The following is a 143,783-nucleotide window of genomic DNA, read 5'->3' as shown; positions in this document are numbered from 1 at the left end:
CTTCTTTTTTCTTTTATCTCATACACCATATTCTACCCATTAACACATAGAATAAATGAAACAAAAACAGAGTTGATCTTCTACAGAGATGCCATCTTCCCTGCACTGAGAAAAGACCCCAGCATCCCTGCTGTGCGTTAGTCGGCAGAGAGGTCCACGGTTCTCAAGTCTCCCGGGGAAGCAGGATTCCGCTGAGACTTCCCGTGTGTGAGCACACCAGTGTTACTGTCTTCTGTGAACGTGTGTCCTGCTTTCAGCAGCGGATGAATCTTCCAGGGGCTTAGCAGGTGTTGCGTTCGTGGAAAGTGCAGGTTCCTGTGCAGGGGATGCTGGCAGCATAGCAGTGACCACCCTCTCCATCCATCATCAGGGGTTCCTGCCCGGGCTGGTCGAAACTTCATCCCCGCCTGGGGACCTCACAAGTGGTGTGGACTCGACACGCCTGTAACTGAGCTCAAGTCCCAACCCCTCTAGTCTGCATCTCGGAGACTGTTGGTACCGCCGCCTAGCTAACCCAGCCGAAGCCTGGGCACCTTCCCTGCCACTGCCCCCTTCATCCCTCTCTCTGGTCCATCACAGTCTATCCTCGTCAGGGCGAACCTTGACAGCATCCTCACTCTGTCTGCCTTAAGCCAGCGCCCCAGTGAGCTCAGTGGTATGGTGGTTATTGCCGTGCTACCAAGAAAGGGACCATAACGAGTGAGATCTGCTCAAAACTATATGGTGAGCAGGTGGATGGCGGAGCTGAAAGCTCTGGTCTCACTGCTCCATCTCTTTCTTTTTTAAAAAATACAAATTATTTATTTATTTATTTTTGGCTGCGTTGGGTCTTCATTGCTGCACGTGGGCTTTCTTTTTAGTTGCAGTGAGTGGGGGCTACTGTTCTTTGCAGTGTACATGCTTCTCATTGCAGTGGCTTCTCTTGTTGCAGAGCACGGGTTCTAGGTGCACGGGCTTCAGTAGTTGTGGCAGGCGGGCTCAGTAGTTGTGGTGCTTGGGCTTAGTTGCTCCACGGCATGTGGGATCTTCCTGGACCAGGGATCGAACCCCTGTCCCCTGCATTGGCAGGCATATTCTTAACCACTGTGCCACTAGGGAAGTCCCTCCATCTCTTTCTTTTACCTGCACACTGATCCTCTCTCCTGGACCTTTGCCAAGGCCTCTGAACTGCTCTAGACTCTTACCTCCTCTTAATCCAGTCCACACCTTGTCTAGGATAATGTGTTTATCTAACCTCGTCTGGGAATAACCTCCAGGGCTTCAAGTTGGTCTCGGAATAAAATCCCAAATCGGCTGCTTGGCCACACCAGATCCTAAGTGGGGTGACTCTTCCTGTCCACCTCACCTGCGTCTCTCTTTCTCTCATTCTCCAGTCACTCCAGACCTCAGGACCTTTGCGTATGCCGCTTCTTTTCCCTGGATTGCCTTTCCTACCCTATTTGGTAGAATGCGCCCAGACTTGCCCGTTCTATAGATCACCTTGTGTTCTTGGGTCAGCACCCTTCCTACTGGGTCAGGACAATCTCTTATTGCTCCCTTAGTTCCTTCCCCCACCCCTTTGTAGACTGATTACACGTGTAAGAAGTTATTTAATGCTGGTCTTCCTCTAGACTGTAAGGCTCCAGGTGGGCGGGGATGGCGTCTTTCTTTCCCACCACTGAATCCTCAGCTTCCAGCAGAGGACTTGGCACAAAGGCAGTCAGTGTTTGATAAATATTTGCTGAGTGGATGAACTAATGGGTGTGTGGAGCATCTCAGGTCCTCAGACTCCCTGCAGCCCCTCACTTTATAGATCAAGTTCCTCTGAGCACTGAGGACAGAGCCAGGAAGAGACCTCTGTCTCTGGACCCTCTTCCATGGATGTCTCTCTCTCTCTCTCTTGCTGCTGCCTCTCCAGTGAAGGGGACTGAAATGAGAGTTCTGCCCAACCAGAAGAGCATCCTTCTGGAGGAACTGGAAGCAAAAGGAAGGGAATCTTTGACCATCGCAAGATCTGAGCACCTTTTGTACCAGATGCTGGTACCAGGAGCCCAGAAAGGAGGAATTCCAGAAACCCATAATCACAACTGGGCTGAGAATACAGATGAGGCCACAGGACACAGCAAAATTAGCCAAACTCAGAATTACGTCACTAACCTGGGTTCTATCAGCTGATATAAACAAATGACCATAGTCAGGCAGAAACAATACAGAAGGAGTGGAAATTCCCACTGGACAGATGAGGACACTGGGACTTGGGAAAAGTGACTCATTCAGGGTCACGCAGCTGGCCGGTGGCAGAGCCAGGCCAGAGCGAGTTCCGGCTCAGCCTGGCCTCATCTACACGAGGCTCCCAGGATCCTCGCGACGTGGCTACAGTTGCTGGCACAGCCCCGGGTATCTATTCCTGTGACACAAGCCACCCGGAAACACAGCGACTTAAAGGGCAAGCTGGCACGATCTCTCGTGATCCGAGGGGTGCTGAGCTGCGCAGTTCTTACTGGGGAGATGCAGCTGGAGTAGAATCAAATGGAGCCTGGGGCTGAACCCTACGGGAGAGCTGAGAAGCCCCACCTACTGCCCAGGAGGGGACAAGCCACAGCCCACGCCCAGGGAGGCTGCTGTGGAGATGCCTGCATGTGGGGTCGGGAGACCGGCTGAGAGCTGTGACACTTGCCCAGCCACTTATTCTCCTGGGGCTTCCGATAATCATCTGAAATTGGGGACAGGACCAAATGGAGACCCCTCTGGGGACGTTCAGTGGGTGCGCACCGGTCAGTGGGTTAATTGCTCGTGCAGACGCCGCTGCCAGCTCTTTGGATGGGCCTCAGAGGTGTCTTCCAAGGCACGGACGTGAGTGGGGATGGAGGAGGGCACCGGGCCGCGCTGCCAGACAGTTGCTGATGACCAAGAAAGACGCGCCTTCGAAGCCTCAGGTGTGTGAGTGGGTCCCTCCATGTCTGCAGTGGGAAGGTGGGCGTTGGGGGAGCAGACACTGGGCCCGGGCTCTCTGACTAACGTGCAAAGCAGAAGACTGAGCTGGGCCGCGTGCTGGTACGTGTTAACGATTTCCTCAACGGCCAAGGGGGAAACGGGGGAGCCTGAAGCCGGGGCCTCACAGATAAATGGCTTGGTGTGGTGTTAAGTCCTGTATTTAAGACTGATTAATAGGCCGGAGGAGAGTGACACCGGCTAATGCAATGTGCAGGTGGCCGCTGGCGGGTTGGGGGCCATAGGGCAACAGTGGACATCAAGGGATAAAACAAGGAGCAGGCAGCAGAGTCCTGCACGTACTGATAAGAGCCCCCCTTCGACGTGAGTGTGAGGAAAGCCATCGGTGCTGCTTGTTCGAGAGGACTTTGGTGGGCACCCACGACTTTGGTGGGCATCCACTTGTCCTGGACTTCTAGAAGAAGTTCATAGACTGGTGAACTCAAAACTGAAAACACTGACAAAACCACCTTGTGATTACAAAGTGCTTTTTCTGGGGATGTCAAAGGATTTCAGAGACCAGCACAACCCCGTGTGCAGCTGGCCGGTGCATTTCCAGAAGGTCCTGACAGGGGAACCAAGGGCCGTTGCCAGCCTCGTCCTTCCCTCCAGCCGGGTGTCCATGGATCCGCAGCCTACGGCCCGCTCCCAGCTCCCAGGGCCCTGAGCTTCGAGCCGCTTGGGCCCTGAGCCGCCACTCACAGCCCCGTCCGCTGCAAGGCCTCGGCCTTTCTCCTTCTGCCCATTCCTCACACTTGATCTCCTGTCCCCTTCTGCCACCGCCCACTGTGGGCCCTGGTCTCCTCGCGCTGTGACAGGGAAATAGCCCCGTGGCCTCCCTGCCCCCACAGCTTCCCCGAGTGCAGGGTGCTCACTCCATGCCCCACTCAGTGGTGCTGTGTGGCTCCCTGGCGCCTGGCCTCTGAGGCCCACCGCTGGGCACTGCCCACCCTCCACCCTCCCTGCACAGACCCTGAGCCCACCTGAACTCAGCTGCTTCCCCAGTGCTTGGCACTCCCCTGGGGCTCTCCCTGCGCTGCCTGCCATCCCCACCACCATGGGGGCTGCTGCACTCAACACCTCCTCCGCCACGAGCCTCGGCCTCCTTAGGACTCTGCTCAAGGACCGCCTCCTCCTCGGACGCTCGTCTCATTGCAGTCCCGGCTGAGCTTGGCTAAGGCAGGGTCAGGGGTCCCAGCAAGAGCTCTCAGACGGCAGCCCTGGGAACAGGCTGTGCACCAGCCCTGAGGGGGAGACAGGAGCCAAAACACACTGGTCCCTGCGTTCAGATCCTACAGCTGCAGTCGAGGGACTCACTGGACGAGGGTCCAGTTCCGCGGTGATCTTTCTCAGGGGGAAGGAAGGGGAGCATGCCTGCTTCCAACATTCTAAATGAGCCAAGACAAGGGGAGCTTCTCAGGTCCCAGGGCTGGTCCAGAGCTGTTATGCGTCCTCACGTGATACAGCATCCTGAGGAGGGAGGGACTGGTCCTCACTGTACAAACGGTCAAACTGAGTCACAGGGATTGTAGGTGACCTGTGCTGGCCATAGGATGGAGACCCTGCAGCCAGTCGCCGGGGCCCATGCTCATGACCGCCACGCTTGTGCTGAGTGGGCTGAGACGCACCCGTGGGGTCAGGGCCTGGGGCTCAGACTCTGCAGACCCTGTCTTTGGGATATCCCTTCCACCATTGCTGTGGCCAGGTGTGTGGGAGCCTGTGCCTCTCCCACTCCAAGCCCCCCTCCACGTCTGTTGAGCCCCCCTCCTAAATTTCCCTCGAACTGCTCACTCGCCTCTGAGCTGGCCCATCTTGCCTGCAGTGTCCCAGCAGTGTCCTTGCTGGCCTGAAGCCCTGTCCTGCCCTCCAATCCATGCCCCTCACTGTGCCCCGATGATTCTTCTGAACGCGAGATAGGCCCTCCCTGCTCCCCCACCCCTTCCCGTACCCCTGGCGGGGGCGGCCTCCTCCCCCACCGCCCCCGCTTGGCCCTGCTCCCAGCCTCACTTCCCCCAACATGGCCCTGGCTCCTGTGCCCACATCCGAGCCAACACTCTCCTGGCTCTGCTCCTTCTTCTGTGGGCAGCTCTCCCCGGCCCTCAGATCTCAGGTTGGCTGTCGCTCCTTCTGGAACCTCCCTCACCCCCAACAATTGGCTGAGGTCCCTGCTTGTCCCCCCCCACAGTGCCCTGCCCTCCCGCCACAGCGCACAACAGCCACTGTGCTTATGTAGTACGTGTCCCCCACGTGTCCCCTGCGTGTCCCCCACTGGACCCTGGGCTCCCAGGGCAGGAGTAGCCTGTCTTTGGAGGGGTCTGCACGCCGGCAGAGGCAGCTTGTGCGCCCCCCACCCCAGGGTGAGGGCCTGGTGCACACATGGGACCTCCGCCTTCTCCTGCTGGCTTTCCTGTTGCAGCTCCACGAGCAGCAGACTGTGCACCAGCCGCAAAGGAACTGAGCTTGGAGCCGCGCAGGTGCAGGTCAGGACCCTCTCTGACCCCAGAAGCAGGGAGCTGAGCCCCGATGGGCAAACGGATGGGTGTCCAGGGCATGACCTACACCACGGAGCTGGCAGGCACCCTCCTCGGGACTTCTGATGCTGCCACTGTCCCCTGAGAGCTCCCCGAAGGCCATGCTGCGAGGCCACGGGAGGTCTCAACCAGGTTCTGCTCTGCTTGGTTGGCTGGTGGGGTCTGCGGGACAAGGCGGGTGGTAAATCAATGTGTGAAGTTGTTCATCTTCCGCAGGTATCTCTGAGCCACAGCAGAGTGGGGCAAAGGGTGCTAAGCCACGAGCCAAAAAGCAAGATTCCATCCTGATCCTTCCCCTTTACAGGTCTATTTCCTTCTCCCTGTGCCTCAGTCTCTCCGTCTGCAGACAGGGATGGTAATCCAGGCTCTGTCCCGCACAGGTGGTTTGAGGATCCCCCAACACCAGAAATGCTGGTGGGGCAGCATCCTGGGAGCATCAGGGTCAGGAGGAACCTGGAGGCCAAGGATGGAACGGCCAAGGGCAGGAGCAGGGACCGTGCAGCCCCAGGAGGTCTGGAGCTGGGTAACGTTGTACCCAGAGGGTAACCCAGGTTCTGGGGGTGATATCCCATGATGCCGTCCTGGCTTCCGTTCATGACCTCTCCAAGCGTGACTGTCGTGCTTTTTACCTCTTAAATATATACCACTTCCATCGACTGTCTTTCGGTTAATTCTTTCTCTTTTTTTTTTGAATTTAATTTAATTTTATTTTTATACAGCAGGTCCTTATTAGTTATCCATTTTATACATATTAGTGTATATATGTCAATCCCAATCCCCCAATTCATCCCACCACCATGACCCCCCACTGCTTTCCCCCCTTGGTGTCCATACGTTTGTTCTCTACGTCTGTGTCTCAGTTTCTGCCCTGCAAACTGGTTCATCTGTACCATTTTTCTAGATTCCACATATATGCATTAATACACGATATTTGTTTTTCTCTTTCTGACTTACTTCACTCTGTATGACAGTCTCTAGATCCACCCACGTGTCTACAAATGACCGAATTTCGTTCCTTTCTTTGGCTGAATAATACTCCATTGTATGTATGTACCATATCTTCTTAATCCAATTGTCTGTTGATGGGCATTTAGGTTGCTTCCATGATTTGGCTATAGTAAATAGTGCTGCAATGAACATTAGGGTGCATGTGTTTTTATGAATTATGGTTTTCTCTGGGTATATGCCCAGTAGTGGGATTGCTGGGTCATATAGTAATTCTATTTTTAGTTTTTTAAGGAACTAAAACACTCTCCATAGTGGCTGTATCAATTTACATTCCCACCAAAAGTGCAAGAGGGTTCTCTTTTCTCCCCACCCTCTCCAGCATTTGTTGTTTGTAGATTTTCTGATGATGCCCATTCTAACCGGTGTGAGGTGATACCTCATTGTAGTTTTCATTTGCATTTCTCTAATAATTAGTGATGTTGAGCAGCTTTTCATGTGCTTCTTGCCATCTGTATGTCTTCTTTGGAGAAATGTCTATTTAGGTCTTCTGCCCATTTTTGGATTGGGTTGTTTGTTTTTTTAATATTAACCTGCATGAGCTGTTTATATATTTTGGAGATTAATCCTTTGTTGATTCGTTTGCAAATATTTTCTCCCATTCTGAGGGCTGTCTTTGGTCTTGTTTGTACTTTCCTTTTCTGTGCAAAAGCTTTTAAATTTCATTAGGTCCCATTTGTTTATTTTTGCTTTTATTTCCATTACTCTAGGAGGTGGGTCAAAAAAGATCTTGCTATGATTTATGTCAAAGAGTGTCCTGCCTATGTTTTCCTCTAAGAGTTTTATAGTGTCTGGCCTTACATTTTGGTCTTTAATCCATTTTGAGTTTATTTTTGTGTATGGTGTTAGGGATTGTTCTAATTTCATTCTTTTACATGTAGCTGTCCAGTTTTCCCAGCACCACTTATTGAGAGGCTGTCTTTTCTCCATTGTATATCCTTGCCTCCTTTGTCATAGATTAGTTAACCATGGGTGTGTGGATTTATCTCTGGGCTTTCTATCCTGTTCCATTGAACTGTATTTCTGTTTTTGTGCCAGTACCATATTGTCTTGATTACTGTAGCTTTGTAGTATAGTCTGAAGTCAGGGAGTCTGATTCCTCCAGCTCCATTTATTTCTCTCAAGATTGCTTTGACTATTCAGGGTCTTTTGTGTCTCCATACATATTTTAAGATTTTTTGTTCTAGTTCTGTAAAAAATGCCATTGGTAGTTTGATAGGGATTGCACTGAATCTGTAGATTGCTTTGGGTAGTAGAGTCATTTTCACAATATTGATTCTTCCAATCCAAGACCATGGTAGTTCTCTCCATCTGTTTGTGTCATTTTTGATTTCTTTTATCAGTGACTTACAGTTTTCTGAGTACAGGTCTTTTACCTCCTTAGGCAGGTTTATTCCTAGGTATTTTTTTGTTGTTGTTGCAGTGGTGAATGCGACCGTGTCCTTAATTTTTCTTTCTGATCTTTCATTGTTAGTGTATAGGAATGCAAGGGATTTCTGTGCATTAATTTTGTATCCTGCAACTTTACCAAATTCATTGATTAGCTCTAGTAGTTTTCTGGTGGCATCTTTAGGACTATGTATGTAGAGTATCATGTCATCTGCAAACAGTGACAGTTTTACTTCTTCTCTTCCAATTTGTATTCCTTTTATTTCTATTTATTTATTTATTTTTGGCTGCATTGGTTCTTCATTGCTGTGCGTGGGCTTTCTCTAGTTGTGGTGAGCAGGGGCTACTCTTCATTGTGGTGTTGGCTTCTCACTGTGGTGGTTTCTCTTGTTGCAGAGCATGGGCTCTAGGTGTGCAGGCTTCAATAGTTGTGGCATGCGGGCTTTAGAGTGCAGGTTTACTAGTTGTTGTGCATGGGGTTTGTTGCTCTGAAGCATATGGAATCTTCCTGGACAAGGGCTCGAACCCATGTCTCCTGCATTGGTAGGCAGATTCTCAACCATTGCATCACCATAGAAATCCCCTTTTATTTCTTTTTCTTCTCTGATTGCCATGGCTAGGACTTCCAAAACTATGTTGAATAATAGTGTTGAGAGTGGACATCCTTGTCTTTTTCCTGATCTTAGAGGAAATGCTTTCAGTTTTTCACCATTAGAATGATGTTTGCTGTGAGCTTGTCATATATGGCCTTTATCATGTTGGGGTAGTTTCCCTCTATACCTACTTTCTGGAGAGTTTTTTTTTTATCATAAATGGGTGTTGAACTTTGTCAGAAGCTTTTTCTGCATCTATTGAGATGATCATATGGTTTTTATTCTTCAATTTGTTAATATGGTGTATCACATTGATTGATTTGCACATATTGAAGAATCCTTGCATGCCTGGGATAAATCCCACTTGATCATGGTGTATGATCCTTTTAATGTGTTGTTGGATTCAGTTTGTTAGTATTCTGTTGAGGATTTTTGCATCTCTATTCATCAGTGATATTCTTTTTTTGTAGTATCTTTGCCCGGTTTTGGTATCAGGGTGATGGTGGCCTCCTCGAATGAGTTTGGGAGTATTCTTTCCTCTGTAATTTTTTGGAAGAGTTTGAGAAGGATGGGTGTTAGCTCTTCTCTAAATGTTTGATAAAATTCACCTGTGAAGCCATCTGGTCCTGGACTTTTGTTTGTTGGAAGATTTTTAATCACAGTTTCAATTTCATTACTTGTGATTGGTCTGTTCATATTTTCTATTTCTTCCTGGTTCAGTCTTGGAAAGTCATACCTTTCTAAGAATTTGTCCATTTCCTCCAGGTTGTCCATTTTATTGGCATAGAGTTGTTTGTAGTAGTCTTTTAGAATGCTTTGTATTTCTGCAGTGTCCATTGTAACTTGTCCTTTTTCATTTCTAATTTTATTGATTTGAGTCCTCTCCCTCTTTTTCTTGATGAGTCTGGCTAAAGGTTTATCAATTTTGTTTATCTTCTCAAAGAACCAACTTTTAGTTTTATTGATCTTTGCTATCATTTTCTTTGTTTCTATTTCATTTATTTCTGCTCTGATCTTTATAATTTCTTTCCTTCTACTAACTTTGGGCTTTGTTCTTCTTTCTCTACTTCCTTTAGGTGTAAGGTTAGATTGTTTATTAGAGATTTTCCTTGTTTTTTGAGGTAGGATTGTATTGTTATAAACTTCCCTCTTAGAACTGCTTTTGCTGCATCCCATAGGTTTTGGATTGTCTTGTTTTCTTTGTCATTTGTCTCTAGGTATTTTTTGATTTCCTCTTTGATTTCTTTAGTGATCTCTTGGTTATTTAGTAATGCATTGTTTAGCCTCCCAGTGTTAGTGTTTTTTTACATTGTTTCCCCTGTAATTGATTTCTAATCTCATAGCATTGTGGTCAGAAAAAATGTTTGATATGATTTCAGTTTTCTTTAATTTACCGAGGCTTGATTTGTGACCCAAGATGTGATCTATCCTGGAGAATATTCCGTGTGCACTTGAGAAGAAGATGTAATCTGCTGTTTTCGGATGGAATGTCCTATAAATATCAATTAAATCTATCTGGTCTATTTTGTATTAAAAACTTGTGTTTCCTTTTTAATTTTCTGTCTGGATGATCTGTCCATTGGCGTAAGTGAGGTGTTATAGTCCCCCACTACTACTGTGTTGCTGTTGATTTCCTGTTTTATAGCTGTTAGCATTTTCCTTATGCCTTTTGGGAGGTCTGAGGTCTTCTGCCAGCATTCAGTAGGTGTTCTGTAGGAGTTGATCCACGTGTAGATGTATTTCTGGTGTATCTGTGGGGAGGAAGGTGATCTCCGCGTCTTACTCTTCCGCCATCTTCCCCTCTGCCCCTTTCCTTATGTATTGAGGTGCTCCTATGTTGGGTGCATATATATTTATAATTGTTATATCTTCCTCTTGGATTGATCCCTTGATCATTGTGTGTTGTCCTTCCTTGTCTGTTGTAACATTCTTTATCTTAAAATCTACTTTATCTGATACGAGAATTGCTACTCCAGCTTTCTTTTGATTTCCATTTGCATGGAGTATCTTTTTCCATCCCCTCACTTTCAGTCTGTATGTGTCCCTAAGTCTGAAGTGGGTCTCTTGTAGACCACATATATATGGGTCTTGTTTTTGTATCCATTCAGTGAGCCTGTATCTTTTGGTTGGAGCATTTAATCCATTCACATTTAAGATAATTATCGATATGTATGTTTCTATTACCATTTTCTTAATTGTTTTGGGTTTGTTTTTGTGGGCCCTTTCCTTCTCTTATGTTTCCCACTTAGAGAAGTTCCTTTAGCATTTGTCGTAAAGCTGGTTTGGTGGTGCTGAATTCTCTTAGCTTTTGCTTGTCTGTAAAGCTTTTAATTTCTCCATTGAATCTGAATGAGACCCTTGCCAGGTAGAGTAATATTGGTTGTAGTTTCTCCCCTTTTATCACTTTAAATATATCATACTACTCCCTTCTGGCTTGTAGGGTTTCTGCTGAGAAATCAGCTGTTAACCTTATGTGAGTTCCCTTGTATGTTATTTGTCTTTTTTCCTTTGTGGCTTTTAATAATTTTTCTTTGTCTTTAATTTTTGTCAATTTGATTATTATGTGTCTCAGGATGTTTCCCTTTGGGTTTATCCTGCCTGGAACTCTCTGTGCTTCCTTGTCTTGGGTGGTTATTTCCTTTCCCATATTAGGGAAGTTTTCAAATATAATCTCTTCTAATATTTTCTCAGGTCCTTTCTCTCTCTCTTCTTCTTCTGGGACCCCTATAATACAAATGTTGGTGCATTTAATGTTGTCCCAGAGGTCTCTTAGGCTGTCTTAATTTCTTTTCATTCTTTTTTCTTTATTCTGTTCCACAGGAGTGAATTCCACCATTCTGTCTTCCAGGTCACTTTCCTGTTCTTCTGCCTCAGTTATTCTGCTATTGATTCTTTCTAGTGTAGTCTTCATCTCAGTTATTGTATTGTTCATCTCTGTTTGTTTGTTCTTTAATTCTTCTAGGTCTTTATTAAACATTTCTTACATCTTCTTGATCTTTGCCTCCATTCTTTTTCTGAGGTCCTGGATCATCTTCACTATCATTATTCTGAATTCTTTTTCTGGAAGGTTGCCTATCTCCACTTCATTTAGTTGTTTTTCTGGGGTTTTATCTTGTTCCTTCTTCTGGTACCTAGTCCTCTGCCTTTTCATTTTGTCTTTCTTTCTGTGATTGTGCTTTTCATTCCACAGGCTGCAGGCTTTTAGTTCTTCTTGATTCTGCTGTCTGCCCTCTGGTGGATGAGGCTATCTAAGAGGCTTCTGCAAATTTCCTGATGGGAGGGACTGGTGGTGGGTAGAGCTGGGTGTTGCTCTGGTGGGCAGAGCTCAGTAAAACTTTAATCTGCTTGTCTGCTGATGGGTGGGGCTGAGTTCCCTCCCGTTGGTTGTTTGGCCTGAGGTGACCCAACACTGGAGCCTACCTGACTCTTTGATGGGGCTATTGGTGGACTTCAGGAAGTCTCACACCAAGGAGTACTTCCCAGAACTTCTTCTGCCAGTGTCCTTGCTCCTTGGTGAGCCAGAGCCACTCCCTGCCTCTGCAGGAGACCCACCAACACTAGCAGGTAGGTCTGGTTCAGTCTCCTATGGGGTCACTCTCCTTCCCCCTGTGTCCTGAGGTACATACCACTTTGTGTGTGCCATCCAAGAGTGGAGTCTCTGTTTCCTCCAGTCCTGTTAAAGTCCTGCAGTCAAGTTCCTCTAGCTTTCAAAGTCTGATTCTCTCAGAATTCCTCCTCCGGTTTCCAGACCCCCAGGTTGGGAAACCTGACGGGAGGCTCAGAACCTTCATTCCAGTGGGTGGACTTCTGTGGTGTAATTGTTTTCCAGTTTGTGCATCACTCACCCAGCAGTTATGGGATTTGATTTATTTTGATTGCGCCCCTCTTACCATCTCATTGTGCCTTCTCCTTTGTCTTTGGATGTGGGGCATCTCTTTTGGTGAGTTCCAGTGTCTTCCTGTCGATGACTGTTCAGCAGTAACTTGTGATTCCAGTGGTCTTGCAAGAGGGAGTGAGCGCACGTCCTTCTACTCTGCCATCTTGAACCAATCTCTCCTCTTTTGGTTAATTTTTACCAATAATTCTGCAGACAAAGTACAAGAGCCACAGGACCAAGGAGGTGAAGTACAAAGCATCCTGCCTCCCTGCCTTCCTGGAACGAAGAGTTTGTTCCACATAATGGCACAGCCCCGAATGCTGGCGCAGACTGCTGCCAGGCTGCCACTCTGGCTCTCGTGTGAACATCTGCTGCCTGCAAAGCAGCTGTCGCTGGTCACCCAGAGTCACTCCGTAAATCTGCACGGCAATCCAGTGAGTTGGGAGAGGCCGGCAGGTTTACGAGGTGCCATCTCTGTGATTGATGGGGCCAGGGGCTGTGCAGGAGGGAGCAGGGAGGGGTGAGGGAGGAAAGACCAGAGAACAAACATCAGTGAGAATGCACGCACACACACTCACATGTGCATACACACTCACACGTGTACATGCACACATATGTGGGCATGCACACACAACACACACAGGCACACACACTCACATGTGCACAGACAGGCATACACACACACAGGCATGAACACACATCACGTGCATGCACACACACACACATACAAACACACATGGTATTACAGGCCTTGCCAGATTACTCCAGGGACAGTGAATGCATTCCCTTCCAGAATTTCCTTCATGACCTGCATCTACCCGATGCTAGAATAGAAAATTAAAAAGTGGGACATGTGACTGGGAAATCCAGACATTGGCATGAATGAGATGCCATTAAGACATGGTTTTCTCCAGTTTGGAATTCTATATTAGATATTTAGGCATTGAATAGGTGCTTTTAGGAAACACCTATTAGATAGTGTTCATAGAAGGAAGGCAGAGGGAAATGAGAGGAAGTTGTTTTGTCTGAGTACCTACTATGTGCCAGAGCTCCATGGCCTCCACCATTGCTTACCAGTGTCACCTCATTTAATACTCACAGCTGCTCTTTGAAAGAGGCATCGATTCCACATTATCCAAGAGAAGAAAATGAGGTTTAACTAAGTGTCCAAATTGACATAAAAGGACAGTGGCAGGGCAAGCTATTCTAATGCACCCCCTGCAGGTGGCTTGTGTTTATCAGGCAGATTTCACAATATGGCTACAGCCTAACAAACCCCTTCAACACTTAATCAGCATTAACTGAGGGTAAGAGTGATGTATGAAACAGTACGACTCTTTAAAATCCTTCCCTTGGCAAGTTATTATTTTACTTGGAGGTGCTGTCAATTCCTGAAATCCATTCAGCCTCTCCAATCTTTCTAGCTTATAGCCCTGAAACTGGCCACGCCCCCTTCAGGAGTCTTCTCAGGCTTCGAGGCAGGGCTGTACAGCCAGGGTCTTGTCAGAAAGGAACAAGAGGAAAGCATCACTGAGTGAAATGAATTTTTCTCAATTTTATGGTTGAACAGGCGGGAGTATATTTGTCAAATTCAGGGTTGTTAGAAATGAACTAGTGTGTGAGACAAAGGACCATCATTCTGGCCATCACCTCCTGTGGAGCAGTGGCTCAGTGCCATCCAGCACCCCTGAGGCTGGCCCACAAGGATCAGGGACTCCCCTGTCTGTACACGGGGAGGAGCCACCCTCTACCAGCCTGATATGCAGGCAATATATTGAAGCCACTGTCTGCAAGAGGAAGGATGCAGAAATACTTCACCTGAAGACCATAGGGGATGAAAAGCTGGAGGTGTGAGGATGGATCAGAAGCCGTTGAAACACATCTAGCAACAGGTGAGATGGAGGAGGTGTGGGGACAGGTAGATAAGGAAGAAAGTGCAGTTTGATTTCAGCTCCAACTGTATATGCAGGGCGAGGAGAAGTTGAGGATGGCTCCCAGGTTTCTAGCTTGCTTGATGAACTGAATACAGAGTGATCTTTCTTGAAGAGACAGAAAAAGAAGGCAAGAGAATATTGTCACAGAAACCAAAGAAGGAGAAAACTTCAGAATGGAAAAATAGTTTACGGTGCTAATCTCTACCTAGCAGTACACTTTTAAAAAATATTGAAATGCAGAAGCAGTGATTCTTCTGTTCCCTACCACGACTGGAGAAATCCCCACTATGGAATGCCCAAAACTTTGGATAGAGTATAAAGAGAAAACTGCTTTTAATATGCATGACTGGGTTAGTGGAGAAGGAGAAGAAATTGTCAGAGCTTGAAACAAGCATGAATCTGGAGAAATAGTCTAGTCTCTGGAGATGGTACTTTCCTGGGTGTATCTGCCCATCCCTTGTGACTTACAGCCTGGATTTAATAAGCCACTTGATTCAGGGACAGAGCACAAACCTGGGGGCTTGAGCCTGGCTGGGAGTCAAAGCAGAGATCCCTTAAATAAATCCAGATCCCCTAAAGTGTGCCTCTTCAGTAGGCAAAATTTGGGGGAAAAACAAAACAACTTGCCCTGCTGAAAGCGATGGTCTTACTCTGGGTGGATCTGAATAAAGGAAAAGAATCCTCAAAGAATTCATAACATAAAGCCCATATTCACAGAAGTTTGGGACTGGGATTCACGCTCTACCACTCTTTGTATTTGGGAAAAGGAGCTGAAAATTTAGTTTAAAGAAGCCGCAAGTGGGTCAATTCCCCAGGCACCTAAAGGATGCAAATTTGGCGGAATAAACTTTAAACTTGGGCCTCAACAAATAAAATCCTATGGGCTATAGAATTCACTATCAAATAGCCAATTCACACAAAGAAACAAGCCACCAAGAGTGAGAGTCAGAGGAAACTACAAATTGCAGAATGTGACCCACAAAGATGATGTCATCCTTATCAGAGACTAGAATATAAAATACACTTCCTTATTTTTTATTTTTATTTATTTTTATTTTTTTGGCCATGCCACATGGCATGCGGGATCTTAGTTCCCTGACCAGGGGTCAAACCTGTGCCCCCTGCATTGGAAGTGAGGAGTCTTAACCACTGGACAGCCAGGGAAGTCCCTAAAATACACTTCTTTTATCTATTTCAAGAAATAAAAGATTTTGAAAGTATTATAACAAGAAACTATCAATGAAATGAAAAAGTAGATATAAAACAGAACCAATAAAACTGCAAAATATGAAAGATATAGCTAAAATCAGAAACTCAATAGATGGGGTAAACAACAGATTAAATATAGCTGAAGAGAGACGAAGTCAATTAGAAAGTAAATCTGAATAATTTACATAGAATGTAAAATGTGAAAGAGATGGAAGTTATGAAAGATAAAAAGACAGAGGTGGAGAAAATGGGAAAGAGACAATATTCGAAAAGATAAATAGAGAGAATTTTCCATAACTGTTGAAAGGCTCTAATGTTCAGATTAAGAAACTCATGAACACAAAGAAGAATAAATAAAAAGAAAATCACTCTAGAAGCAACGTAGTGAATTGAGGGACACCAAACACAAAGAGAACACTTAAAAGCAGAGAAAAAACAGGTCCCCTGATGATGGAGAACAGTCTGAGCACTGACATTTCAACAGCAAGAGAACCCGGAAGACAGTAGAAGAATATCTTTGAAATGTTTTGAGAAAACAATTAACAATCTAAAATTCTATGCTCAGAATGTCTATCTTCCAAAAATGCGGGTGAAATAAATATTCCTCAGGTTAACAAAAATGGAGAGAATTCACAACAGACAGACTCTTTGGAAGGAACTTCTAAGGGATATGCTTTAGGAAGGAGAAGAGTTCCAGAAGAAGGGTCTGAGATTCATGAGGAAACAGTTTGTGAAACAAGAGTAAGCCCATGGTAAGTCCGGACACCCACGGTAGAAACACTAATAATAACGTGTAATCTATGGATGAAGGAAAAGCAGGATATTCACACATTAATGAAAACAATAGCATATAAATTGGGAAGGGATGGTTAGAGTTAAGGCATTCAAAAGTCCTTTATGTTTTTAGAGAGAGAGGTAAAAATATTGTTTTCAGAATTTAAGTTAAAGAAAGTTGGGAAATACAGGGACAGAAAAAGGCAAATACCCAAGGAAAGCTATTATAACTATATTAATTTTAGAGCAAATAAAGGCTAAGACACAAACTTTACTAGAAATAGAGTCAACATCTATTGATAAAATGATGAATTTTACCAGGGAAATATGACAATTTTAGCCTTATGTGACCTAATACATAGCTTCAAAAAGTATAAGATGAAAATGGACAGAATCACTAAGAGAGATCGTCCAAATCACAAACCAACCCGTGTTTTAACATACCGCTCCTAGTAATTGATAGAAGGGAAAGATGACACTCAGCAAGGGCAGACAAGATTGAAACAACGTAATTCAAGGTCTGGGTCCCATGGGCATCCGTAAAACGTTGCACCCAGCAGCTGGAGAGTACCCATTCTTTCAAAAACACATGGGGCATTTCCAAAAACTGACCATTTATTAAGCCCAACAAAGCTTGTCCCACCAAAGTTCAAAGAATTAGCATCCCATAGACCATGTTATTTAACCATATTAAGTTCTAAATCAATAACACAAAGATACTGTATCTATGAACCTGTGACTGATTCCAGCCCAGACTTGCCGGTTGACCTGGCAGGCTGAGGAGACCAGGTGTAACCATCGCGTCTACTGATGGACTAGAGGTGACTTGGGGCACCAGGCTGGACTGGGTGTTCTGCAGGCCTCTTGTCCTAGAACGCCTCCCCACCATCACCCTGCTTAGAGACGTCTTCTCCACGAATGCCATATATTCATTCAACAAATGTCAGTCAACGTTTCTGAAACTAAAAATGTGGCCATGTTACCTTCTTGTTCTTCTGTGGTTCCCAGGCAGGTCTCCCTGGGCATTAGCGCTCAGACTTGAAGCCACCCTGGAGCCCGGGAGCAATCAGCCCGCCCCCTGTTTCCTTTCAGGCCCCCCTCCCCAGGGTTGGAGGTCTCAGCAGGCCGTCCCGAGGCAGCGGATGTGGAGCAGCTGTGCCGCCTGCTCCCCTCAGGGAACCAGCACACCCCATCTTCACCCCAGGCCTGGAGGCAAAACAACTGCAAGGCAAGCTTTCCTGCTCCCAAGCTACAGTTTACAAGTGATTTATTGGAGTTGCGTGGTGTGAGCTTCTGCCCGACAGCAAAGTGCATGATTGCAATAACCACCCTGAAACATCTGTTGAAAACAGAAGAAAATATTTCCACATCCCCTGCCATGGTTGTAGACCACATCTTCCCGGTCTATGCAGGGATGGGGAGGGACCACAAATACACAGCATGCATCCCCTGGTTCCTTTGACTTTTGATTATTTACTGGCTGCATTTCGAGTTTTACAAGCAGGTGTGTATTCTGATGTGTGTTAGGGTTCTCCAGAGAAAGAGACCAGTAGGATATACAGATGTATAAGAGGAGATTTATTAGGAGAATAGGCGTCATGTGATTATGGAGGCAGGGAAGTCATGTGATCTGCCAGCTGCAGGCTCGAGAACCAGAAGAGCTGTTGTTGCAACTCAGTCGGAGTGCAAAGGCCTGAGAATTGCAGTGGCCACTGTTGTAAGTCCCGGAGTCTGAAGGCCAGAGAACCAGGAGTTCCCATGTTCTAGGGCAGAAGATGGATGTACCAACTCAAGAAGAAAACAAGAATTTGCCTTTCCTCTGCCTTTTTGTTCTATTCGATCCCTCAGCGGATTAGATGATGACCACCCACACCGGTGGGGTGGATCTTCTTTACTCAGTCTACAGATTCAAATGCTAATCTCTTCCAGAAATACCCTCCCAGACACACCCAGAAATGATGTCTGACCATCTATCTGGGCTTCCGTTAGCTAAATTGATGCATAAAATTAACCATCCCATGACAGTTCATTCATTCAGCATTTCCTGAGGGCCTGTCAACTCCTGGCTCTAGTAAGATGAAGATGGAGAAACGGGGCTCCTTCTTCTTGAGTTTATGGACAGACTGAGGGGCTGGGGGAGATAGAAACAGGGATGGTCAGGAATGAGAAGTGCTGTCCCAGGGCCTGGTACAAAGGGCTGTGGACGTGCAGACTATGAAGGTTGACCTCACCTGTGGTGTGTGTGTGTACACACACCTATGCTGTTACAGACTTTGCAGAAGAGTGACATTCGTGAGGAGGGTGGTACTGCAGGGTGACTAGCAGTTTTCTAGGCCACAAATGAGAAGAACTTGTTGCAAAGAAGGAAGAACCAAGGAGAAAGATGAAAAACTGATTTCACAACGATACGTGTTTAAACCGTTTATTCCTCAGCCAGGGGCTAGCAAGGGCATCGGTGACAATCCAGCTGGGGTCTGCAGAAGTATTCTCTAGCAGCATTTTGTTTTATTTTATATTTATTTTATTTTATTTTTTTGGCTTGCGGGATCTTGTTTCCCCGACCAGGGATCGAACCCAGGGCCCCGGCAGTGAGAGCGCCTAGTGCTAACTATGGGACCGCCAGAGAATTCCCTCTCTAGTAGAATTTTAAAATGCTGCCTTCATTTTCTGGATCGACTAGACAGCCAGCTTAGAACCAACCAAGCCACGTGATTTCGGCACCAAGTCTGCACTGTGTTCATGGTGGAGAGGAGTAGGCGTGTAACTGCTCAAAGTTAGAGAGAAAGAACAAAGGCGGTCTGTGACTAAGTGATGCATTCACACCAGCTGAGAGCCGGAGGATTCCAGGCTCAGGGAGTAAACGGTTGTGAGAAAAGCAGCTTTTCACAGAGCATGTGGACCTGGGGGTGTGCAGAGCCACAGGAACAGGCCCTTGTCACCTAGGATAACATCATCTTTAAGAGACAGACAAATCTCAGCAAAATAACATCATCCGTTCATTAAGTTGACGCTGTAAATAAGGATCTCAATGGTTTCATTTTATCTGTACTTATTATGCATATTTCTTTCCATTATTTGTTGCATAAAAGCTATTATAAAGGGTCAATACTTTGGCTTATGTTAATGCCTATTCAAGTGTCATCGTAATAAAAATAATATAAAATGCTGGGCATCCATAAAAATGGTTTTTCCTTAAATGAATCCATATATTCTTCGTTTGAAAAACCCTGATCACTTTATTTTTCTTTTTAAAAATAATTGCATCAATATACCATAACACTAATATTCCATAACATAGTGCTTTTTTCTTATTTTTTTCCATGTTTAAAACTCTGCTTTTCATTATCAAAAAAAGCCGGGCTGTTCTCAGATCCACACTGTAAAACAAAGAACATGACATTCCATTAAATTAGGCTTTATAAAATGTTGTGGTACAGTTTTTAAAAAAGATGATGAAAAATGTGAAAACATCAATGACTTTTTATCAGAGAAATTTCTTTCACCTCGAAAAAAGACTGGAATTAATTTATGGAGCCCTGAACGTAGAAGAAGGGGGACTGAACTGGCATGTTCTTTTTTAAGTAGTAAAACGAAAACTCTTAAAGACGAATTTTTCTCATAGTTCTCATACTGGCAAGAGCGATCTCACAGACCCACAGCATACTCTCCAATATGGACAAATCACGTAGCTGTCAGGTGAATGATAACTTGTGCCGGGTGTGGGTAACAACCAGCTCACCCTATGTATGTATCGAGCAGATTTCACTTAGAAGTCATTTCAGCTTTTCAAAAGGAGATTGTATCTCTTTGAAATTCCCTTACAGAAGAAATTCCATCTCTGCTTTTTATTATGCGATTGCATTAACTTTTATATTAGGATAAAAAGAAACATATTCTGTTCTTTAAACAATAGAAAAGGGAAATGTCGCTCTCACCCGTCTTTCTTTTGAGGGAATTCTAACACATTCATATCCTCAAAGGCATTTTTATTCTTTGGGGGAGATTTGATGGCCAATTAGTATTAGCCCCTTGGAAATAGAATAAGTGTGTTCCTTCCCGTGTCTTCAAAACCACCCATACTCTTTTCGTTTTATCTTAATAAAGATACAGATACCATTTAAGAGGCTTGGGATCCATGGACACAGGCAAGGAATGTTGAGATAGTTTTGTGTCGAATTATCTGGAAGGAGAAAATATGTGACAATAGTCTAACCTGGAACTGAGAAGGTCTGGCCCTCATGACTACTCCTCAATTTACCAGCCTGCCCTGAAGGGCTATTGTGGGTCTGTGGGACACACAGGGAGGAAGCTTCATTCTGTTTTGGCTTTGAGGTAAAAGTCAATCCTGAAGCCTTCAGCGTGGGGTCTTGATTATTGTTATAAGAATAAGCAAGAACTTTTTGGATTAGAAAACTAGTTTTGAATGGAAATCTCAGAGAACATCTCATAGAAGAAGGAAATCTCAGAAAAAATCTCACTCAGAGTGAAAAAGAGTAGCTGATTTAATATTATTCTTAAGTCAGTGCTTTACTGGAAGTAACACTCTTTTTTGCTTTTACATATGCAGGTTTCTGTACATTTTATGTCTTCTGATCATGCTTTGCATTGCAACTGTAGAGTCTAGAAATATTTGTACTGAACATCCAAAGTGCAAGCTAAGCCCTTATCAATGTATTCTCTTCCTTAGTCTATTGTTTATTATAAAATACATACAAATATGTCATAAGTTGTTTTTGAGAGATTCTGTCAGTTTCATTAAAACAAGAAGCATTGCATTTTAGGCCCATTATCAGAATAGCCCCAGGACGAGATTCCTGCACTGGATTGAAACTTATTGATGAAAGTCTTATTGTTGATCAATCGAGCTATGGTGATTTACCAGGCAGTGACCTCCACTTAATCCATAGATTGCAATCCCATTTTTTAGCTAGATTTCATTATGGTTTCTGCCAGCCTTCCATATCAGATAGGACGCTCTGCAGAGTGAAACAGTCCCGTGACGCAGCAGCACAGTACCGTCTTTACATTTATCTCCATCTTATCCTCCTCTTTTTTATTATTCAGTGGAAGATGGGGAGTGTCTGACCAATTTCACTCTTTTCTTCTGCTTTTCATGCCTACCGGCCAAGTAATCAGTAATGTATTCAGGTTTTCATTACAGCAGTAGCTAGGTTTGATCCAATTGGCAAGAGAGTATATAAAACAACACAACTCTGAGGACTGAAAAGTACAGCATCTGAAATAAAAACTTCCCTGGATGGTCTTCCCAGCAGGTTGGAGTCAGCAGAATAAAGGTTCATGAACTTGAAGATAGGTAAACAGAAATGATTCCATCTAAAGAGTAAAGAGAAGAAATACAGAAGAGTGAACAGAGCTCAGTGACCTGTGGTGTAATAAATCCCTGCACAGCTGTCTCCAGTGCACATTCCTGGTTCTCACCACACGTAAACCACACTCTTCTCTTCCACCTGCCTAAGGACCGGATCCTAGCTGCTCTCGCAGCACATAGCATATATTCAACACTCAATCAATACATAGTAAATGAATGGGTGCGTACTGTTTGCAGAATAACTTGTGAGTGTGAAGCAATCCAAATTCTCCAAAGTAGGGAAATGGTTAATTACCTACATCTGTATGATGGAACGGATCACAAACACTGAAAATTTCAATTTTGAAGAATATCGAACAATGTGAGAACATTCTTCTGATGTGGTATTAAATGAAGAGAGAAAGATACACAAGGATGATCTTGCCTTTCCTTACAAATTATATCTTTTCATTCATTCATTCAATAGATGTTTATTCATGCTCATTATTGCTAAGTATTACTGTCCTAGGTGCTAGCTCCATGTCTCTCTGTGTGTGTACGTATACATCAAACAAGTCATGTCCTCATAGAATTTATATTCAAGACAGAGTAGAGAGATAGAAAGATAGTAAATGCTTGCATATTTAATTAGGTGACAAATACAACGGATAAAAACAAGACAGGGAAGGGATGTAAGTAGTTCCCAGGGGAACTTTTTTTTGCCATTGTCTTTATTTTACTTTTTAAAAACATCTTTATTGGACTATAATTGCTTTACAATGTTGTGTTAGTTTCTGCTGTATAACAAAGTGAATCAGCTATACGTATACATATATCCCCATATCCCCTTCTTCTTGAGTCTCCCTCCCACCCTCCCTATCCCACCCCTCTAGGTGGTCACAAAGCACCGAGCTGATCTCCCTGTGCTATGTGGCTGCTTCCCACTAGCTATCTATTTTTCATTTGGTAGTTTATATATGTCAATGCCACTCTCTCAGTTCGTCCCAGCTTACCCTTCCCCCCACCATGTCCTCAAGTCCATTCTCTACGTCTGCGTCTTTATTCCTGTCCTGCCCCTAGGTCCTTCAGAACCTTTCTTTTTCTTTTTTAGATTCCATATATATGTGTTAAAATACGGTATTTGTTGTTCTCTTTCTGACTTACTTCACTCTGTATGACAGACTCTAGGTCCATCTACCTCACTACAAGTTTCTTTTTATGTCTGAGTAATATTCCATTGTATATATGTGCCACATCTTCTTTATCCATTCATCTGTTGATGGACACTTAGGTTGCTTCCATGTCCTGGCTTTTGTAAATAGAGCTGCAATGAACATTGTGGTACATGACTCTTTTTGAATTATGGTTTTCTCAGGGTATATGCCCAGTAGTGAGTGGGATTGCTGGGTTGTATGGTAGTTCTATTTTTAGCTTTTTAAGGAACCTCCATACTGTTCTCCATAGTGGCTGTATCAATTTACATTCCCACCAACAGTGCAAGAGGGTTCCCTTTTCTCCACACCCTCTCCAGCATTTATTGTTTGTAGATTTTTTTTTTTTTTTTTTTTTTTTTTGCGGTAGGCGGGCCTCTCACTGTTGTGGCCTCTCCCGCTTCCGAGCACAGGCTCCAGACACACAGGCTCAGTGGCCATGGCTCATGGGCCCAGCCGCTCCGCGGCATGTGGGATCTTCCCGGACCGGGGCACGAACCCGTGTCCCCTACATCGGCAGGTGGACTCTCAACCACTGTGCCACCAGGGAAGCCCTGTTTGTAGATTTTTTGATGATGGCCATTCTGACCGGTGTGAGGTGATACCTCATTGTACTTTTCATTTGCATTTCTCTAATGATTAGTGATGTTGAGCATCCTTTCATGTGTTTGTTGGCAGTCTGTATGTCTTCTTTGGAGAAATGTCTATTTAGGTCTTCTGCCCATTTTTTGAATCAACTGTTTGTTTTTATGATATTGAGCTGCATGAGCTGCTTGTATATTTTGGAGATTAATCCTTTGCCAGTTGCTTCATTTGAAGATATTTTCTCCCATTCTGAGGGTTGTCTTTTCATCTCGTTTATGGTTTCCTTTGCTGGGCAAAAGCTTTTAAGTTTCATTAGATCCCATTTGTTTATTTTTGTGTTTATTTCCATTTCTCTAGGAGGTGGGTCAAAAAGGATCTTGCTGTGATATATGTCATAGAGTGTTCTGCCTATGTTTTCCTCTAAGAGTTTTATAGTGTCTGGCCTTACACTTAGGTCTTTAATCCATTTTGAGTTTATGTTTGTGTTTGGTGTTAGGGAGTGTTCTAATTTCATTCTTTTACATATGGCTGTCCAATTTTCCAGCACCACTTATTGAGAGGCTGTCTTTTCTCCATTGTATATTCTTGCCTCCTTTGTCATAGATTAGTTAACCATGGGTGCGTGGGTTTATCTCTGGGCTTTCTATCCTGTTCCATTGATCTGTATTTCTGTTTTTGTGCCAGTACCGTACTGTCTTGATTACTGTAGCTTTGCAGTATTTTCTGAAGTCAGGGAGCCTGATTCCTCCAGCTCCATTTTTCTTACTCAAGATTGCTTTGGCTATTAGGGATTCTCTGTGTTTCCATACAAATTGTGAAATTTTTTGTTCTACTTCCATGAAAAATGCCATTGGTAATTTGATAGGGATTGCATTGAATCTGTAGATTGCTTTGGGTAGTATAGTCATTTTCACAATATTGATTCTTCCAACCCAAGACCATGGTAGATGTCTCCAACTGTTTGTGTCATTTTTTATTTCTTTCATCAGTGTCTTATAGTTTTCTGCATACAGTTCTTTTGTCTCCTTAGGTAGGTTTTCCTAGGTATTTTATTCTTTTTGTTGTAATGGTAAATTGGAGTTTTTCCTTAATTTCTCTTTCAGATTTTTCATCATTAGTGTATAAGAATGCAATAGATTTCTGTGGATTAATTTTGTATTCTGCTACTTTACCAAATTCATTGATTAGCTTTAGTAGTTTTCTGGTAGCATCTTTAGGATTCTCTACGTATAGTATCATGTCATCTGCAAACAGTGACAATTTTACTTCTTCTTTTCGGATTTGGATTCCTTTTATTTCTTTTTTGTCTCTGATTCCTGTGGCTAAAACATCCAAAACTTTGTTGAATAATAGTGGTGGGCAGCTTTGTCTTATTCCTGATCTTAGAGGAATTGGTTTCAGTTTTTCACCATTAAGAATGATGTTGGCTCTGGGTTTGTCATATATGGCCTTTATTATATTGAGGTAAGTTCCCTCTCTGCCTACTTTCTGGAGGGTTTTTAGCATAAATCGGTGTTGAATTTTGTCGAAAGCTTTTTCTGCATCTATTGAGATTATCATATGGTTTTTATCCTTCAATTTGTTAATACAGTGTATCATATTGATTGATTTGCATGTATTGAAGAATCCTTGCATTCCTGGGATAAACCCCACTTGATCATGGTGTATGATCCTTTTAATGTGCTGTTGGATTCTGTTTGCTAGTATTTTGTTGAGGATTTTTGCATCTATGTTCATCAGTGATATTGGCCTGTAGTTTTCTTTTTTTGTGACCACTTTGTCTGCTTTTGGTATCAGAGTGATGGTGGCCTCGTAGAGTGAGTTTGGAAGTGTTCCTCCCTGTGCTATATTTTGGAAGAGTTTGAGAAGGATAGGTGTTAGCTCTTCTCTACATCTTTGATGGAATTCACCCGTGAAGCCATCTGGTCCTGGGCTTTTGTTTGTTGGAAGATTTTTAATCACAATTTCAATTTCAGTGCTTGTGATTGGTCTGTTTACGTTTTCTATTTCTTCCTGGTTCCGTCTCAGAAGGTTGTGCTTTTCTAAGAATGTGTCCATTTCTTCCAGGTTGTCCATTTTATTGTCATAGAGTTATTTGTAGTAATGTCTCATGATCCTTTGTATTTCTGCAGTGTCAGTTGTTACTTCTCCTTTTTCATTTCTAATTCTGTTGATTTGAGTCTTCTCCCTTTTTTTCTTGATGAGTCTGGCTAATGGTTTATCAATTTTGTTTATCTTCTCAAAGAACCAGCTTTTAGTTTTATTGATCTTTGCTATCATTTCCTTCATTTCTTTTTCATTTATTTCTGATCTGATGTTTATGATTTCTTTCCTTCTGCTAACTTTGGGGGTTTTTTTGTTCTTCTATCTCTAATTGCTTTAGGTGTAAGGTTAGGTTGTTTATTTGAGATGTTTCTTGTTTCTTGAAGTAGGATTGTATTGATATAAACTTCCCTCTTAGAACTGCTTTTGCTGCATCCCATAAGTTTTGGGTAGTCATGTTTTCATTGTCATTTCTTTCTAGGTATTTTTTGATTTCCTCTTTGATTTCTTCAGTGATCTCTTGGTTATTAAGTAGTGGTATTATTTAGACTCCATGTGTTTGTATTTTTTACCGATTTTTTCCTGTAATTGATATCTATTCTCATAGTGTTGTGGTCAGAAAAGATACTTGATACGATTTTAGTTTTCTTAAATTACCAAGGCTTCATTTGTGACCCAAGATATGATCTATCCTGGAGAATGTTCCATGAGCACTTGAAAAGAAAGTGTATTCTATTGTTTTTGGATGGAATGTCCTATAAATATCAATTAAGTTCATCTTATTTATTGTGTCATTTAAAGCTTGTGTTTCCTTATTATTTTCATTTTGGATGACCTGTTCATTGGTGAAAGTGGGGTGTTAAAGTCCCCTATTATTTTTGTGCTACTGTTGATTTCCCCTTTTATGGCTGTTAGTATTTGCCTTATGTATTGAGGTACTCTTATGGTGGGTGCATAAATATTTACAATTGTTATATCTTCTTCTTGAATCGATCCCTTGATCATTATGTAGTGTCCTTCTTTGTCTCTTGTACGAGTCTTTATTTTAAAGTCTATTTTGTCCGATATGAGAATTGCTACTCCAGCTTTCTTTTGATTTCCATTTGCATGGAATATATTTTTCCATCCCCTCACTTTCAGTCTGTATGTGTCCCTAGGACTGAAGTGGGTCTCTTGTAGACAGTATATATATGGGTCTTGTTTTTGTATCCATTCAGCCAGTCTGTGTCTTTTGATTGGAGCATTTAATCCATTTACATTTGGGGAAATTATCAATATGTATGTTCCTACTCCCATTTTCTCAATTGTTTTGGGTTTGTTATTGTAGGTCTTTTCCTTCTCTTGTGTTTCCTGCCTAGAGAAGTTCCTTTAGCATTTGTTGTGAAGCTGGTTTAGTGGTGCTGAATTCTCTTAGCTTTTGCTTGTCTGTAAAGGTTTTAAACTCTCTGTTGAATCCGAATGAGATCCTTGCAGGGTAATCTTGGCTGTAGGTTTTGCCCTTTCATCACTTTGAATATGTCCTGCCACTCCCTTTTGGCTTGCAGAGTTTCTGCTGAAAGATCAGCTATTAGCCTTATGGGGATTCCCTTGTATGTTATTTGTTGCTTTTCCCTTGTTGCTTTTAATATTTTTCTTTGTATTTAATTTTTGATAGTTTGATTAATATGTGTCTTGAAATGTTTCTCCTTGGATTTTTCCTGTATGGGACTCTCTGTGCTTCCTGGACTTGATTGACTATTTCCTTTCCCATATTAAGGAAGTTTTCAACTATAATCTCTTCTAATATTTTCTCGGGTCCTTTCTCTCTCTCTTCTCCTTCTGGGAACCCTATAATGCAAATGTTGGTGTATTTAGTGTTGTCCCAGAGGTCTCTTTGGCTGTCTTCATTTCTTTTCATTCTTTTTTCTTTATTCTGTTCCACGGGAGTGAATTCCACCATTCTGTCTTCCAGGTCACTTGTGCGTTCTTCTGCCTCAGTTATTCTGCTATTGATTCTTTCTAGTGTATTTTTCATTTCAGTTATTGTATTGTTCATCTCTGTTTGTTTGTTCTTTAATTCTTCTAGGTCTTTGTTAAACGTTTCTTGTATTTTTTCCATTCTGTTTCCAAGATTTTGGATCATCTTTACTATCATTACTCTGAATTCTCTTTCAGGTAGACTGCCTATTTCCTCTTCATTTGTTTCGTCTGGTGGGTTTTTACTTTGCTCCTTCATCTGTTGCGTATTTCTCTGTCTTCTCATTTTGCTTATCTAACTGTGTTTGGGGTCTCCCTTTTGCAGCTGCAGGTTCATAGTTCCCATTGTTTTGGGTGTCTGCCCCCAGTGGGTAAGGTTGGTTCAGTGGGTTGTGTAGTCTTCCTGGTGGAGGGGACTGGTGCCTGTGGATGAGGCTGGATCTTGTCTTTCTGGTGGGCAGGAGCACGTCTACTGGTGTGTTTTGGGGTGTCTGTGAACTTATTATGATTTTAGGCAGCCTCTCTGCTAATGGGTGGGGTTGTGTTCCTGTCTTGCTAGTTGTTTGGCGTGGGGCGTCCAGCACTGGAGTTTGCTGGCCGTTGGGTGGAGCTGGGTCTTCGCGTTGAGATGGAGATCTCTGGGAGAGTTCTCACCAGTTGATATTACATGGGGCTGGGAGGTCTCTGGTGGTCCAATGTCCTGAACTTTGCTCTCCCACCTCAGAGGCTCAGGCCTGACACCTGGTTGAAGCACCAAGACCCTGTGAGCCACACGGCTCAGAAGAAAAGGGAGAAAAAAAAGAAAGTTATGAAAATAACAAATAAAAAAATTATTAAAATTTAAAAATTTTAAAAGTAATAAAAAAAGAGAGCAACCAAACCAATAAACAAATCCACCAATGATAACAAGCACTAAAAATTATACTAAGATAAACATAAAAATCAGAAACTAGTCAGTCACAGCAAACCCCAAGTCTGCAGTTGCTCCCAAAGCCCACCACCGCAATTTTGGGATGATTCGTTGTCTACTCAGGTATTCCACAGATGCAGGTACATCAAGTTGATTGTGGGGATTTAGTCCACAGCTCCCAAGGCTGCATGGAGAAATTTCCCTTCCTCTTCTTTGCTCGCACAACTCCCGGGGTTCAGCTTTGGATTTGGCCCTGCCTCTGCGTGTAGGTCGCCAGAGGGCGTCTGTTCTTTGCTCAGACAGAACGGGGTTAAAGGAGCCGCTGATTCGGGGTCTCTGGCTCACTCAGGCCACGGAGAGGGAGGGGCAGGATGTGGGGCGGGCCTGCGGCGGCAGAGGCCGGCGTGACGTTGCACCAGCCTGAGGCGTGCCGTGCGTTCTCTCGGGGAAGTTGTCCCTGGATCCCAGGACCCTGGCAGTGGCGGGCTGCACAGGCTCCCCGGAAGGGGGGGTGTGGATAGTGACCTGTGCTCGCACGCAGGCTTCTTGGCGGCGGCAGCAGCAGCCTTATCGTCTCATGCCCGTCTCTGGGGTCCGCGCTGTTAGCCGCGGCTCGCGCCCGTCTCTGGAGCTCCTTTAAGCAGCGCTCTTAATCCCCTCTCCTCATGCACCAGGAAACAAAGAGGGAAGAAAAAGTCTCTTGCCTCTTCGGCAGCTCCAGACTTTTCCCTGGACTCCCTCCCGGCTAGCCGTGGTGCACTAACCCCCTGCAGGCTGTGTTCACGCTGCCAACCCCAGTCCTCTCCCAGCGCTCTGACCGAAGCCTGAGCCTCAGCTCCCAGCCCCACCTGCCCCAGCGGGGGAGCAGACAAGCCTCTCGGGCTGGTGAGTGCCGGTCGGCCCTGATCCTCTGTGCGGGAATCTCTCCACTTTGCCCTCCGCACCCCTGTGGCTGTGCTCTCCTCCGCGGCTCCGAAGCTTCCCCCTCCGCCACCCGCAGTCTCTGCCCGCGAAGGGGCTTCTAGTGTGTGGAAACCTTTCCTCCTTCACAGGTCCCTCCCACTGGTGCAGGTCCCGTCCCTATTCTTTTGTCTCTGTTTATTCTTTTTTCTTTTGCCCTACCCAGCTACGTGGGAATTTCTTGCCTTTTGGGAGGTCTGAGTTCTTCTGCCAGCGTTCAGTAGGTGTTCTGTAGGAGTTGTTCCACGTGTAGATGTATTTCTGATGTATCTGTGGGGAGGAAGGTGATCTCCGCGTCTTACTGCTCCGCCATCTTGAAGGTCCTTCCCCAGGGGAACTTTTAAATAGGATTCTCAGGAAAAGCACACAAACACTGAACCATGACTTGAGGGAGCCACGTGGATATCTGAGAGAAGATTATTCCAGAAGGATGGTAAGCTCGAGGGTTCTGAGCTGGGAGGAGACGTGTGTGTCTGAGGACTGGCGAGGGGGCCGGTGGGGCTGCAGGAAGGGGACCAGGCACAGAGAGGCTGTGGATGCAGGCAGAGGGACCGTGGGCGCCAGGCAACAGTTACTCTCAGATAACATGGTTTTGAAGAGACAAGTGATGTGATCTGACTTAGTTTTGAAAGGCTCCTTCTGGCTGCTGTGTTGAGAAAGACTCAAGGAGGCCTAGACTGGATGGTGTGTGTGTGTGTGTGTGTGTGTGTGCCACTTGAACTATAAGACATTTTATATCTTAAGAGTTCCCAGTTACCTATATAGTTGACAGGGAGCTGTACTGACACTTCTTGAAATATAATAAAATTTTCAATTCTTTTTCTGAGATTAAGACAGGGTGGTAGGGGAGAGAGTAGTTGGCAGTAGTTCAGAGTGACCTTATCTTAGGATCTAAACCACCCTTGACTATGGGATATGGTTCAGAGAACTTGTTAGAATCTGTGCTCACAGGGGGGTCCCTTGACATTACAGATTTTCCTGGTGCTTCCAGGATGGGCAGAGGCTGTGTGGGGAGAGGCACTGGGTGTTCTCAGGTCCTGCATGGAGTGGGCATGCCTATGCTGTTTTTCAAGGCTGTACCCTTATTGTCAAGGGGGGTAGGATCAGAAGAAATCTGACTGCCCATCACGTGGTTCTGGCAGTGTGTTAACGGCATGCTGCTTCCCAGTCTACAGCAAACTGTATCTTTCATCATCCCATGGCATTATTCTTTTTCACTCCTCTCCCCCTTCACCCCCAAACACTGAAACTATGAGCATCTTCATGATATTCCACCTGTGAACTTGAGCTGGAAGTTAAACCTGCTTTAGAATGACTTCAGTACACCTTTAGATTGCAGGCTGATTAAAATCAATCCTTTCATTCTATCCTCTGCCCTTCTTTGGGGGTCACCACTCGCAAAGCAAGGAGCAGGTGCCCTGATGCCATGTGAAGGCAGTGGCCCCCGTCTGCTGAGCCCGTCACTCTCAGAGCCCGGGCCATGCATCTCTTCGTTTCACAGGCTGCTCTGGGCAGTCTTGCTAATGCCAGCCAGTGACAGACGCTCTCCAACGAGGCAGGCAGTTGAGGTCATTTAGGCAAGTCATGGATAGTCCACCTATGACTCTGAGCAAGACCTCTTTAAGTTTGATTTCTGGGCCAGACACTCTTGAACCTCTGCGGGGCCATATTAGGGGGACAGCTTTCCCTTTGGCTGCCCATCTGGGGTGGATGGATGGGACCCTTGGCACACCCTTGTCTGCCCACCTCTTCTGAGAGTCAAGTTGCCGTCCAGGTCTGGGTGCCCAGGTCTTGCTGCTGGAGAGTAGTGCTGAAGAGGACAGCTCCCCATGGGCCCCTTTGCAGAATGGCAGCCCCCCAGCCGGCTGCAGAAGGTGGTGCCTTCCTCCCTGCCAAGGTGCCAACCTCAAGGAGAGGAAGCTGTGCTCAGCGTCATCTCCGCCCTCTGTGAGCTGAGATGTCACGTTCCGACATTTCCATATGAAAATCCACACCATCTATCTGCTCCTCCACTGCCTGTGTTGCCTTAGTGACATTCTTATCTCAGGCTCCGACCCCAGATCACACACAGATGAGCGTGTGAAAAATGATTGCAAGTTTCAGAAGAATGCCATCTGGAAGATGAAAGGGGAGATGTGGGTCCATAAATGTCAGCCAACATCATGTAAATAGATGCTGCGATGCAGAAATTTAACCCTTCACACTAACGACGGAGTTAGTTATTATTTCAAAATAATATCCCACGGAGGGGTGTACTAATAAATGGTATTAAATGAACATTTAAATCAATGTATTTTATAAATTATTAGAAGACAATTGTAAGTCATTAATTTAGAGGGCTATGAAAAATAACTGATATTTATCTTTGCTTTTTTATGGACTTTATAAATTTGGATTTGAAAGACGTTTACAATTCAAACACAGTATATATTTCAGTGTAGATGGTCTTGTGGCTTTCTTCTTTGAATTTTCATCAGTTTTAATGCTGTCAAAATGAGTTACATTCATCTACCAAAAACGTATTACAGTTGGCATTGGAAATTTTGAGCTGTGTTAAGAGATGAAAATTCTACTTATAGGAGAAGTTGTCCGATGATTATTATTATTTTTTTTTTGCGGTACGCGGGTCTCTCACTGTTGTGGCCTCTCCCGTTGCGGAGCACAGGCTCCAGACGCGCAGGCTCAGTGGCCATGGCTCATGGGCCCAGCCGCTCCGCGGCATGTGGGATCTTCCCGGACCGGGGCACGAACCCGCGTCCCCTGCATCGGCAGGCGGACTCTCAACCACTGCGCCACCAGGGAAGCCCCAATGATTATTCTCATGAACACTATATGGAGCCACACAAAGTTATAATTCATTCATTAAATGATTAAAAAAGGAGAGAGAAAAGAAAAATAAGAGAGCAAAGCTTGGGAGGTTTTAGAGATCTCTTAAGAGAGATGAGATAACTTGCTTTAGGAAAAGCAACAATGTACACAAATTAACTGGCTATTTAGATTTGTTAGCAGAGAACAGTAACCAGCAAAGCACAGTGGAATGTTTGAATACGCTGACAGCCTGTGATTCATTATTCCACTTTCTAGGATCTCAGCTGCCCATACCAATTGGTTTTGTAAATAAATGGTTTTCAGAAGAACAAAAAAAGTGAGGATGTCTCTTTCCAACTAGACATGAGTTAAATGATTGTTTGTGGTCAGTTTGCATGGAAACTAAAGTAATGCATTAAATTCTTTGGGCTAGTGCTTTTCAGAGCCGTGCTCGGTTGACTTGTTAAATTATCGTTGAAAACATTTCCATGAAGCCATTTTTTTAAAGATTTTTGCAATAACATTTATTTCTTAAAAGTTAACATGTCCCTAATAGGAAACCGAAAAACACAAGAAGCAAACAACAAAGTCATCCGTAATCACGAGCAGTTTACAGTTGGACGGGTCCTTCTAGTTTTCGTTTGTGTTTCTACACAACTAAGCCTCCATTTTTGTGTCATTTAAGATCGTACATTTATGTATCTTTGCTCTGTTTAGTCAAGTTCCTATTTGTTTTTCTCCAAATCCTTTCATCCTGTAGATCTGACAACCCCACCTGTCTGTCCTGGATAAGATGGGATTAAAGAAACTGTGAAGCAACAAGATGCTGTGTGGGAGCAGAGCTGTCAGATGCTCCCTGCTCTCGGGAGCGCCCTGACCCAGGGCGGGGCCGAGGCTCTGGGCAGCTGCAAAAGCATCCAGATTTGGAGGAGACACAATTGGCTTCTTCACTTTTCAGTTTCCTTTCCTCTCTCGCTCTCTGGATGGGCCTCGTTTCCATAAGCTCACAGTGCAGCATCTTCTCTTTGTAGTTGTACGTTTCTTTCATATCTAAAACAATGTCACTGGTGTTTTTTTAACTTGAACTTCCTCCTAGCACTCCCGAGAGACAGATAATAAGACTTTTATTGGATGGCAGTTGGGGAGATTGAGTAACTCAAGTTCTCATCATACCCGCAGTCAGGTGCCTTTAGGAGAACTTTTCCTGTCCCTCGCTCTCCCCTGTCCTCACTGCCCTCCCCCCCCCCCGCCCCAGCCTCGCTTTCTCTGTCCGTCACCACTGTCACCTACAAATTGGCAATGGCCATCTGCTTCGACGAGGATTAAATCATGAGCCGCTGCAGCTGCTGACTTTCAACACCCCCATGAAAGGAGTTCAGGGTGGAGAGCAGGAATGAGGCCCTCTGCACTCTGGGAAAAACTTACAGAACAGGCTTCAGATGGTTAGAGATTTTCAGGAGATTTTATGAGTCCAACTCTTGCATCTCTTCATATCTAGAAAAGCACTAAAATCCTTCACGGTGATGTCTGCTCCTCGTGACGAGCAGCAAGTCTCTGCCAAAATGTGTGCTTCACTTCGTATCCCCCTTCACTAAAATCACATATATGCTGACTCCCCACCACCACCCGGAGTAGCTCTGAGGCGCTCTCTGAAATGCCGTCTCCTGGGCTATAGTCCTAATTCTGCTCCAGATAAAACTCCTGCCACTGTCCTCACTTTCCAGGCCAACTGTCCTCACCCCCTCACCTGCCGCAGAAGCACGTATCCAAGAAAAAGGCATGACATGCTGACGTGTCCCTCTACACGGGTCCCCACCAACGCTAGGTGGGCCCCGGGGCTCTAGTCGCTCACCTGCTCCCTGAACTCACCTGTTCCTCCTCTGCTTTCTCAGATGTCACCACCCCTCCCAGCCCCAGCCCTCTCCACAGCAGGAGTCCAGACAGCCCAGAAGCTCCACGGGTCCAGAGAAGACTCCTGAAGGCCTCCACACGTGATTGGCAGGAGTGAGGAGGGGTCCAGAGCCCTGCGAGACCCCGGCCAGGCCAACCCCCTCACCTCTTCCTCCATCTTCTCCCACCTCCTACCTCTGCCACAGCTTTGACCACCTCCATCTAGCAGGCCACCAGGATTAGCCCCAGGATGCTCTGCTCGCCTGCTTCCTCAGCCACTTGAGGAACCCAGGAGTCCAGGCCGCCTGCAGCCCTGACTCTGCTCCCCAGTCCTCAAGGAGCAAGGCATGGGCCCCAGCACTCCCTGTCACTGTGCCCACATTCATGTGCCTTCATAGCACCAAAGACTTGCGATCGTTTGTCGGTCTACACCCCTAGAATGTACGCTCAACGAGGGCATTTTATTCGTTGCTGTTCCCCCAGTTCTTAGACCAGTCCTGGGCACGAGTAGGTAGTCATAGCATTTATGTGATGGACGAATGAATGAATGTTCACTCTCCACTGATGACCTGGCTTCTATTTCTTGAGAAAACAGAAGCAACCAGATGAGAACATCCACATGCCCCAGCACCCCAGCTGCCATGGAACTGTACCTGACTTCTCTCCTTCTGTATTGAACACAGTTCCATCTTACCTGCCTTGATGGCTTATTTGCTGTAAATCTATGTTGCTATTTATGGTACAGATGGTTTTATCAGACTCTACCTTTAGGCGATACTATTCCTCATCCTCATGTACAGCATAAGCTGACATGCATTCCTCCTTCCCCAGCCTTGGTGCTATTGTTGTCATTCATTTTACTTCTACATTTATTACAAACCCACAATGTAGTTCATTGATTTCAATGACATTAAAACATTTAAAGCATTAAACAGGAAAACATTTAACAACATTAAACCTTTTTAAAGACGTTAAAATAACAAGAAAAAAGACTATTGTGTATTTACCCACATAGTGCTATTTTTGACACTCCCCATTTCTTTTTGAATATTTTGATCTCGACTTGTTATAATTTTCCTTTTGCCTGAACATCTGGGACACTTATTTTAAAAATTTAGATATAAAACTTGCAGGAACAATAAATTGTAAATCAATATGTATTCCATGTTTATAAACATGCCACTTCTGGGGCAGCTGTTCTCCACACGAGCCCACCTGAGCAGCCCTGGGACTGGACCGTCCTCCTTGTCAGCTGGGGAGACCATGAGAGAGCAGTTTTCTCTCAGACAATGGCCTCTTAGGGGGTGGGTTGGTGTCCTGGGGCTGCAATAACAAGGCACCATGTCCTGGGCGGCTTAAACAGCAGAGATACATGGTCTCCCAGTCTGGAGGCCAGAGCCCAAGTTCAAGGTGTCAGCAGGGTTGGATCCTTCTGGGCCGTGAGGGAGACTGTGTCCCAGGATCTCTCCCGTACTTCTGGCAGCTGCTGTAACCTCTGGCGTCCCTTGGCTTGTGTGTGTGTGTCACCCCAGGCCCTGTCTCCATCTTCACATGGTGTTCTCCCTGTGGGCATGTCTGGGTCCAAATTTCCCTTTACACCCGTCACATTAGATGGGGGCCCACCTTACACCGGTGTGACTTCATATTAACTAATCACATCTGCAATGACCCTACTTCCAAATGAGGTCACATTCTGACGTCCTGGCGGTTTGGGCTTCAACATGTGAATTTTGAGAGGATACAGTTCAATCCAGAACAAGTGTTGTCTGTGGCCCAGGAACAAGCTGCCCTGGGGTTTCCTTCTTTCCCATCCCCCCACCAGCTCCCCACGAAGCAGGCTGGGACAAAGGCTGCAGGTACCAGGCCAGGGGGCAGGTGTCAGGGCACCGGGACACACCCACTGAACCTGCCTCCGCACCAGCTCCCTCTGGAAGACAAGCTCTGTCACGGGATATCACTGCCTCAAGAGCTCCTTCCATCACTTAATCTCTTTAAAGAAAGGATGAAGGGACTGGAAGATTTTCCCATGCTTTAAAAATAGACCCCATTCGCTCCATGATTTCCACAGGTCACCTACCTCTTCTGAGCAAATGAAGACAGTATTACTCACAGCCTCACACCTTTCTCGGGCGCTGGACCCCAAGGAGTTGGGGGTCACCTGTGGGCACCCAGCACTTCTCACTCAGCCTCTTTCCACGCAGCCCAGCCACCTCCCCCCACCAAGCCCGCTGCTCCCTCCTGTAACACAGAGCTCCCCCAACCCATCACTTCATTAGTGCTCATTACGGAACAAGTGGAATTTGACCTCTGGCTCTCAACCCCGCCCACCCGGCTATTAGGCCAAATTCTATTTTCAGCCACGGAAACTGCTAAACACTGCCAAAAGGGATCCCTCACCCTGCCCCCCACACAATTATAAATACTTCAAAGGACCGTAAATGTTTTCAGAAGAAATCACAGCCAATCAAGAAGCCAGATGGAGAGCCTTTGGGTTAAAAACATCACATGCGAATGATCCCAACAGCCGAGTTTACCAGCGAGCTCGGTCCTGGGACATTGCAGCCCGGTGGGGTGTGGCATGCTGCCACTTCCCTGCTTCCCTAGCTCCCGCCTTTGTGTCCTGCATATCCAACCCCCCCACCCAGGCCTCAGTGGGCACATGTTTTCAAGACTTGGATGGTGTTGGCATGACTCTGCCACCGCTCAGGACAGCAAGGTCCAGTCTGCTTCCTCAGCACAGTTCCATGACCCAGTGACTGAGGCAGTCACAGCCTCCAGGGTCCGGGAAATCCAGAGACAGTCTTTTCCATGCAACAGGTGTCAGCAAAGAGCCAGCTTCTCAGCTGAAGGCAGCCCAGGCCCCAGACAGACGTGTCGCTGGATTCACCAACTCAGGTGCTGCATGTCCAGTGAGAACTCAAAAGGACAAGGATTCCCGTGTCCTGTGCTCAACTGAAGATCAGGGGAAGTGGCGTGAGCGAGCAATCAACGACCAGAGGACATCCTGGAAGACTTCTGGCTGGAGGTGGGGGGGTGATCTTTAAGAATTCCAATGGGCAGAGAATCATGGGAAGAGATTTGCATAAACATGACTAATTCACTTGATCAATAAGTCTTTGTTGTGTTGACTGCATGAGGGCAGATTGCCACAGCTGGGGTAGAGGAAGTAGACCAGCCCTGATCTTGTGGGGCTCATGGTCTTGTAAGAAGAGACCAAGCCCAGTTATTACGGAAGTAACTAGAAGAAACAAATGGCCTTGTGACAAGGAAAAATTGGGGAGAGCTCCTCCTGAGATGGGAGGAGCAGAGACCTGGAGTTTGGGAGGTGTGGGTGTCCCAGGGAGCTGGAGAGGGAAGGGATGGGGGTCAGCTCCTGCCAGTGAGGAGATTTCGGGCTTCATTCTAAGTGTGCAGGGTGTCGCCGGGCCGTCTGAAACACACGAGCGATGGATGCCGTCTGTGTGTTTAAGCTGCCCTGGCCACCGTGGATGTGGCCCGAGACCAGCGGAAGCACAGTCGGAAACTGCTGTTGTCTGAGGCTCAGAGGCAGGGTGTGGAGAGAAGCAAAGAGATCCAGGAGCTACTGTGGTGAGGAACTGACAGGGTTGGTACTGACTGGACGTGGTGGGAGGGAGAAGGAGAAATCGAGATCCCTTTGGTTCTGTGACAAGCGGCTGGATGGACAGAGGACCATTTAAAGCGACGGAGTCACGGGCACTTGACTTGAGATGCATCTGGTCTATGTGAGCGGAGAAGCCGAACCGACAGAGGGACGCGTGAGACTGGAGCTGGGGGCTGGGACCACCCCGGGGCAGTGGGTGCTCAGAGGAAGAGCCACCAGAGGTGGAGGGAAGCTGGGGAGTGGCCGGCGTGACCGGAAGGATTGTTGATGTCACAGCACCCCAATCTGGCTGCAGACTGGCCTGTTGTCTGGTGTGGGGTGAGCCCAGGGTCCACCAAGAGTGACACCCCCAAAGCCGGCTTTTCCTCCCCAGGAGCCAGGACCCAAGTCCAGCTTTGCTTCTGATGCTTGGATCCCTGGGCGGGGGTGGGTTCAGCCCCTCAGACGACAGAGGAAGAGAGTCTGGCAGAGATGTCATTGACCCTGAAGCTGCATGTGAGCTGTGAAATGCATGTCCACGTGTGCAGTCACGGTCATGATCCTCCTGCTCTGCTGATGTCCGAGAGGGCCAACTTCCCTTGGTCTCTGCAGCCTCCAGAGACAGCCCCGGACACTTGGAGCCTCTGAGCCTTGACCCTGACGCCTGCCTCGAGCTTTCCAGCCCCTGGCCATGCTAGGATCCGGGATCAATCCACGCCTGAGGTGGTGTAAACATTCCAGAGGGTCGGGCACACTTGTCACCCTTTCTCTGGCCTCTCAGCCATGAGAAGAGCTTTTGCTTTTCGCAGTTACATGTCAGCAGGTTGCTTTGTTTTTAGGAAATGTGTCCCTTTCACCAGCCACTTTCGCAGAAGAGAGGAGGGAGAGCGCAGCCCCCATGTGGGAGAGGACAGGGCTCTGGTTCCAGAGCCCACCTTGGGCGTCAGGCCGGCACCACCTGTTTAATGAGAAACACACCCGGTGTTTCCGGCTAACTTGGTTTCCTGCCAAGACAAATCAGCCCAAGTGGTTCCCACCTCCCTGGGGCCCGGGGCCGCCCTGGGGTCTCCTGTGAGCCTGAGGAGGAAGGGGCGTCCTTTAATAATTAACAAAGGGTTTTGCTGGATGGAGGGGAGCGGGCCCAGGCCTGGCTGCCCCCAACACACCGGAAGCGCTGGCCGAGGAGGGTCCAAGAGAGAAGGGCGCCGTTCGTTAGCACAACCCACCCGAGGGAGCCCCACAGAAGACACAGCATGACACGGAACGGCTGTCCCCAGCTTCCCGCTTCACCTGAGACCCAATGTCCCTTGACCCCTCTTGCTCTCCTGTGCCTTAGACGGGCCTGAGCTGCGCCCCTGCCACACTCGCGAGCAGGACCAGGGGTCTGCTCAGCCCGGCAAGTCCCACGTGTCTCCATGGGGCCAGGCCTCAAGCAGCAGCCCAGGCCGGCCCTTTGGGAGTAACCCGCACGGCCGCTCGGGGGCTGCTGAGGCTTGGCTCAGTCATGCTTCTCAAACCCAACCCCTGAAAGAGCCCAGGTGTGACTTCACGTCCAGTCCAGCCCGGCTCAGAGCCAGGCCCTTATTTGCTTGTGATCCGGCACTGCCCCGGAGCCCCGCCTGGGCGAGAGGGCAAGGGAGCGGGTCTCAGAGTTATGGGGGCTGAAGATGGGTTCTGACCCTCCCACAGACACCCTTTTGGTGAAAGGACCCCTGGAGCTGAGGGTGAAAGGTCAGGCTTCAGACTTGGGCCGGCAGATGCCCCTGAGCCTGGGTGCAGCTGGATGGCCTGATCTAGGCACGTGTCAGATGAAGACCTGACCAAGGGCTGAGAGGAGGGGGGACATTGCTGTGACTCAAGGCAGGCTCGCTGGGCCTTTGAACTCCAGGGACGAGTCAGGAGGCCGCTGTAGGCAGAAGAAACGGCCTGAACAAGACCGAGGAAGGGGAAGTACACCCATCCGCTATGAACAATGAACCCAGAGGCGGGTGGTCCAGCCACAGGTGGCCATAGGTTGAGCCGGAAGCAGACAGCACCATGGTCTGGTTGGGCAGAACAGCAGTGCAACTGGAGAAGAGAAAGCCGAGGTCAGAGTTCAAGGTTGGATGGAACAGGCAATGGGGTGGGCGTTGGCTGGGTCTGGGGAGGAGCCACAGGCAGGGGTAGCACTTGTCTGGTACCGACTTCTTCGTCCCTTGTTAATGGAGACTGTATTTTCCTGGCTTATGTTGAGCCTGCAGAGGACACTTCCTGACGTTAACTGATGCTTCCTAGAGTAAATTGTTTCCAGAAGCACGTTTTTGCTTCACATCTTGCTTTTTTCTCCTGTTCTGCCGGCCGGTCTTTTCTGAACCTCCATGATTACGAAGCCCTGGTCGTTTTCCGTCAGTTGGTCATCTGGAATCTGAAGTTCAGGGCTGGTGGATGTGCTGCAGCCCTTTCCAGAAATCCTGGGTCCCAGGAGGCCTTGACCTCGCAGAGTTTCTGAGTTGAGTGGGGACTTCCTGTTTCTGCAGCCTGGTTCTCTGACTTTGGCCAAAGGGTTTCATCTGTCCTTAATCCAGATTGGAGCTCACATTATCTGTGGTTCCTTTTCCAGAAGTAGCAAATGAAAACTTCAAACTCCAGCTGCAGGCAAGCAGGGTCCTTCTCTACGGGCACAGAGTTCATTTCTTCAGATGCAGGGGTCTTTTTCCTTCAACACCAGCTGTGCTTATTGTTGGAAAAGAATTGAGTGAGCTTTGATAGCCTGTATCTTTCAAGCAATGGTCCATTTCATCAAAGACCATGAATTTGTGGGCATAAAGTTTCATAAAATCCTTTATTCTTTTAATATCTTTAATATCTAGGATATTTAAGTCCTCTTGATGAATTGATGGCTTTATCATTAGGAAATAACTTTATCTCTGGTGATGTTCTTTGCTTTGAAATCTCCTTTGTCAGATAGCAATATCGCCATCCTAACTTTATGGGAATTAGCATTAGCATAGCATGGTGTATCTTTTTCCTATCCTTTTACCTTTAACCTATTTGTGTCTTTATATTTAAAGTGGATTTAAAAAAATTTTTTATTTATTTATTTATTTTATTTTTGGCTGTGTTGGGTCTTCGTTTCTGTGTGAGGGCTTTCTCTAGTTGTGGCGAGTGGGGGCCACTCTTCATCGCGGTGCGCAGGCCTCTCACTGTTGCGGCCTCTTCTGTTGCGGAACACAGGCTCCAGACGCACAGGCTCAGTAGTTGTGGCTCACGGGCCTAGTTGCTCCGCGGCACGTGGGATCCTCCCAGACTAGGGCCTGAACCCGTGTCCCTGCATCGGCAGGCAGATTCTCAACCACTGCGCCACCAGGGAAGCCCGAAAGTGGATTTTTTTGTAAGCAGCATAGAGTTTGGGCCTTGCTTATCCAATATGGCAACACCTGCCTTTTCGTTGAGGCATTTAGGCAATTTACATTTAACACGATGACTGACATGGTTCAACTGAAGGCTATTTTCTTAATATTCATTTTCTATTTGTCCCATCTGTTCTTTATTCTCCCATTTTGCCCTCTTTGGGGTTAACTGAGTAGTTTCTATGATTCCATTTTATCCCCTTATAAGGCTTCTTAGCCATAGTTCCTTGTTTTGTTATTTGAGTGGTTGCCTCAGGGTTTATACTGTACAACTTTAAGTCCTCGCAGTCTGTTTTCCAGGGGTGCTAAGCCATGCCAGGCAGAGTAGACGAACCCTACAGCCATGCACCTGCAAGTCTCCACTTCTTTTACCTTTTTCTTTCTTTCTTTTTTTTGTTTTTAATAAAAGGCTTTGTTCTACTTTCATTTTGGGGGTATATTATAGTATGAAATTACAGGCCGACAGCTTTTTTGTTTTTGTAATTTAAATACGTTGCTTTACCATCTTCCCACTCACATTGTTTCTGATGAGAAATCTGTTCTTGTCTTATCTTTGTTTCTCTATATAAAATGCCATCTATCTTTGGCCATTTTTTAGATCTTCCTCTCCTTTACTGACATTGAGCAATTTGATTAACCTGGTGTAACTTTCTTCATGTATTCCTCATGACTGAGGTTCACTGAGTTTCTTGGGTCTTTGAGTTTATAGTTTTCACATCAAATTTGGAAATTTTTGGATTATTATTTCCATCTTTCTTCAAATATATTTATATCTTTCATGTCTTTTCTTAACTTTTGGAACATATGGAATGCAGTTATGATCAATGTTTTAATTTCTTTGTCTGCTAATTCTAACATTTGTGTCAGGCCTGGGCCTATGTCAGTTTATTGATTTTTCTCCTCATTGTAGATTCTAGTTGGTTTTGGCCTGCCTGCTAATCTTTGATTGGATGTCAGATATTGTGAATTTCATCTTGGGTGCTGGGTGTTTTGTATTCCTGTAAATAGTCTTGAACATTTTTCTGGGATGCAATTGAATCTCTTGAAAACAGTTTGATCCCCTTGAGCCTTGGTGTTGGTGGGACCAGAGCTTCACTTAATCCAGGGTTTCCAGTACTCTCCATTCTCCATTACTAAGGCAAGTGCTGGTATCCAGAGCCCCTAGAGGTTTTCCAGTCTGGCTGGCTGGAACAAGAACTATTCCCAGACATATGTGCATCCTGGGCACTGTCCCTCTAACCCATTTTCTCCTGGCCTTGGATAGATTTTCTCACACACATCTGCTGATCAGAAATCAGCTTAACACTTCCGGGTGAGCTTCTGCAGACCTCCAGTGTTCTCCTCTCTGGTCCCATGCCCTGCAAAACGTCGTTACATGGGTTTCCCCAAACTCTCAACCCTGTCTTCTCAGCTCAGGGAGTCTGCTGGGCCCTGGCTGGTGCCCCCTTCCTGTGCTGTGGCCTAAAAGCCCAAGGTTGTTTCCTATATTTTGTCTCGTGTTTGTTTATTTTTATTTCAGGTGGAAGGAAATGGCAAGGTCTTCTATTGTATTTAGGCTCTCTCTATCCCCACGATTTCATCTTTAGCACCCCGGGGTCTGCATCAGTGCCCAGCACTCGGTGGGGACTGAATGCATGTTGAGTACATGAATACGTGAATATGTGAACTTAACCAGAGAGGAACAAAGCAAGTAGAAGGCATTTTTCACAAGTGTAAGGCGGGCAAACGCTACCATGTACACTTTTGTGTGTATGAGTCTTGTTTCTTCTTGATGCAAATCTTGAAGCCAAGGGCCCTGTTGAATTTATTCTTGTCCTTAGAGCTGAACAACTTTGTCTTGTGTACCTTAGGCTTTGAATAAATATGTGGTCAATGAAAAAACAAACAGGAGACATTTACACATGTGTGTAAACAAATTTGTACTTAAGCCTGACAGCACTGTGTCTTTCTTTTTTAAGATTTGTTTTGATGTGGACCATTTTTAAAGTCTTTACTGAATTTGTTACAATATTGCTTCTGTTTTATGTTTTGTTTTTTGGCTGTGAGGCATGCAGGAACTTAACTCCCTGACTAGGGATCGAACCTGCACCCCCTACATTGGAAGGTGAACTCTTAACCACTGGACCGCTAGGGAGGACCCAGCACTGTGTCTGTATTCTCGGCCTGGCACTGTGCCATCACAATACCAGTCTGCATCTATCCGTGACAAAAGGGCCACTTGAAAGGTACAGCGGTCCACTGCAGCAGTAACTTTCATATGTGATGTCTTAGGCTTTTCAAGGTTCTCAGATTCTTTGGGGATGGAAAGAGCCAGGACTAGAGAAAGTGAAAGCAGAAATGCTAGCTGCCATTGGAAATCAGTCACAAATAAAATTATAATGCAAGTCTATTGGAAAACAGAGGTGAGTCTCCACAAATGGGAAACCTAGGACAGTGCCTGGCCAGGTAGTCACTGCTCATGAAATCACCCTGAATTGGGAGACTGGCATTGACATATACACACTACTATATATAAAATAGATAACTAATAAGGACCTACTGTGTAGCACAGGGAACTCTACTCAGTACTCTGTAATGACATATATGGGAAAGAATCTAAAGAAGAGTGGTTATATGTGTGTGTATAGCTGATTCACTTTGCTGTACACCTGAAACTAACACAACATTGTAAATCAACTAGACTCCAATAAAAAAATAAAACAAGTAATCAGTTACTACAGGCGCAGCCTTTTAGAAGGAACTCACTCATCTCAGGGACATTCTTTCATGCAGGGTACACGACCAGGCTGAAAGCAGGGGCTTCAGAGTAGCTTGGGTCCAGGAGGAGGTGTCAGTCTCGAAGGGCGTGGTCATAATTTACCAGCAGGACACGGTATACATTCCCAGCCAGAGGGGCGGCTGCACCTTTCAGTCAGTGGATGGTAGCCTGGGACACAGGATGCAAATAATTGCTCTGGCTGGACCAACAAGGAAACCACAAAGACAGGAGAGTGGCCTGCTTGGGGAGGGAACTTTTCAATGTATCTCCTCTTACGGACTAGTTTTGCCCGTTCCCAGTCTGGTACCAGAATCAGTTCACTAGCACTGTGTCTCAGATGGTCCTTAGGTCACACTGGGACAAAGCCAAGCTCATGGCAGCATGGTGAGCAGGAAGCACCTGGCCACCCAGCCTGACCGCCTCCGAGGTTTGGAAACATCACCCCGGAGCCTGCAAGCCGGCGGGGTGGGGCGGGTGGATGACATTTGAGTTTTAAGCTCTGGACGCTTCCTAGATTACTTTGCAATGAAACCAATACCTGACGCTAAAATATTTTTTAGCTAGTTTAATTGTTGAATGAATTCTATTTGGTGATTATGAGATATTCTATTTTTAAACGGTCTCAGCTCTTTCGCTGCCTCCATATCTGTTCTCACTCCCTTGAAGAAGCTGTGGCAGGCACTGAGCCCCAGAGAGACGCTGAAAGGATCCAGGAGAGAACAAACAGCAACCCTGGCTCCCACATGTGCTGACAGAATCCACTGCCCTCATCGCCCTCTTGTGGTCACGCAGCAGATGAAAAACTTCAAAGGCAAGTTAGTGTATATATGTCCTTGCCTCTCTCTCACTTTGTCACAGTTTACCCTTCCCCCTCCCCATACCCTCAAGTCCATTCTCTAGTAGGTCTGTGTCTTTATTCCCGTCTTGCCCCTAGACCTTTTTTTTTCCCCTTAGATTCCATATATATGTGTTAGCATACGGTATTTGTCTTTCTCTTTCTGACTTACTTCACTCTGTACGACAGACTCTAGGTCCATCCACCTCACTACAAATAACTCAATTTCGTTTCTTTTTATGGCTGAGTAATATTCCATTGTATATATGTGCCACATCTTCTTTATCCATTCATCTGATGATGGACACTAAGGTTGCTTCCATGTCTGGGCTATTGTAAATAGAGCTGCAATGAACATTTTGGTACATGACTCTTTTTGAATTATGGTTTTCTCAGGGTATATGCCCAGTAGTGGGATTGCTGGGTCATATGGTAGTTCTATTTTTAGTTTTTTAAGGAACCTCCATACTGTTTTCCATAGTGGCTGTATCAATTTACATGCCCACCAACAGTGCAAGAGTGTTCCCTTTTCTCCACACCCTCTCCAGCATTTATTGTTTCTAGATTTTTTGATGATGGCCATTCTGACTGGTGTGAGGTGATACCTCATTGTAGTTTTGATTTGCATTTCTCTAATAAATAGTGATGTTGAGCATTCTTTCATGTGTGTGTTGGCAGTCTGTATATCTCCTGTGGAGAAATGTCTATTTAGGTCTTCTGCCCATTTTTGGATTGGGTTGTTTGTCTTTTTTATATTGAACTGCATGAGCTGCTTGTAAATTTGGGAGATTAATCCTTTGTCAGTTGCTTCATTTGCAAATATTTTCTTCCATTCTGAGGGTTGTCTTTTGGTCTTGTTTATGGTTTCCTTTGCTGTGCAAAAGCTTTTAAGTTTCACATATATACACTACCAAACGTAAAATAGATAGCTAGTGGGAAGCAGCCGCATAGCACAGGGAGATCAGCTCGGTGCTTTGTGACCACCTAGAGGGGTGGGATAGGGAGGGTGGGAGGGAGGGAGACGCAAGAGGGAAGAGATATGGGAACATATGTATATGTATAACTGATTCACTTTGTTTTAAAGCAGAAACTAACACAGCTTTGTAAAGCAATTATACTCCAATAAAGATGTTAAAAAAATAAAAATAAAAGGCAAGTTAGGAGGAGGCTACGGTTTTGCACAACGGAAATATGTCCTCTGTTAGGGAAAGCATCACCGGGCACCCTTTTTTTTCATGTTGTTTACACACACACAAGTGTAAGCGAGAGAGATGTTACATCAGTATTACCTTTCTCTGTCAAAAAGAAATAGCATGAACATAAGAATTTTTAATTTCAGAGCTGTAGATCATCACTCTGGCTGTCCAAAATCCAGGTTAGGAGGAATTTCTGAGAAGATCTTGTTCAAATCCTTCCTTTGTAAAAATTAGGGAGTTTAAAGTCCAGAGATGTGAGTGTCTTGCCTACGATCACACAGTGAATTGCTGACGTTTTGGGGATAGGAGCCCGAGAGTGGTTCCAGCAACCAGACAGCCTGGTGCTTTCATTTGCCGCGGCAGGAGATGCAAGGGCAGTGAGGTCCAGAGATGAGGGCCAGGCAGAGGGCACTGAGGGCGGGGCTCTGATGCCGCCTCAGCTCTGACTGGTCCCGTGGGCAGATGGGTCAATTCTCTCATCTGTGTCCAGCCCTTTCCTGAGCTGGGACCATCTCTTCCCCCAGCCTAACTCAGAGCCTGTGTGCCGGGACCAGACAGGAGAGGCTTGTGGGAGGCGTACCCTGACAAAGGACGCCAGGACCCAGGACCCTGGTCTTGCTTATGATGTTTTCTCTTAGCTTCTCTGACCAATTCTCCCCAATCAGACGGGGCCAGTGGTGGCTACTCTGTGGCCTCATGAAGCAGCGGTTCATGAGTTTTGGTGGCTTTTTTTAGCTTGGTGTTTAAAAATATATTTTTTTAAGTTGTAGCAAATATAAGTGCCGTAAAATATATCCTCAACCATCTTTAAGTGCATGGTCCGACGGCATCAAGCATGTTCACCTGCTGTACAACCGTCACCACCATCCTTCTCTAGAGCACCTTTCATTTCCCAAACTGAGACTCTGTCCCCATTGAACACCAACCGCCTACTCTCCCTCCTAACCCTCATTTTACTTCCGTCTCTGTGAATTTGACTGCTAACTGTAGGGAACTGCTCAGAATCATGTGGTATTTGTCCTTTTGCAACTGTTTTATTTCGCCGAGCATAATGTCCTCAAGGTTCAAGGTTCTGAGTCATAACCTGTGTCCAAATGCCCTTCCTTTTTAAGGCTGCATAGTATTCCACTGTATGGATGGACCACATTTTGCTTTTCCATTCATCTGCTGATGGACATGTGGGCTGTTTCCACAGTTCATGCGGTTTTATTGACGCCTGGCAGGAGAGCCACCATCACATGGACTCACAGTGACAGGACACATCTTCCTCCATGAAGGGGTGTGCGTCCCCTCGCAGCCGGGTGTCCAGGAGGCCCTCCCCCAAGGTTACAGGTGTCCCAGGCAGCCTGGATTCCTTCCTTCCTGCCAGGGAGCTCTCCCGAGCCCTGGCCCGGCTCCGGCTGCAGCCCGGGATCACATGCTGTTTGAAATTTGGGATTGGATTCAGAACCTGAAAAGAAACGTCCTTTCATTTGATCTGAAAACACGGAAAACATGTTGGTTTGCTGAAAAGGTAGTTCTCCAGTGAGCAATTAATTACCAGATGCATCAGAGGCCAGCAAAGGGAGTAGGTGCAGGGAGGGGGGGGCGGTGGCTCTGTTCCTGTCCAGCCCAGAAGCTCGCCAAGGCGTGTGACACATTCCGGGTGCTCTCACCACGGCCTTGTACCTCTCCTTCCAACGAAAACCCTCCTGAACGTGTGCTTTCTCTTACCTCTCACTGCCCATTCTTCCTGAATGTAAACGCAAAGCAGGGAAGGGACGGTCACAAATCTCTCACGTTAATCGTTTGCTTTCTGTGTGCATCTGTGGCCACCCAGAACACCTCCACTGACACCTCCACTGACACCCAAGGGCTGCTCTCCGCGGCAGGCTTCATGCCAAAGCCAGGCCGCCTCCCCAGATCAGAATTACCGCACGAGGCCAAATTAAATACGGTGTCGCCCTTGCTGCAATTCTTCCACACTTCCTGGCTCTTAGCAAACTTCTCTTTTAAAATCCTGCAACAGGCTCACCCTTTTCTATGAAGACAGACCTACTATTCCTTCCAGATCGTTAAAAGCTCAGGAGAGATAGGTCAAGGTCGGCTTTCCTTTGTTTCTGCTGAACATCCTTGGTCCAGAAAAGGGTAGAGGCCCCAGCAGACCCGCACTGGCCGAGTGCTTGTGTCCAAGCACGGGGACGGCCCAGGCAACCCTGACAGCAGCCCCCAGGCTCCCTCGGCCCCTCCCCTCGGGCTGCAGGCACTGGTGATTTCAGGTCCCCAGAAACTAACAGGCAAAGCATTAGGGGGTGACCTGAAGCTCAGACGAGCTGCTCAAATAGCAAAAAAGTGCAATGAGGTAAAGTTATGTAAAGTGAAGTACAATCCTCACAGGGAACCATAAAGCTGTTCTTCTCTTTATGAACTCCAGCAAATCGCTTCAGAAAATGAAAGTACCGTAGGAGACGTATTTCCACGGAAATCTAAGGATGTTCTATGTGAAACGGTCACTTAGAAACCTTCCGGAGGAAGAAACTGTTTCTGTGACTTCAAGTTTTGAAGACGTTTGAAGCTACAGCCTCAGTTAATGATGACAGGATATTTTTTAAAAAAACAAACTTCCAGTTTTACTACCTACATGATATTCTGCTTAAGTCTTTTAAAACTGATTTTTAAAACCGGAAACGTGTTCTCATAGCAATTCATTAATTTGTAATAAACTCAATATAGACCCCTTTTGTAGTTAGTGGATTCTTTTGAATATTACCCTTTAATTTTCACTTATTTGAGCTCTTGGAAAACTGCAGATTGCTAAATGGAAGCTTAAATGAATTTCTTCTTTATAACAGTTCAGAAGGTACCAAGACCTTAGCAAACAATGTCACATCTAATTAAAAATAAAAAGTAATTTTAAATTATGCAGGAAAAGATAGCATTTAAATCATACAGCTTTCTTTAAAAAAAAAAAAAAACCTCTGGTTTAATTGAAGGCTTTCTTTACACTTTATATTTTGGTAGAAATGTTGGTAATTCTGAGTGTATCTCCCTGAAGGGGTTTCCTCGAAGGAAAAAGGCTTTAAATTCTATCTTCCTATTTTCACAGGAGTGTTTCTGACACAGCACGGTGATATTTTTTTTTGATGAAAATGTCATACCAAACCTCTGGGTTTTCCTGAATTTGTCTAGATAAAAGAGAAGGACAAAAATATATTCCATCTGTAATATTTTGATGTTATAAAAGGCATTTTTAAAAACCTGCATTAAATTAGCAATGGAAATCACATTCTCTGTCTCCAAACATTTCTAAAATTGAGAATTATTTCATTTCTGTAATTCTGGAACATATAATTCGTTTACAACATGTGTGCCCACATTTACACAAACGCAATCATTGCAGAGGAGAACATTTTTCTAAAGCTTGTGCCCACAGTGTTTAAAAATGAATGCTTTGGGCTCATTGACTTGTTATATAGTAAAGACTTTATTAAAAAAAACTGGGCTTCGGATTACTGGTTCTTTACTGAGCCTTGCCGTAGAAAGTATATCTTATAATGAGAAAACAATATAACAGGAGTGGCAAGTTTACTGAAGCCAATTTGATGCAATATTCCAATGGGTATTCTCTGTTTAGGGTAAAATGCAGATCCAACCCCATCCAGCCTAGACTCTGCATTTAAGTGGTCCTAGATGTTTGGAGAAGAATTGATTTACCCCTTTGTCCAAGCACAAGGAAGCCAGCCTGCCGGCTCAGATTCACATGCATTATTCTGTCTTTGCAATTTCCTGAGCTGTCTTCTTGAAGCAGGCGATCCACTCTCTTATTTTATCATGCAAGCGCTCCTAACAGATTTATGGCAGTGGACACACCTGCAGAGACTGCTCCCCACCCCCGCCTTACCAAGCACATCTGAAAACGCTGCCACATCACCTCTATCTTTGAGGGAAAACAAGTTGTGTACTTTTTTTCTGGATTCATTACAATAGTTGACTGCCTGAGTTCAGTCCCAGCACTGCTCCTGCTTGTAAAACTCTGCAGGTGTGTTGACTGTCATCTAGTCCAGCTAGAGAAACCGATTCCCAGGTCTCCATATGATTGGCAGGGCTTTCTTTTGCTGCTTTAATCAGTTGCTAACACCTTGCTGTTTAATATCACCGCAAGCGCAATTGCAAACAAGGAAGGACACACTCCTGAAATAATAATTTTTAAAAACCCCGCTGCTTAGTAACAAACATAAAATCCATCATTAGTCGCTACAGAGGAATTCTGTCTTATTGTAACAAAATAGCAATTCTATTCCTGATGCTTTATTTTTGATGGTGGAAATTCTCCGTTTTGACAAAGCAATTTCTCTGTACAAAGAAACATTGTATCTTTTGTTTATTTTCGTCCCTCTGATCTAACACAAAATAGGGACAATCTTTTAATCAAGAGCAATTAGTCCTGTTCCTATTTCAGAAAATGGTTGAACACATAGGCTTAGAGAAGAGAATACTCCTTCAGAAATTACTAACCATTAAGTCGTAAAGACAACTTGGAGTCTATTTTCCTCTAGCAAATAACCATAATTTCCTTGAAATCTAGTTCTTTATGTAATTAAAGTTATTTATTTAAGGATTTAAATTTGCTTTAACATTTTAAATGGCCTCAGTGTCTGTGTAAAATTCAGTATTTTGAGCCTGGTCGCTGTTGGGTTCGACGACACATATAATTTTACCACTGCTCTGTAATGCAGGCTATCGTTCGTGTAACAATAGTTTAAAACGCTAGCCTGCTGAGGGACAGAATCGGAGGTAATTCGTGCTATACCCGGGCTGGGGCGTCTATTATCCTGGACTCCTCCAGAGTCTCCTAAATGAGTCTCCAAGTTTGATTTCTTACAGCAAGGCAGAGAGAGGGTCTCGAGCGTGTTTATTGATACAGAATGTTCGAGATCGACAGCCAGGGCTTTGCGTATGATCAAGCGACTTTCTGTGCAAATCTTATGGAATGTGGCATTCCAGACTTTAAAGGGAAGGGGAGATCGCCATGGCAACGGCACAGGGGGCTGAGGCTGGGGGTCCCCTTGGGAGCTTAAGGGCCAGCAGAATTTTAAGCATTTGCAACTTAAAAAAAAAGAAGAATAGGGAAGCTCCATCACTCTGCCAGCTCTGTCTACAGAAATGGATACGGTTAGAGGGTTCCTTGGAAAGATCCAAATAAACACAGCCTGAGCCTGCACGATGCGAGCTGGAAAGGACAGTTGCTAAAAAAAAGTGCAGATCCTGGCCTTTTCCATCGAAGACGGAGCCGCCGTGACTGCCTAACCTCCAAGAAGGAGCAGAGCTTGGGAAAGAGGCCAGTGACTAGTCAGGAAGTGTCCTCGGCTGGGGGCTGCCCCGCCTGTCCCCTCCTGCCCACCCAGGCTCCCACGTCTCCCAGCTGGACTGCGCAGCATCTCCGAAGGCCGCCTGGAGACCGGGGCTGAGGTCCCTGGCGTCCTGGCCCGTGCACGTCTCAGAGTCACGCAGAGCCCGGCCAAGGGCAGCCAGCGGTCGGTTCGTGGCTCCTGCCGCTGAATATGTAGAAACAGCTTCTATTAGCACGGAAATCTCCTAGGATCCAAATAATAAACAAGTGAGCGCAGCGTAAAACGACTGTACAGGGCTTCCCTGGTGGCGCGGTGGTTGAGAGTCCGCCTGCCGATGCAGGGGACGCGGGTTCGTGCCCCGGTCCGGGAAGATCCCACATGCCGCGGAGCGGCTGGGCCCGTGAGCCGTGGCCGCTGAGCCTGCGCGTCCGGAGCCTGTGCTCCGCAACGGGAGAGGCCACAGCAGTGAGACGCCCGCGTGCCGCAAAAAAAAAAAAAAAAAAAGACTGTAAGCCAATGCAATTTGTGGTTGTAGGATCTAAGGGAGAAAAAAAAAAAGATAACAGATTTATAAATGGGGCTAATTCAAACACAGTAGAAATTGAACTTTATAATAGCCACCCCCTCCCGAAGACCATTCTGAAAGCGAAGAGTCCAGTGGTAGCCAGTAGTCTGAATCAGCGGGTGCTGGCATCAGAGGGCCACGAGGACAGCCCGGGCCCCGCCCCGAGGTGGGAGCCCGACGCCCGGCCTGGGGCCTCTGCAGGGTCACAGGGGAAGGAAGAGGGGCGGCCACAGTGGGGGAAAAGGCACCGAGGCCTCCGGGGAAAACCACAGAGGCCGGTCCCCCACCTCTGGTCCCAGCCAAGTCAACCCACGTGGGAAGCGAGGTGTCGGCTTCCAGTTCCCTGGATAACAAAGTCAGAGGGTGTCGCTGTTCTCGACGCTTTCCCCTGCGGCGCCGAGCAGGCACCCGGCCACAGCCCGGGCCCAACTGCCACCGCCTTTATTTCACCAGGCCTCTGACAGGCACAGGCTCCAGCCTCTGAAAACAAACATATTCCCCGTAGAGATGATGGCTGGGCCTTCAGGGACCAGCCTCTTGCAGGAAGGCAGACGGGGGTGTCCTTGTGTCCCCCGCAGGGCCGACTGCATTCCAGACCTCCCCACCTACCTGGTGACCTTGGGTGACTCATGTTGCCTCTTAGAGTCTTCACTTTGTTGTCTGCAAAATGGGTCTAATTGTATGTTGCCACCTCCAGGGACGAGCCTTCCAGGAGCAGCACAAAGGCAGGTTCGGATGGGGGGAGGGAGGGGATGAGGGAAGCAGGGGATTTCAGTAAATGCCTTATGGCTGTCCTCAAAGTACTGTCAAAAGTATGGAAAAGTGTAAAGGAGAAAAGAAAGGTAACCCCTCAGCTGAGCGAACACCAGAGATAGCATTTGCTGACCCCTAAGCTGAGCGAACACCAGAGATAGCATTTGCTGATCCCTCTCCTTCCTTCCCTCTCCCTATGTTCAGTGGCACTGAGTACGTTCACATTGTGGTGCAGCCGTCACCACCATCTGTCTCCAGAACTTTCTCATCTTCCCAAACTGAAACTCTGCTCGCATTAAACCCTAACTCCCCATCCCTCCCCCTTTCCCTGGCCGCTGCCCACCACCATTCTACTTTCTGTCTCCGTGAATTTGACTATTCTATGTACTCCGTAGAAGCGGAATCAGACAGTATTAGTCCTCTTGTGACTGGCTTCTTTCACTCAGCCTGATGTCCTCAAGGTTTATCCATGTTGCAGCCCGCGTCAAAATTTCCTTCCTGTTTAAAGCTGAATGATATTCTATCGTGTGGATAGACCACATTTTATTTATCCATCCATTCATCTGTTAGTGGAGTTTGGATTGCTTCCACCTCTCGGCTAGAGTGAGTAATGCTTCTACGAACATGGGTGCACACGTATCTCTTTAAATCCCTGTTTTAAATACTTTTGGTTTATAAGTGGAATTGCTGGATCTCATGGCAATTCTCTATTTAATTTTTTGAGGAACTGCCATATTGTTTTCCACAGGGGCTGCACCATTCCACATTCTCACCAGGAATGCACAAGGGTTCCACTTTCTGGCCAACGCGTGTGTGTTTGCTGATAACGGCCGTCCTAATTGAAAGATATGAAGATTTGCATTTCCCGAATGATCAGTGATTTTGAGCTTCTTTTCATGTGTTTCTGGCCATTTGTGTATCTTCTTTGGAGAAACATCTGTTTAAGTCTTTTGCCCATTTTAAATTGAATTCTTCATTTTTCGATGTACCTAGATTTATAGAGGGCTCTTCTCACCTTATATATGGGGAACATCTTTCCTTGTAGATAAATGAGCATCTATGTTCATAGTGTCCAACCTGTTCTTCTGCTTCCCCACTGCGCCCTCGCTCTGGAAACAGTGGGTTGCGTAGTGGTTAAAAACACAGACCCCGCCCCACGCCTTACCAGCTGTGAATGAATTCCTGAGCAAATGGCCTTCTCTCTACCTCAGTTTCCTCATGTGTAGAATGGAGATTCTGTATGCTCACCACATACGTCGTGTGGATTAAATAAGTCAGTGTATGTGAACTACTCAGAGCCCTACTTGGAGCACAGGAAATGCCGTGGGAGAGTTACCTGTGCTGCTTGTCGTTTGTCTGTTGCTGTTTTTCCTCATTCTGCACAGTGGGTCTCAGTTTTAGTTGAAAGACAAACCAGAATCTCAGGCAGAAGGCAGACTCCTGGGTGTGCTGACAGATGAGAACCTCTGAGTCCCACCTCCATCGTTGACAGGTACTCACAGCGGCACAAACCCAGAGCTGCCTACACATTTCCCAGCAGCTCGTCCCATCCTTACATGACCCCCTGTTAGGTGGGCAATGCTGTCCTCTCCATCTGTAGCTGGGAAACCTTAGGAAGGTATAGTTACTTATCCAAAGTCACTCGGCTTCAGGGGGCCTGACCAGGATGTGAAACTAAGAGCCGCAGGATATCAGAGCCATATCCTTACGCAGCCCTGCGGGGGTAATAGCTTGTCCTGACCTTGAATTGCGCTCTGTGACAAACCAGAATTTATATCTCGATTGTGGTGGTGGTTACATTACTATATATTTGTCAAAATTAAAAAGGATGACTTTTACTGAATGCAAACTGTGCTTTAATAAAAAAATAGGAAAAATAGGTTACACGATTTCCCTGAATTTGCAGGAACTTTTTTGGGTTTGTTTCAGTTTGAAGGCATTTAATGACATTTAGTGTGCTCTTTGCTTGGTAAGAGACCTCCACCTTGGAGATGTGGAAAGATCAGCAGGTACCCAACCAGCATCGCCGTTCCTGGGAAGGCGTGAGCCTGTTGAGGGTTCCATGTGCTGGTGGCAGAGATTCCAGGCTGGGCTTTCCTGGGTCCGAGGAGCTAACTCTGCAAGTCTGACTTGGGGCAAACACCTGCCAGAGAGCTGGGAGGCTGCATCCTCCCGCTGGCCTTAATTCCGAGCGCTGTCACTGAACTCAGAGGCTCATCTCTTCTACCTCTAAATACTACCTTTCTTTGAGATTAAAAAAGTATCATCTGACTCTGGCTCAGTTCAAACTAACTTAACCTGAGGGATCTCTGGTGCTGCAGTTATGTTCTGGAAGCCTTTGTAATTGCACCTTTGCTTTACGGGAAGGACCTTTGCAGAGAAGAGTCACCTGTGTGATCACGCATGTGTGTTGGAGAGAGACAGAAACAAGTTGGCAAAGAGCTCTCCCGGTGGCCCTGTCTTCATCTCTGGAGCGCTTTACTCAGACCCCCACGCTGGCCGGCTCTGCCCAGGCAGTGGGCGGATAGCTGGTCACTGCTCCCACCACATCGCAGGATCTGCTGGTGCCCTCAGCCCAGTCCCATGCCTGCTCAGCTCCGTGGCATCTTCTGCCCTCTCTCTGTGTCCCTGAACCGCTTCTGGTCTGCCCCAGCCCTGCTCTGTGCCCACTTCTCACCAAGCCGCTCCCGCTCTTCTCCCGTCTCTCTGTAACCTTTCTCCGGATGCTTAAGGCATTGGTGGTTCAGCAGTAGAATTCTCGCCTCCCGTCCTCCGGACGCCTTGTCTGTTTCCCTCTGAGCATAACTCCCACTCTGCTCTAATTTCTGGAAAGGGACTTGCAACTCAACCTGGGTGGGCATTTCAAGGACGTGGGGCTGTGAAATGCACGTTGGCAGGAGAGGGAATACTTGGGTGGCTTTTGAAGGCAATTTTGTTGCATTAGTATTGCTGGCATTAAACACATGTGCACAGGCACACAAACACACACACACACTCATTCTACCAGCCCCAGATTTAAACAAGTTCAATATAAGTGTGATGGAGGGTAACCGTGAATATATCTTTACATATTAAATATTTTAAAATGAAATCTCATTTTCTGATGCACCACTGGTTATATCTTCTTGATTCAAAAATAGGTTAGGAATTTTGGGAGGTGATGGAATTGTTTTATATCTTGATTGTGCTGGTGGTTACATTTGTCACAATCAAAAGGGATTAATTTTACTGAGTAAACTATGCCTTAATAAAAAAAACAGAAAAAACAATAGGTTACAAAATGAAGAATTCAATGGATTTGACAGATATTTCAGCCACAGGACATCAACAATCTACTGGCAACATTTTTTCATTTCATTAACTGACTCAGTGGTTATTCTGAAACCTTGGAAAGGACCTATGTCCAATTCTAAATACAGACCAGGCTGGGGGCGCACACTCTTTTTGTCTTCTCAGTTCTCCTTCCTCTTCTGGGGTCCATACTCCCTCCTTCTGGGGAGCTTATCCTTCCCTATGTGAACCAGTGGTTCTAGAGGGGCTGACCATCAGAGCAGCCTGCCCTCAGGCCATGGGGTTGGGCATAAGACCCTGCAGAGCCAGTCAAAATGTTTCCCCTGGAGAAGGGTGGTGGGGAGTTAGTTAGGGAGTTAGGGATTGACAAGTACACACTGCTATATTTAAAATAAATAACCAACAAGGAAAAAAAATGTTTCCCCTGGAGGTGCGGGGGGCTGGTCTTCCGGGAGGGTGCAGCCACAGCTGTGAACCAGCAAAGTCTTGGTGGCCAAAGCCCTTGCCAGGTGACAGGAGACAAGATACAGGTGAGGGAGATGGAACTCATGCACCAGGAGAAATAAGGACCAGAGAAAGAGTCCCAGCAGGGCCCTGCCCAGTCCTGCCTGGGTCCTCAGATCTGGTCCAAATCAATGGTGGTACGGGTGTGATGGACAGGGTATGTCGGAATAAGGTGGAACCTCTAACAACTATGGTGACAGGGAAGGTGGACTGAGAAACAAAAAGGATGATCAAAGCATGCTTTCTCTCAGAAGAGAGTGGGCGTGGTGGAGTAAGAGGGTGGAAAGTCATCCGTCCACATGGTTGGCCCGCTTATGCGTAGCTCTGGGTCTGCACCAATCGTGTGGAAGTGGAGCCTCAGGGAAGAGGTGCTGGGGTGACAAGACAAGGACCAGCTGCCGAGCGCAGGGAGAGGAGAGGAGCCTGCACGAAAGCTGCAGTGGAGGCAGCGGAGACCGAGCTCACCTGCAGAAAGGTGGATTTGTAGTGAAGAACATAAGCTTTTGAAATGTCATCTCAAAATGCAGATAAAAATAAGAAAATTATGAGAGAGAAAATGATAGACGAAGAAGAGAGAGAATGAAGATCCACGAAACCCATGTAAAAAAAAGAGAAAATACAAAGCAAATCAAAGTTATAAGAGAAGAAAACTTTCCTAGGCGATTTGAAAATACCTGAATATGCAAATCAAGAAGATTCATCAACTCGTTACCAAGAATGTTGCTTATACTCGAATGAACATTTTGAAGAAAAAAGAAAGTGTAATAGTAAACAACAAAATAATGAACATGAAACTTAGAATTGATTATACCATGTTTCTAAATAAGAAGACTAAATATCAGATAAATAAAAATTCCTCCTAAATTAATTCAAATTCCTACAGGATTTCTCTAACTTCACAAAAATAGGTGCCTCTGGAAAAAGTCATGTGAAAATGGATAAAGAAGGAAAAAGAAAGTTAAGAATGGGAAGGGAAGGGAAGAAAGAGGATCTTATAGCAATTTTCAATCTACGATAATTAAGTCGATTTCTGGTCATTACAAAGGACCCAGCAGTCATGAGATATGTTCATGCCTGTTCCAGACACTTAGAACTGCTGATTCAAACTTAAAATATTGAGCCAAGAGAAAAGCAAGAAAGGCAAATCTCCAGTTCCCAGAAATAAAGAGGACAATCTCAGCTAGAGCAGGAGTTTTGGCTCCAAAGCGGGTGTGGGCTGGAGTTTCTACAGCAACAGAGGCTACATGTGACCCTGAGACCCAAGAATCTGGAATTGCTCTTCTTATCTGAATCTAAGAGATGAGAAATTGGAAAGTTCTTCACCATGCATGAACAGAGAGCAGAAAAATCTCTGTGTTCTGGCCCCAGGTCATGGCCTGGAAGAAAACTTCCTTTAACAAGCTGTGAATTGAGAAGAAACTCAGCCTGTGCCGTGCACAGGTGTGAAACCCAAATTCACATGTCTTCTCTTGGGGTATGAAACGCCATGCTGAAAACCGAGTCACAGGTGAGAACTGACTACAGGTAAGTCCAGTGTCAACTGAGATGGATCACAGAATCCACTCCCCCAAATGGAAGAATTCACACCCAAAGATTGGACTTAACAGAATAATCTGAATGAAACTCTAAACTAAAAATATTTTAAATATTCAAAGAATCAAAGGAAGCTAAGAATGTTTAAAACAAGAGTAGGCATTATGAAACAAAAATAAGCAAATTTGAAATACAATTAAGTAGAAACCTTAGGTTAGTGCATATCTTTAAAAAGCTCCAGTAGCAGACATGATGTAGTTGAAGAGAGAAATAATGAACTGGAAAAATGTATGAAAACTCATGGGTACACAGCACAGAAAGATAAGTCGACATATAAATGAGAAATTGACAGATGTAGAGAATAAAATAAGATGCCTAAATGCATCCAATAAGACTTCTAGAAAGAGAGAATGTTGAAACGTGGGCACAGGTGATATCTGTAGAGATCATGCCTGAATTTTTCCAGAATAGAAGGAAGACATGAGTGCTGCAATTTAAGAATATCCTCAAGTCCTAGACAGGATAAATAAAAGCAAATTCACATGAAGACAGAACATAGTAAACTCAAATATCAAGGAGAAGGAAAATATCTGAAAAGCTACCAGGGATAAAAAGACAGACACTCAATGAAGGAATAACAGTGAGACAGTTGTGCCTATCTCATTAGTAGACCAGATGTCAGAACACAATGAAATAATACCCCCGATCGTTACATTGGTCAACTGATCCAGGACAGACAGACAAAGGAACAGAATAGATAACCCAGAAAGCGAGAAGAGACGTGAGTATTTGACAAAGAAGGCATCACAAAGCACTGAAGACTGGGAGGATTAGTGAATAATCGTTGTTCATATAACTAGTGAGCTATGTAGAAAAACACACTGTATGTCTGCCTTACACGGTCACCATCATTAAGATTAAGGAGTTAATTTTAAAAATAGCAACAGTACAAAATGTGGTATGAATCAATTAAAAATGTGTTTAACTTTGCTGATGGTCAAAGAAATGCAGATCAAAGCAATAAGTTATCATACTCAAAGATTTAAAAAAAATGTTAATGTCCAGTGCTGCGGGCAGGGTGGGTGGAACGCCTGGGTACTTTCCTAGGTTTTGGCAGGGGTGGGGTTTCAAACTGATAGAACACTTTTGGAAAGGGATTTGCAAGTACCTATTAACAATGATCAAATGTCCATTGTCTTTGACCCCATAATGCCATGCTGAGTCATTTACTTTAAAAAAATAATCAAAAATGGAGACAATGATTTATGCACGAAGATGTTCGTCACCACCTCATTTATAATAATGAAGTCTGAAAATAACCACAGTGTCCATCATCAGAGATATGCCTTCAAATAAATCATGGAAAATTAAGTGATGAAACATGACACAGTATAAACTGTTTCCTAAGAGTTTTTAATAACAGAAAATGTACATGGGGTAATACTAAGTGAAAAAAAGCAGGTTATGTTACTGCACATAAAACACGATCACAGCATCTTTTAAAGAGCGTGCGGCTACACGATGTTTAGTTTTGGTGGTTATCTCCGAGCGGTAAATTGCTGAAGACTTCTTTTCTCCTTATTACACTTTTCTGCATTTTCCACGTTTTCTACCATATGGCTGCTTTATAAACACAGCAAAATAATGAATGTTTAAGAAAATTAAAGCCTCTGATAGAAAGAAAAATGGCTAGGAATGTGGCCTAGGACCCCGGGTCGCTGGTGTCAGAAACCTTTCTCTGGGGAGAAAGGATGCCATGTGACTTTGAGGACAATCCTCATTCTGGAACCCACCTTTTGGTGAGAAGGTTCTAGAATAGTTAAGCGCCGTTATCCGTTAGGTCTCTGCCCTTGACCTTTGCCTCCTGTCACCTTCTCTCTTTTCCACACAAGACTCACGCTCCGCTCACAGAATCGTGGCTATTGCGGGAGGCTGCCAGGCGGGAGACCAATTAGTGCAAAGTAAACATTCCTCCACTAGGAAAATGGATGGAGGCCACCAGAGCTCTCCTCCGAAGGCAGAAAACACACGGTTTTGTACGCCCTGGGCAGCCACAACCAGAGATGAAAGAGACAAGAGAACGTCCCACAGCCTCCTGGGCTGGGGCCGACTGGGCAATTAGACCTCAGCATTTATTTATGGAGCTAATTTTGCATGTATTGCTCCCATTTCCGTCTGCAGATAAAAAGCAGAGATAATCGGCTTGGCACTGGCCGCGGATGCTTCAGGAGCCCCGTGCCGGGACCGCTTTAAAGCAGAAGGATCCCAAAGAGGCTCGTTCTGAATTAGGTCAAAGAATTCGCTCCACCACAGACTACACTGACTCCTCACCGCTGCGTCTCCTGCGACGGATCTGGGAAGGGGATGTTTACAGGATTTCCATCATTTATGGGAAGCACTTTGGAAAGGAAAAATAAGGCCGGAGTGATGTATTTTCCTCTTAAAAGCTTACGGCCGCCATCATTTGCCCTAGCTATCCTCGTCCTCTCTGCTGCAGCACCAAAGCTCTCCCGAATCTCTACCCCACCACATCCGAGTCACCACCCACTTTCCCGAATGTGGCTGTCTCAGAGATCATGAAGAGTTCATAGTGAGAAACCCACCTCCCCGACGGTACTCGCACGCAACCTCTCCAACGAATGTGTGTCCCTTTAAGAGTGTTCTTAGAACTTTCCAACACACCCCTGCACGGAACAGATGGGCCACCCATCACTTTGGGGGACAATTGGGAGTTTGAAAATGTACAATGATTTGGTCTCACAATATTTCCTCACCTGTCACTGGATCTGCCATTATTAGCATTAAGGTAAATATTTAAACAAAAACAAACCCAAACTCATACCTTAAAAACCAGTGGGGTAGCAGCTGGTGAAACAAGTAATTATAAAATAAAGTATTTCTGAGCTAATTGAAAAGAGAATGGTCTATTTTCCGCCCTCAGAAATAACGACTGCCTCCTCAATCCTGAAATTAAAGTACCAGAGAGAGAAATAGATTACCTGACATGTTTTGAGGTTTAAAGTTAACTTTGTTATTTTAAGAATTTAGAAGGGTATTTTTCCTGCTCAATCACGTATCAGCTTCCCCTAGAAGTTTTCAGAAGTCCCCTCATACCAATGGTATTGCCTCTTCAATTCAAACGTATTTAGAGGAAGCACGAAAAGATTCGTTAATTCAAACATACTCTATTAATCAGCTCCACAGCGAGGACTTTAATACTGATGCAAACATGCCTCATGGAACAGACTCGTTCTCCGCTGTATCTCTCAGGGCATGGGATCAGAACCAATAACTTGAGAAAATAAATATGGCGAGTCCCCTACAAACCTTAAAAGCTGGTTTGTGTGACCTTTGTTGCATTAAGAAATAAAATAAAGGGGGCTTCAAACATAGAGTAGCCTTGTGATTTGAAACAGACTAGAAAAATCTAAAAGCCTGAAAGAATGAACAAGGACGGTAAGCCAGTAAATATTTAACCTCAGTTTTCAGGGAAACAAGTCCATTAGCTTAGGTGATTGAAAAAGGATAATCTGCTCTTGTATTGGTGCATTTCACCCCCAAGCCAAATAAAGCCCATACGCAGGAGAGACCCTTCGTCTTTTACTTTTGCTCACCTGCCTTCCAAAATGCACATGCATGTCTAATTCATTTTCTGTATTAGCTATGTCTCTGAACAGTTGCTAATCATTTTGTGGTGGTTATTATAATAAGCAGAATCTTATCTAAAAAATGAGGAAGGAATTAAAAGAAACAGCTGCTTGAAAACTTGGTTGTGAATATTTTGTAATGAAGAGTCACCTTGGCCGAAAGCAATCCCCCTTGTGTTCTCTATTCATTTAGGGGAGGAAGAATGACCTTTGAGCTACCTGTCCTGGGAGTGGCAGGTGCTCTGAGGGCGTGGCCCGTTGAAGCCCCACCCACCCCGTGGCTGTGATTCTGCAGACCCGCGGAGCGTGGCGTGGACTCTTTGAACAGACCATCGAGGTCCCTGAAGGCGGGCTTTCCTGGAGTGCCCAGGCAGGGTCAGGCGAGCTGTTCAGCGGCGGAGAGGGCCGTTGGCGTCTGTGGGGCCTGACGTCTTAACCTGCCCGGGGCAGGAGCGTTCTGGAGCCCTGAGCTCTCTTCTGAGCCCTGGACAGAAAGGCAACCTGGGAGACTCCAACTTAAACAGATTTGTACATGACACACGTTCTGAGTTAATACTTTAGTAGCATATAAGACACCTCCATCCCACACCCCAGTAAATATTTTCCAAAACTCCAAGTCTGATGCACTTACACGGATGAAGGAGCAAGGGTCCACATTAGGGATGACACCAGCCTTTGCGGGTGGGACAGCCTCGTAAATCTCAAGGCCGTGGCACAAAGTTGACCCCCAGTCAGGGCCAGGGAATAAGCGGAAGGGCAACAGTGTTGCAGCTAAGCGGCCCGAGTTTGAGCCATTCCCCCAAGCTTTTAGATTCAAGTAATGCTCCAGAGGTCACTGATGCCGAGAGATCTCTGGGGGCCGACACAGCTGCTGCTGTGGGACGGCTCTGGCTCCTCCCTCCCTCCCACTCCCCCAGCCTCCAGCCAGTGACCCGGAGCAGGCAGGGCGGTGAAGCTCCCGGGGTGCTGCTCAGAGCCGGGCGGAGGCATGGCGGGACCCCACTCAGAGCCAAGGAAAGGCACTGGCACCCCCGGCCCCTCTTTGCTTCTTCCCTGGAGTGACTCAGCTGACGCTTCCACAGTCGCCTTTCCACACCGTGCCGGGGCTGGGGGTCGTACCTGACACCCAAAGGGCCACCTAGGGCATTTGCTGAGTTAAAGCCAGCTACTCTGGGGAGTTATTGAGCAATTCATCTGGAGGTAGAAGGAGGCATTCACTGGTGGTTTTAAATCAAGAAGATGATTTATCTGCACGTTTAAACCCCAGCTGTTGCCATAGTGCACCCCATAGAGTGACGATGTGACCTCCCATGTACCAGTGACGTTACAGCCCCATTCACACGCTACGGGTCGTGTGGCATTCCGTTTTAAAGATGTAGTTGGTGCCACGCCACACTTCTTAGAAGGCGAATCTTCAGTCTGGGCAGAGCAATGAGATTCCCCAGAAAAACAAAATTCACTTATTTTTTTATTATTGAAAGACCTTGCTTTGTCATTTAAAACTTTAATGAAACACAGTGTACATAGAGAAGAGTACACAGGTAAATATTTACAAGCTAAACACACTTAGGAGACCAGCCGCCATTATTACCAGCACCCAGATGTCCCCCGTGGTGCCCCCTTCCAGGCGTTACCCCCCGCCCCCAAAGTCCACGATCATAACTGTTAATCACATAGGTTAGCGCGGCCACAGTTTTGTTTTTGTTCTTTGTACGAGTGAAGTCACGGGGCATGTATGCTTTAGTGTCTGGCTTTATTCACCTAACATTGTGTTTGTGGGATTTGTCGACGTGTAGGGGTAGACTGTCCTTTCTCATGGCTGTGCAGTGCTCTCTTGTGTGAATATATCACAGTATAGACATTAATTTCATCATGGCTGTGTAGTGTTCTCAGTATAGACATTAACGGGCATTTGAGTAGGTACCAGACTGGAGCAACGACAAGGACGTTGATATAACTGAACTGTTTTGCTGTTAATATACATGTCATTGCAAATTCTAATTCCTTGTGGAAGAGCTGATAAATACAAGATTTCCACGGAGTTTATATCACTGAATATGTTGGCTTTTATAAAACTTTTGATATTCAAGTAAACCTTTTGTTTTTATTGATGAAAAACGATTACAGATACCTAATACCATTGACTTGAATCATCTCTCTATTTTCAATAGCCTATATATGCCTTTTGTGGTCTAAACCAGCACCCATTGGTTACCTCCCAGTTCCCGTGGGTCAGGAACCCAGGCACAGCTTAGCTGGGTTCTCTTGGCTGGCTGAGCTGCATTCTCAGTGGGGGTGCAGAGTCCTCTTCCCAGCTCCTCCAAGTTGCTGGCGGAATTCAGCTCCTTGCAGTGGTGGGACTGAGCGCTCAGCACCCAGCAGTTCACAAGAGCCCCTCCAAGGTCAGCAGGAACATCCCTGACCTCTGGAACATCGTTTACAGGGACCACCTGATTAGGTCAGGCCATCCAGGAGAATGACCTCGCCCGTTTGCAGGAGACGGGGACAACACAAGCATGGAGGCCATACCAGAGTTTCCCTACTTCAGCGTTCCATCTCCATGAGTCTCTCTGCACAGCAGTTTCAGATTCTTACTTGCTGGCTCAGGGCTCCAAAATACCATGATCCGTATTTTTGCTTCTTCAGTTGTTCTCTCTCCCTTCCTGATGCTCCGGGAGTCCTTCAACTCTTTCTGTTCAGAGGACTCCCTTCAGCCTTTCTTTCAGAGCAGGGCTGCTGGCAGTAAATCCCTCTAGTGCTCCTTTGTCTGAGCATGTCTTTTTCCCCTTCATTCCTAAAGGGTAATTTTGCCAGATATGGAATTCGGGGTTGACAGTTCTTTTATTTCGGCACTTGAAAAACATTGTGCCGTGTCACTCTGGCTTCCGTGAATTCTGTCCGGATACCCAATGGCATTCAAACTCTTTTTCCCTGGGTAAAGCATCATTTCTCTCTCACTGATTTCAAGATTTTTGCTTTGTCTTTAGTTTTCTAAAGTTTGGTTGTAATGAGTGTTGGCATGGGGTTCTTTGAATTTTCTTGTTTGGGGTTTTCTCAACTTCTTGAATCTGAAGGTTTATGTCTTTTGCCAAATTTGGGGAATTATTCAGCCATTATTTCTTTGAATACTTTTAGGGCTCTCCTCTCTCTTCTCTCTTCCTGGGAGTTCAGGGACATAAATTTTGATCTTTTGTTGTAATCTTGCAGGTCCTGAGGCACTTTTTTTTTTTTTTTGGTCTATTTTTTTCTCCGTTGTTCAGACTGGGGTAATTTCTATTGTTCTCTCTTCAAGTTCACTGACTCTTTCTTCCTCATGTCCATTCTGCTCTTGAGTCCATCCACAGAGTTTCTAATTTTACTCTTTCAGTTGTTGTATTTTTCAAGCATCCATTGTCTTGGATCATATCTTTATTTTAAATAGGTTACATATGACTTTTAAACCGGTGTATTTCTCTCCATGTCCTTCTAGCCCATATTGCAAACCTTACCTAAGGGAGAAATGCCTTTCAGTGAACACTGTGCACTTTTAAAGCTACAAAACCAGACCTCCAGAAATACCATAAATTCCAATGGGGTGGTCCACCCTGTAGAGAGGGGCCCCACATCCAGAGCTCACTCCATCCGTGACTTCCATGCAGTGAGGCTTCGGGGGCTTCTGCTCAGGCACGAATCCTCCTGCTGCAGGGCTTGAGGTCTGCCTGGCGATCAGATCAGCCCTGAAGTCTTCCTCCCTATCACTAGGGTTGAGTCTAATTTAAGGATCCTAAAGGTAGAGCCTGGGGTCCTGGGAAAACCCATTTTAGGGTCTGGGTGCCTCCCTCTGACAACAAACAAGACAAACTTCCTTCAGTTGCCAGTCTCCCTACTTCGGTTGAAGCCTGTGGGTCTTAACGTAAAAGTGGCTGATGCATCTTGACGTAAATGCAGGAGTTGAATTCAAGCTCAAATACCTAAATTTGAACTAGAGTGTGATTGATGTCGGGTTGTGAATTTTTAAAGGGTCTGTAGGTCATGTGTGCCTGGGGACAACCCAGGAGGCTCAGCCACACTGGCCAGGGGTCCAGACCCCGACTTCTGACACGCCTGGGGTCCGCTCTCTGGGGAGGCTGAGGCCCCTGGCCCGCCTGGTCTGGGCTGTGAACTAGGCCTCTGCGGAGCCCCACGGATGAACTTGCTGGTCCTCTCCGTCTGGACCAGCAGGCAGGCGGTCAGAAGAGTCCTCTCCACCTCTCTGCTGTATCAAAGCTCTGGCCACCTCCACCCACTCTATGCCCCAGCCCCTCCCTCTTCCCCTCCAGTGGGTCTAAGGGACTGGAAGGTGACCCCAATGGTTTCTTTGCCCAGCTCATATGTGCTCTCTGTGTCAGGGCCTGTAATAAGTTTCCTAGGGCTGCCATAACTAAGTATCACAAACTTGGCAGTTTCAAATGCCAACTAAAAATTGGCCCATGCCATCTGCCTCTACAAGAATGAAGCCACTCATTCTTGGCCACTGCAGTCGCGGACCTTCAACACACCCCAGAAGGACTTCAGGGTAGAGGTCAGGAATGGGTCTGTCCAAAAGAACTGTATTCACTCACGGTTCTAGAGGCCAAAACCCCGCAGCCAATGTGTCAGCGGGGCCACGCTCCCTGTGAAGGCTCCAGGGGAGGCTCCTTCCCGCCTCTTCCAGCTTCCAGTGGCTCCAAGTGCTCCTGAGACTTTGGCTGAATCGCTCCAGCCTCTACCTCTGTCTTCACACGGCCTCTCCTCTCTCCGTGTCTCTCTTCTTCTGTTTCTTATAAGGACACTTGTCATTGGATTTAGGGCCCACCTGAATAATCCAGGGTGGCCTCATCTCGAAATCTTTATCTTAATCTGCAAAGTAAGGTCACATTCACAGGTTCCAGGGGTTAGGACATGGGGACCACCATCCCCCCTACTCCAAGGCCCCATCATGCAGAAGGGCGGAATCTGCTCTAACTCGACCTCCGGAACCGGAACGTCAGCTCTGAAGCAGCTCCTCCCAGGACGGTCCTCTCTTCTCTGGAATTACATGTTCACGGTTTAGTTTGTTCCAGGCCCCCTCCAAGAACAACGGCAAGAGACCCACAGGCAGGCACGATGGCCTGTTTCATCCTGACAGTCCCCCTGTGTAGCAGGAAGTTTCCACCATCTCCTAAGGCTGATATGATACACCCCAATGATAAAAACGTTGTGTTTTTTTTTTTTTAAGTCATCTGGAAATCAGAACAAGAAAGTTCTCAACTTAACTCTGCCACATCTGGGTGCGAGTGATTCATGAAGAAGCAGCCTAGTTCTGGTTTTCATTTCAAGTGATGTTTACAAGCAGTTTAAACCGGCTGCCTCTCAAAGACTTCTCTTTAATATACGGCCACTTGCTTCTCACAGAGCCCAGCTTCTCTGTGTAAAAGCAGAACAACATTTTCCACAACCATATCTTGGGAAACATTGAAAGGATTAACAGAACTCCTATTTGCAAATCAACTTCAGATACACTGGTCCGCCCTGGTGGAAGACGTTTGTTATTTCATTTGCTAATTAAAACCGGTTCCCTAAAATTTTGCTTTCCTCCCTAATTTGAATAACAAAGAGCCATAGAGATAGAACCACATCTGTTGACTCTTCTCAAGTATTTCTGAACATGGGGTAGAAGGAAAACATGAGACACCAGGAGTGTGACGCACAGACACAGAGGAAACGTAGACAAGCTGATGGCAGGCGGTCAAAGCCCCGGCCACGGACGTGTCCATTTCAGCTCTGCAGCCTCCAGTGCAGACCCGGGCCTTGTGCTCACTCTTCCTCCTTTTGTCAGGACTAAATCAGCGTTATCCTGGCCCACGTTCACTTTTAAATATACTTTTTCCTCCCCTCCATCCTCAACTTCAAAATTAACTCCAAAACAATGTTGATTACATTAGAATGTCTAAGGATCAAACAGAAAAGGAAACAGATGGACACGCAACAATTCAGATTAAGTTAATCCCAGGTTAAACCTAAATATGTAAATGGTCTTGCTGAATACAATTTTTGTAAGGTTTTTAATGGAAACAATGCAAGTGGTGATTCCATATGGCCAAAGAAGCCAACGAAGGTATTGTTTTCACTTCCCATTTCAGCTCTTTGGCGTCTTAGACAGCACTGTCCTTCCTGATGCCTTTCTTGTGTCTTGATCTCAGCCACGCCTGTCTGAGTACAGGTAGAAAGTACCACAGACCCGAGAGTGCTTGCAGTTTCTCCGTTCCTCATTCTTGTACTAGGAACCACCTTTCCGGAGCCCAGGGGCTGCAAGTAAACAGCCCCAGACAGAGGGTTCTTGCTTGTAACGTGTTTCTTCATGTTTGAAAGGCTGAATAAGAAACCTCCAAAAGGAGACAGCTCTCAGGAGGGGCAGCCGTGGGTGTGGACCAGCTCTCCAAGTTCTTTCCTTTAGAGAGATGTCAGAGCAGCTGGGGAGAACTGGACATCTGGGAGATGAAATGGGTGGGAGGGAATTTACACCAGTGCTCAGCAGACTCTCTCCCCCTTCAGGTGGTGGCAGGAAGCCACACCTTCGGGGACTTACCTGGGTGAGTACAAACCACCCCTAGGTTTGTCCTTGTCCCATCCTCGGCTCCTGTAAACACGGCATATATGCATCCATCGTGACCCCTTCTTTAAGCCTCACAGCCAACGAGTCACTGGTCACACCGCGGCCTCCTGGATACAGACACCAGTGGCCATCTCTGCTGTTTCATTCAGTGCCGTGTGCCAGCTATTGTGCTGGGCCCTTTACCTACAGCTTCTCATAAAGCCCTTGACACACACACTTCCGCAGGACAGAATGATGATGGGGAGAAGGGATGAGGGAGAGGATGAGAGGGAGGGCGAGGAGGAGGACGAGAGCCACATCTGAAAGATGAGGAGGCTCACAGCAGCTAGGCAGTTTGTGCTGGAAAGTTGATAATAACCAGGGTTGGGACCAAGCCTTCCTCTCTTTCCTCTCCCACTCATTCCTCTCTTTCTTTCCTCTGCCCCTGCATCCTGGTCTCATTCAGGCTCACACAACCTCCCTCTCCCCCAGGCTATCCTTGTACCTTTATGGCCAATACCCCAGTTTCCAGTTTTCCTAGTCTAAACCCTCCATCCATCGTCACCAGAAGCGATTCCTTCTCGAGATCTTTAAGCAATCAATCTCAAAGCCTTGACCCAGCCCCCCATCCCTCCTCAGTCTGAACTCTTCCCACATCCTGGCTTCTTCCCTTCAGCTCCCAAAACCAACCTTCTTTCCTAAAGAGACCAGTCTACTCTTTATCCCTCGGAGAACTCTCCTGCCCCTTCCATCACGCATCTGGTCCGAAATGCGAAACCACTACCTGCCCCACTCCTGGAGGACTTTCCCGTGTGCCCTCCTCCCACTCCCATCCTGCCCGTCCCCGGAGAATCAGTGCGTGCCCACCTCTGGACGTGTCTCCCCCAGCGCTCCGGGACACGAGGGGCTCCCGGCACCCACCCCCACGTCACTCCTGTGCCACGTCAGGGGTCCTGTGTGACGCTCTGTCTTTATCTCCACTTAGTCTGAGCCTTGCTGAGGTCAGGGTGTGTGCCCGCCTTCTCTGTCTCCCCATAGCCATTTCTCAGCGTGTTCTTTGAATACTTAGACCCGTCTCTTACCATTCTGCCCTCGGGGTCCTTAGCAACAGAGCTCAGCCTTGCTGCCCTCCGTTGGAGTCCTTCCTGATGTATGGGGACCACTTTCTAGGATGCTCACCCTTCCTTCTGCCTATCCTGGAGACTCTAAACTGTGCTTCCAGAGCCTTCTATGTTCTCTGGGTTTCCCTGAGCTGCAGGGATAGGGCTCATATGAGGGCGTCTGCACCTCCACCCCCAGCACCCTATGTCCAACAGAGCAGAAAGTCTTTTCCACTCTATTTACTGAGCACTTACTAACCTCTCTGGGAAGATGCCTGGTTCAAACGCTGGCCCTGCCTCTTACTCTCTGCGTGGTCCTTGGGTAACCAACGCAGCTACACCGTTGCTTCCCTTTCCTCGCCTGCAAACAGAGGGAATATCAGCCCTGCCTTGAAGGCTGCAGTGAGAGTGGAAGGAAGCAGAGCACAGCGAGCTGGAGCTTCATGGGAAGGACAAGCCCGTGGGGGCTGGCCTTGGTTCTTGCCTCCCTCCTATTCTCAGAGTTCACAGTCGCTTGGAGGTTACGGCACATCCTGGGCAAGAGTCCTGAGCGAGCTGCGGGCCAGGTCAGCATCCTTCCTTCCTCTGGGGGAAATAGAACCAGCCACTCTCGCTGGGGACACTTCACTGTGGTGCGACCTTGTGAGAGTAGAGCGAGTGACTGTTGGGTTCTTGCTCTGTGCCTCGTGCTGCCCAGCTGGCGCGGGCACCGCACATGAGCTCAGGCAGCCCCGGAGGCCACACGCTCATCTTTGATCGTGCAGATCTGCTGACGCAGCGCTGGAATCGGAGTGCTTCCTCCTGACCCATCTCTCCAGCTCCTGCTAGGCCATCGTCTGGACCACCATTGTCCCCAGGTAGATGTAGGTTTCTCTTCCAAAGAGGTGAACCAGAGAGATCCCGCATGCTCTTGGCACCAGGGTCAGCTGGGAATCTGATGACATGAAGTGAGATACAGTTAGAGATGGAAGTACGGGGTGGGCTGAATGAGATTATGTGTGTAAACAGTGGATCGTTCTTGGGGTTTAAGGAAAAAGACTCAGACTTCAGATAAAACTCACTGGCAAAGTGAGCCAACCACCATGAAAAAAGATGGCTGCATCAGTTTGGGGTTTAACTGATACTTGTGGTGTTGAGCACTTATCCATCAGAGAAGTGTTCCCGAGAATGGGGCTGAGGTCGGCAAGTCCGGCTGAGGCTGGTGGAGCCCTCACTCAGGTGGAACTAGTCCAGGACAACCTGGAAGAATCTGGGCTCTCATCTACTTGTTTCTTTGTCATATTGTTCTATTTTTCTTTGAGATTTTCTTGACTTTTATCTTCCAAATATTCTGTTGAAATGTTTATTTCAGTAATCATGTGTTGTTACTAGTTTTTTAATTTAATCATTCATACATTTATTTTTTGCAGTATTTTTAAATTTTTATTTTCCATTATTTTATTTTTTTAAATCCAAAAAATAATTTTATTTTTATACAATTCCTAAAGCTTACTTTCCATTTACAGTTATTACAGAATACTGGCTATATTCCCCATGTTGTACAATACATTTTTAAAAAGAGTTTAAGGGCTCACTTTCATTCTCTGTTCCTTTTTCAAATCATCTTGTCTTGTTTCAAAGATAAAAACATCTTCTCATTCTGAAGACACAAGTTATTTTTTTAGGTTATGGCTGTGCCCTAGATTGTTTCCATTTCTTCTGGTTGTCTTGGGCTAGAGTTCATACTTGACTTGGCATCTTACACGCTTTCTCCTCTCTACCCCATCTCTTGATCGTCCATGTAAAAAGGCTACATTTAAAATCTGGGTCTTAGTTAGTTTTGTATTCTACACATAACGGTATCTACTAAACAAATTTTACTGGTTTATACTGGAGATAATGGACTTATTTCCAGTCTATAGGTAGCTGATCTAGGCTTAAGTGATAAACTGAATTGAGTTACAGTGGCTGGGAATTAATATGGCTAATTTGGGATTAATTATACTGAGTACAGTTCGTGCTGTGATGTGGTTCTATTCATATGAACTAGAGTTTCATGCAAGAGCCACCACCAAAGTGTACCCATGTCCCGACTTTCCCCAATTCACAGCAAACACATCTTCCTCACTCAGGTCAGACCAGCTGGGAGGCTTGGTGTTTCCCACGAGCTCCAGGCACCCTGTCCTGATGCCACGGTGAGGCCACCGGGTTCAAGGCATGAGAACTCTTCTAACCATGTGACATACCCTCCAAGGAGAAATGGTGACCCAGGGAGAGAAGCTGAGGGCAGATGCTCTACTGAGGGGACAAGGGACAGGGTGATTTGTAACTCTCGGGTCCAAAGTTTTCTTATTCAAGAGCTCCAGAGATTGATCCGGGCATATATATATTTTAATTCAAAATTGCAGGAGAAGCTTGGTAGTTGGGAGCCCTCGGGACAAACTGATTCCAGCTCTTACTGGCTTCGTGAGCTTGGGAAAATAGCTGGATCTCTCGAGACTTTTCAATGAAAGCATCTAGACCAGCCCATCTGCTCTTAAATGTTATGATGCTGAGTGGTGACTTGGGGAAGGGATAGAGTGAGAGGGAATGCGGGCAGCGTGCCCACCCTGGCCTCTGACACTCTTTCATCTCCAGGGATCCAGTGTTTCTATCTACAAGGTGTCGTATTAATAACCAAGACTCCCACAAAAGAAGGCTCATGAGAACTTTAAAAAGGAAAGCAGGAAGTCACAACTTACTTCTGATTCCCTCCTGCTCTGCTATCAAACTCTCTCACTGGCTCTTCAAAGCAGACTTTGAAGAGAACATTTTTTTGAACATCTTTATTTGCCCAAAATAGAAAAAAATGATCTCATTTAGGCCAGAGCTGTGATTTCACTTTAGGTTCAGGGGAGGATAAACTAGCTCCTTGGTAACAAAGCCCGTGAAACACACACATGTTCTCTAATAGCCAGTGGACGTTGGCAGAACCTCTGTCATTTAGTTCTACAAAAACACTTTCGGTTCCGTATCGTTAGACTTTAAAAAAGAATGTACATCGGGCGTCATTTCAAGTCAAGGACAGTTTAGTGAGCATCTATGGAGGGCGAGCGTTTGGTGTATTTTGTAGGGGGTGTGGAGCACGTGTGGTACCTGTGTAAAACGCTTTCCCTCTTTAGGGAGCGTCCACCTCGTTTCAGAGACAAGACCACCTCACATCTGAGTATCAGCAGTAATCGTGATGATCTTAATAATAACAGTAGCCTACACTGATTGGACACGAACTGCTCTGTCTGAGGCATTTTCCCAGGCTCACGCAATGCCTGGCACTCAGGACTCGATCAACAAATGTGAATTACCATCCGAGAGACTTCGCTTGCGTGCAGGGCCCTCGGAAGGGGCCAGTCCTGACCTGACAGTGACTGAAAAGACCTCGAACGTCATCCGGAGCCTGGAAGCAGCTCCAGCACTGGGCCTGAGGTTGCCTGACTCAGCGCTCTTGTCTCAGACTCTGCATCTGCCTTTGCAGCTTAAAGAGGGCTGGCCGCCTGCTGGGAGGTCATACGGTGCTGCACGGTGACAGGAGTGCACCTGAGCCTCCTAGAGGCCCATGCAGCTTGAGAATAACTGGCCAGCAGCCACCGAGTCATGTCAGGTTTTGGCAAGACCTGTCTCTCTTGCACCAATACCCCAAGTGAGACAGGTTTTCATACCCAGTTCACCTCTGTTATTATTCTAAATGAATGGTCAACTCCTCCTGAAGTTAGCAAGGTTTATTTCGTCATATTCCTCCATTTTACACAGCAGACAGCAGCTCTGAATGACAAAGCTAGAGCAAGACAGAGTAATTTTTAAATGAACAATAAACCAGTTAGGTTTCTCTGTGGCAAGAAACGTCACAGCTTCCTTTACCCCAGGTGCTACAATGTCCTAGTAACTGTTTCCTAAATTATTTCTTTAATGTGCCTGGAGGTTGGTATATTGAAGAAATGGCTCTAGGGCAAATACGTAAACAGCATCGGAAGGATGTAGAAAGGAGTTTCTCTGCACCCCTCGTGCCTTGTAGAACTACTGCTGATATAGATCCAGGGCATCAAGGACAAGCCCAACCAGATCTTTTTGGAGTAGATTTTGATAGTGAAAGAATAAGTATTGATCTTAATGAGGCTTTACGACTGTCCATCAAAACCATTGTCATATTTGGTCAGAGGCCTTCCATGGGGGCCTGGCTAGGGTGACTCTTAGAAGGAAAATGAAGCAAATACAGCGATTAAGAAAATCCAGTTGCCTGGTGGGACAGGGGCTCTCCAGGCCAGACTTCAACCAGAAAAGCAAACACCATTAATGAAGGTGCAAACACCAAGCCATTCAGCCCCAGAACTTTAGACTTATCCCTGGTGATTAATCCAGGAGGGAGCCGGAGTAGCTTCCCATGGCTGCTGTAACCGGTGACCACAAGTGTACAGGCTTTAAATAGCCTGTTTTATTACCTTATAGCTCTAGAGGCAGGAAGTCTGAAACGGGTCTCATGTGGCTAAAGTCAAGGTGTCAGCAGGGCGCTCTTCCTTCTGGAGACTCCAGGGGAGAATCCATTTCTTTGTCTTTTCCAGCTTCTAGAGGCTGCCTGTGTTCCTTGGCTCATGGCCACATTGCATCACCCAGCCTCGGCTTCTGTTCTCCCATTTCCGTCTCTCTGACTCAGACCATCCCGCCTCGCTGTTATAAGGAGCTCTGTGATTATACTGGACCCATCAAAATAATCCAGGTTAACTTCCCCATCACAAGACCCTTGGCTTCATCACATCTGCAAAGTCCCTTTTGCCACAGAAGGTCAAGTGTTCACTGGTTCTGGGGATTACAACATGGATGTGTTAGGGGGCCATTGTTCTGCTTCCGTAGGAACCGTGTTCTAAGCCAGAGGATGGGGTGACATTCCTTCCGGGAGTGGAATCATGGGAAGTGAAGTTCTGTGTTAGTCACGGGGCCCATCTGGGATCACTTGTGGAGAGGGAACAAGGTCATTAATGGAACAGCCTGGAAATCTCAAGGTAGCACATGTGAGAATGAAAATGGAACAATATCTAACACCTACATCGTGCTTCACTCTTTTGCATTATTCTTCTTAATCATTACAACAGCTTATTGGAGTATATACCATTATCATCCCAATTTACAGAAAAGGAAATTGAGGCTAAAAAATGTTAAGTTACTTGCCCAAGATCACAACTCTGTGTACATCTGTCATAACTGGTGGAGTCTAATACAAATTGAGGCCTGAATGCTCATTTTCCTCTTTTATGGTGACTTTAAATATTTCGGAATCATGAAAGCAGAAGTCCTATCTAATGCAATAAGACAAGAAAATGAAATTAAATGTATATAGTATGGGAGGCAAGAGAGAAGTCTGTCTTTGTTTGCAAAAGACATGAATGTCAATGTAGAAAATCCAAAAGAATCTACAAAAAAAAAAAAAAAAGACCCTCTTGGAACCAATCATTGACTAATTAAAATGAGGTTGTAGGATACAAGGAAGTCAATCACTTTCCTATACACCCACCATTGAACAAGTAGAATTTTAAAATGAAAACACAATACCATTTACATTAGCACCCCCCAAATATGAAATACTTAGGTATAAATCTAAAAAAATATGTACAAGATCTATATGAAGACAACTTTGATAACAGAAATCTAAGAACTAAATAAATGGAGAGATAGTCCATGTTTATAAATAGGAAGACTCAATATGGTGATGATGTCAATTCTTCCCAAGTTGATCTATGGATTCAAAGCAATCCTAATGAAAATCTCAGCAATTTATTTGGTGGTTATTAACGACTGATTTTAAAGTTTATATGCAGAGACAAAAAACCCAGAATAGCCAGTACAATACTGAAGAAGGACAAAGTTGGAGGGCTGACATTACTCAGTTTCAAGACTTACTATAAGGCTATAGGAATCAAGACAGTGTCTTACTGGCAAAAGAATAGACAGATAGATCAATGGAATAGAAGGGGGAGCACAGAGAGGCTCCATAAATACAGTGAACTGACCTTTGATAAAGGGGTAAAGGCAATACCAATACGATGGAGCAAAGATAGTCCTTTCAGTAAACGGTGCTAGAACAATTGAACATCCACGTGCAAAAGAAGCTGGACCTATAGGCACAGGGCTTATACCCTTCACAAAAATTAACTCGAAGTAGACCATAGACCTAAATGTAAACTGTAAAACTTTGAAACTCCTAGGAGGTAAAATAGGATAAAACCTAGATGACCTTATGTATGGTGATGACTTCTTAGGTACAACACCAAAAGCACCATCCATGAAAAAAAGAATTGACATGCTGGACTTAATTGAAATTAAAAACTTCTGTCCTGCAAAAGACAATGCTAAAAGAATGAGAAGACAAACCACAGACTTGGAGAAAATATTTGCAAAAGAAACGTCTGATAAAGGACTATTATCCAAAATGTCCAAAGAACTCTTAAAATTCAACACTAAGAAAACAGTCAACCTGATTAAAAAATGGACCAAGATCTTAACAGACACCTCACTAAACATGTACTGGTGACAAATAAGTACAGATGCTCCCTACATAGGTCACCTGGGAAATGCAAATTTAAACAACAATGAAGTACCACTACACACCTATGGCCAAAATCCGGAACTCTGACAACACCAAATGCTGGCGAGGATGTGGAGCAACAGGAACGCTCATTCGTTGCTGGTGGGAATGCAAAACGGTGCAGCCGCCTGTGAAGACAGTTTGACAGTTTCTTTAAAAACTAAGCATACTCTCACCATAGGATCCAGCAAGCACACTCCTTGGCATTTACTCAAAGGGGCTGAAAACATGTTCACACAAAAACCTGCACACAGATGTTTATAGCAGCTTTATTCATAATTGCCAAAAGGTCCTTCAGTACGTGAGTGGACAAATAAACTGTGGTGCATCCAGACAGGGAAATATTATTCAGTGCTAAAAAGAAATGAGCTTTCAAGCAATGAAATGACATGGAGGAAACTTAAATGTGTATTACTAAACAAAAGAAGCGAATCTGAGAAGACTACATACTGTATGATTCCAACTTATGTTATTCTGGAAAAAAAGCAAAACTATGGAGACAATGAAAGGATGAGTGGCTGCTGGGGGTGGGGGAGGGGTGAGTAGAAGGAACACAGATGATCTTTAGGGCAGTGAAAGTACTCTGTATGATACTATAATGATGGATACATGTCATTATACTCTTGTCCCAACCCATGGAATGCACAGCACCGAAAGTGAACCTTATGTAAAGTGTGGACCTTTGGGTAATTATGATGTGCCCCTGTAGGTCTATCAGTTGTAGCATGTGTACCACTCTGGTGGGGAATGTGGATAATGGGGGAGGCTGTGCATGTGGTGGGCAGAGGTATATGATAATTCTCTTCCTCTCAATTTTGTTGTGAACCTAAAACTGCTCTAAAAAATAAACTTAAAAAATAAAAGAATTGTGGGGGCTTCCCTGGTGGTGCAGCGGTTGAGAGTCCGCCTGCCGGTGCAGGGGACGCGGGCTCGTGCCCTGGTCCGGGAGGATCCCACGTGCCGCGGAGTGGCTGGGCACGTGATCCATGGCCGCTGGGCCTGTGCGTCTGGAGCCTGTGCTCCGCAGCGGGAGAGGCCACAGCAGTGAGAGGCCCGCGTACCGCAAAAAAAAAATAAAATAAAAAAACAAAAATAAAAGAATTGTGAAAGCATCCTTTCATTTTTCAGTATTGCTTTCCAATGGAAAGTCCTTACTGGAAGAAGTCTTCAGGTTCAGACCCTCAGATGCTGGAATGAAGCACTTTGCCTGTGATGCAAAGATCTTTCGCCCATGATTCATGATGCCAACAATTTCCTGCTGATTCCTCTAAGTTTAAATCAGTTTGACAACACGCATTTTCTGTTTCATGTGTTCTTCAGATCCAGTCTCTTCACGGGACCATGCTTCATGATGTAAGCCCCAGACAATGCAAGTCTGTAAAGTATGATTAATGTGCCATGTGTCAGAGAAAGGATCAAAGGTTGTGTGTGTGCGTGCTCTAATATGGTAGGATGTCCTTCCAAAAGTTCAGGGCTCTGGGGCTCCCTTCCCTACAGAGAAGAGGAGGGGGGAACACAACTCCACTGAACAAAAGAGTCGAAGGAAAATGTACATCGTACGAAACATTTTTACGATCCAAAAAGATAAGGAATGCCGGAACGAAGAGAAGGAACGAGCCAAAGGATAAGCGTGAGTTGTCACGTGACCAGCACTAAGCACCCCTCTCTGTTCATCTGGAAAGAAGTAAAGATGCTCCATGGCTCCTGGGTCTGTACAGAGCCCCAGCTCAGAGCCACCCTCGACATCCAACAAGTATGGATTTCAGGGTAAATCCTCAAATGTGTGGGCCAGCTGTCCCATTCAGTGCAGACTCTACATGTGAAAGCTCTGCTTCTCGGGGCTCTGGCTTCATCGTGGCAGTGCTGAGCTAGCCCATGCTCAGGTCCAGGAGAAGCCGGGCCACTTGAGCCAGCCCCCAGGAAGGTACCTTGAGACAGGGTGGACCAAGTAGGACCCTTCCTCAAGACTGCTTCCAAGAAAAGCGTCACGGCTAAAGAGGGTGAGGGTCAGTGCTGAGCAGTCATTGCTCAGGGTGAGGATGGGACCAAGCAAGCAGTGGGGGGTTTGGAGAACACAGGAGCAGTGCAGGGGGCAAGATGCATGGTACACCAAGAAGTTTGGGCTGAGCTGGGTCACCTGATCCCCTAGGAGAAAGGTGCCTGTTTAATTGACTGTCCAAAAAGTGACACTATTGAGAGTGAAAGGGAGTGCTCTAATAGGCACACTGGGATGTGCGATTCGTACCCTCTGTGATGCGTGCTGTGGGTGGAAGGGGAGGTCAAGGTCAGCACTGGGGACCTCTCTGGATGTGCCTGTCTCACCTATCACACAGGCAGAGAGAGACACGACTTGTCCGTATGGGTCCTGGATAGGACGAAGGGCGCACAAATATGATGATGATAGATTCCACATGGGAAAGAATTTTCACTTGGAAAACCCCAGGAGTCCTACCTTTGAGAATTTACAAATTAGTTTCCCCTAAGCCTTGGAAGACTATCAAAATTATTCTGACAAAGAGATTCATGGATGCAAGTTGAGTAAAAGCTCTGGTCATAAGTGACGTAAAGGCCAAGCTAGACACTTCTCCTGACCACAAGCAGCCAGGAACCGGCGAGGCCACCACGCTGCATGTCTTTATATGAGTAGAGCAGTGACCAGCAGGGGAACAGCAGCAATGAGACATCACTGGGAAAGGCTTTGAGGGGAGTTCTGCTTCTGCTTAGGTTGTAAAACGCTGCCGGAGACCATTGCTCCTCTTCTGACCATGAGAAGGAGCTGGAAAATCTACAAGATCATAATGTTCCTTTAGTTCCTAAAGAACTGAAGTCACAAGGCCACAGAGAACCTAGATTCCAAGTGTGACAAGCCCTCTGAGGAGAGGGGGACCACATGAATTACCCCATGTTTGGTGGAGCATAAAAAGGGGTAGTTACCACACAAGCAGGCAAAAAGAAACAGCTGAAAGTTAATGATTTCTCAAATGCTGAATATGGGTGTATTAGATTGAATGGTGACCCTCAAAAGCTATGTCCAGGTCCCAATCCCAGGAACCTGTTACCTTACTCGGAAAAGGGGTTTCTGCAGAGGTAAGTTAAGTATCTGGACATGAAATCATCCCAGGTTATTCAAGTGAGTCCTAAATCTAATGACAGGTTTTCCTATAAGAGATACACAGAGAAGACAGACACGGAGGCAGAAGTGATGTGAGGCAGCCACAAGCCAAGGATGCCAGCAACTGCAGAAGCTGGAAGAGGCAAAGAAACAAAATCTCCCCTAGGGCCTCTCTACGGAGGACTTCTGTCCTCCAGAACCGTGAGAGAATACATTTCTGTTGTTCTAAACCACCAAGTGTGTGGTAGTTTGTTATGGCAGCCCTAATCAACGAATACCATGGGCTCACATGACAGCTCAGCATCCCTGGCAATTCTAGACACAAGGGGAGTCTGCATTCAATGTTTTCCCATGGGCCTTTACCAAGTACTTTCAAGAAAGACAGAGGGCAGGGAAGGAGACCTCGAGGGTCTGTCTCAGTGGCGCACAGGCATGAGACTCTGCCTGCTTCCTGCTTTATTATGGAACCAAAGCCAAGCTGGGGGAGGGCCAGCCCCCGGGGCCCAGAAAAGATGCTCTACCTCTGAGGAAAGAAAGAAGCAAAGGCTATCTCCCTTGTAGGAGGAGCTGATGCTGCACATCAGGCAGAAGTCTGCTTCTCAGTGCAGGAGGAGGATCAGGAAACTCTCTCCCACCTGAGACCCTCCCACACACTAAGAAAGCAGGGTTTGGTTGTCATGAGGGAAGGGCAGGAACGTTGAGAAAGCCTCATTCCTGAGACCTAGATGCACACCCAAGGCTGAGACTAGAGCAAGAGAACTGAGAAAATTCTCTGGACCCTGCCACGGTGTGTGCATCACAGACAACCACTGGCAGAGGGTCAAGAATGTGGGGAAATCTCCTCTTTATGGTGTAGAAGTACAGGGAAAACAGAGCTGAGGGTGAAGCGGGAACATGGAGGAGAAGCCTACAGCACTCCAGGCCCAAAGTAAAGACAGGGAAGAAGCACCCCTCCAAGGAAGAAATTCAAAGTCCATAGTCACTAATGGGAACCCTAGCAACAAAAACTCCACACCCAACTCAACTACATAATGACTCAAATCCCACAACAGCAGTCTGTCAGAAGATGCATATATGCCCATTTCCAGGCATAAATGCTATTTGCCTCAGTCTCTGCTGTTCTTTCACATACAGTGTCCCAAATTTAAAAAAAAAAATTTTTTTTTTTGGAGATACACAGAAAGACTATAAGAGATGACTCATTGTCAAGAGATAAATAATCAGAAAAACCAGACCCAGAGATGATCTAGATGATCAGACAGGGATTTAAAATAACTGTAGTTAATATAATAAGTAACTTATTTAATATAATAAATAAGATAGAGGAGAAGGTAAACAATGTGTCAGAACATGAGAAATTTCAGCAGAGAAATAAAACCATAAAAAGGAGTCAAATGGAAATGCAAGAAAAAAATTTTTTTAACCTACCATATCAGAGATGTAGAATTCCTTCAACAAGCTTATCAGAAATGTGGATACAGCAGATTAAAAAAACTGTCACTGAACTTGAAGTTAGGTTAATAGAAATCATCCAAGCTGAGACACAAAGAAAAAAAAGAAAAAGCAGGAAAAAAAAAAACCCTCAAAAAACAGAAATGAACATCCATGAACTGTGGGGAAATAGGAAGCAAATAACATATGTAATTTTAGTCCCAAAATGAGAAGGGAGGGAGCGAGAGAATTGGGTAGGAGAAAGATTTGTATGTCAGTAGTTGATAACAGACAAAATTAAAGAAAAACAACAAACTAAAAATCAAAGACGCTCAAAGTATCTCAAGCAGAATAAAAACAAGTAATGACACATCAAGATACATCACAGTCAAATATTTAAAAACCAGAGATAAAGATAAGATCTTGAAAGAAACTGGAGAAAAAAATATACATTGTACACAGAGGAACAAAGGTAAGATTACAGAAGACTCCTTGTCAGAGACCTTGTAAGCCAAATGAAAACAGAGAGACATTTTTTTGAAAGATTGAAGGCAAAAGTTGCTGTCCAACCAGAATTCTATAAACAGTGGAAATGTCTTTCGAAAGAGAAAGCAAAACAGAGACTTTTTAAGACCAATAACAACTGAGTTAATTCATTCCTCATCTGCTTTCACTACAAAAAATATTAAAGAAAGTTCTTCGGGCAGAAAAAGTATGATACAATGATGCCAGGTGTATATCTGAGTCTACACAAATGAATGAAGAATACCAGAACAGGTAAAAATGAGTAAATGTAAAATTATATTTGAATCTCTTTCAAACATAATCAACAGCCTAAAACAAAAAAAAGTAATGATATGGTAGGACTTAAAACATATGTGGAATCAAAAGGTATGATAACAAAAGTACAATGAATAAGAGGAAAAAATGAAAATATACTATTGTAAGTTTCATGCAGTAGTATGTGAAGTGAAAAATAGTATTTGAAGATAGACTGTGATAAGTTAAAGATGCATATTGTAAAGCCTAGGACAACAACAGAGAGAAAGGGGTGGGAGAAGAAGAAATAAGCCAATTTAAGGTAGAACTGAATACACAAGATCATTTAATTAATCGGAAAGAAGACAAAAATAGGAACAAAGTACAGACAGAATAAATCGAAACCAACAAGCAAGACACAGATTTAAATTCAGCTATGTAAATGGTTATTTTCAATATAAATTCTCCTTTTAAAAGACAGAGATTGATTGTAAAATTAGAAAGAAAGCAAGACTCAACTATATACTTAAAAAAAAAACCTTTAAGTATATTGACATAGAAAGATTAAAAATAAAGAGATAGGGCTTCCCTGGTGGCACAGTGGTTGAGAGTCCACCTGCTGATGCAGGGGCCACAGGTTCGTGCCCCGGTCCGGGAAGATCCCACATGCTGTAGAGCGGCTGGGCCCGTGAGCCATGGCCGCTGAGCCTGCACGTCTGGAGCCTGTGCCCTGCAACGGGAGAGGCCACAGCAGTGAGAGGCCCGCGTACCGCAAAAAAACAAACAAAAAACAAAAAACAAAAAAAGTAAAGAGATAGAAAAAAAATATATCATGCAAACACTAGTCAAAAGAAAGCTGAAGTGGCTATATTAATATCAGAAAGACTAAAATTTAGAACAAGGAATATTACAAAGAAAAAGAGGGACCTCATAAATTGATACATTAGCCAATTCATCAAGAAGGCGTAACAATCTTACCTGTGTTTGTCCCCACTAACGAAGCCTCAACATACATCAAGCAAAAGCTGAGAGAACTAAAATGAGAAACGGACAAATCCACAACGATAGCAGGAGATTTCAACACACCTCTCTCCGTAGTTGATACCAAAAAAGTATACAAAAAATTAATAAGGCTGTAGAGGATTTTAAAAGATCAGCCAATCTGACCTAATTGACGTGCTTTAGAGCACTAGACCCAATGTTATTTTCAAGTGTATACTGAATATTCACCAAGATAGAACATATTCTGAGCCATAAAACCAGCCACAACAAAATTTAAAAGATCGAAGTAGTACGAAGTATATATTTTAAGTGCAATGTAACTAACCCAGAAATCAACAACAGAACAATGTCTGGAACCTCCCAGTATTTGGTTATTAAACAAGTAATCCAGTCAAAGAAGATGTACAAGATGAATTAGAAAAAAATTGGACTTAAAAAGGGGAAAATACAATATATCAAAATTTGTAGGATGCAAGTACATCAGTGCTTCAAGGGAAATTTATATTATTAACTTCTTATATTAGAAAAGAGGAAAGTTCCCAAATCAACTACTTAAGCTTCCAACTTAATAAACTACAAAAAGAAGCAAATTAAACCCACAGCAAGTAGAAGGAAGAACACAAAGATAAGACCAGAAGTAAACAACATAGAAACAGAAAAACAATAGAAAAAAATCAATGAAAGCATTAAATTGATTACCACTTATACAGACTGAATAAGAAAAAAAAGAGAGAATACATAAAGTACATATATTAAGAATAAAGCAGGGACTTCCCTGGTGGCGCAGAGGTTAAGAATCTGCCTGCCAATGCAGGGTACATGGGTTTGAGCCCTGGTCTGGGAAGATCACACATACCGCGGAGCGGCTAAGCCTGTGAGCCACAACTACTGAAGCCTGAGCGCCTAGAGCCCGTGCTCCACAACAAGAAGCCACCGCAATGAGAAGCCCGTGCACCACAATGACGAGCAGCCCCTGCTCGCTGCAACTGGAGGAAGCCCGTGCACAGCAACTAAGACCCAATGCAGACAAAAATAGATAAATTAATTAGTTAAAAAAAAGAATAAAGCAGATACTACAGAAATTAAAGGGACAGTTAGAGAATGTCATTAACAATTTCACAGCAATCAAGTTTACAAGGTAGATGAAATGGAACAATTCCTTTAAAGACACAGGCTGTCAAAATTCTCCCAAGAAGAAACAGACCACCTGAATAACCCTACCTCTATTAGAGAAATTGAACTTACAGTGAATTGGATTTCTTTGGATTCTACACAGAAAAGGACAGACACAGATGGCTTCATAGGCTTCTATTATCAAACATTTAAGAAAGAAATAATATCAATTCTATACAATGTCTTCTAGAAAATACAAGTGGAGGGAACACTTGCCAACTTATTTTATGAGGCCAATTTTATCTTGATACCCAAACCAAGGAAAGGTGTTACAAAGGAAAAAAAAAACACATTAGACATTAAAAACTCTTAAAATATTAGCAAATTAAATCCAGCAATACATATAAAGGATGATATATCATGTTTAAGTAGGATTCACTCCAGAGTTGCAAAGTTGGTTCAACATCTAAAAATTAGTGAACGTAATTTGCCATATTAACAGACTAAAAAAGAGAAAATATGATCAACTCAATGATGTAGAGAAAGGATTTGGCAAAATTCAACACCTATTCATTATAAAAACTCTAAACTAAAAATAGAAGGACATTTCCTCAACTTGATAAAGAGAATCTGTGAAAAACTTACATCTAACATCATACTTAACTGCAAGAATCTGAATGCTTTCCTCCGATTGGGAAAAAGGCAAGGAGTTCCGCTCTCAGCATTTTGTTTTCTTTTCGGCATTGTATAGAGGTCCTACCCAGCACAATAAGGCAAGAAAAAGCAATAAAAGGCACATACTAGAAAAGAATGAATGAAAACTTTTTATTCATAGACATGATTGTCTATGTAGAAATGCAAAATACAGAAATACGGAATAAAATTTACCATTAGAGACAATCGGTACATTCACAATGTTGTGTAGCCACTACCACAACCTAATTCCAGAAGATTTTTATCATCCCAAAGGGCAACCGTATACACATTAAACGCTTTCTATTCTCCTCTGTTTTAAAAGGTACCTGGGATTTGTTTCAATTAGGTATGGGAAGACACACAGAAATAGATACGACTGTCATGAAGGATGACGTTTTTCTACCCACAGATCCATAGAAACAGGAGGCAGGGCCACACGGGGAAGTACCAGGGGTGGTTAAGAGGCAGAAGAGAGGGGGACATGTGGACGGGAGCCTTTACTGTGGTTTGTGTGTGGCAGGCTAGGCAGGGCAGGGTAAGCAAGCTGAGTCGACTTCAGGTTAGAGAGTGAAACCCTTTGAGCGGCCGGGGCTGCAGAGGTGGTCACTAGTTGTTGGCAACTGGTTCTGGGGTGATTTAGGGCAGGGACTGTGTTCCAGACTGATAAAATGAGTAGGGTTGAGGTTTGCACTCAGGACTGGTTGGTTTGCATGTCAAAGGGATGTCCTCAGGCAAGCTGTTTGCTATCTCCAAGAATCCACTGAGTCTAGGAGGGGCAATCCCTCTCTGGGTCCACAAGGCCCCAAGACGTCAAAGCATCATAAGATACAGAAAACAGAGCACATGGTTAGTACACGCCCTCCTCCTAACGCTTGGCAGCTACCAATCTGATTTGTCTCTATGGATTTGCGTCTTCTGGATATTTCATATAAATGGAACCATACAATATGTGACCCTTTTTCTGGCTTCTTTTGTTCTGCATAATGTTGTCAAGGTCCATCCATGTTGTAGCACACATCAGTATTTCATTCCTTATTTTATTTTATTTTTTTTATTTATTTATTTTTTTGCGGTACGCGGGCCTCTCAGTGCTGTGGCCTCTCCCGTTGCGGAGCACAGGCTCCGGACGCGCAGGCTCAGCGGCCATGGCTCACGGGCCCAGCCGCTCTGCGGCATGTGGGATCCTCCCGGACCGGGGCACGAACCCGTGTCCCCTGCATCGGCAGGCGGACTCTCAACCACTGCGCCACCAGGGAAGCCCTCATTCCTTATTTAAAAAAAATTTTGATACAATTTTCAAAGGTTACTTTTGTTCACCGTTATTACCAAATATTAGCTACGTTCCTCAGGTTGTGCAATGCATCCTTGAGCCTCTCTTACACCCAGTAGTTTGTACCTCCCACTCTCCCACGCCTATATTCCTGTAGTCTGCTTCTTTTTTGTTATATTCACTAGTTTGTTGTATTTTTTAGATTCCGTATATAAGTGATATCAAATAAGTACTTCATTCTTCTTTAAGACTAAATAATATTCCATTGTCTGGCTATACCATGTTTTGTTTACCCATTCATCCATCAATGGACATTTGTGTTGTTTCCATATTTGGGCAATTGTGGATAACTCTGTTATGAACATGTGTGTACAAGTTTTGTTTGAACACCTGTTTTCAATTCTTTGGAGTATATACCCAAAGGTGGCATTGCTGGGTCACGTGATCATTCTATAATTAACTTATTAAGACATCACCAAATTTCTCCACATCCTTACCAATACTTGCTAGGTTTTTGTTTTTTGTTTGTTTGTTTTGTTTTTTATTATTATAGCCATCTGCAGCTGGTCTTTTATACATTGTTGGTGGGAATGCAAAATGGTCCAGCCATTGTAAAACAGTCGGGCAGTTTCTTCTTAAGTTAAGCATACGCTTACATAGGACTCAACAACCCCACTCCTAGGTATTTACCTGAGAGAGACGAAAGCATGTCTAAACAATGATTTGAATGCAGCTTTATTCATAATCACTGAAAGCTGGAAACAACCCCAATGTCCGTCAACTGATAGATGGATAAACAAATTGTAGTTTGTTTCTTTCAATTGAATACTCAGCAATAGAAAGAAACAAACTATAGATGCATGCAACAGTGTGGACGAATCTAAAAAGCATTATTCTAAGTGTAGAAAGCCAGACACAAAGGGCTATGTCCTGTACAACTTCGTTTTTATGACTTTCTGGAAAAGGCAAGGCAGGAACATAAATTAGATCTGTGGGTGCCAGTGGCTGGGGAGGGGGAGGTGACTGACTGCAAAAGGCACAGGGGAACTTTATGGAGCGATGGAAATGTTTTGGACAGTTGTCAAAAGGTATCACATTTTAAACTTAAAATGGGTGGAGTTTATTTGCAGGTATGTTATACCTTCAAAAAAGGAGATAGGGACCCAGTTCTCCATCCCATACTTAGATCCGCTTTCCTACCTTTGTGTATGGAATATACTTGCTTGCTGGCTGGGGATCTCAGTGTCTCAAGACATACAACAAGGGAGTCAAGAGGGTGGCGTGGTGGTGAGGGAAGCTGGGCCACTTCTCCACTCACCCCAGAAGCAAGCACAAGACTGTTTTCTGTTTCTTGGGTTTGTTACTTGGTGTAATCAGCTCCTCCAGCACCTTCTCTCCTCCTCCTTCACCTTCCCCTCCATTGCATTGACCATTTTCCTTCACTTTGAGCATAAAGAAAACATCCAGTTATGTGAAGGTTCCCATCATGTGCATTGCTATTGATTATATACCAGAATTTTACTCGCAGAATTTAAAAAATAACAATATTCCAGATTTTTTATACGACTTTAAAAATGGAAAATGAGTAAAAACATTTTCTTCCTCTTAAATTGCAAACCTCTGTACAGCCAAAATATGAGGGAGTGGGATCCCAGCTGCTCAGCCACGAATTAGCAGAGGCCATGGGTGTCAGAATGGATCCAGGGTATAGGAGTCCCACCCAAAAGATGTACCACATACCAACAAAATATTTCCTGTGTGACCCAGGGAAATAAAGGTGACACTTTCATCCTTTGATACTAGTGTTCATTAACTTTTCCTCCGGGGGGGAAAAAGTATCCATCAAAAAACTAAAATAAAGCTAGTTTCCCTTTATATTCAGAGTTCAGACAGCGTCTCCTCGGAGTTGGGTGTGAGGCCCTTTTTGAAGAGGGGTAAGGAAAAGTCAGCAGGGCTGAAGAGGCAAAAAGCAGAATCGGAGGGAGAAGCCTGGAGCCAGCAGGCCTCACGCCCGCCACCGGCTTCCAGCTCGAGGGAGCCCAGCGTCCTCCCCGGCACTTTCACCCGTGAGGAGGGGAACCTGAGGTGCACCTGGGTTGTTATTTATCCATCTTCCCTAAAGCAGGAGATGAAGAAATGAAGTAGGAAAATGGAGTCAAGCCAAATAATTAAAAACCTTCTAAGAAACGTGTAGCCTGGAGAAGTTACATCTCACCCCTTACCCCTACGTAAACACACACACACACACACAGACACACACACACACACACAACACACACACTCACACATACACACTCACACACACACACACACACTCACTCACTCACACACACACACACATTCTCACTCACATACACACTCACACATACACACACTCACACATACACACTCACACTCACACACTCACACACATTTTCTCTTTAAACAAGGACAGCCAATTGTTCTGTGTCCCGGTCACCTGGGAGAGCTCTGCGCCCACTTCCCCACCGCTCTGGTGACCTCTATAAAAGAGAAACTTGCCACACACCCTGAAGTGTTTCCCCCAGGAGACTTCTCTGATGAGCTTTTATACTTAAGACATAACCAGAGTTTTAACACACGCACGTTTAATTCCAAATTTATTCTTTGAAACATTTGAGGTCAGATCTGTATGTTTATTTAGATAAGCGTTCAGGACTTTTTCAGTCGAATTTTCAACTTGTGCAATTAAAGTTTTCTGAAGAACATTTTAAAACATGTACAGTTTTAATTTAAGATCTGCTAAAGCTCAAAAGTGTCACGTGGAAGAGAGACCATAATTTCTAATTATAAAGTATTGGGGAACGATACATTCACATGACCTTTCCAGGAAAGTTTATGACCAGGCCACAACAGGACAGGGGCTTTATGAGGGGTCAGGGCACGTGTGGTCACCAAGGCTCCCCTGCACATTACTTAGACAGATTAAAGAAAAACCCAGTCCCCAGGTTCTGGAAGTACCCACCCCGGCCCTGGTCTTTCCAAAACGCCACAACGTGTCTAAGTGTGACACGAACCTTAAGTTCCCCAACCCGGATATCAGTTTCTGAAAACAGAACCTAGACCTTGTCGTGTTAAGGGAACCTCACGAAACTTTCACTCCGAGCCATTCTTTCACAGAGGGGAAACTGAGTCCCGCTGAGACGAAGGGACTAACCCAAGCTCATCCTCTGGTCGGCGACGGAGCACTGAATCCTGATTCCTCCTCATATCCTGGTTTTTCTCTGCTCCTGCACAGACTGGATGTGGTTGGGTTTTACCTTTTTTTCTTACGAGATGGAGCAGTGTTTAAATTGCATGTCTTCCTGTTCCCAACTGGTAAACCTAAAAGTGAAAATATAACTAGATACAGCAAGAGGAAAAATGGATGAACGCAACCTCCCCAGCTGGCTGTCACTTTCCAACTTCTCTCAAAGTAAAAGTGGGTCATCACATCTTTCCTTAGAACTCTCCTTCGGTTCCCATTGCCTTCAGAAGGAAATCCAAACCCTGTAATTGGTCCTGTGAGAGCCTGGCTCCAACATTCCTCCCAGGTGCCACCGCAACGTACACGCCTTGCTCGTGGGCCCAGCCTCTCTTCCAGGCGGGACCTCCCCAATCTCAGGGCCCCCCAGGCCTGCAGCCACATGGTGCAAGTCCAGCCAGTCAGGGTTCCATGCTTACCTTCTCTGCTGGAGCAACGGGAGGAAACTTGTTTAATTAGTGCTGCCGTACCAGGATAATATGACACTGAAGTGTCACGCCGGTCATCCTCAGGCACAAGGGGGGGGCCTTGTACTAAGACAGAGTGAGGCTCACACACAGAGGGAAGCAGAGCTGCAGGGTGGACGGGAAAAGAGAGACACAGCATCACCGAAACTCCTGGATCCAGCTAAGCCTGAAGCCAGCCAGAGCCTGAGCTTCTGAAGTAGTGAAGAAATTCCTTTTCTGTTAAACATGTACAGATTGTGTTTGTATCATCAGTAACCAAGAGAGTGCTGGCCACGGATCCCCTGAGCTCCCAGGTGCAGGGACCACCCATTGTGGGGACACCCATGACTCTTTCACCCCGTGGAGCTTGACACATTCTCATCTCTCCTGGTAGACTTGCTCCCCCTTTGCTGGTGTCTTCCCCAGCACCCCAGACCTCAGCCCGGGTCCAGCACACTCCACTACACCCCTCAACGTGCTGCATTGCGAAGTCTCTGCTGCCTGGCTCCTACCCCACTTCTCAGCGTGGCATGAACCGCACAGTCAGTGATCATGAACCGGCCTGCACTAATACTCTTCTGTCTTCCATCAATTCCTCCCTCCAGTGTACAATAAAATGCGTGTTTTTATCAGAGTGTAACCGTAAGTCCTCTTATCTCTCCACCCATCAGAGTCAACAGGATCTGCTGGGCTCCACTGGAAAGTGCAAAGTTTGAAGAGCCGTGGGGGAGGGAAGGAGAGGGCAGAAGATGTGACAGATTTTAAGATTAAAAACAAACACGACAGGACGGTGAGAACTTAAAGGAACTATCTGAAAGGGGTGGGGGGCCGGGGAGAGAAAACAAGCCTTCCTGAGTCATGAATTCAAGTCAGGCTAAGTTAAATCCAGCTACTCCTAGAACCACAGTGGATGGCAGCCTCTCCCAGTCCACCGTGGTGGGAAGCTCCCGGGCAGTAATACGATCCCAGCAGGACCAGGAGTCCCTGAAAGCTTCCTTGCTCTCTGGTGTAAAACGATGCACCGCGTTTATCTCGTACACGTCTTGCCCCAGACCTTAAGTCAGCCATTTCTTCAAGGAGAGGCCACCATATGGACACCAGGGGTGCTCACTGCCCCTGGGTCACTCAAGGCGTCTGTGCTTTTCCGACGGTCAGGGTCAAGAAATACATTGTTTAAGAGGAAATACATTATGAGCTCATACTGATATTTCCAACAAATTTAGAAAGCCATGCTCTTACCTGACTTCTTTCATTTTATATTTGTATCTCTTTTCTTTTAGGGTGGAAATCTCGATTCCCAAAGATGTCAACATAATAACTTGCTTTAGCTCAGTTTCAGAATGACAGCGGCAACACTGTTCCTAGAAATATGAATACTGAAAACAGATTAAGCCTTTATGCGGTTCTTTTCTTTCTCCTTTACAGTCTATCCCTCTAGGGATGGATAGAGTCAAATCACAGCGTTTAAAGTGATCTTAAATTATTTCTGTCTGCATGGTTAAGCCACAAAGGTGATACAAAATTAGGTACATCTGCCTGATTTTGCTTTTGACTTTTTAGGGTTTTCTACTTTTTTCTCATTTTGGTTTAATTTTTAAATAATTATGTGAAACATTTATATGGTTTCAAAGTCAAATCTACGTAACAAGTTTTATGCAGAGGAGCCTGGCTTCTGTCCCAGACCCCTACACCTCGTTCTCTCTCTCCCATTCTTTTTAGGCCAGGGTTGATCTTTCTGGTGTTGTTTCTATTTATTTTTCATTCTTATTTTTAAACATTTATTTCTTTATTTTTGGCCGTGCTGGGTCTTCATTGCTGCGCGCGGGCTTTCTCTCGTTGCGGCGAGCAGGGGCTACTCTTCGTTGTGGTGCGTGGGCTTCTTGTTGCGGTGGCTTCTCTTGCTGCGGAGCACGGGCTCTAGAGGTGCGCAGGCTTCGGTAGCTGTGGCTCACGGGCTCTAGAGCACAGACTCAGTAGTTGTGGCGCATGGGCTTAGTTGCTCCACGGCATGTGGGATCTTCCCAGCCCAGGGCTCGAACCTGTGTCCCCTGCATTGGCAGGAGGATTCTTAACCACTGTGCCACCAGGGAAGCCCTCTGGTGTTGTTTTTAAACTGAAATTAGGTATACATTCCATGTGAAAAAAAATCATAGCCTGAGTTTGTTGCTGATTTGATCTTAAAGGCATTAATCAAGGTGCGGCCAAGGCCCACGTTATCCCCACATTACAAGTGAGAGACGTCGAGAAAGCAAGGCACCCTGGGAAGAGCCCTAGTGTTCATCTTCTACGCTGCGGTCCACAGTCGGGGTGTCGCAGAGTTCTCTTGCAGAGAACAGGGCCCACACTGGCTAGTTTATGCAGGAAACAACTTATTAGGGAATATGACAGAATGGCAGTGAAGCTGATAAACAGACGCTAGACAGGGCTTTGGGGACCGGCTTGCAAACCATACTGCAGACCTGGAGCCCCTGCCTCACTGTACCAGGAAAACAGTGATTCCACAACCAGCCTGGAGTCAAGGAGCTACTGCTACTGCCACACTCCCAGCGTGCTGGGTTCCACTCCAGAAAAGGGTTGCTTTTCCCCCTGCCTCTAGATGTGAGCAGACACTGCCCTTCCAGGAGCAGCCGAACATCTCCACCCCAGGACTGCATCTTGCAGACCAGGGCTGCCAGAGTTGGAGGGAGGTCCTCTGTAGCTTTTCAACTCCTGCAATGCGGGAAGGATCTGTAGGAGGAGGACGGAAAGGACCGTGGAGCACCCGTCCACCACGTACAACTGCACACACCGCAGGAACCATCCTTTCAAGCCTTGTCGTGGTAACATTAGACGCGCGAGGCAAGGGTCTGACTGTTATAACGAGGGCTTGTCCTATGCCCTCTTGAGCGATTTTTCAAAGGGAAATTTCTAAAAGGGATTTTCCTACAGGAGAATCGTACCTGTAGGTGATCTGTGCCTTGGATATCAGGTGTTCGCCCCTTGTAAGCCCAGCTCCACCCTATTGCTGTGGCTTAGGGAGGTGATCGGCTCTTAGACGGGACTTCCAGAAATCGTTCTCATGCCCGTGGGCAGCAGGGCAGACAGAGTGGGGTGGTGCACCCTACAAGGCAGGCTCCTCTCCTCCTTACACGCTCGCTCTCTGGGCTCATGGGCAGGGGGAGGGGGGAGGGACGTCTCTGGGCTTATGTAAGCTGGGCGGGAAACGGGGGTCTGGGCCCTCGGTCTCCGTGAACTGAGCGACGCACGGAGTTGAAGGGCAGCAAGTCGCTGCGGTTCCCATACGGCGCAGGCCCTTTAGACGGGCAAAGCCTCGGGAAGGCTGGGCCCCAGCGAGGCCAGGACGCTCCCCACGCCCCTCTCACTCTCTCTTTTGTTCCTTAAGTTTTAATTTTAGATTTTTAAAGAGACACGGAAAGCTATTTTGCTGCGCTGGATAGTCTGAGCGCCATAACCAGAGCTGGAGAAGGAGGTGGTCAGGCGCGGCGGGCTGGGCGCGGCGACTCCTAGGACCCCGTAGTCTTAGGATCCTGTAGTTTTCAGATCGTGAAGCCCGCGGGTGGGGAAGAAACTGCAAACCAGCAGCGCTCTGACGCAGCCACATTGTGCGCGGGCCTCTCCCCCCCAGCTCTGTCTCCCATCGCTAACTGCGGGGGTGGGAAACGTCCCCCTGGGCCGCCCGGGCCGCACACGCAGCCGCTCGCCCTCGGGTTTCCTAACGCGGTGGGCGCGGCCCGGCCCCGCGGAGCAGCCGAGGCCCAGCCACGCCGGCCCCGAGTTCAACTGCAGTAAAAGGGCCCAGCCCGCCCTTGATCACGCGGCTCGCCTGACAGCCCCGCTCAGGCCCGGGTCTAATTGAGCCCGGGTCACCTGGGAATAGGTTCAAAGGCATCCAGGCCGTAAACCACCTCCAGGCCCCGAGCCAGAACGGCCTGGCGAACAAAGAGCCCCCGAACCACTTCAAACGCGCCCGCGCTCGGCGTCCAGATGGCGCGGGGCCGACGTCCCCGGTGTCGCCCGCCGAGGCCGAGCCCCCGCTCTGCGGCCGCCCGGGCTGCCCCGCGGGCGCCCAGCGCAGGGGAGGCCGCGCGGCTCCCCAGACCGCCCTCTGTCAACAGCCGATTTGCGAAGGAGAGAGTGGGCCCCGAGGCTGGGGCCCTGCACCGCGGCCTAGCGGGCGCCCCCGCCCCGCTCCCGCACCCCCGGCGGGGGCCAGGCAGGTGGGTGCGGTGGGCGCCGGGCGCTCCCGCGGAGGCTCGCGGTGGCGCTGAGGTTTTAACGCACTTAGAAGGACGGCCTGCTGAGGCCGTCGGGGCCGGGGCTCCCCAGCAAGTTGGGGTGAGAAACTCCCCCATACAACTGCTGGGCAGAGCAGGCCGCGTCTCCACGGATCCCCGCGTCGCGTGCGTGGAGAGCGGCGTCTCCAAGGGCACCCGCGTGTCCGCACGCCCGCTGTCTGGGCGCCGGGGCTACTGGCCCCCGCACGTCCCCCACCCCTGGCCGAACGTGCGGGCCACGGCGCGAACTCGCTGTGCGCCCCGGAACAAGCAAGGCGCACACTGGCCCGGGCGCCCCCGGGGTCTCCCCGCCGCGTCCTCACCTCCTGGGAGCGCATCCAGGGTAGGACTCGCCACCCGCACCCCTCGCGGCGCGGGAGAGACCCCGCAGCCCGACGGGTTTCGATCTCCAGTTAAGGAGCAGACAAAGCCGGGTCGGCTGAGCCCAGGGCGCGGCGCGGCCGGAGAGCGGTCAGAGCCCGGGATGGAGGCGCGGGCGGCGCGCGAGGGCCCGGCACTCGCGGGTGCCCGCCGCGGCCGGGGCCTAAGGGGGAGGCAAAACTGAAAGTGCCGCGCCGGGGGGCGGGGGCGGCCAGCAAAGGCCCCAGAACTTGCCCTGCCCCCGGGCGCGGCGGCCAATCAGCGCGCCGCCCTCGCTCCTGACAACTATTTAGCAATCCAGCCCGGCTAGGGTTTCCAAAAAAGTTAGAATAACTTCCTCTCCCGGAGACCTCGGTTTTGCACAAGCCGGCCTTGAAATCAGAGCCTTTCGAGCAGCTCGGAGAGCGTGTGCTCGGCGACCGCGGGCTTGGCCAGCGGCGCGCGCTCGGCGCCCGGCGCCCCCAGCCCCACGCGCGCCGGGCGGGCGCCATGGAGGAGGGCTCCAGCTCGCCCGTGTCCCCCGTGGACAGCCTGGGCACCAGCGAGGAGGAGCTCGAGCGGCAGCCCAAGCGTTTCGGCCGGAAACGGCGCTACAGCAAGAAGTCGAGCGAAGATGGCAGCCCGACCCCCGGCAAGCGCGGCAAGAAGGGCAGCCCGAGCGCGCAGTCCTTCGAGGAGCTGCAGAGCCAGCGCATCCTGGCCAACGTGCGCGAGCGCCAACGCACCCAGTCGCTCAACGAGGCCTTCGCTGCGCTGCGCAAGATCATCCCCACGCTGCCCTCGGACAAGCTCAGCAAGATCCAGACGCTCAAGCTGGCCGCCAGGTACATAGACTTCCTCTACCAGGTCCTGCAGAGCGACGAGATGGACAATAAGATGACCAGCTGCAGCTACGTGGCCCACGAGCGCCTCAGCTACGCTTTCTCCGTGTGGCGCATGGAGGGCGCGTGGTCCATGTCCGCCTCCCACTAGCGCCGCGCCACCCACGTCCGGACCGGCGCGCCAGGGTAGGTGCTGCGCGCGCGACGGGCGCCCTCCTCAGCGGGCGGGCCGCGGCGGCGAGGATGGGGTGCGCTTTTCCTTCTAGCGACAGACGGGGGTCCATCGGGAAGCTTCCAGGTGCCGGGGCACCCTTGTGGTTTTGTGCAAGCTCCCAGGCAGGGTGTCAGTCGGGAACGTGCCGACTGGTGACAGTGGTATTTTCCGTCCTTGCTTCTGTGGAGGTGGGGGCCTGTGGGTGAGTGTCGGGGGAGTGGGCATCAGAAGAACTGCCCGGAGCCGGCCGGGGCAGAGATCTGGGGACCAGCTTACCCACTGCGTCCCTCGGAGCGGAGGCCGCCCGGGAAGCTGCCTGGGCCGGGCCGGGCCGGGCCAGGCTGTGGCTTCGCCCCGTTCCCGGGGAGTGGCAGAGCGCGCTCGTCGTGCGGACACCCATTTCTCCTCGGCTGCTCTTGCAGGGTGTCCCGGCCCGCGCCTCGGGGACCCGGCCGTCGGCGACCTGGCCCGCCCGGTGGGCGCAGAGGTGTGGACCGGCGGCGCCTGGGTTCGCCTGGGGAAGGCGGGAGGACGCTGCCCTTTGCTGGCGGCTCCGGGGGCCAGTGCAGCCCGAAAGCCGGGGACCATCCGCGCCCGGAGCGCGGAGGACAGGGCCGAGGCTGAGGCGCGGAGACCGGAGCGCGGACACCGCCGCTGGGAACCCCGGCTGCCCGCAGGCAGGTGGAGTGGACCTCGGAGCTGGGAGCCTCTGGCCCCAGCCTTGAACCTCGAGAGTCTGGGAGGGGGCTCTAGCCGCGCTGCGACCGAGCGTTCGGCCCTGCAGGAGAGCGCGAGGGGTCCAGGCTGGGAAACAGGTTTGCAGGGAAAAGGAGGCGGTGCGACAGGGCCCGGCGCCGGAGAAGGCAAAGGGACACGGCTGCCGAGAGCACTGGAAGTTCTGGATTCCTCTAGTAGAGCGCTCAGGCGTCCTGCACCGGCCCCTTTTCACCAGACACCTTAGAAGCCCCTTAGACAATGTCTAACTGCGGAGATGCTGTCCTGTCCTTTCCAGAAGGCTCTGTGACCATGCCTCTCTCAGACGATGGAGTGAAGGGTGCAGGATTTTTGGTGGAGAGAGAGCCGGGTTAAAAATCCTTCGTACTTGGTATGTTTTAGTTTCTCGCTCATCGTGCAGTGTTTTTATTCACGTCTCCACTTCACACAGAAGGAATTTAGATTAATCAAGAGCGTGCAGCCGCCCGTTCTCCCAGGCATAGCCATTTCTTTCCTGTGTGTTTTATAAGATCTGCAAATGCTTTTGCTGTGGCTCCGAAAGGCTGGCCTAGCACAGGTGGATTTTATTTTATTTTTTTAGTTTTTATTTCTGTGCCACTGAAAATTCTTTTGGTGAAATAGGCCCCTAAGACAATAATCATTTTATAGGCTTTTTAAAAAGAATTTTTAGCAGAGAATAACTTAACGGGGATCTTCTCCTATCTTTGTCAAAAGCAGATGGAAAGTGTCTCAATCACATATTTCCCTAGGAAAGAAAGTTTGGATTGGCCGAGTACTACAATGCTACAGTGGGATAATACGTTAATTCTGGTTTTTGCTGCCTAAATTATGAGCTTCCATTAGTTAATTCCATTTACCCTTTCTACCACCATAGTTTATAGCACATCTGAAATAAGAACAAACAGATGAGGAACGTCGTCTTTTTAAAACGTACACATATATAGCTTTGTTCAAGGAAAAAGTCAACAGAATTATCATTAAGACTTCCCTCCAGAAAATTATTGAAAACAAAAGCAAGAGGTATTACCTTAATGCAGGAATTTCGTAGGATCTTTTGAAATTCATTTGAAAAGAATCGCATTCCTAAAACAGAGAATCAGACATAGAGCACAGTTCACATTATATAAAAATAAAAGGTATTACTTATAATGAATAAATGAAAAGCATTAAGAGTTTTCTTGGGAAAAAAAGTCCCTGACATGTAAGAGATAAACACATTCAGCTGGAGAGCAAATGATCTCCACGGGGCCCATTTATTTATATTTTTCTGTACTTGAATATAACTGACTAGGTCTGATAAACCAGTTTCCTTAGGTGGATAGATACCCACTCTGTACAGAGGAGAAGGGAAATGTGAAAATCTTTGACCCCCTGATGATCCTGGACGCACCTTGCTTTTGCTTATCAGGCATGTTCGACAAGCTTTTGCATTCTTTGTTTTGAAGCTGCTAGTCTGTATGAGTATAAATACAGTCGTAATTGGTTTGATTTCCTGAAAATGTTGCTCCACGGCATTTGTTATTTATCTGTAACATTTTTAAGACGCATTGGGTCTATGTATTAGTAAGGAATGTCTAGACCTTTCCATAAATTGTATGTGATTTTAGTGTCTATTGAGCCATATGAGAAAAGCTGTGTCCAGATGAGCAGCAGCCACATGAGACGCCGAAATCGCCCCTTTACATAAAGAGAAACACAGGAAGGATCAGAGCACTGCTGGCGCTAACGTGTATCGTGACTCTTTCCTTTGGCCTGGTATTTAAAAATACAAATACACAATAAATCAGGTGACTTTGGACGGTCAACAGGGTTCATCTAATCTGAACATCTCCAAAGGAGTTTTCAGTTTTCTCGTTAAATGCCTGAGTCTCCGGTGCAGGGTTGGCGGGGCACCTGGCTGGGAGGGTGTGGGGAGGTGATGATTACTTATCAGATATTTTTCGTGTTCTCTGCTTTGTGGTTAAAGAAGATATCTAACTTCTGCAATCTGCATAGATTTTCAGTAGGTTCCCACCCTCAAAATACTACTTATTTTCCCCTAAGAACTTGTAGTTACTTTGGAGAACAGAGTAGGACCCTGTAACCATCTGATGTGTGTAAGCCTTTTCCTCTCTCCTGAAAATCGACTTTTTGGAGGTGTTCGTTAATGGCTAAATTCAGAATGCTTGCTGGTCGTGAAAGAAAATGAATCCCCTATGGTGAATGGAAATGCAGAATCCTAGGAGAGCTTTTGGTTGGTCAGGGGAAGAAGTAGAATGAATGGCCCAGCTACTTGAAATATAAATAATGTTTTGTTATAAAATGCCCACTGAAAAGATCTGATGTAGATAGAGGCTGACCTCTGTTACGTGGGTATTGTTTCCTTAAACATTTGTAGTTACTCTAAATCTTGCAGGAAGCAGGTCTTGCTACCCATCTGGCCAGAGTGGGAGCCGCAGGCTTGGGACTTGGAGAGTGGCTGTTTGAGGTCATTTGAAATGTAGTACTTTACTGAGGTTTTCTGAAAGCTGTACTATTTTCAGACAAGTCTTGAACCTGAAAGAGTTGAGTTTTCATCCTCCTTGCTTCACTGTATTTTGGATAGACGGCACAGAGGCCAGATTCCTTTCGCCTGGTGAAAAGATCATAAAGTAAACTCCTTCTGAGCAGATCACTATAACTCATAACTGTAGTTTAAATCTGGGCTTTTAAAAAAAACAAATATTTTAATAAGCCAGTTTTAAAGGCTGAACTTTTATGACAGTTTTTAAGCTTAGTATTTATATTAATCTATTCTCATTGGTGTCTTTACAAACCCTGTGAATGTATGCTGGAAAGTCTGTTTATGTTTGTGTCTTGTCCTGGGAAAGGATAAATGTGCAGCAAAAAGCAAACCAAATACAAAGCTTTCTGCTAGCGAAGAGCTCGGACGAGGCAATAAAATTCAAAGAAGAGATGAATGCGTTAGTGTAGCCAAGAAGCAAAGCCATAAAGAAGACATAGAATCTAAGAGCTACAGACATGGATGCATTGAAAGGTAAAGCCAAGATGAAACACTAAAAGCAGAAAATGCTTAAAAACAGATTTCACATGGTCACCTGCGTCTACACATGTGATAAAACTGTGTAGAATGAAACACACACACACACACACACACGGGTGCGTGTAAAACTGGCGACATCTGAATAAGGTCTGGAGAGTGTATCAATGTGAGTTTCCTGGTTGTGATATTGTGTTATCGTTTTTTGAGGTGTTACCACTGGGGGAAACCGAGTGAAGAGTGTAAGGGAATCTCTGTGTACTGTTCCTTACAACTTCCTGTGACACTGCCATTATCTCAAAATAAAAAGTTTGAAAGAAAAGATATTCCACAGGAATTTTAAAAATTTCTGTATTCAAATGAGCAAATTATATAAGGAATGATTATGCCTATCTCAGAGTAATAAACCCCCAAAAATGTGCTTTGAGCAAAAATCCATGTTTTTCCCTGATATCATTTGCATTATTGCACTTTTCAGAATATTAGGAATTTCTCATTTTTGCAATATATAATGAATTAGAAGTGGTCCCTTTTAATTCTAAAACAAAGAGTAGAATCCCAGAAATCTAGAAGAGAAATACCAATCAATACATTTATCCCTTTGCTAATAACGAGTATATTTTTCAAAGGAATTTCAGGAAATATTCACCTGAAACTGCTACAACATTTGCTTTTAAGATACTAAGTCTATATTGACTTACATATCCCCCCACGCACACTATTCTGAAGCCGATGATTTATCAAAATTATTCATCCAAGAAGTGTAGAGATTGGAGTCTTAGTACACAGTTGGGGGATGGGGAGAGAGAGAGACAGAGAGACACAGAGAGAGAGAGAGAGACTGACAGAGAGATATCAAATCGTAAACTGAGGCATGGTTATTTTAAATTAACATTTGTTTGTCTTTAATAGGAACGTATTTTGTGTTTGGGTAAGTCTTTGACCGCAATTTAGTTATATTAAATGTGCCTTAATTTAATGTTTATTTTGGAGTGAGATACAGTGACATTAACACTGCGATTTCCATGCTGATGTCAGCTAAGGCATGGTGGGATGTTTCTTCAGTGATTGCTAACAGTTGTCATGCTAAAAGGAGACTCGATCAGAAACTGGAAAAGCCGGGACGTAACTTTATTCCGACCTGAGAAATGTTTCGTGATTACTTGAAAATAGAGTCATTTTGAGTCAAAACAATGTCTTCCGTGCTTTGAAATCTGTATTATTTTATCTGCAACTCTCTTGTTTAGAATAACATGATCCTGTGATTATGTGTAAGAGGCAACATGATTGAGAGAGCGAGGCATGGTGTCTGTGGAGGCTGTTATTGTTCAATTTCTTCCCATAATATCGTTTTCCTCCGTTATTTGATCAGGGAAAGATTTAGATGACCCAGCTTCTCGGGATGTCTCCTGTAGAATGGTAATTTTACTTCTCACATCCTAAGAGCAATGCCTCTAAAATTGGCCACATCCCTCCTTTCTTCAGAGCAGAATTTCCCCATCGATTGAATGAAGGACAGGGTTGAGCCCAACGAGCTTTAAGTTATCAAAATCAGTTATTCTGAAAAATACTCCTCCTTTCTTTTTCGCTCATATTCGACCTTAAAAATAGCCACCTGCATCTTTGGGGAGAAATGGTAAATTATGTTGTCTGCCATTGGATTCCTTTTCCTTGCTGTTTGTGACAGAGGGTTCACATTTGTTCTTCCGGACGTGCAGATCTGGTGTGTGACTGATGGGAAAGATGTGGGCAAAGACCCTAATTTTATTAACACTGCGATAGAGACCAAACAACCAACCCCAAGCCCAGGGCTGAGGTCTGTGCTGGGGTCACAGCCAGGGCCTCTCCGGAGCGTCAGGGAGAGCAGCTCAGAAGGGAAACCGGCGGTGGATGTTCAGCCCTGTGCCTGGGAGGCGAGGTGTGGGGATCCTTTGTCCGACTCCCCATGGAGAACAAATGCCCCAAGTTTCGTTGTTCGCGCTGTTTTTCTATTGCTGCACAAATGAAACACCACACTGGCCTTTCTGTCCGGTTCTCTCTGAGTGTGTCCCTCTTCTTAGCGATTCAAGAGATTTTTGCTCCAGAGACAAGCGAGGGCTCCTTGAGGAACAGCTTGTAAAATAAACAAACTCCCTGAAAGAAAACACAGGCCAGTAGTTTCTAGTCTCTGCCTCTGCGGCCGTGGTGGATTTCTGTGTGTGTTCGACTTTGATTTAACATTCTGGAAGTCAGAATGCAAGCAGGCAGCACGTTCTTTCAATCACGAGACCTAGAAATGAACATTGAGCTGCTATTTCCTCTCATTAATCTCAGCTCTTTAAGTAGATTTGTTTGCAGGGAGTGTAGTGGGATCAGAAGTCAAAAGCCATTTGCCTTGTTTGACTTTCTGGCCCTGTGGGCGCGAAAGTGCCTGCTACCTGGTCGTCTGCTTCCGTAACTCAGACTTTTAACTCGGGAAGAGTAACAGGGAAAGCTAGCCTGCAGGGATGGGAAGACCTGTACTTACTGGGTCACTTCCGGAAGGCTGTGTACATTGAAAATCCCATTCCTAATGAGACTGCCGTGATCAGTACACAGGAGCTTATCATTTCTTTGGGAAATGCCTAAAATTACTGCAAATTGGAGAGGAAAGGAGCGGGGAAAGGGCTTTATTTTCTTTCTCGAGTTGAGAGCATCGCCACGTCTCTATTCATATAATTGGGTTTGACTGATGAACAACATCGTCACTGAAGATTAATTTTCCTGAGTTTAAAGCATCCCAAATTGCCTACTACGTATATATCGGGTCGTAACTAATGAAAGTCTTCAGAATACACGTGGCCACCTTGTTGTCCTTTTTCATGATATCTGTATGCGTCGGTGGGAACCTAAGAAAGAAGATTTGATCCTTCGTGCATTTTTTCTGTCTGGTGAGCCTTTCTTCCTCAGCTCCTTCCCCGCCCGGACCCTACAACCCCGCATCCTCTCTGGCGCTCATCCTTTAGCTGAGATGTAGCATGATTCATAACGGAAGTCCACGAAAGCTTTCATATCGTAGTAAGTGATAAAGGATGAACAAAAAGCCCGTCCTCAGGCCGCGACAGCAGCACAAACAGGCGTGGGGAATAAACACCCCGTCTCAGGTTCCCTGAGTAGAGCAGGCCTGGGTGTTCTGGAAATTCAGTGCAGCTCAGTAATAGATGTGCAGCCAGACCCCCCGCCCCCCAAACTGTGCGCCGGGTGACGCCCTCTCCTTAGCTGGCGATCGTGACTCTTCTCTAAAAAAACTGTTCCACTGATACTAGAACAAAAGTGCCCCTAATGGATATCTGTACCCTAGAAAGTCTGGTGTGTCCTGTTTTGTTGAGTTTTCTTGTGCAAAATGACCTGCTTCAACCACCTAGAACTGCATGAAACCATGGGGTGACTCCGCCGGCGGGCGCTTCCGGGCTGATCGTTCGCGGTGTCCGTGCTGGGGCTGCACGGGATCTCCACGCACACCCCTCTTGTGGAAAGAGTCCGCACAGTCAAGTATTTTAAGGGCAGAATTAACTCAAGGCTATTTTGCCGGATGTTAAATTATTGCTGCTTCCGGAACTCTCTTTCAGACGATTTTTTGAGGAGAGAGATTTTCTTTTAATTAAACAATAAGCAAAAAGCGTGGACTGTGATATATTCATCTGCTCGTTTCAAAGATCACTATTATGCGACATCCACTTTTGTTTTATTACATTTCAAAAATGAACGATTTCACATAATTTCATTGATGAGTAAATTTAATCTTCTTACGCGTCTCCAGCGATTCTGGAAACATGAATCGATCATTTATGAGTTATATATGACAAAGGTAACTTTTTCAGGAATGGCAAAGTAAAAGAGAAAGTGAAGGTCTGAACAGGAAAAGTGATGTGTGGAGAATTGCACACGGAATAGGGCGATTGAGGGGATCAGGGCCCCTGAATAAGGAAACGGAAGGATCAGGAGTGTGTGCGGGCGCGGACCTCCCTCTGCTGGTCCCTGGAGACCCATCGTGTCTCCCCAGGGATCCCTGAGAAACCTAGAAGACAGGGGTTTATCAGAACAAACACCCTCCCGGCCTTCCCAGAAAAGAGACACTTTGTAAAATCCAGTAGGGCTGCCTCACCGCTGCTGTGATGATGCCCCAGGCGGGAGGCCACGGGGCCGCATGACCTAACAAGGACCTGCAGAGCCTTCACCTGCCACCTGCCCCGGGGCATCAGCGTCACCCCGAGAGGGCCCTCCCAGACGTCCCAGAGGTGGCGCCCGACTTGCAGGACCCCACCAGAGGCAGCGGGTGCCCCAGGTACCAGAGAAAGCAGAGGTCCCTGAGAGCGCGGTGGCTGAGCGAACACCCTGCATAGGCGAGGGGAGCCCAGGAGGCGGGTGCTCAGCTGGGCCTGACTGGCCTCGGAGCTGCTGCTGATCTGCCCTCAGGTCACGCGGACGAACGGCTGAGTGTCAGCCAGCGTGGCTCAGCCTTTGCCAGGGTTAACGAGAAGACGTGGGAACTCAGCACTGGTTTCCTCCTCCTGTAGATAACCCCACTGTCAAATTTCACTTTGAAGCTTTCAATCGTCCAAAGACAGCAGACTTCCAGGAGATGACACCCGCCCACCACTGAGGTTCACAGGGGAAACAGAACGCGCCTGGCTTTGCTGAGAGAAGCCAACTCACCACACTGGCCATCTTGGGAAGCATCCTTCTGCTGGAGCCGCCGAGTTCTCTGAATGGTGATAATGGGTTATTTGCAGGGACGACAGAGTTCATCCTCCTGGCTCGTTCCTCAGAAGCGTGTCAATGTGCAGATTTTATGAAGCAAGCTCTTGGACAGTCAGCTTGTGTTGTGTATTTTTTGAAAGTTACAGCGAGTATCATTCAATGTTAATTACATAATTTCACTTTTGCTAACCAGAAAGAGGCAAAGGGGAAGTGAGGACACAAAGAGCAAAGCTGGTGTGTTTCTGGCTCCTGGCACCCACCGTGCTCCCTCCTGCGTGACTCTTCACAATGTGAATTCTGGAGGTTTTAAATGTTCACGACTACATGTGGTCAACGAGCCTCTCCCCAATGGATTTTGCTCTTCAGTGAAATCACCGTTTCCAGAACAAATCATATGCAGTTCTTTCCCTTAGTGAATTTCCCTGACATGGTATTTTTCTATTTGGAGGAATTTTAATCAGACAGAAAGCAAAGGAAGTTGCTCTTGTAGGGGCGGGCTAGGTCCCCAAGGGAATCTGTTGGGAAAAACCCATTGTCTTGGGTCCAGGGGATTGAGAATCCAAACAGGACTTTTCCTGAATTTGAACATGCAGTGGACATCAATTTCCTGCTCTCAGCCCTGCATTTTTGGGCTGAGGTGTGTCATAGCTTCGCTGGGACTCAGTTTTCCTGCCTTGCAAAACGATGGGGTAAGTTTCTCACAGTCCTGCGGTTATCAAAATTCCAAGAGCCAGTAGCACCCAGCCATTCCCTCCTGGGTATGTACACCAAAGAATTGAAAGCAGGTGTTCATACAGAAGTGCACACTCACGTTCATAACAGTGCTGTGTACAATAGCTAAAGGTGAAAACAGTCCAGGTGTCCATCAGCTGAGGAAGGGGTCAGTACCGTGCGGTCTCTCCGTACAGTGGAGAACTACTCAGCCAGAGGGCGTGATGTACTGGCTCATGCTCCAGCGTGGGTGAATCTTGAAAACATTACGCTGAGTTAAAGAAGTCAGACACAAAACACCAAATAGCGTCGATTCCATTGACATGAAATATCCGGAACAGGCGAAAGTAGATTCGTGGTTGCCAGGGACTGGCGGGGAGGGAGGACGGGACACAATTGCTTAATGGGTGTGGGATTTCTGTGTGGGGTGATGAAAAAGGTCTGGAACGAGATAGCGATGATGTTTGCACAACAGTGTAAAATTCTCCTGAATTGTATACTTTAAAATGGTTAAAATGATGAATTGTGTATTCTGCCAGTAAAAAAAAAGAAAAAAGAAAAAAAGTCCTGAGTCAGACTGTGGCCCTCTCTGGTGACTTGCTGGGATTTGGGGCTGGAGGAGTGCTAAACCTTTACCTTTTCGCCACTTTCCGGAGACGTAGTCCAGCGTATCCACCTGCTTCAGCGCTTATCAGATGCTCTCGTCTAGGCAAGTTGTGTTGCCGAAAAGCATCTTCCTTTTGAAATCTCTTTCCTAATGTGTTCATAAAAAAAGTCCCTCAGACAATTCTGATAACACACTTAGCGGCCTGTTGATTGTGTCTCTGGAAGCCTCTCCACGGTGGACTGGGGTTCCGGGGGGGAGGGGCGCAGGGGCGGGAGTGGCCCCAAGGTTCTGCACTGCCAGCCATCGACCCAACAGACAAGCACGGGGAGCATCTTCACACCTGCTGCAGCGGTGGCCCAGGAGCGTTTGGACCCATCGCGTCCAGCAATGGGCTCCCTAAAGCCCAGGGCCTGCCCACGAGTGTGCCTATCTCAGTCTGGTTCGCAGGCTCAGAGACCCTCAAAGGGGGTGCTGTGGCCACCCCGAGCTGGTGATTCCTGAGAACGGGGGCCTCTGGCCCTGCGCTGCTCTTTTGGGAAAATCCCTCTCTTTCTCCAGTGCCACCTTCTAAGGGCTGGGACCCTAGCCCAGTGCAGAGTGGACATGTGACCAGCATGGTGGGGCCTGCCCCCAGAGAGAGGGACATGGGGAAAGGGGTGGCACGCCATCGTTCGGGGCCAGTTGGGTGGTTTTTTCTCCTTTGATCTTTTTTCTCTCCTTCCCCCACTGCTGAGTTAACTCCTCACCTGCTTACTGAGCCACTGCGCCCCAGAGACCCACCAAGGGAGACGGGTGGGAGAGTGCTTCCTCCGCCGTGATTCAGTTCCACTTCTAAAAACACCATCACCTTCATGGTGTCGTGCAGTCAGCACTTTGAGACACTTGCAGAAACCCCAGAGATAGTGTTGGGCTCATGGACTGTGTTTTGAGAATCAGACTGGAGGGCTCAGAAGAACACGAAGCAGGTCCGAAAGAATCTCACCAGGAGGGGTGAGTGGCTGAAAGCAAATTTGCTGCTGCAGTTCCCCCCTTCCTGGTCCTCTGTGCACCCCTCCCCCCAAAAGAAAACCACCAGGGAGGGAAGAAGAGAGGCAGACAGTTTCCCTCAAGCTGCTGAGAGAGAGAACTCAGATTGAGGCAGGAGGACAGGACTCAGGTTGCCTGCCGGCCCCCTAGTTAAGTTGTGTCGCCGCCTGACAAGAACCCGGGTCACCCCCGCAAGCCAGACGCATCTTGTCCTGGGGCCCCGAGGCATCAACGCCACGTGCTTCCTCCTGCAGCTGTGAGGACGGAGCCCAGGTGCAGAGGGGACGCTCTTTGATTCACGAGTGCAGCCCAGCGCTACTGTACCTGGGGACACTGCTCCACTCTCTGGCCACCTCTGCTCTGAGTAACTGAACCGGGGGCTCACCATATCCCCCTGGGTGCCACACACTGTGGACACTGGGCCAGCACCCGGGGTAGGGCAGTGTCATGTTGGGCGGGTGGGCTCCATCCTTCCTGCAGCTGGTTTTCATATAACCGTCCGGGTGACGGGAACTAAGTCGGCACCCTTGGGCGCACACACACAGGGTGCCCCCTCCCACCTACCCCGTCCTTCTCACTGTCCCTGCAGCCAGTCGGGTGTCACAATGTCCACCCACCCAACCTCTCCATGAAAACATCGGCCGTCAAAGCTAATAGAAAATCAGGCCTCCTGGTGAATCCTGGCGGACAAAATGAATGTCGTTTTGTCCCGTCAAGGTCCATGGCTCTGTCCGGCGGGGATCACTGACACGTGTGTCCACCCCCAGCCCACCGGCTGGGGCGCAGCAGGAGCGCCACAGAGCCTGACAGTGGGCACGGAGGGGACAGAAATGACGGTGCTGATGTGAAGCCTTCACTGCCCTGGCCCCTGCGGCTGTCATCTGGGGAACAGCAGACACAAGTCACGAAGAAAAGGAATAACTGCAACTCAATTAAAAAATGAAACTTCCAAACACCAAAACACTAGGATATCCAGAATTGTCAAATGAACTGCGAAGGAAATATTTACACTGTGTTTTATAATGGATCAATATTCTTATGAGACAAAGAGCCCTTAAAAATCCATAAGAGAAAAGACGATCACCCAGTAGAAAATAAGGGCAAAATATATGCACTTACAAAAGAAGAAATTCAGTTGGTCGATGCACATATAAAAGTGTTGAACTTCAACAGTAGCCAAGAAATTCAAAATAAAACAGGAGGATACTATTTTTTTACTAAAGTGGAAAATACATAGAGATAATGATAATTCCCATTATTGAGGAAACGGTGAGGAACCAGGTCCTCTTGTCCCTGCCAGGGAGAAGATACGTTGTAAAATCTTTCTAAAGAGGTTTTGACAGTAGGTAAAAAAAAAGATTGAAGAATTGGAAATAGGCTTGGATGGAGCCAATGCACTTGTAGGAGTTATCTTTGAGTGAATCACGGTGGCCCTGCCTAGCAGCAGAGACGTTCATATCAGCTTTGTTAATGTGAGGGAAATGTTTAAAATGTCCTGAATGAATCGCTTGAATAAGCTGTGTGGTTTAGCCATGTTCTGGAACACTATACCGTCAGCAGATTTGGTATCGTAAGCAAATATTTAATAATGTGAGGGAAACGGTTATACAATGGAACAGAACATATGATCCCAGGTTGAAAATTCAGAGTGTGCTTGCGTGGGTATGTTCGTCCAGAGAGAGAGAGAAAGGTAAGGACACGTGTCTCTAGACCAGAATGTTAGTGGAAAATCTTCCTTTCCTTCTTATTTTTATTGCTTTTCTTTATTTTCCAAATTTTCCGCAAATGCCATGTATCACTTATGCAATTTGAGAAAACCAACCAGGACGCTTGAGAGGGAGGGTGGAAGGCTCTTCCCAAGCATCCCTTCCTCTGGACTCTGGTTAACCCTCCAACCCCCAGGCCCACGCTGGTAAAGCAGGGCTCCTGCAAGACAGCCTGCTGCCCTCCTGCAGATCCGCCCTCGCTGGAACTTTCACTCCATGTCACAACTTTGGTTCCTACTGAAGTAACACGTGAAATATATATTTTTTGTTATCTTCTGTAATCCACCGTCACTACCCTGTCCCCTGTCCACCGTTTTCTCAGAGGGCCTTTAATGCTGGGACCATTTGATGTCTTCTTCCAGAACCCATCAACTTGGCCCAGCTGGGCTCCCTACTGGGACCCCAGGCCGGCTTCTTGTGATGGGGGCGGGGCAGGGGGGGACCATGTACCTTTCTGCTTTCTGCCCTTATCTCCCGGGCAGATCGGCATAAGCGTTAATTACAGGAATTAGCTCATCCTCTTCCCCTGTGGTCACCCCGCCCTGGGTTTGGTTTCAGCATCCTCGTTTGTCTTTCTTTTCTTCTCTGTATTTGGGGATATATGCTCTTAATCACAAACGACTTCAGATTTGCGGAAGCAAGTGGAGAAAATACAGTGAACTGACTGTCCCCGAATCCAGACTGAGAGGAACCCCAAGAGAGAAGCCTCCTTACCTTCTGGAGGCGCTTGTGCTCACCAGTCACTGGAATCCAAGGTTCAAATCAGTCACCCCCCCGCTCCTGGCCTTCGGGGATGAACAGCACACGTTCAGGACTGCAGCAGAAGCTGGCGGTGCCGGTGGGTTGACGCCCCCTCCCATCCTGACCAGTCAGGTTCTCTAGAAGCCTGGACCCTGGTGGTTTGCAGCCTCACCTCCTATCTGAATCACACCTGCACCTCCCAACCTAGTGTCCCTGGGCTGAGCCCCCAGCTCTGAGTCTCACGTTTCCTTTCCAGTTCTGAACCGTAATCTAATTTGCTCTGAGGCTGTCTTCTTTCACACCCTGGGCTGCGTCGGATGCAGGCTTCTGGCACATTCTGGGACCACCCTTGCCAGATGGCCAAATCCTTTTCAGAAGGATGGCTGAAATGTTTGTAGGTTTCCATCAGTGCCGGGTGGAGTGGCGCTGAGTCTCCAGGAGGGAAAGCCCCGGGCAGACACTCTCCTCCAGGCTGTCTGTCCTCTGCAGTACGCCCGTGAGCACACGGATGCAGCGAGCTGTGCTTGAATTCTCAATCCGAAACCACAGTTGCCTTTGCTGTAGAGACATAAAGAAACCAGGAGGTTAACGGCCGGGTTAGTCCCCGCCGTGGGCCTCCTGCATGAATCAGAGCCGACGGGGGAGCATGAGTGAGTCAGAGCGATGGCTTTTTGTCTTCTAGCTGCGCAAATAAACAGAGCAGGAAGGCCGAGTGGGGCGCCAGGAGCACAGGGCAGGAGGCGGCGCCCTGCCCCCGACGGTCAGCCTCGGTCGGGGGAACGGGGGCGCAGGAGGTCGGAACCCGGGCCGGGGCCTAGACCAGGTGGGACCGGGGCAGGGAAGCTGGTGCCGTGGGGCACAGCCGGGCCGAGACGGGTCTGGGGGAGGCGGGTGCAGGCCTTGGCTGCTTTGCAGAGACACGGAGCCAGGGTCCCCCCTGCCTGGGGTCCACCCGCCCCTTGGTGCACCCTGCCCAGCCTGCACGGGCATAGGAGGGATCCTGTCCCACGCCCTGCGCTCGGCCCCTTCTGAAGTGCCCGTTGGGCACCTCCCCTCAAGCAGCCCCCTTCTCTGAGCTCCTGTGTGCCAAGGAAGGGGGTTTGTGAAGCCCGCCAGGTGCAGCTGGGTGGCACCAAGGTTTGGGGGTGGCTCGGAGGGGTGCCTCCCACCGCGGGCCTGGCCGCGTGGTGATGTGAGGGGCCTCCTCTCTCCCCGCAGACTGGTACAGAGGGAGGAGCCACGCTGCCCCAGAGAAGCCCAGGGAGCAAAGGAAGACCAGTGAGGGTGCTCGCTGAGGCTGTGATGCGGAGTATTTAGGGGTCCCAGCACTTGGCACGTAGAGTTACTTTAATCCTGAAAATGGCCCAGTGAGGTGTGTGCCCTTACTCCCAATGCCCAGATGGGGAAACTGAGGGGCCTTAGCTGAGGCCATCTAGCTGCAGTGGGCGGAGCCAGGAAGTGCCCGCAGGTGGTCTGTGCCTTCAGCAGGTGGTCTGAAACGTGAGACGCCCCCTCCTGTTCCTGGGATGGGTGGTCACACTGGGGATCTCTATTTCAGACGAGATGGGGACCCCCACGTGCCGTTCCCTGGGGAGAGAGCAAGGGTTGGGCCTGGATGCTGGCTGCGCACCGGTGGCATTTCCTGCGCCCCTGCCCACTGCCTGCGGGAGCCCATGCAGCTCTCTGCCAGGAGGGTGGAGGTGGGGGTGGGGGGAGGCTGATTCTGCTTCCAGCCACCCCCCACAGGTCGACACACCTGTGCGTTTCTGTTTCCGTGCTGTCAGGATTCAGCAAGGCAGGCTGGTCATGATTCAGCCTGAACACAGGAGCCCCAGGTCCAGAAATGGATTCAACCCTCCCCAACCCAGGTTACCCTCCTGGGCATCAACCCACTAGGCAGGGGTGAAGCCTCTGAACTTACAGAGCCCGGGGACGAGGTGAACCTATAGACTTGTCACCGGAGCTTGTTTCGTTTGCTGTGGTATTAGAAACATGTTCCTTCTAACCCAGAGAATCCCTGCTACCTGTTTAATGTGTGGCATAGATAAACAAGCAGATGTAATGCTCCCTGTCAGTAGGGAAGACTCCCCACTGTCTGCACAGTGCCAGCATGGGTCAGATGTGCTTCCCAATAAGGGAACCTTTCCTGTCAGTCAGTGCCCTGCCCGGCAGGGGGCGGTTGGGGCCCTTCTTCTGGGCCCATCTTAGGACAATCAACAATAAACAACAAAAAAATTTTGTTTATTTAATTTATCCTTTTTATTCAACTGCTTTTTAAGAGCAGTTTAATTTTCACAGGAAAATTGAGGGGGAAGTACAGAGATTTCCCACGTACCGTCCGCCACCCCCACACACAGCCTCTCCCACCAGAGAGGAGCACTCGTCACAACTGATGAAACTGCACGGACACGTCATCATCCCCCAGAGCCTGTATCAGGGTTCACGCTTGGTGTGGTGCATCCTGTGGGTTTGGACAAGTGTATAATGATGTGTATCCCCCATTGTAGGGTCATACAGAATAGTTTCACTGCCCTAAAAATCCTCTGTGCTCTGCCTTTTCATCCCTCCATCCCCCCAACCCCAGGCAACCCCTGATCTCTTTACCGTCTCCATAGCTTTCTCTCTTCCAGAATGTCACACAGTTGGAATCATACAGTACGGAGCTTTCTCAGATGGGCTTCTGTGTCTTGCTGATGTGTATTTAAGGTTCCCCCATGTCTTTTCAGGGCTCGATAGCTCATTTCTTTTTAGTGTTGAATAACATCCCATTGTCTGATGTGCCACAGTTTACTTATCCGTTCACCTCCTGAAGGACATCTTGGTTACTTCCAAGTTTTTGGCAATTGTGAATAAAACTTGTAAAAACCTCCACGTGTGGGTTTTTGTGTGGACGTAAGTTTTCAGCTCCTTTGGGGAAATACCAAGGAGTGCGTTTGCTGGATCACAGGGTGAAAGAATAGGTTTAGTTTTGTAAGAAAGCATAAAACTCTCTTCGCAAGTGGCTGCACCGTCCTGCAGCCCCCACCCCCACCCCACCCCCGCGCTGACCAGGAGTTCCTGTTGCTCCACAACCTCACCAGCCTTTGGTGATGTCAGCATGCTGGGTTGTGGCCCTCCTGGTAGGTGTGTAGTGTTATCCTGTCGTTCAGGACATCCGTCACCTAGTCAGCCAGGGCATGTCTGCAAGTCACTGATCTCATCTAATCACCTCCGTGGTTGATGGAGAAATATCCGTAACATGGCGTACGAAGTGCTGCCTCCCCTGGGCCCCGTCGAACGTCGATTCTTTGGCCATCCCGCTACCCCACCCCTGCCCTCAGCACTGCTCCAGTTCCCTCGCGGCTGCGGCTTCTGCGCGCTTTTAACCCCGGGCATCCTCTCCGATCAGCTCCACCAAGGGGGCAGGTCTGTCCCTTTCACACGGTGCTCTGCACCTGCAGGGGAGCTACCTGGAACAGGTGTTCCATTGGAACAGGTGGAGTGAATGAGCAAATCCTAGTGTTGTGTCCTGAAAACACCCATCTCCTCATGCTCTGTGCTAGCGTGCCCCCGCCTCCGCCCCTCTGGTACCCCCGTTCCCATGTCCCCTTCTCTGGGGGGACTGTGGCATTTGTTGTGACCCCCGCCATGCTCCCCTCACAGTGGCCCTGTTGCTGTAACTCTCTCCAGGCACGTCTGACTGCCCAGTATCTCTCGAGTGCCTCCAAGACCACGTCTCGCTTATACTTCCACCCGCCTGGCCCAGCCCGAGGCCGGGCATGTGGTCTGTACACAGCGTGTGTTTGTATGATGCAAAAATGCAGGGGAGGGGATTGCAGGAGGACCCTCTGTTTCCCTACCAAGTACCCAAAGAAATTATGCTGTGTCTGTGATACAAAAGCACATTTTCTCTTGTGACAGGAAAAAGTATTTGTGATTTATAGTTCCCTCGCTGCCTTCTGAGGGGAACGCTCCTGGAAGCTGGGGGGCCTTGAGTTTGCTGAGAACAGAGTCGGCCTCTCCCTGTAAGCGTTCTCCATCCTAGAAGCCTGTGGCAGTTTGCCGGAAGGGGGGGCTGTGACATTGGAAGGAACACAGCTCCTGAACTGCTGTCTGCAAAAGGAGGGGGTGAAGAGGGAAGTGGGGGGAGAGAGAGAGAGAGGGAGAGAAACTTCTTCAGTGCATCCTAGCAGAGGGGAGAATAGCGGGAAGAGATACATCTGGATCGGGGGGGCGGGACTGTGATTTGTGATTTGAGGATTGAAGTGCTGTACACTAAGTGCCATCTCCTTTGCCCTCAGCACACACAAACACACACACACTCAGTAAAATACTCATTTCTCACCAGGCTTCATGCAGTGGCTTTGAGGGTGGAGGTGCAGTAAGGAGCACCCCAGCCCGGCGTCTGGCGTGGGGTGGGCTGTGACGGGAGAGCGTCGAGGCTGGGTTCCCTTCGAGAAAGCAGAAGAAAGCAGTTACTGCAGGGCTGCGGAAGGCCCGGCCTGCCTGCCCTGGGCTAGTTGCCAGCAGACGGCATCTAGAGACCGAGGGCTGGGTGGACAGGCTGGCCGCCAGCTGTGGGCTTCACATCACCCCTGGGAGATGCCTCGAACCCAGGGCGGAAATGCAGTAGCGTCCTCACCAGAAAGCAGCTGATGGGCGGGCTGGGAGGCCGGGGGCAGAGCATCCCTCCCAGAGGTCTCTGGGTGCATCCCCAGAGGCCTAGATGATGCGGGCAGGAGGACGCCTGGAACCAAAGGGTAGGGATGTGCCAGGTGGAGGCCGGAGAGAGGAAGAGCCAGACATGGCGCCCGGCAGGGCTGAGGCACCAGGCAGGCTCCCCGCAGCCAGGTGAGGCTCTTCACAGGGAGTGAAAGGACGGTTGAAAGAGGAATGGAGTTAACGGAAGCCCAGGGAGGCGGCTGGCACTCCTGGACCACCTCTCCTGGCAGACACAGACCAACATAGCCCAGACATGAGTCCCTCAGATGTCAGCCCGAGTCACTGGGACTCCTCTGGCTGCACCAGCCCGAGGCTCCTGATGACTCCAGGGCCCTTGGGCATCGTCCGCCGAGGCCCCAGGGGCCTTCTCTGGGGGGGGGGGTCTAGAGCTGGTGGGCTCCAGGCCCCCAAACTGCCACCTGCCCGGAGCTGGTACACGCTGCGCAAAACCCGAGCCCAGTGGTGTTGGTTCCGAGGTGAGGCAGCGGGTCTCAGCGAGGGGAGGGTGCTCCGTCACACAGAACTTGTGCGCAGGATCAGCCCGGACTGGGGTCTCCTCTCCTCAGCGTCACTCCATCACACCATCAGTGGCTGGACCACAGCTGCTGGTCCTCACAAGACAGAAGATGCTGGGGAGTGGGGTGGGCAGCAATGCGGCTCTGGCCGTGGCTCTGTCTGTGACATACGCTGTGTTCTGAGCTGGGTGATTCTCTGGGATCAGAACCCCCATGCTCTCCTCTGTCCCCCCCCCCACCCCCGCAGACGTGGCTAGCCGGTCTCAGCAGGGACAGGACGTAGTCTGATGGCTTGGAGAGTACTGGGGGAGCTCTGAGTGCCAGGGCTTGTACCCACCAAGTCCCCAAGACAGTCCGGCGATGGGGTGGGGGTGTGGAGAGGCAGGGGATGAAGAAGGAGCAAACGCAATGGCTCAGCACGGCTGCAGCCATACGCCCTGCACTGTGGGCTCTGCCCGCGCTGACACCGGTGACGGGGGGACACTGTGTGGTCGGCACGGGTGGACCGTGGTGTCTGTGGGCAATCAGATCATGTCGAGTGGGCATGGGGGATGCAGGTGCCTGAAAGTGAAGGTGTTTTGTGCAGAGGCAGAGCCCAGGGAGGACTCCACGGAGAGGAAGCACCGCGTGTGTGGCTCACTGGAGGAGGGGGCACTGTGGACGCAAGGGCACAGAAGGGAAATCAGTCAAGAGAGTGAGGGACTTCACAAGAAGCGCTGGCACCGGCTGCCGCTGCTGCAGCTTCTTCACCCCATGGAGATGGAATTCTATCCGTCCAAAAAGAACAATCTGGGCGCTCTCAGTAAAACTTTCAGGAGACAGGCAAACGCAAGCAAATATAGACAAATGGGACTCCGTCCACTTAAAACTCTTCTGTGCGTGAAAGGACACAATGAACAGAGTGAAAAGGCAGCTACGGATGGGAGAAAATACGTGCAAATTGTGTATCTGAGAGGGTTAACGTCCAGAGTATGTGAAGCCCTTCTGAACTTGACAACAATGACGATAAAGATCGATTTAAAAATGGGCAAAATACCTGAGTAGACGTTTCTCCAAAGATGATATACAAATGGCCGGCAAGTACAGGAGAAGATGCTCAACGTCACTCATCATGAGATAAATGCAAATCAAATCCGCAGTAAGGTCCCACCTCACACCCGCTAGGATGGCAGCGAGCGTTGGCAAAGGAGGTGGAGAAACTGGAGCCCTTTGTGCACCATGGGTGGGAACGTAAAAGGGTGCAGCTGCCGTGGAAAACAGTACGGAGGTTCTTCCACAACTTAGAGATAGGATTACCAGGTGATCCAGCCACTCCTCTTCTGGGTAAACACCCAAAAGAGTTGAAGGGGCGGGGTCTTTCAAGAGATATTTGTACACCACGTTCACAGCAGCATCAAAGCAGCCAAAAGGTGGGAGCAGTATTCACTAAACGTTCACTGAGGGTTGAACAGACCAGCAAAATGGAGTTTATCCATATGGTGGAATATTATTCAGCCTTAAAAAGGAAGGAAGTTCTCACCAGGCTCCAACACGGATGAACCCGGAGGACATTAGGCTGAGTGAAATATGCCAGGTGCAGAAAGACAAATACCGTCTGATTCCACTTATATGAAGTCCCTAGAGTGTCAGACTCCTAAGACAGAGGCTGGGCAGAGAGGAAAACAGGAGATGTTGTTTAATGGGTATAGAGTTTCAGTTTTTCAAGATGAAAACGTTCTAGAGGTTGGTTTCACAGCTGTGTAGATATTCTAAACGCTACTGAACTATACACTTAAAATGGTAAAGATGGCGCATTTTAGGCCGTGTATTTTTTTTTCACATTTAAAAATAACTGAAATATAGTTGATTTACAGTATCTTGTTAGTTTCAGGCGTACAGCACAGTGACTCACTGATTCTATACGTACGTAGCATATATTCCATATTCGTATGTACAACTGAATCACTCTGCCGTACACCTGAACTAACAAGATACTGTAAATATATATATTCTTCAGATTCTCTTCCCTTATAGGTTATTACAAAATATTGAGTATAATTCCCTGTGCTGTACAGTAGGCCCTTTTAGTTATCTATAGTAGTGTGTTATGCTATGTTTTTTACTACAATTAAAAAAAAAAAACTTTCAGGAGGTGTTCCTGTCATATTGATGCAAAGAGGAACAGGTGTTGGGCAGTGGGTCCCCACCGAGGGTCCTGCCTTCCCCACTCCCTCCACGATCTGCTGGTGTCAGATCCCCCTGAGGGCCCCTAGCTGGGAGTCTTGGGTTAGTTCTGTTTGGGGCCAACTTTTGGGCCCTTTGACTTGGAGGCTGGGCCAGGCAAAAGCCATTTGGTTTGCTCATTTTACCTTCCTTCCAGGGGCAGGAATTCTGGGCTGACAGTGGCCTGAGCTGTAAGGCCAGGACTCAGGCATCCTTTTTATTCATCTGCATTTAGATCTGGTAACTTTTTGGCCAACCCTATGGAGGGAAGTGGGATCCTGTTTCTTTTGGTGCGTTCAGTGTCTGTTACTTTGATACAGATATGTATCTTTAAGGTCATTCAAACAGCAGGCCTTGGATGTTCTTGGAACGGAGAATTATGAAATAGGACATGCCTTGGGGGTGGGGAGGTGGGCACGTCGGGCCCGGCAGACGCCAGTTCACCTTCTGGACCGTGTCTCCCCCCGCTGCAGGTGGCAAGTCTGAGGTCGCAGACATACAGCCCAGAGCACACACTGCGTGGGGTAGTTCAGAATAGCTGGTATTATGCGATGGAGTTATTTCTTCAGAGCCCTGTCTTCACATTGCACACGAATTTGTTGGGCGCTGACTGTTTGCAGCCCTTATATTTGGGTCTGGAGACTAAAGGTGATCATGACTTGGTCTCTCCCGTGGAGGAGTTGCCCCCCGCCGCCCCCCACCCCGCAGTCAGGGAGACAGATATGTAAGCCACCAGTTATGATGCCGGACGTCAGCGTGCTGTGACAGTGGTTTGCAAACAAAGAAGCGGTGGATTTATCTCCTGGACGCCATGGGAAGGCCAGACAAAGGTGCGGCACTTTGGTGGACTTGGTCCTTCATTCGGCAGAAATTTATTGAGCTCTGTCTGTGTGCTGGCCTCCCAGTTAGAGACTGGGATTCCGGGAAGAGAAAGATGGTCCTCGCCACCACGGAGCTTGGCCTGGGACAGCAGGCAGGAACACACACTAAGAAGCAGATGTCAGGTCAGTAGTCACAGGTGCTGTCCAGGAAAATAAAGCCGGGGACAGGGAGGGGGGTGGCAGGAGGCTGGTGTCACGGCGGTCACTTAAAGCTTCTCTGAAGAGGCGACTTGGGCAGATGACTGAATGGAGTGAGGGATCCCGCCAAGATCAAGGGTTAGCAGGCCTGGGCAGGGAGTGGCCAGAGGAGCCCCCCGTGGAGAGAACGGAGCTTGAGAGCACCCAGAGGGTGGGGTGTGCGTGGGGGACGGGTGGGGCTGGCTGTAGGCGGCAGGCTGGGAAGACAGCAGAAATCCACACCTGCGTGTCCCCCTACACAACTATGTGTTACCAAGTCACCCCGCCGGGGAGACAGAAGCCAAACCCGACCAAAAGTCACATTTATCTTTGAAAGGTTTGATAAGTGAGCCTGTAAGGAATGTTCTGGAACATCTCAACGCCAGAAACAAAAATAACGAAGTGTGTTTTGTCAGATCTCACTTGGGAGAGGCTGGAAGCCTGGGCTTCTCTGGTCTACTGTCCCCGTCCCCAAACCCGGGGACTCTGTATCGTCTCAAAGCTGTTTTGTAACTCGCTCTAACCTTGCTGATCATATTTCTTCAGGGAAAAAAATCATAATTCACTTGCAGTTCTACACCAGGCTGGGACTCGGTCTGTGTCTTGGAGAAGTTAGGAGCCTGTCTGGAAGACGCGGGGCCCCTGGCAAGATGATGATGGGTGGGGACATCTTCCCAAATGACGGGTTTCTTGAGGAATGGCGGACCAAGGCTGGCACTCCGTGTGGATGGGGGGTGGTTAGCCGCCACCACTGTTCAAGGGAAGCCACAGTGCGAGGACACGGCTGTGTCTCTAGGCGCTTTCGTTAACGCCTCCTGCGTTACCGAGTCCAGTACAATGGAAACCTCATTTGCTTAAAGCCCTCGCCTTTCCTCCTGTGGTATCTTAATTGCAAGTGCAGTGTTCCGCTTCAGTCCCACATTACTGGGGCTTAAAGAGTCCAATTTAGTTATTTAATGTTCTTCTTTTGCAAAAGAATGGAAAAAATGTTAGGATGCAGCCCGATGAGACATTGCAGCGTCCCTATGCTTCTAAACAAAAGGCTGAACTTTTGCAATGATTTGTGTTATGGTTGGACATTGGCCCACTGACTCTCTCCCTGCTGGGTCCAGTCTGCACCAACCCCAACTCCGGTCCATTTCCAAGTGCCGGCAGGTATTTTTATGAAGACATACATTCTGGCCCTTTTCTCCTCTCCTGGAGAACCTACAGAGGCTTCCTCCCTGACAAGACCAAGGTGAGCACTGTCTGGATGTCTGCTGTGCTTCAGGTAGACAGGTACCTGCCCTGCGCTCCCATACTCCTGAGCCCTCCAGGTGCAGGTGAACCTGTGTTACTGCGATATATTTCCTCTCTCTCTGCCACACTGGGCCCCTCCCTGTGGAGTGCCAGTACTCATGTGCGCTCTTTCCATGGCTTGGTGTAGAATGCATGAAGGCGCAAAAATGAATGAAGGACGGCGGGGCATCCACAGCTCGAAATGATTTATTTTCTTACTACCAGAAGACTCAGGGAACAATGCGGAAAATAGGAAATACTTTCATTGGCTTTCCCAGCTCTTAAATGGCTTGAATCAAGTGGGCAAACCCTGGCTGGGGAGATGGGACGTCTGCAGACCGTCATGGTCTCAGGCCACAGTGGAGCCAGCTCTGTCTCTTCATTCTGGGGTGAGACACGGTGGACACTTGGCCCTTCAAGGAGCCCTGATGACAGAGGAGAGGGGAGCCCCAGTTGCAGGGCTTAGCCAAGGATAAAAGGCCACTTCCAAGACTCCTCCAACAGTGTGACCCGCTGGGACAGACTCCCGCTCCTCCAGTAGCCTCCTCCGTGGGGTAAAAATGAATCGGCTCCGCAGATCAAAGAAGAGAAAAGTAAAAGTCTATGTGGTGCCTGTCCTCCAGCAGGGGACCTGGTCCAGGCCCAAGCTGTCATTCCCCAACCTTTGCGTAAATCGTAATCTAATTCTGTAAGCAGGTATATACCGGGGAGCTGGTTAACTTCGGTAGAATTAAGCTTTGAAACACAAGATAGTAAACAGGAGTTAAAAAAAAAAAAGGTCTGTGTGATGGTGGGCAGGCATTCTAACAGGTGCCTCCCGGTTGCTTTATTTTCACATGGCTGGCGTTTGTTGCTTGTAAGGAAACTGCAGAATTGCACATCACCTTGAAAGAGGGACTGGCTTGCAGTGAGCTGGACGTTTAGGAGTACGTGGGTTCCAAGAAAATGCCGTGAACTTCAGCTCCCTGACCTGGGTCACGGGAACGCCGTAAATCAGGCCAGAGCGATTCCCAAGATGCCTGTTTTCCCTCGGCCCGGTTTCTGGGAATCATGGGTGTCTGCGCATTTCTACCCAGTCCCCAAGTACCAAAAAAATAAATAAATAGATGGAAGGGTTACCTCACCGATCCTTGGCAAAGACCCCTGGACTCTCACTTCTCAGTCCCAAGTGGAAGTTTACTCAGGAGATTCTGATGCAATAGAGAAAAAAGTCAATAAAAGACAAGGGAACCAGTTTCTTGGGGGACTTCCCCATCTGGCAGGGCTGGAGGGAGGCACCAGGATGCCTAGGGGGGTGGGGGGGCCCTGAGGCCCACAGGCCAGGGTTCAAGGCCCCATCCACTCACTGCCCGTGGGCGAGGGGGCTGGTAGAACTACATCCCTGTCGCCCGCCCCTGCCTCGGCCCCCTGGGTGCCTGTGGAGGTGACCAGGGCCTCTTGGGAGACGCAGCAGCGGCGAGCCCTCGCTAGAGGGAGGGAAGCCAAGATGGCCCCAGGCAGGATCTGCAGGGGGACCAGGGGCTCTCCAGATGGCTTGTAACTTTCCTCCCTCCGAAGAATTTTGAAATCGGGAGGAGCAAAGCCTGGGAAAAAATGGTTGTCAGATGCTTCATGAAGCGCCTCCAGGAACGCCAGGCTTCAGGTGGGCTCTGTCCCGGGGACTCTCTCCTACTTTCAAGGGTCCTTCAGACAGGAAGTAGCACCCCTGCCCTACTTCCTGGACAGGAAGTAGTCCCCGCTCCCCTGGGGACTGAGGAAAAGCCTCCCCCGCCGGACACCGTCTTGAACATCACGCAGAAACTAGTTCAGAAAAAGAGAAAACACCTCAGTGTTTGTCATAATGATAAACCAAAACCTGTCGAAGATAAAAGAAACAAACAAACACACAGACCTGTCTCATGAGGAACTTAGAAGAAATTCTACGTAAAGTATAAGAAAAATAAATTCAGCAAGGTTTCCAAAGAATAGAGCACATGACAAGGAGGTTTTATTTCTGGACCAGAAGACCAGTTGACACACAGTCAGTACGTGTCAGAAGCATTAAACTTGTTCCTCATCCTCCCGAGCCATGCCGTTCAGCCCATCCACAGTCAAAAAAGAAAATAAATAGAATCATCTGAATAGATGCTGAAAACGCATCTGAGAAAATTTAATGCATTTCTGATATTAAAATCTCTTCTTCTGGTATTTAAAGTCTCCAGAAGCTACGATAATGATTTGTCCTCACCGTCACGGAGAGTACCTCTTCTGAAAGCTGACGTGGCAGTCACTGCCTTGGCATGAAAGTCAAGAGCATCCTCACCAAGATTCTGTGTCGTAACACTGCCTGGAACACTTCAATGATTCTGTAAAACAAGAAAAAGAAATAGAGACAGAACGGCTCGAAAGCAGAGCCGCAACAATGTTATTATTCCGAGGTAAAGCAGTTATCTACCTGGAAGGTTTTCCCCCTCTCCATCACCAAAAAAAGAAATCCCTTCAGAACCATTAGAACCAAGGAAACCATTTAGGATAGAGGCCATTTACTAAGTGAAGATAAATTTTAAGAACGTCCTCATATACGCTAGCAATAACCAATTAGATTATATGATGAAACAAAAAGATGCCATTCATAAAAACAAAAAATGAACAACACCTCCTATATCCTTAACAAGAAAAGCAAAGGCCTTTTGTGAAGGAACGTCTCTTAGCTGGGGAATCCAGCACAGGGTGCTTTGGAATGAGAAGCTCTGCTTACTGTGAGGATGTTTGCAAATACATACGACTGTGAAGGTGTCATTTCTTTCTCAAATGAATTCCTATGTTTAATGTAATTTTTAATTCAAGAAAGTTATTGTCATGGACGCAGGGAAGACGAGGACGGCAGAAAGAAGAAATTTATGACAAGGAAACGTGAGGAGGAAAGCTGGGGTGGCCGGATGTGAGATTTCAGAGCTCCAGTACTGAAGTCACAGGGGCAGCCTGGGCACCAGAAGAAAGCATGAAGTCGGGCTGCAGAGAGCTCGGAAACACCCCAAGTATCTGTCATCCCCAGGTACAGGTGGGGGGGGCTATTCAGAGTGTAATTCCAAAAAGAGGGGTTGCCAGGTCTCGAGGAATAGCCACAGGGGTTGTGAAGACCCAGGCTCTCTGCAAATGGCCGTGGCCCCCAGCCCTTGAGGGGGCCCTCCTCCCGGCTGCACCCCACCTTGTTCATGAGCCAGCGGTTCAACAGTGAGCCCTGGACCCCACAGCTGGCCTTTTGTCGCAGCCCGTCTGGAACCCCTGCAGGCAGCCCAGTCTTGCCTTTGGAGTTACAGTTACACTTGACTGTCTCCTTCAGTGTTCTGATCTAGAGTCAGATGGCAGCCAAAGACTGCGAACTCCAGGGCACCGTGAAGAAAGAGGGGCCAGCCCTGCTGGCATCCGAGCCCCTCCCGTCCGGGCCCTCCCGGGTCCTGGCCATCGTCAGGGTCCGGCCAGAGGGACGCGGGCGCTGCTCTCCACGCCTCTCGTGAAAGTGCAGGTGGCAGCGCCAGGTTGATCTGTCTTCCAGGTGAAGTCGAGGTCCCCAGTTTCACGTGGAGTCTGTTCCTTCCGGAGATAAACAGAATGGAAACGTTTCCCCAGGACTGTGTGGGTTTCATCTTAATCGTGGCCTGAAAGCTGTGTGTGGCCGCGGGGACAGATCTCATGGAGGGGACAGGACGCCGGTTGGGCAGGGTGGGGTCGGTGCTTTCAGCTGGAAACCCCATGTGCCCACCACCTTTAGGAACCCACTTTTATGTTTCACTCAATGTTACCTCTGGAGGCTGCGGTGAGAATTTGTCTGTGAAACATACCAAGTGAGGGCACGTGATCGCACAGAAGTGCTGGGACACCCAGTAATGAAAGGGAGACGATAATTCTGAAAAGAATTCTAAGTGGATAATATCAAATGGCACAGTGTGCTCTGTGCAGAGAAAGAACCCAGCAGGCACCAAAGAGCAGGAAGGGGTCGCTGCTGTGGGTGGACACGGCTCTCTCCCCTTTGAGCCTGTGGTCTTGCAGGGACCCGAGCACCGGGAGAGGTGTGGGGTTAGTGCCGTCCTGGTGAGATCAGTGACCAGGGCTCCACTGGACTGAGTGGAGGTGGAGGGGTCAGAAGTGGATGCCCTGTTGCTAGGGTGACCGTCCCTGCCCATATCCCCAGGACCGTCTTGGTTCACTCCTGTTCTCCAAGCCTGATCAGTGACAGTGCCTCTGTCATTCTTGAAAGTGTCTCACTTTAGCCGATGCGCCTTGTGGTCGTCCTCTCCAGCACGCACACGCGTGCATGCGCGCGCACGCACACACACACACACACACACACACACGCGCGCGCACGCGCATACACACACACACACACACACCCATGCACACAGCCTCCTGCCGGGGATGCCGAGCCCTTCTCCAATGCTGGGAAGGGGATGTACATTAGAATTGTTTGTAGATTTTTCTACAATACTCCGTCCTCTCTCTGCCCTGCTGCCCCCTCCCCATTCCAGTGTGCCCAGCTAGGGAGGCGTGTGCTGAAAATCACTCCCCCGCCATCCTGATGTGCTGCCTCCAACCCCCGAAACCAGGGACCTGGCGTCAAGCCGGGGCGTCATCCTGAGTTAAGCCCCGGTCCCTGGGCTGTGGACATCACAGCTGTGCAGACCGGGGCCCCTGGTCAGGCCGCACTGGTGGGAAGCATGCTGGACATGTGGAGGGGAGGCGGGGGGGGTGGTCAGGAAGGGCTTCCTAGGGCTGGCAGCCCTGAACCAGGCACCCCAAGACCAGAGGACACGCCACTCCCCACAAGGGAGGAGCAGCGATCTTTCTCGGGGCTCTCGTTTGCGGTTCACCTGCTCATGGCCGTGCAGGTCTCCATGTTGGAGATCCAGACGGGGTGAAGGGAGGCCACCAGGTGGGGAGTGACTCAAGGAGGGGAGGGAGGGAAGCCCCCGTATGCCCAGTGGGCAGAGAAGGACCTCGGACAGAACCCTGGGGCTGCTGACACATTCAGGCAGGGAAAGCAAAGGGGCGTAACTGTTGCTGTCGTTATTACTGTTGAGCGAGTGGTGGGCGCTCACCCGTCCAGCCAGCAAGCCCTGTGCACTCACATGGTCTAATGGGGGTCATAGAGAGCAGTCAGCGCCCCTTCACCCCTCACTCATCCGTTGATCCACTCACTCTCTCGTGCCCGTAGCCTGCCTCTACCGCAGGGAGGAGTGCGGTGGCTCATACCTGGGCTGGGTTTGGAGGATGTGCCCAGCTGGCGTGGGGTCGCTGCCCCCGAGCTGGGACGGGCTCACCTCCCTGGCTGCGAGCTCTCTGCCCCGCCTCCGCTCAGTTCCATTCAGCAAGTCCGTTCTGAGCACCACCTGTGCCTGCAGTTCTGTGCAAGTCCCAGCGGGAGTTATGTGTCTGCACTTGCTTGTGTGAAGGGTGCTTTCTGGGGAGCTGCTCAGCCTTCAGATGGGGACACTGGGCATCACAGGGCTGGAGGGAGGAGACGGTGCCCACCTGAGTGCACTTGGGCTTCCCGTCCACACGCACCACAGGCCTCACACCACCCCCACGAGTCAGGTAATGCCCTTCTCTGTCTCTCTTGTCTCTCTGTCTCGTCTCTCTCTCTCTCTCACTGTCTTGTTCAGAGAGGCACACAGAGGCAGGATTTAAGTTCAGGCGCCTCTGGCTCTGAGCCCCTGTCCACACCCCGGGCCCTGCTTTCCTCCTCCTCCCGAGGGCTCTCGCCTTCCTCTCCCAGCAGCCCAGTTGCTCTGAGCCCAGGGCACCACGTGGGACAAACTGGCCAGCTCTGTGTTCTCCTGAAAGTACTGAAGCCCCGGCCCTTCTGCATCAGCACTGCTGCCCACCTGCACTGACTGGCTTTCTCCAAACTGCCGGGACCTGAAATTAGGCGGCGGCTGGAAAACAGATTAGGGCTTTGTTCCACTTTTGTGCTGTGGCCCAAACAGAAATGCAGAAGCCGTGTGTCCCTCCCTGTGCCAGGGTGCCCGGCCTCACAAGACAGACAGCGCTCAGAAGCATGTGTAAATTTAATTTGGGTGAGCGATGACTCCTGTTATTATCGTTTCGGAGCCCCTTGGCCCAGCTCTGATTGGCCTCGGGGCAGCGGCCACCAACACCCAGCTCAGCTTCCTCCCTGCTCTGGCCTCTTGGCCCAGGAGTTAATGATCTGTAAAAGCACTTGAATTCATGAGGAGAACTCCTTGGGAGGAGCGGATTTGTCTGTAACTCACGGATTCATTTTGTTCCATGTGAGGGACCTTTCAGGGAACAAATCTGCTTGGATCACTGAGAAGTGATAACTCAGTCTTAAGCACTCTCCAAGGACAGAGCTGCTTTTAACAAAGTGGAAGGATGCTTCCTGAGGGGCTCTGCAGAAACCCAGGGCAGTCCCAGCTGCTGAGAGCCGGGGCCGCGGGGGGACAGGTAGACTGGTCCAGGTGCGCTCCCAGGGGACACACATCCTAGGGCATCTGGGTTTGACAGTGGAAGCTCCTGTGCGATGGGCCCAGGGCATCGTCCTGTGAGGCCCGAGGATCAGAACCTGAGACGTTCGTCGGTCGCAGCTGCCTGGCGTGCACAGGGCTGCCCCGTCCTCAGAGCTTGAGTCCGAGAGTGTTCAGACAGGGCTGGACGCCCTCTGCTCAGCATGGCCCCAGGGGACTCAGGGAAGGGGCGGTTTGGGGCGAAATGGACGTGAACATTTCTTTGATGATTCTTTCCCTCCAGCATCCATGTTTTCTGCTAATTCTAGAGACCTCAGCAAGGCTGTTGCGTTTCTGGGGCTCCATTTTCTGCCTGTGGTGCCTGATGTCCCTTGGAGGAGAGTGTGGCATTTGTGCAAATCCTGTCTTACTGGGAAGACAGGGCTGGGGACTGTCCCCCCCGACCACTGAAGTCACCCTGTGGCCTGTCCTCACCCAGAAGCGGGGACCTGTGAGCACAGGTGGGGCGGCAGGCTCATGGGAGTGCAGACGGTGGGGTTGCCACGTCACTCGTCTTAACTTCTCTGCGGATGTAAAATCCACCTCACGCTCCCGTCTCCAGCTGCTCTCGGAGGAGCTGGGCTGGCTTTTCTCGCATTAAATGGGAGAAATAGAGAGAGAAAAGCGGAAGTGCAGGGACAGGAGACACAGGAGGAGTGATGGCCAGACCATCCTTCACCGCTCACCAGCTTTTAATTCCAGCAGAAAGAAGAAGATTGGGATTTTGAAGACAGATCAGGGAAAACATTCAGCACTTGAGCAGAAGAGTTTTCTAGAAGTCTGGCCACAGAGGAACTCTGACGCCCGGGGGGAGGTGGGTCAGATGCACCCCAGCTCCTGGGGTGTCCAGAGGGGACCGGATGGGTTTTTTTTGGGGGGGTGCGGTCTCTGCCTTGTGGAGTGGGAGGTGGCTCTCAGGAATGGAAAGCTGAAGGGCTGTGTTTTTACTGGTTTCCCAGCTGTAAGATGTACGGAACTGGCTTTTCTCTCCTTTTGCATCTGCAAGACGTCAGTAATCGATGACCGATCAGAGTTGCTCTGTGAAGCCAAGGGTCCGTGGGCAGCATGTCTGGCTTCAGTCCACCTGGACCCACAACTTTAAGTGCGAGTCGCCTCCCCTCCGGTCCCCCGGTGTTTATCTGGGTTCCTTCTAGCCTCCTTCCCTTCGGAAATATTCCGGTTAAACCAGCCTCCTCCCCAAGAAGGCAGTGCGTGTACTCACAGCATTGAGCATCTTCTGGGGAGAGTGAGCGTTCCACAGCTTTAACCAGGTCTTAAAACAGATTTGTCAGATGCCAGCTGTGCCCCCGCGGGGACGTGCGAGTGAGCTCTCAGCTGTCCCCAAGATTCTCAAAAATCACCAGACCCCCAGGGCCGTGGAGACCTCCAGCCACTTCCACCTGGGAGAAGTGAGGTCCAGCTTGGGGACAAGACGTGACCAAGGTCACTCAGATAGCAGGTGGCAAAGGGGAGACAGGAGGGGTTAGCGGGGCCTGATGGGACCTTCCTTTGCGAAGCAGCCTGAGCCCTGAGGCAAGTCCCAACACTTCGGCTCTGCAACTCCTCTTGGGGTAGGCTGCCCTGCCTGTTTACAGATGATGGCTGAGATGAAGGGTCCCAGGGTCAGACCGACTCAACCCTGTGTCGGCAGAGCTGGACCGAGATGGGCCTCCCCGCAGGGCCTGGGGGTTGCGGGAGCTGCTGGAGGGTGGATGGGAAACGCCCTCCCTGCAGGCAGCTCCCACTCCAGGAGGAGGGGTCCAGGACCTGCGCTGAGCACACTCAGTTCCCCTTCCACCATCCACCAGTCGCGCCACTTCACCTCCCCTGGGCGGGGTGGGTAAGGAGGCAGAGGGGCCACGGGGTCACCACTGAGTGTCATCTGTGGAAGAAGACATGGCAGAGTGTAGACTACACACGCAGACGCGTCCCTGGCATGCTCAGGGTTTGGGGTCAGCTTCTCGTGCCTTCAGTGCTCAGACCCTCCCAAACGGGGGAGATGGGGCGGAGCTGTGCCGCCTCCTGCTCGGGGTCCCTGCTGCCTGGTCCTGAGGGTCCCCACCTTACTCTCAGGCTGTCTTTGGCGCTGGAGGGGCCCCTCCTCCGGGCGTGGTCCACTCTTCCCGACCTCCCTCCCAGTGCCCACGGGGTGACCCGCCAAGGCCCTGATACGTGCTGCCTGGTTCAGCCAGTTTTATTTAATCCAGGCAAAGTGGCAGAGGATGAAAAGCTGGCCTCTCACGCGTTTCTTGTGCACGTTTGACCAAGGAAAGAAAACAGCCCAGGAATTTTATTTATCACTCTGCCCCTATGGCTACGCAGTGTCCTCAGTGTCTGCTGTGTCAGCCCACAGCCCAGCAGAGGACGTCTGGGTCTGGGGACTGTACCTTTCCGATGTCCTGTGGGTTGGCGCCAGTCAGCAGGTGAGATTGCGTTTGATGATCTTGAGGGTGATGATGAGAATTCGCCCTTGAGATCTCCGAGAATCCTGCAAACCAGATGGTAAATGCCGCGTGGCCCTGGGGAGGTGGGGTGGGGGGATATTACTGAACACTGTAGGGTCATTGCCTAAAGGGATCCAAGGTAGTTTTTACATTTTAAAAGTATGTTTGTAATTTTAATTTGCAGTCTTAACTTATAAAAGCTAATGGTTTTCCTGCTAAGATGTAAACGTGCTGTGAACTTTATTCTAAAGACCGACAGCACGGCTCCCATGCCTTCCTGCCTGCCTAGACCCTCTCCTGGGATCTGAGTCCCCAGCTTCTAGTGAAATGACATTAAGCCCTGAACCCCTGTAAACATCCAAGGACACAGCTTTACTTAGTGTTAATCATGCCTTCAACTCAACAATTAAACTTCCCGAAACTCAAACTAAACTATATTGGTGGGGAGAGTGGTTTCCTTCCACATCTTTCTGGTTCACTAAATAGCTTCGCTTTTGCTTCTCTAGTCCACAGTACAAGGTATGAGGGAGAATCCAAGCTCCTTCCCAGAGATGCCATAGTGCTGCTGGTGCTCTGAAGATGAGCACAGTGTACACGGTAATCCCTCACCCAGCCCTGAGTTCACCTCGCTCAGAATGTGAGAGAGCCAACTTTTAGGCTGTTTTCTGGAGCCAGGGGGATGTTGGGTGTGTGTACGGCACCCAGGCTGCCATTTTGTGTGCAGTTCTGGGTGACGCCCATGAGCTGAACAGGGTGAGCGGGCTGGGAGGCGAGGTGGGGGCAGTGGAAGAGTCATGCGTCTGGTCAGTGGGAACCCTCTTTTCAGCACAGAGCCCCACCAGCAGGAGAAGCTTCCCCGTGAGGGATGTCCCGAGCCAGTCTCCCAGCCACACCTTCTGGTCCTGGAAGTGAAGTGACCAAGGTGACTTCCGGGAAAGAGAAGGAGAGGCATTTGTCCAGGCAGCCCTGAAAGACCAAATTTGGAGTAAACGCATTCGCAATGTCCAAGAACATGCTTGGACGAGGACGACACCCCAGGGCAGCGGTGCCAAGAGGACTTCAGTGAAAGGCCAGCTCACGCGAGCCCTGGGGAGCCTTCTTCTGAGCTCAGCGAGGACCCTTCACAAAACCCTGGGGCATCGAGCTGCGGGTCCCTCCAGCACGACGAGCCTCCTGACGTCACTGTCCCAGCGGAAACTTCACGCCAAGGACACCTGCCGCTGTCCTGAGAACCAGGTGGCCCGTCGCTTGGAGAGAGGAGAGGAGAGCAGGGGCGGCACCTCGAAGCCGAGTAATAACTCACCTCACCACCTTTGCACCGCCACATCATCTCAATAAAACAGGGTGTGAGCTGGTGAGCGAGACCCCGTTGCTACCAAGTTAACGTGGATTCACGTCGTTGTGCTCACCTTGGTGTTCTGCCCTTATGGCTGACCTTAATGACCGTTTCTTTTTAAAGTTAAGTTCTTTCACACATTCATTCAGTATCTGGCTGTCTGCACCTTTTCCCCCAAAATACCGAGCTTCCCCAGCCATGATTCTGCTGCCTGTCAACCTTCAGGACTCTGATGCCCACATTTGGAGAAGGTAGTGTCATCAGATGATCAGATGGCTTCCCGAGTGATCATCTACGACCTACTTTTTGTGTTTTGGACAAACCTTTGCTCAAAAACCTTGCCTTGGCCCGTGGGGCCGACTCAGCGGCACCACCAACGCTTGGCCCTCCCCTTCCCCCTCCCCGGACCCTGTGGTTGGGCAGGGTGACTGGTGCCAGCAGTGAGCTTCAGGAGGAAGTGGCAGCAGCATCTCCAGGAGGAAGTGGGGGACACTTCAGTCTGTCTTCCACTGCCCGAGTGGCTGGAAGGCCACATGCCCGCAAAGGCGCAGCTACAAGACGGTGGAGACCCTGCCAGCCCGAGTCCTGAGTGCCCTGTGGAGCCGGGCCCCAGCCGGCCTGGATGAGCAGAAACAGCAGAGCAGGGACCACACGTCGCCCCGGGAGAGGCGGGATCTTGTCTGCAGTTGCAGCCTCGCTACCGTTGCTCCCACTGCACCGGCCCTGTGATGAGAGGGAAGACAGTCTGACACCGCAGAGGTCTCTCTCGTGTCCTGGAGCCTCAGACACGGTTACTCTGCTTGCGAAATGGGTGTGCGCGTTGGGAAAACTGTCTAAACTAAGTTGTTTCAGATTCATCTGGGGAGAAGCTCAATTTCTAAAGGCACTTTTCACTGAAGTTTTTAACATATAAAACTATTTCAGAGCGTGACCCTGGCTTCATTTATTTGTTTACCGAGCATGAGCCTCTATACCCCAGATTTCCTTGAAGTAACTCCTGTTAGATGTGGAAAGCGTTTGGGTGGTTCTGTGCCTCCCCTAAGCGTTATTCGAATTCTTATCTTTGGTTCAAGGTGTGTTTGCTGATTTTCAGAGTCCTGCCTCCGCTTGGGGTTTTGTGAAAGCTTCCTTCTGTCTGTTAACTTTCCTCCTCTGTATGTGCCTCCAGAGTTGTGTCTTATTTTAAAGTGGATTCAACCTGAATTCCTTAAAACTACACAGAACATCTGTATCTCATCTATTTATTGACGAAGCTTGATTAAAGAGCGTCTAGAGGGGAAGGTGGATTGCTGGATCTACGATTTAGAGTAGCTGCCGATCCCTCTGTAAACATCGACATCAACACGGCTTTCCACATTCATGGGTCTGTCTCGGCAAAAGAAATTACTATAGGATGCTAAGCTGGAGAGTCCAAATGGTAAATAAATGCATTAAAAATGGGCAGATTATGCAAAAGGGTGATTCCCGCTCAAGGAGTGTAGCCTTTGATTTGGTCAGAAATGTGATAGCAAATATTCAGACTTCAGCTACCCTGCTTTGGTCATAACTCCAAGGTCTCATCCCCTGTCTCTGGGTCTTAGCGCTGTTATCTTTCTAATTAAAGTAGTCGTTTCCGGCTTTCAAACTCAGGAGTTGCAATCAATGCAGAAATACAGGGGGATACTTGGGAGATACACAGCTCTGCTTGTCACGTGGGCATCTGTGATTTGCACGACTGACTGTCAGGCTGATTGTTCCAGAAAGGAAGAAACGGGAAGTCTTGGCACTTGAGTGATGGAGAACGTTCTTTTAAGAAGAGGGAGTCCTGTCCACCTTGGGCAGGTTCCAGGGTGCAAAGAGGCTCTTCTGCATCTGCTCTCCAGTGCCCAGCCATCCCCAGAACTCCTGGGGCCGTGGAGCTGCACTGAGCGGTCACGCCCAGGAGAGCAGCAGGGTCTGATCGAACTCTGCCCCGAATTCACGCCGACTTCTGTGCGACGGGCCCGTTTGGACCAATGTGACTGCGTGACCTCTACCCCCAAACTGTGAATTCAGTAGTTAACGACTGCAGCAAACTCAGGACAGAGGTGACCTCCTTAGAGAAGAGGCTGCGGCGTCGTGCGTAGGAGTGTTTGTACGTTATATTCGTACGTGTGTATGTGGTACGTGTATATACACACGTATAGGGGATATGATGGCATGTGTGTATACACACGAATACACATACTATCCAAGTAGCAAAGGCCTGAAGCCCGTCGGCCCTGCTCCACCCCATCCGCCACGCCTGCCCGGGTCTACAGCAGAGCTCCACGCACGCTGTGCGCGCGACAGATACTAGTTGGTGAGCGGCCGCATTTCAAAGAAAACTCTGTTTGTATTTGGACGTAAAGTCAGGCTACTTGAGTCGCTCAGCCTGCAGTGCACAGGGAAGCCAGAACGTGTGACATGGAACAGGATTCCGTCCCTCGAGTGCCAGTGGCCTCATTTGTAACGCCCCCGTGGATTTCTCAGCGCAAGGTGAGCATCTGTTACGTGCCAGGTGCTCACTCACCTGGGGCAGGTAGAACCAGCCCACTTTACAGACAGGGGAGACAGGACCAGTCTGCAGGCTCAGCGATGCTGGGCAGCACCGCCTTTGCAGGACGTCCCGGTGTCAGGCCTGGTCACAGCCCTGGGGCAGAGGTCAGCGCCTCCCTGTCCGGGCATCCAGGCAGGGGCTTTGTTGGCTCTCAGATGCTGTGCTCCGGCAGCCCCCAGCTTAGGAGGGGTCTCCGAAGAGCCAAGTGGTTCCATGAAGCCTGTAGAAAAGAGGGGGCACATGGTGTTACCGCACAATCTAGGACGTGGGGTCCCACTGAGGTTTGCTTCCAGAAATCCACATACACACACGGGCGGTCACTTCTCATTCATGCCATCTTCTGTGGCTGCGTGGGAAAATACAGAATAATTCAGGGTGTTCTTTTTTTCCTACTCAAAAATATTTTGAAAACACAATACATTCCGTAAGATTTATTTGAGTCTGCTATAATTTATTTGAGTCTGCTGTAATTTATAAATGTGGGATTTCAATCCAGGAAATTTGAACTTTTAAAAATTGAGCAATAATGAAAGTATTTCTGTATCTCTGTACTTGGCCCTGGGGGCCGAGAGCCATCTGGGATGAGGGCGTGACTCAAAACTCTCGCGTGGAAGCCAAGGCCGAGAAGGCCTCTGAGAGTACCAGTCCCCCAAGACCTGCCCTTCCCAGACTGGACTGCTCAGTCCCCAGGGTCAGTCGGCACGGGGGCGTTACCAGTGGGCTGATAAGAGTCTCGTACTAAGTGAAGTAAGACAGAGAAAGGAAAATATTATGTGATATCACTTATATGTGGAATCTAAAACAAATGAGACAAATGAACTTATTTACAAAACAGAAACAGACTCACAGACACAGAAAACAAAATTACGGTTACCAAAGGGGGAAGCAGGGTCGGGGAGGAGGGATAAATTAGGAGCTTGGGATTGACAGATACGCACTACTATGTATAAAATAGATCAACAAGGACCTACTGCACAGCACGAGGAATGATATTCAGTATCTTGTAATAACCTATAATGGAAAAGAATCTGAAAAACAGTAGATATAATATAAAGAATATATATATATATGTGTATTACTGGATCACCAGTTCGCTGTATACCAGAAACTAACAGAACATTGTAAATCCACTGTATGTCAATTAAAAAGAACAGTCTATCGCCCACATGCACAGGTCCTTTTAGGTTCAGTGCAGACAAAGGAGCCCCTAGGTTTGTGTATTGCGAAATTAGAAGTTTGAATCTCAGAAGCAAATGGTTGGGAATTACAGCTCTTTGTTGGAAGGAGAGTGATGGATGCCTTCTTTAGGAGGAAATAGCTAACGCTTTTTCCAGAGGCGACACCAACTCCAGGTGCTTTGAAGATCAGCAGGGTAACACTGACCTTATCCGGTGGATGGGGACCCCTGGTTGACCCTCTCCGGCTGACAGCAGACCCCCCTGTTAATGCCCCTGGGACCCCACTCCCTCTACCAGCAGCTGGAGCATCTGTACGAGATTCATCACAGACTTCCCTCGGGGCTGGCTGGCGTGAACTTGACTTCTGTTTCTGTGTCTGCTGCCCCTGGGGCTTGAGGGCTCCCAGGTGTCATCTGGGGGTAAGAGGAGAGTCCATCAGATGTCCTTCCCCTGGCAGGCCTACGGGGTGAGCGAGCGAGGGTGTCGGCTTCACCCACCAGCAGGAGGCCATGTCTGTGAGCAGCGCGTGGAAGCCCAGCGAGAAGACACACGGGAGCCACAGGCCGGGGGGTCGCCCTCTCGCTGGGGCTGGGAGCTGGCGGACAGGGCCTGCGGGCTGCCTGGGAGGGGTGGCCGGTCTAGGAACCCCGAGTTCTCTCTGCGTTTGCCCTGAGACACCTGCGCGCCTGTCCTGGGGCCCATCAGGTGTCTTTCGGTTGGAGTTAGTGGCCACAGGGGGCAGGGAGCAGGGCTGTGCAGGGGGGGCTGGATTCTTGCAAGCGCGAGAGGTGCCGTTTAGCAGCCGGGCTTGTTCGTGGACCGCTTGCCGTCTCTCTGCCATTTACCTGCTAAGTGGACCGTCCGTTCACTCCCCTTCCCCTTCAGCTCTCATCGGCCGTTAAACACGCACGTTCAGTTTTACTTCACCACGTGCCGGGGTGTTGACCGGTCCCCATGGAACCCACCCCAAGGCCACAGCACACACCTTTCCTCGGGACCCCGGGGCTGGCCTCTGCCGGGAGGGTCAGTGCTTTCCCACTGCAGCCCTGGCCGCTCACGGCCGCGTGGCCGGTCCGGCGGGGGGTCGCTCCCTCACCCCGTCCTGCTTCTATGAGCTAGTTTTACCCGAACCCCTGAGGCTCTTCCATGCTTGAGTGTGGGCTGGTCGATTTCTAAGTGCGATGTTTCCCAACAGAGATCGGTTTTACTCAGGTGGTCCTGAGGTTTGAGAATAGGAAATGGGCTAAAAGTAACTGAATCCAGAGCTTGGAAAGCAAAAGGTCTTGCCGAAGGGGTGGGTTAGCCCAGCCCGTGGCTGGTCTGCGGAAAGCTGGGGTATCCCTGTGCCTAGAAGGACATCCTCCTGCCAGGGCCCCCTGAGTGCTGTTGCTTTGTCCAAATCAATCCCATATCTCAAGAGGCTGCCAAAATCAGGGTTCCCAGAGATGGGCAGGACCGGGGATTGGGTCATAGTAGGATTCTTAGTAAGGTTTTTGCATTCTTCTGGATGTGCATACCTATATGCATAATATTTCAAAAGTAGCGTATTTTTTTTCTGGGTGGTCGGAAAAAGGAGGGCCCAATAAAATAGATTTAGGTGCAGTTATTTCTGTAAACCATTTTGCATTTTAAAAATTGCCTACTTTTCTGAGATTAATCGCGGAGCTAAAAGCTGGCAGTAGTCAGGCAGAGGTCATTGTCACCACCGATGCATTCCTAGAAACAGCGTTTCTATCCCCCATTTTTCGTCGTTCGTGGGAAATGTTCTTTTGCATTTTCCAGGCTGTGCCCCCCCGTAAGAGATGGGGTGGCACGCTCTGAAGACAGCGGGAGTCTGGGTTTCATTCCCAGCTCTCGCTCCTCTGCTCTGTGACCCCACTGCTTTGCAGCCTCTCCAGGCCTGGGTGTGTTTATGTTGAAGATGTGGAAATGAGGGCAGAATCCACATAGGAAGCCAGTTCCTGGCATGCTCACTGCCCTCCAGACGTGCAGAAGACTGCTCCCAGCCAGCCCAGCCCCCACTGTACTGGGCCTGCCCTCCCCAAGGTCACCTGCTGACCGCCCCCATGGCCATGTGCAGGTCCGAGCTCTCCCCTGCGATGCAGTCCTCCCGCCAGCATGGGGCGCTAGTGGCCAGCGCCACCAGCCTCTTTCAGATGGTCCACACTCAGCCTCCCCACCTTCCCTGAAAGTGTGGCCCTAAAGGCCTGCAACCCCCAGTTCTGCCCCCGACAGGAGGCACAGAGATGGAGAATGAGGCCCAGGTTTGGGATCCAGAGGCCTGGGTCCAAATCCTAGCAAAGCCAGGTACCCTCATTCCTTCCAAGGGGAGGGTCTTGCTCATAAGTCTGAAGCCCCCAACCCTCTTCTGGGGTTCCAAGCCACACATCCTGCTGAGTGAACTTAACCTTCATGGTGTCGTGAAAGCACTGACACCTCAGCCCGACCAGCACTAGTCTTATTTCCCCACGAAAGCGCCTTCTCTCGTGACCCCCATTTAGTCCCTGGGGTCACGACCCCTCCTGTTGCCCGAGCTGGACCCTCGGTCACCGCTCACCTCTTGCTGATTCTCCAGCGCTGCTGCGTCTCCCCAGGGTCCTCAGCCCTTTCCTCCTGGACCACAAGGGGGGCCTCCCCATCCTGGCATCCTTGGGGCCACCCCACCATTATCTCGGGAAAGCCCAGCTCACCGTGCCGTGCACTGCTTAGTACCCCTTTCATTGCCTCCCCACTGCTCTGTGGGTCCTGCCCATCTCTGCCCCCCCCAAAAGTTGCCTTCACCATTACCCCAAATCCTCACCTTCCTCCAGCCCACCTCGCGTGTGCCCGTGCACCCTCGCCTCTGCCCACGAGGCCCTTCCCCCTTCCCACCCAGGACCAGACTCCTTGAAGACCCAGCGCCAGCCCCTGATCCTGTGAAGAGCTCCCCAAAGCCCTGGAAACTTAATCGTCGTGTTCTCTGTGCTTTTATTATGTGCCTTTTAATACTTTTATGATAACATTTCTTATATTTTGCTATAATCATGGTATTTATATTTGTTTGTATTTTAAAGTAAAATAATTGTAGACCTTTACGTACCTGTATTATACCTTCATTAGAACACATTACATTTTTGTTGTGATAATGTATTTTATTGTCCGTCCCCAAGGGAACTATGAACTGGTTGAGGACAGGGGAGCCTGTCCTCCTCATACTTACAGGCCAACATCCAGCAGGACGCCTGATGTCAGAAAACCTTCAGTGAGTGTCCTCTCGAGCTGGTGCTGCCGTCACTGGGACCCTTGTATCTTCAGAAACTCATTTGTCACATGTGCAGAGACATTTATTAACTCGGTGCCCCCAGGTTTGGACCCGAGTGAAGGGTGTTGTGGGCATGAAGTCGGTCGTGGGAGACGAGGGATTTCCAGCCCAGGGCTTAGCTGACCTGAGTTCTGCTGGTGACTCTGCACCTGCCTGGTGACTTGGGATACGTCACCCCCAACCCCAGGCCCCCATCTCCGAAATGATGTCATTGGATGGACCATCCTGAGAGGCACTTACTTCGTGCACCTCCAGCCTGAAATGGGGCGCCTGCAGTGTGACTGTTTACTCCACCCTCTAACACTCATGAGTTTCATTTGGAAGCTGAATGTAGTGACATCTGGAGAAATCATAATTCACCAGTTAAACTGGTTGCTGGGTTTGGAGGCCTGTGGGCCAGGAAGAGGCGGCATCCTCCTCGTCTCTGGTTACTCGGGACTGCTTGCCCTCACTGTCTCTGAAACGTGGGAGGACCCTTTGCAGCGTCGCGTGACTCATGGAGAAGAAATGGGACGGTCTCCCTCCGAGGCAGCGCTGAGGATGGGTCCGCGGGGACCCCTGGCCTTCCTGTCATAGCTCCCCTGGGAACTGAGCAGGGCTGGCCCTGGGGAGTCTCGGGCTGCCGGGGGTGGGCTCTGCAGGGCGGTCTCTCCAGGCAGTGACACTGGGAGGCACCGAGTAGGAGGAACCTGCCTGGACGCCCAGAGGCAAGCATGCCCCCTCCCCAGCCTGTTCTCAGGGCTACTTCCCCATGGCAGACAGGCCACTGCAGACATAGCCTGAGTCACTGAAGCCAAGCCCAAGCTGGGGCCGGGGAAGAGACAGAGAGAGAGAGAGGGAGGGGGAGAGAGCGCTGTTTCCACTTGTAAGTGGATCTGAGGTTCTTGGTCCCCTGGAGAAGCAAGGCCACCAGCTCCCCTGCAAGCCACCAGGGAGCCATAGGAAAGTCCTGGCATCGTAAACGCGGTCGTTCCGAAGAGGACTCCTCTTTCTCACACACGGCGGGCTGGCTGGGGTCAGACGTCTGCGTCGCGGAGCTTGGAGAGAGGGGCCACCTGTCCTCATCCTCCTTACCCTTCCACTGACCCCAGACCCTGAACAGGGCAGGGGCCCCTGGCAGGTGGCGTCTGCAAGCAGGGGGCTTGTCTGGGACACAGAGAGGGGGCAGAGAGCACAGGGGGCGTCGGTGGCTCCAGCACAGACGCGCACGGTCCCTCTGGAACCCACAGCCTGCGCCCGTGTCCGGGCAGCAGTCCTGAATGTCACACTCGAGCCGAACGCGCAGGTCCTGGAATCTTTTGACGTCCCCGCAGAGCCGAGAGGAGCAGGCGGTGCCTCAGGCATCCCCGCAGGGCAGCAGAAGCCCCTCCACCCGCTGGGGGTCCTGGGAGCTTTGTGGTATGGTGGGATACCTCCCACCCAGCCGTTCCCGGGAGAGCAGGACTGTCCAGAGGGATGGGCCAGCCCCCAGCAGAGCAGCTCCGGGTCTCAACTCTGGCCCCATTTGCCACCTCCTTGCCGCTCACTGGCCTAATGAGACGCACATGGCTGCAGCCTCTGTCCCACTCTTTAACAAAGGGCCCAGGGGCCTGTGAAGAGAGGCCAGAGTGTCCTGCCTTCCCAGCCGCTGCTTGGTTCAGGGACCGCTTACAGCCCCTTGAAGGGCAGGGACTCGCAGGGGGAGGGAAGGACCGGGCGAGGGAGGGAGGTGGGACAGCCGTCCAGAGGAACCTTGTAAAAACGTCACAACCTCACAAGCCCAGTGCTTTCTGCTTTACATTTGCTGGGAGAGGAAGCAGTTTGCCTTTTGTCTGTCCCTCCTTCACCCCACAGGGATATGTCCTTAAACTGCTCCTTTGAAAATCAAGTCGCAGTTAATAGAGTCCAGCCTACAGGAGGATGGCTCCGGGCTCCCTCCTGCTGTTCAAGGGTTTAGAGGTGGATTCCCAAATAGTCATTGGGACGGGGTCCGTTTTGTCGTTTGGCATTGCCAGTTCTCTACCCTTCTGACCCTTGGGGCTTCCAGGCCCGGTTCACAGCCAGGAGAGGTGCCCAGAGGCCACAGGCAGGGAGGGGGCCTGAACTGGGAGGACAGAGGGCCCCCATCTGCAGGGGCAGCTGGACCCCCGCCTCTCCGATGGCCCAGGTGAGGCTCGGCCGCTGGTCCCTAAGGGAGGGGGTCCTGTGTACATGCTTCCCGTTATCCAGGCCTGATTGGAGCTCGCTGCTCAGAGCTTCGCATTCTCTCCAACGAAAGCAAAACCGCTCTTCCCCGCGTCCCTGGACAAACGTTAGTCACAGAAACTGCCTTGGGGCAAGCGGCTCTGGGGAACGAGCTTTGTTCGGGCCACCCGCTGGCACTGCCCATCCCGGCCAGGCCAGCAGACGGCAGGCAGGGAGGCGTCCAGCGCCTGCCTGCACCCAGTGCCCCATGTTCTCTTCAAATCCCCTACCCAGAGGGAAGAAGAAAACCCGTCCAGCTGAGTGGGTGATCCTTCCAAGACTCCCTGCAGGGGCCGTCACTGGCACCCCTGCTGCCCACGCCTTCAGGTGGGTGACCATCGAGGTGCAGCCAGACGAGCTGGACACGGGTCAGCTGCTCAGCTGTGTCCACTGCGTGTCCCGGCTGCGCCCCGGCGGGTCTCCGCGTCTGGGGCTCTCAGGCAGGGTTGTAGCGGCTGGCACAGCCTCAGGGCCTGGCAGCCCGCGGGGGCCCCGCCCCCGGCAGGGAGCGTGATGAAGCTGGAATTCTTGTTTCTCCACCCAGCCGCGTGCCCCGGCAGTCACAGCCCATCGCAGCCGCAGTCCACGTCTCTGAACAGGGATGTGGATGACGTAGGCTGTGCACGATCCCCCACTTCTTCCTGCTCGGGGAGCATCTCCGGAGAACTGGGATTTTGCCAGCGTGCAGGTGCTGATTCCTCAGTTCCGGGCCAGACCTGCCGTCTGCATTTCTCACTGGCTTCCGTGTGTCGCTGACCCTGCTGGTCTCGAGGAGCGGAAGCTTAGAATGCACGGGAGTCCGAGTGCGTTACAGAGTGCGGGTGTTACAGGGAGCCTGGGGCTCCTGGTCACCTGCGTGACCTTCACCTCTGCTGTGTGTCTGACCACCTCATTGTAGCCCCTCTTGCAGCAGGTATTTATTGAGCACCTACTGTGTGCCAGGCACTGCTCCAGACCCTGGGGACCCAGCTGGGGAAGAATAGCGCCCTCTGCCCTCTTGGGACAGAAAGAGCGTTGACCACAGCATCTTACCTGCTTGTCTGGTTTGCGGTGGGGGCGATTGTTAGATCATTTGTTGCCATGCCTGCAGAGACAGAGCCCGAGCTACTTTTCATCTGATGGAAGACGTTTCCTAGTAGTGTTTCCCAGAAGCGGGACCTGATAGGTGTACTTCCTGAGGTCTTAAATACCTCATGTTTCTTTTCCTCCCCACGGGGTCCATGGGTTCTTGGGGAACAGAGCTCCAGGGACGCCGTTCTTCTCCACAGAAACTCTGGGCGTCCTGGGATTGCCAGTTAGCGGGTGGTATGAGCACAGGGGAAGGCACCCCAGTCTGGTTCTTTTTTGTTTCTTTTTATGTCTGGAAGCCTGTAGGAGGTTTTCTCTAGTCTTAGAATCCAGAACTTTGTGATGTGGCTCTGTTGCTTGTCTTGTTGGGTTTCCTTTCCAGAACTCGGTGTTCCTTTTAATCTGAAACCCTCGATCTTCCTTGAGCGTGGGGACTCTTCCGTCGGTATCTCTCCTGTGACCGCGTCCGCTTCCTCCTTTCCACATGCCTTGTCTTTTTGCTCAGATGCCGGGAGATTCCATCAGTCAGTCTCCAATTCATTAATTGTTTTTCATCAGTGTCTGTTTTGCTATTTTGTTTCTATTATTTAAAAAAATGTCTACTAATATTCTTTGTGTGATTTCCAAGAGCCCTTTTCCTGTCTCCTGGTTGTTCATGCTCTTTCAAAGCAGCATATTCTCATTTTATCCACACACACTCCTCTGGCTTCTCCCAAGATGATAATTTCCGCTGTTTTGAAGCTGGATCCCCATTCACTGGGCTGTCTGTGTGGTGCTCCGCTTGGCAGTTTCCCCACTGTGGTCCTCAGTCGTCTGATGCGAATCATCGTTTGTTTTTTACTCGTGTTTACGGCACATTTTGTTGGTGATACGAAGTTGGCTCTGTCCCTCCAAACCACACTCTTGGGAGCTGTGTTCAAACGGTCAGGAGGCTGTGGGCAGGCTCGGCCAGGGGACAGAGGGCCCCCGCTGAAAAACAGTGCAGGACAAATGCCCAAGAGGGAGGGGGGCTGGCCCGTGCAGAATGGGCGAGACCCCCCAGGGAAGGTGGCAGCTGTCAGCTCTCCACGCCCGGGTCCATCACTGCTCATTTACCCCTGGCACGTCCCACCCCAGCCCCTGCACAGTGTACCTGGGAGCCCAGGTGTCCAGGGTCTTTGTTTTAGGCGTAGTGAACGGGAGGAGGGGGCAGCAAGGGCAGCCTGACGGGGGGAGCCCCTTCAAGTGAGCTGGGCAGTGCCAGGGGCCTGTGGAGGCAGAGATGCTTCCACTTTTCATGCTGAAGGGGCAGTGAGGGCTGGCACGACGCCCTGGATGTCTGCTCTGCTGGGGACCGTGGCCACGCCCCCGGGCTGCTGTGAACATTTCCTGGTCTCCTGACCCTCGCCTTCTGCCCCCCAGTCTCCACTGGCAGAGCCTCAGGTGTGCACATGTGTGCGTGCGTGTGCTGTATCTGACCAGGAGACATTTCACATCTGTGATCCTCTCTCTCTACCCTTATTCCTCACCCTTCCCTTCTGGTTGCAGAGTCTTAGCTGCACTTCCTCTAAAAAAGCTGTCACTGTCTACCCTGAGCTCTAGTTGTTTATAAACATGTTACTCCTCCCCTGCTAGATTGCTCTGGGCTTTTTAAACAGCTAACAGCATTCCTGGCACATGAAAGGTGCTCAGTACATGTTGGAAAGATAGATGGGTAGATGGAAGGGTGGATGGGGGGATAGATGGCAGGGTGGATGGGGGATAGATGGAAGGATGGTGGGTGGATGGATGGTGGGTGAATAGAAAGAAGGAAGGGAGGCAGGGAGGAAGGATGGTGGGTGGATGGAGGGATAGATGGAAGGATGGTGGGTGGATGGATGGATGGGGGGGTGAATCAGTGAATGGATGGAAGGCCTTAAAATGAATGCTTCCCTCTTAAGCCCACCCCTGCCTCACTTTCTGGAGAACGTTGTTGGTGTGCCCCTCCCTGTGTCAGGCCCTAGGGATACAGATTTGAATAAGACTCTCGTTGCTTCTCAGTGCCCAGTGGTCGGTGTGGGTGAGAGAGGGGGACGGCCAGCCTCTCAGTCCTGCTGCTGCCTGGCCTCTCTGCCCGCCCCGCTTCCTGGCCGGGCAGACAGATGCAGCGTGAACTGTGTACAGGACACACGCACACGGTTTCAGGTGGCTCTCACACGCGGGAGGCTGTCGGGGCCCCAGATGTTTTTCATTTGTGGCTGAGAACGCCGCCCATGTCAGCAGACACAGCTGGGGTCAGGGTGACATCAAGGCGGTCGGCCCCGAAGGCTCTCGGTCAGAAAGACTAATGAACCTGCCGCTCGCTCCTGCCCAAGCCCTGGGCCCCGCAGGCATGTGGAGTGAACCCTGAAACCTGCGCTCCTGGGGGCGGCCCTGTCGTTTCTGGCTTTCCACGGATGATGCTGTATTTCCCCTCGGAGGGCTGGCGCGGCTCATATATCAAAACCTGCTGTAATTGTTTCCTCCCACTGAGGAAGGCTTCCATTTAGCTTTCTCTAGCTGCCCCCCTTATTAATTATCTAATTACAACCACATTCTCCAAGAGAGAGCAGCCTTTGACTTTCTGCCCAGGACCACTTAAAAAGGCTTACATATTCGGAGTGCTCTGGACTTGAAATAAAAGAAGCGCATGTGTGTTTCCACGCACTGGAGTTTGAGGGAAAATGTGTCTTTGCTTTTTTGCAGAGCTTTGTCTTGCGGCAGCAAAGGCTTCTAGAGTTCCCTGATCAGCTGGGCCTTTGTGTGGAGCTCAGGGTTCCACGGGGAGGGAGCGGGGGGCGCAGGAGGTCAAGGCACATACCTCGTGCTGCCCCTGCCCAGTGGCATCAGGCCACACCCCCCCGCCCCCCCCCCCCCACCGCCACACGCTGTAAATTTGGGATTGGCCGCAAGCTGGCTGGGTGTGCTGTAGAGCTGGGTCCTGCAGGACTGGGCAGTCAGCAGTCCACGGCCCCAGAACAGCAGGCGACAGGCCAGCAGCCGCCCCAGCCACGCGCTGCCTCCTTGGGGTGAGGTGAGGGGCCCACTGTGCTCACCCCCAGGGACCTTGCCAGCGCGTGCAGAGGTCCTTGGCCAGGTGCTTGTGCCCCGTGATATCCCCGGGGCCCTCCCGCCGTCCCCACTGCGGAGACGTACGACCTTGGCTTACGGGGCTGCGTCACTCACTCTGTAGTCTGGTGCTCGGACACCCTGGCCCGGATCTTCTCTCCGACACATTTTCTCTAGGACGCCTGTGGGCGCAGATGGCAGCCCGTGAGGTCCTGAGCTCCCTGCCCGCGGGGCCCGCCCGGCACACGCCCCTTCCCTCTGCGACATCACTTGGTCTTCCACCTCCCTGTCAGCAACAAGCTTCACTCCCCAGTGGGAAGGCAGGAGTGCTTCTGGTAGAGCGTGGCCTTTGTCACTTGCATTGGTTCCTGGGAGCCTCACTGGCCAGGTCCCGCGGGAGGTGGTGGACATGGGGGTGAGGGGCTCCGGAGACGGCGGCTGGAAGCTGGCCCCAGAGCGGCATTTTGATCGACCCACCTGCACTTTATGGACCAATTGCATGAGCTCCGGGGCTTTGTGGGGCTGGGATTCAACAGTTGTGTATCTTGATCGCACTGGAGGGGGCCAGAATCCACAGGTGATGAAATAGCCTGGCGCACGTGCACAGACACACACACACACACGCACCTGGGTACGACCTCCTCCCACCCCAACACACACGCACACACACACACACGCACCTGGGTACGACCTCCTTCCACCCCAACACACAGACACACAGACACACACACACGCCCCTGGGTACAACCTCCTCCCACCCCAACACACACACACATGCACACACACACACGCACCTGGGTACAACCTCCTCCCACCCCAACACACACACACACACACACGCACGCGCGTGCGAGTGAGGTGTGACTAAGCCCTCGTGCTGTGCCCAGGTCCCTCTTCTGTTTGTGACGCTTCACGAGACTAGTGCCAGGTGATACCAGTGGGGGAAACCAGGTGAGAGGTGCATGCGACCTCCCTGTACACTTTTGTTTTGTGTTGTCCGTGAATCTGTCGTTTTTTCAAAAGCACAGCTGTAGAAATTCATCCCCCTCTGACAGCTCCTGCCCAGCAGCCGTCCCATTTCTCTGCGTCCTCGCCCCCACCCCTCTGCAGCTGGCTCGGCTCACACCGCTGTCCTGAAGCCCCTGTAGCCGCCTCTCCCCAGCACCCCTTCCCCTTCCATGGTGGGCTGCTCTTCTCCATGGGAGCCCCACCAGGGAGCGGCTCACCCACGGGGTCAGCACTGCCCTGCCGGGCACCTTGGGGGGCAAGGCTTTGGTGGGCACAGCAGACAGGAGATCCGGCCCTCTGGGTCTGGGTGCAGCCAGAGAGGGTGGAGGTGGGGAGGGAGGGGGGGCTCCAGGCCTGGCCTGGGTCCCTGGGGGCAACGGCCTGCAGGTGCCCAGTGGCCCTGACTACTGGTCACCTGTGCAGCTTCTGCCAGGGCAGACAGGGAGCAGACGGGTGTCAGAGCGGCTCGCACGTGTCCCGTCCCGTCCGGGGGCTCCTGGATGAGGGCGGTCCCTGGACACCGAGAGATGCGGTGGCTTCTCAACCTCCCTCTACCTTGTTTTCCAGACTGTCCCGCGGGGCTGAGCGCACGTGGAACTGGGGTGCATCCGAGTCTGTAACTTCTGAAACCCGAACGACCTCCGGGAAAGCCCCTCTCAGTGCTCCAGCACGGTGCCTAGACAAGGGCACAGCGACAGAGCCCGGACCGCACGGCCCCCTCCCCGAGACGGGCCCCGCAGAGGAAGTGGCGCGCACGGTCCTTCTTGCCGGTGACATGTTCATTGCCGTCCTCGCCACTGTTTGAGGGTGGGAACAGACCCAGGCCTGGGTTTTATTTTTTTATTTCTATGTTTTGAGGGGGCGGGGATTTATTATTTCTGAAAATCGCTGAATTCAGGAACACATTTACAAGGATTTTGGATTTGTATTTCCCTCTAAGTGCCTTTTTTTAGTGTATATTTTAAAAAATAAGCCAGAAATGCCTTCCTGTACAATTCTGTTTAAACTGGACCAAGGCTCTCAGAAAAAGAACCTCGTGCTCCCTTCCCACCCCCAAGCCCCTGCATGATTGTTTCAAGGAAGCCTGGAATTCTTCTCACTTCTCCCCTTTCTCTTTCTCCATGATTTGCTCAGCTAACCTTTTTTTTTTTTCTGTTTCAGTGTATATGTTGCTTATTTGTTTTATTTATTGAGATATTTGTAACAAGCTCAGTGACTGCAATGTGGCTGTGTATTCTGCTCCCTCCCAGGAACAATAAAGATGTCTTTGCAGTCCTGGTCCTCCGTCTCTTCTTTTCTCTACTTTGCAACACGAGAAAGGGCCTGAGAAAGTTGGAATGGGTTGCAAAAATAACTATCATTTCACTTTAAAGGGGACCGGAAAGGATGTGAGACATCTTATAGCATACATGATTGTAGAACTTTCTAGAAACTACCAACACTAATGCAGTTGGGTGTGTTAACAGACCCAGGCCTGGCAAAGCAGATGAGGTTGGCCTCAGCCCCTCTAGGTGCCCATCTTCTCACCTACCCACGCCCCAGGCTCAGTTGCTAGGGGTACGCTCTGCAGACCATTTCTTGTTCTTTAGATCAAGAGTCACCCATCCTGTGTCCCAGGCCTGCTCTTC

General features: G+C 48.5%; 1 protein-coding gene across 2 annotated transcripts; it reads left to right on the top strand.

Moving 5' to 3' along the window:
* The first annotated feature begins 93,716 nt into the window (after nt 1-93,716).
* On the top strand, nt 93,717-143,427 carry TWIST2 (twist family bHLH transcription factor 2). Of its 2 annotated transcripts, none has more exons than XM_060015450.1 (2): nt 93,717-94,368; nt 102,686-103,860. In XM_060015450.1, the coding sequence occupies exon 1, from the start codon at nt 93,851-93,853 to the stop codon at nt 94,331-94,333; it is 483 nt and encodes a 160-aa protein (XP_059871433.1). In that variant the 5' UTR covers nt 93,717-93,850; the 3' UTR covers nt 94,334-94,368; nt 102,686-103,860. The 2 variants fall into 2 exon arrangements, with proteins under 2 accessions (XP_059871433.1, XP_059871432.1); XM_060015449.1 differs by lacking the exon at nt 102,686-103,860 and adding an exon at nt 142,723-143,427 and having other exon boundaries at nt 93,718-94,368.
* Nucleotides 143,428-143,783: the final 356 nt, after the last annotated feature.

The sequence above is a fragment of the Delphinus delphis genome, chromosome 7 (genome assembly GCF_949987515.2).
Source record: "Delphinus delphis chromosome 7, mDelDel1.2, whole genome shotgun sequence".
NCBI classification, from domain to species: domain Eukaryota; kingdom Metazoa; phylum Chordata; class Mammalia; order Artiodactyla; family Delphinidae; genus Delphinus; species Delphinus delphis.
This window is presented reverse-complemented; position numbering and strand designations above follow the sequence as displayed.

Bases quoted from the DNA above. Each gene is read 5' to 3' on its own strand.
- TWIST2 (XM_060015449.1), top strand. From the start codon at position 93,851: ATGGAGGAGGGCTCCAGCTCGCCCGTGTCCCCCGTGGACAGCCTGGGC.